The sequence below is a fragment of the Microcaecilia unicolor genome, chromosome 10, assembly GCF_901765095.1.
Source record: "Microcaecilia unicolor chromosome 10, aMicUni1.1, whole genome shotgun sequence".
Lineage (NCBI taxonomy): Eukaryota > Metazoa > Chordata > Amphibia > Gymnophiona > Siphonopidae > Microcaecilia > Microcaecilia unicolor.
The window spans coordinates 10915958-11060136 of NC_044040.1; the positions used below are offsets into that span (position 1 = coordinate 10915958).

Sequence of the window (144179 nt, forward strand, 5' to 3'; positions counted from 1 at the left end):
ATTTGAAAGGTATTAATCCACAAATGAACCTTTTCTGGAGACGGGAAGGCGGTAGAACTAGAGGACACGAATTGAGGTTGAAGGGGGCAGACTCAGGAGGTATTTTTTCATGGAAAAGGGTGGTGGATACATGGAATGCCCTCCCGCGGGAGGTGGTAGAGATTAAAACGGTAACAGAATTCAAAAATGTGTGGGATAAACACAAAGGAATCCTGTTGAGAAGGAATGGATCCGCAGAAGCTTAGCGGAGATTGGGTGGCAACACCAGTAATTGGGAAGCAAAGTTAGTGCTGGGCAGACTTCTACGGTCTGTGCCCTGAAAATGGCAAGGACAAATCAAGGTCAGGTGTACCTATAAAGTAGCTCATACAGTGAGTTTATCTTGTTGGGCAGACTGGACGGACCGTACAGGTCTTTATCTGCCATCATCTATTATTTTACTACCGTGTTTCCCCGAAAATAAGACACTGTCTTATATTAATTTTTGCCCCCCAAAATGCGCTAGGTCTTATTTTCAGGGGCTGTCTTATTTTTCGGGGAAACATCGGGGTTGGATCGGGGGTTGGCCCGCCCGCCCTCCGTCGCTCCCGGAACTAACCTTAAACGCCTCCTTTCACCTTCGCAGCAAGCAGCAGCAGGGCAGACCTCTCCTTCCTTCCATGTCCCGCCCTTGCCTGACGTAACGTCCGCGAGGGCAGGGCACGGAAGGAAGGAGAGATCTGCACTGCTGCTGCTTGCTGCGAAGGTGAAAGGAGGCGTTTAAGGTTAGTTCCGGGAGCGACGGAGGGTGGGTGGAGGGGGGGCCCGGCGACCGCGGGTGGGGGGGTGGGGGCGGCCTTGTCCGGCTCTCGGCGGCCCTGCTTTCAAACAAAAATTTGCTAGGTCTTACTTTCGGGGGAGGCCTTATATCTACCAATTCAGGAAAACCTCTACTAGGTCTTACTTTCGGAGAAACAGGGTATGTTACTGTGGCACTGTAGGGTCTGGATTTTCTAGGATTCCTGCAGTCACTGCAGATGAGACGGACTTCTCGGCTGGGTTTAAAAGCCAAGAAAGCTGTGATGGCAGCTGTAGATCTTGTTCCTGCTGCTGTGTCATCCTTGAAAACAACGGGAGGCTTCCTGGCATATCTGTGAAACATAACCATGTACAAGCTGGGTTATAAGTGAGTCATTAGCTCAGATGAGCCTTTCACAGTCAGATGATGGGCTTCTACCGTTTTTTCCCCAACATTACAAAGAGAGTGCTTTTACAGGAAAGCCTCAGGAACCCCCCCCCTCCCCCATTGCTCTCAGCTGCTGAAGTGAGACTCTCAGTTCGGATTACATTGCATGGCATCATTTCCAGACTTCAACCCTGAACAGCTGAATTTTACTCCGCAACCACTGCTTGGCTAGCAAAAGAAACTCAGGTGGTGAGATTTTGCCCGCAGAGGCTGAATCGAGGTCGTGAGAGGAATCCTCTGGAGAAGGGATTATATCAGAGGACCAGTTCAGTTCACAAACAACCTGGAGCAAATCGGTAGAGTTGGTGCTCCACGGCACAAATTTCTCAGCACCGCTCTTTTCCCTAGCGGCTCAGCGACGCAGGGATGGTCACATCCAGTCTGGGCCACAAAGCAAAGCACAATTAATACCGATGACACTTTGCATTAAGAGGCCACTTAGGGCCCTGTTTACTAAGGTGTGCTAGGGTTTTTAGCGCGCCTACCAGTGGCGTAGCTACGTGGGGCCAAGGGGGCCTGGGCCCCGGTAGATTTGGCCCCGGACCCCCCTGCTGATGACCCTCTCGACCCCCCCCCCCCTCCCGCCGCCAACCCGCCATCGCCTGCCTTTGCTGGCGGGGGACCCCAACCCCCGCCTGCCGACGTCCTCTTCTTCTCGCAAACGGCTTCCTTCTGTTTCTGATGTCCTGCACTTAGGGCCCTAGTGTTTTTAGTGCTAGTCTTGTAGATGCCCATAATATTCCTATGGGCGTCTATACGGTTAGCGTGCTAAAAATGCTAGCGTGCCTTTGTAAACAGGGCCCTTAGTGACTGTTTGTTCTCCGGTTATAGTGAAGGCATCTTAGCATATATTGAGTATTCAATCATTGTGCGCATGAGTGTGGGACCCACCAACGCACCCCACCCCGTGATCACTTTCTTACAGTTATGTGCTATGCATCCCGCACACTCACATTCTAGACTACTGTTGAGCGCATAAGCGATAGGTATTCTATAATTTTACTTGCGAATGATCCCTTACATCTAGGCACTAAAGATTACAGAACGAAGGGAACTATGGATATTTATTTATTTGGATTTGCTCACATCTTTTTAGCTCAAGGTGAGTTATGTACATTCAAGCACACTGTTCCTGGAGGGCTCAGAACCTACTTTTGTACCTGAGGCAATGGAGGATTAAGTGACTTGCTTAAGATCCCGGGGAACAGTGGTGGGATTTGAACTGGCCATGTCTGGATGTCAGGACTGGTGCTCTAACCACTAGGCTACTCCTCCCTCTGTAGGCTAGGCCTACTGAATAGCAGCAGTGCTGGTCCGTGGCCAATATGTTTATTCAGTGCCATGCCATGAAATATTAATGAGATGCTAATGCATACAAAGCAGTCCTTAGTATGCAAAATGCATGCACTGAACCTCCAAAGCATCAAAAAAGCAACCCTGCACTTGAAATTGATTTCAATCACACTTATAAGGAGTGGGAAATTCAAGTCAAAAAGAAGCCTCGACAGCGACTCCTGTGACTTGCCTATATTATCACTGGCTTCTTTATATCATAACTTCAAACTCTTTTAGATAGTGATTCATATAAACTTTAACTTATCTTTGCGTCTTGAAGAGACTGCAGTTGGACCTGCGCCAACATGGGCCATGTTTCGCCATGCTGTGTCAGGGCGATAGGTCCTTCTCTTAAGACGCCCTACGGCTTTGACGTCTCCTCAACTCCTCAGCATCAACTAAACCTCCAAAGCTGCATTATTCATGGACCATTAAGGATACAGTTTCCTGATGATTTCTGGGGGTTAAGGGACCATAACATGGCCACAAGGCTAGTGACACTTCCTAGCTAGATTATTGAAGAGGTCTGCTACTGGCTTTTGTAGTTTACAGAACTAGATCTTCCTGGTAGTCTCTCAGCCCTTTACTAGCCAGGACACTCTTTAGCTAAGGCAGTCCTAGACAGTGGCATAGGAAGGGGGGGGCGGGAGGGGCGGTCCGCCCCGGGTGCACGCGCTCGGGGGGTGCCGGCCCCGCTGGTTCCCTGCTCCCTCTGCCCCGGAACAGGTTACTTCCTGTTCCGGGGCAGAGAGAGCAGGGAACCAGCGGGGCCGACACAGCTCTGAGTGACATGCACTCGGGGCGGATCGGCCCTCCCGCAGGTAAGAATGCGGTCTGGGGGGGTTGCGCTCCGGGGGGGGTCGCACCGTGCTGCACCCGGGGGGGGGGTGCACAGCGGCGACCCGCCCCGGGTGCCATTAGCCCTCGCTACAGCACTGGTCCTAGAACAGTGTGGCAAGGAAGAAGAAATCTTAGTGTTATGAATGCACGGCCATTTTGAGGGGGAGCCCACTGAGATGGCGGTAAGACTCCTGTGCTAGCCCAGCGGTACAAAAATAAATATATTTCTCTAGCACTGAATAAGACGGCACGCTAGGGGTGGGAACTACAGACTGCTGCAGTAGCCCGGCAGTACCTCCTTTTTAGCGAGCGGTAAGCCTGCGTTGGGCTTACCGCCACTTTGTAAAAAGGGGCCCTGAAATCACTGCTTTATATAAAAAAAGCGAGGTAAGTATAAGACAATCAAGCCATGGTGACATCACTGAGGAGGCTGACTCTGGCATTGGTGGAATGAGGCATTATGACATCACAATATCAGCTCTGGTTACCAGAGACTGAGGCAAGTATAGGACAATCAAGCTATTGTGACATCACTGAGGAGGCTGGCTCTTAGGCATTGGTGGAATGAGGCATTATGATGTCATAACGCGCATCGAAGAATATCCTGCTTCTATGTAGCTTGACTACAGAGCTGTTCTGCAGTGCTACATAGAGGAAGGATTTTCTTTGATGAACATTTTGGGTGTAGTTATTTAATCATATCAGATAATGTTTATCTACTCCTGCCCTAGCTGAGATAATATTTAACCTTCTCTCTGACCTCATGTGCAACTTTCTTCAAAGCAGTTGCCTTACTTTTGAACTCTTCCTACTTTCTTACCCATCTATATGTTACAACTTTGCCTTACCCTTCACTACCAATTATAATGTTCAATTAAGTATTGTGTTGGCATTGTAAGTAGTATACCATGCCATACTTCGTATTGTTAGTTGACTATTTTTACTGCTTTAATTGCCTACTGCTCGTGTTTGATCTGTTCTTACTGTACACCGACTTGAGTGAATTCCTTCAAAAAGGCGTTAAATAAATCCAAATAAATAAATAGAATCGCATTACATGCCATTAGACCATTGTGTAATTTTCTGGTATTGACTCCTGAGGCAGGTCTTACAGTCGAAACACAGCTCATGTTGCGTTACTGATACCTATCAATAAATTCTGCACCGCACGCACCATTGTTTTGGGACTTTTTTTTTGTCACCTTTGCTGTCTCTGTCTTTGCTAAACATCCTTTGAGAAGTAAAACAGAAAGCAACCTTGCTTCCATGTGATGTTGATCATATTGTAGCTTAGGAGAGAGAAAGAGGAACTGTTCTGGGTGATTCAGTTTTGACCTTTTGCCACTGGAAGATTCCTGTCAAAACAAAAAATTCTTAAACTCTTAGAACTTTGTCTACAAGCCTTCCTGTTATATTACTGTCAAAGAAATAGTTTCTAGGGCATATCCTCTCCCCGTTTGCTGCATTGGATGAATTCTCTTCCTGAAATGTTTATTTTGGGGTTGTTTTAAATTTTTTAAATTTATATTCCTCACAATCTAAACATTCTAGGTGGATTACAGAGTAAAACATACATAATCACAGTAAGGAATACAATGAGAGGATTAAACCAAGTTCTTTTCCATTTTGTCTTTCTTTAACTCTTGTTTTCTCTTTCCCTCATATCTGCATTATTGGATTCCCTCTTGATGGTTCTTGGTGTGTTTTATCACCTCATTCCTTCCACTGGGGCCTTTCAGCAGTGCTAAAGCAATCTTTGTGCCTCTGTTCCTGGACCTTAGGAATGTCTCTAGAGCACCCTTCTCCACCGCTAACTCCAGACTCCAATCCTTTTATCTTGCTGCACCGCATGCCTGGAATAGACTTCCTGATCCAGTATGTCAAGCTCCATCTCTGGCCATCTTCAAATCTAGGCTAAAGGCCCACCTTTTTGATGCTACTCAAGTCACTTAATCCTCCATTGCCCCATGTAAGCCACATTGAGCCTGCCATGAGTGGGAAAGCGCGGGGTACAAATGTAACAAAAAAAAAAAAAACTTCTAACCCTTACTCATTTGTTCAGTGTATCAGGTCTGTTGTATCATTCCCACCTAAAGTAATTCCCTTATCCTTTATTTGTCCTGTTTGTCTGTCCTAATTAGATTGTAAGCTCTGTCGAGCAGGGATTGTCTCTTACATGTTCAGTGTACAGCGCTGCATACGTCTAGTAGCGCTATAGAAATGATAAGTAGTAGCAGTAGTACTCTTTGGGATTCCGCACGGAATCTTGCTACTCTTTGGGGTTCCAGAATCTTGTTACTTTGGGGTTCGGGAATCTTGCTCCACTTTGGGATTCTGGAATCTTGCTCCTCTTTGGGATTCCAGAATCTTCCTACTCTTTGTCCTTATCCCTTCCCACCTAAAGTAATTCCCTTATCCCTTATTTGTCCTGTTTGTCTGTCCTAATTAGATTGTAAGCTCTTTCGAGCAGGGACTCTCTCTTTATGTCCATTGTGCAGTGCTGCGTACGTCTAGTAGCGCTATAGAAATGATAAGTAGTAGCAGTAGTACTCTTTGGGATTCCGCACGGAATCTTGCTACTCTTTGGGGTTCCAGAATCTTGTTACTTTGGGGTTCGGGAATCTTGCTCCACTTTGGGATTCTGGAATCTTGCTCCTCTTTGGGATTCCAGAATCTTCCTACTCTTTGTCCTTATTCCTTCCCACCTAAAGTAATTCCCTTATCCCTTATTTGTCCTGTTTGTCTGTCCTAATTAGATTGTAAGCTCTTTCGAGCAGGGACTCTCTCTTTATGTCCATTGTCCAGTGCTGCGTACGTCTAGTAGCGCTGTAGAAATGATAAGTAGTAGTAGTACTCTTTGGGGTTCCAGAATCTTGCTACTCTTTGTCCTTACCCCTTATTTGTCCTGTTTGTTTGTGCTAGTTAGATTGTAAGCTCTTTCGAGCAGGGACTGTCTCTTTATGTCCATTGTACAGTGCTGCGTACGTCTAGTAGTGCTATAGAAATGATAAGTAATATTTGTGACCGGGATTGGCAACTGTTGGAAATAGGATACTGGGCTGGATGGACCATTGGTCTGACCCAGTATGGCTCTTCATATGTCTCCGCAAATATGGTAACCCTACTTACAAAGGAAGTGAAACTGAATGCCACATGGGTAGATCATGTCTGTCTGTAACTAAACCAGAGGAGAAATTGTTTATTTGTTTACTGGATTATTACGTTTCTTTTTCCAAAATAACACAATGGTGAACCACAAACCAAACATCATGTTCAAGAATATCCAAAATCATGTAAATACATAATTAAACCAAATTATAACCAAGACAGAATCAAATTCACCATGAAGTAAAACACAGTTGCGACATTCTTTGGACTATGTTAGATCTTGCTCGTCCTAATTTGAACTTCCTCTGTTTTGAAGATGGCTGCAGTGCCCATCATTAACGTGGCAGAACATAATGGCCAACCAGGAAAGAGAGAACAGGTGGTAGCCAAGAAGACAGGCAGTAGCGAAAGAGAGACCTGCTGCTAGAGCAGTGGGTCTCAAGCTAGTCCTTGGGACACACTCAGCCAGTCAGGTTTTTGGGATCTCCTCAATGAATAGGCATGAGGTAGATTTACATACAATGGAGGCAATGCAGCAGATCTATCTCATGCAACGGCGTAGCAAGGGCGGGGCGGTGGGGCCAGTCCGCCCCGGGTGCACACCGCTGGAGGGGTGCAGAGAGCAGCCGCACGCTTGTCGGCTGCGCTGTTTCCCTGCTCTCTCTGCCCTGGAACAGGTTACTTCCTGTTCCGGGGCAGAGGGAGCAGGGAGCCAGCGGAGCCGAGACCCGCGCGGCTGCTCCCAGCAGCCAAGAATGCACCCGGGGGGGGGGGGGGGGTTGATGCGCTGAGGGGGTGTCATTGCACCAGGGGGGAGTGTCATGCTGCACCTGGCAGGGGTGCACATCGGCGATCCGCCCCAGGTGACAGCCGACCTAGGAACGTCACTGGTCTCATGCCTATTCATTGTGAAAGTGCTGAAACTCTGACGGGCTGGGTGTGTTCCCAGGACTGGGTTGAGATCCCCTGCACAGTGCTAGAATGAAGAGATCCTTGTAGTATATACACTTGACTAGTCCAAGCCTGACATAAGTACATAAGCATTGCCAAACTGGGACAGACCGAAGGTCCATCAAGCCCAGCATCCTGTTTCCAACAGTTGCCAATCCAGGTCACAAAATACCTGGCAAGATCCCAAAACAGTACAATACATTTTATGCTGCTTATTCTAGAAATACTGTCAGTATCGAAAGGCAATGGTCTACTACAGCTTCTGAAATATACAATACAAAAGGTAGTAGAGATTATAGCGGGCGTATCCCACGTCTTGTTGATATATATATGATTATAAGGGGAAGTCTCATAAAGTCACTGGGGGCGTGCCCCTGCTTTGTGACAGTTATAATCATCGACTAACCCTCCTCCAACCTCAATTTTTTTGTATCTTTTTGTGTCTTTTTTATCAGTTCTATCTTTTTTAAATCTTTTTTATCACTTTTTCTCTTTTGCAATTACGCAATCAATTAATTGTGGAGGTGTTTGATTCAAGATCTCTGTATGCACGATGTTTGAAAAAAATATAACCAGGCTGTACTTGTTTTGCCAATAGCAAATATAAGGTCATAGCTTAACTTATCTTTCCAGGTGCTAGCGTCGCCCCGACAAGTGCCTGTTTCGCTCACCGTGGCTTTTTCAAGGGATTAGTCGCACACTGGTTAGTATTACAGCCTTCTCTTCCGCTTATACCACAGCAGCCCGGCAGTACTTACCACCCCTAGCATGCCATCATTTCCGGTGCTAAAAACGTTTATTCAGTTTTGTAGCGCCAGGTTAATGCAGCAGCTCTTACCGCCACCTCCATGGTTGGTGGTAAGGGCTGCCCCCCGAAATGGCCGCATGGCAAGTGCTTTACTTTCCACTCGGCCATCTCCTGTAGGAAAGCGAGATTTCCCTTTTACCAGCTGCAGTAAAAGGGGTCCTTGGCGCACATGTAAAAAATGCGTTGATACCAGTGCCGGCCCCCTTTCACTGCAGCTTGGTAAAAGGGCCCCTGAATTCTGCACTCGTCTTTGGGCCTGAGGACTTATACCAGCTGAAACCTGGCATAAATCTTGGCGTGTAAATTGGGCGCAAATCCTCGCTATTCTGTAACACTGTGCACATCTTTTCTGAGCACCCTTGACCCGCCCATGCCCCTCCCATGGCCACACCCCTTTTGAGTTGTGCACGATCCAATTTAGACGCCCATAGTTACAGAATATCACTTAGCCAGATTGGCACCCAGATCATAATTAGCGCTGATTAAATGCTTGTTAGCTCCAATAATTAAATCATTGGAACCCATTAATTAATTATTTTGGATGCCAATCTGGGATCCACGCCCAAATTTGGGTCATTTTTATAGAATTTGGGGATTCATGCCCTTTAGTTAAAAGGCACCAAGTGACTTGCTAAAAATCACAAGGCTTGGCAGTGGAGGAAGTGAGATTTGAATTGTGGCTTCCCTAGGTCCCCGCCTATTGCTCGAATTACTAGGCCACGCTTTTCTGAAGTCCTATGTACCAGAGAAGTAAGGCTACTACTACTACTACTTATCATTTCTATAGCGCTACTAGACGTTCGCAGCGCTAAGCCAGAGATATCTGAGGTCTGTGATATCGTAACAGGAAGTAATTTGGGCAGATTAGATGGGCCACGTTCCTTATCTGTTTTCAGATTCTTTGTCTCTATGTAAGTTTAGTAGATCACAAACCCATTGTTCTGTCCTTTGACAGCCTTGCCTGGTTGGGATAGGTTCCTGAAATGTGTTAATGTTTTACTGTAGGTCACTGTAATGTTAGATAAGCAAGGCATTATGTGAAATGTAGTTCACAGGTAGTGCAGACACATTTGCTTAAAAACTGTTATTATTGGAGGGCTGTTGCCTAGGCCTTTTTTGCTCAGCCTAGCTTGGCTCTGTCTTCTTGGCCTCTTGTTCTTTGGGCTTTAGGGAGCCCCCCGCCCCCCACCTCTCCAGGTTCTCTCTCTGACTGACTTGATAGCTGTCTCCATCTTACTTCTGTCAGCACTTGTCCTCATAGACTCCCTGGAGAGAACCCGATTTTTTACCTCATAAATATCTTGCCAATGAGATATTGCACTTTTAATCTCCCATCTGTGAGCTGCTCTGCCTGTGTAACTGCTTTTCTACCTCAGCAGTAGAACTGCCCTTTTCCTCAGGTCTCTGATTCCATCCATTGAGGCAGCTTTCAGAATACGAAGGCTCTGTGCTAAGAGGCACCTCTTCTGATTTGTGAGTAAACTGTTTGTTATTCAATAAAGGACGTTTCAGAAATATAAAGGGACTTCAGGGTGTATTGATGTGCTGAAGTTATACATCAAGATACTGAGATCTTACAGTAACAGATTTCAGGAGGCTTGAACACCCACATGCAGCAGACACCTCTGGGGTGTGAGAAGCTTTATAACTAGTTTAAGATCCCATTTACTAACTTGGATTAATATCTTAATTAGCGTTAATGTGATTTATGAACCTAGTTAAAAGATAGGTTCCACTAAGAATAATGTGGCTTGCGTTAAACATGTGTGAGATTTTCTCATGAAAGAAATTTGTGAAACAGGCAGAAGCAACTTTTCTTTTATAATTGATAGCATTTCAGCAAAAGCTTAAGTAAAAATGTATTTGCAAGAAAATTAATACATCATAGCAGAATTGTTTTGGTGTCAGTTCCCTTTAATTCCTCAAACACTGACCTATCGAACTTGCATTAGTGTGTATTAACACATGTTAACACAGATCAGTAAGGGGGTTATTTTAGAAGCTCTATTCGCGATGCAGATGTGCATAAATTGGCATTTAGATATGTATATCACATACACATCTAAATCCCAATTTAAGAAAACCAGGATATGCATGTTCATATCAGATATCACAAATATTTATTTATATCATTTATACCCCACAATTTCCCACCATTGGCAGGCTCAATGTGGCTTACAACATTAAGTTAGCAAACAGGAAAGTACAATGAATGGAAAGTGATATGTGCATATTGCAAAGAGCTGTGGTCCGGTCATGTTTAGGGTGGGACCAGGATGGGTCGATAAAATACATGTGCTTCCCCATTTCAGAAGAGAAAGTCTCAAATGTCCAGCAGCCTCAACACTGGAATTTACACCTGCTTCTGAGGACAAATAGCTTATACAAAGATTCTCATTTTGTGCAGTGTTCCACTGGAAGAACAAGGAGTGGGTTGCCCCAAAATTCCCCCCCCCCCTCCCCATACACACACACACTGTTTTTGTCCCCCTTTAAAGCAATAGTGGCAAATGTTATTGAGTTCTGTGATAGCATGAGGAGACATAAGAGCGTAGTTATCAACGTGGGCTACTTTTTTTTTTTTTTTGCTACTTTTAAGACATTTTATTTTACCATTAACAGGTGTTATTTTAGCACAGGTCCCATTTTATGCAATCAGACCTAGTTACAAATAAGTGGGATTAACAGTAAAATAACAAATCTTAATGATAACCCACATTGATAATTTTCCTCCATAATTAAAGAAAAAAATAAATTTCTCTAGAAATTGAAATCACTGCTTTATGTAATAAAAGTGAGGTAAGTACAGGGCAGTCAAGCCATTGTGACATCACTGATGAGGTTGGCTCTTAGATATTGGTGGAATGAGGCATTGTGACATCACAATATCAGAAGTGAGTCAAGTATAGAACAATTAAGCCATTGTGACATCACTGATGAGGTTGGCTCTTAGGCATTGGTGGAATGAGGCATTATGACATCACAATATCATCTCTGGTTACCACTGAAACTCTTCACACTAAGGGGGGAAGTTATCGACGTGGGCTACCGTTAAGGTGGGTTATTTTAGCACAGGTTCCATTTTATACAATTAGACCTAGTTACAAATAACTGGGGTTAACTGTAAATTAACCCATCTTAACAGTGGTCCACATTAATAATTTCCCCCCAAATACATTCATTCCTGAATAGAACAGGCTGTAGGTGGAAACTGGCATGTGCCAACCTGAACACCTCAATTCCAATTTGTACATTCTATGTAAAATGTGCCTTTACATGAGGATGTTATTATATACACATGGGGGGAAGTGATAGGATTATTTGAATTACTTTTATTAGTATTACTATAAGTGTCTTTCTCTCAGCATTTATTCTGTCTTTGGGAAATGGGTTTGTAATGTATCCAGGACCTAATTTCTTAAAGGATTTTGTTCAAACATGGGAGGAGAGAAAACCTTTTGCCCAGCCATCCTCAATCTTTCAGCAGGGTGCTGCCTTTGTCCTGATGTTTCTCTTTATTCATGTAATACACTGCCAGTGCACACCTACTTTGGGTCGGAACAGATTCTTGTGAATTTATAGAAGCCCGGACTGGTCCCAGCACCAGTCAAGGTTTTGCTTAATCAGCTGTGCTTGGTGCATCTTAAACTGAATCCAGTCCTATAAAATATGCAAGCAAGGGTTAACCCTTCAGAGCCCTGCTTCTAACACGACTGGAGCTGCTGGTGCTGTGCTCTGTTCCTTTAAGGGATATAAATTTGGACAGTTGTAACACAGGTCTATTTACAGAAGCAGTAGCTGAAAGCAACCAGAGGGAATGTGACCAGAATCACGTACTGTTTCCCTCACATTTTCTAAGCTTTACTGGAAAATGAAAGTAGTCTGGAAGGAGCTACTGGCATAGACTGAGTAAACCCCTGGTCTCACTGCTCCGTGAAGCCCAGTTTTAAAAAACGAGATGCTGTAAATTCTCTTTTTCTTCCCTTCCCATCACGTTTTCACCCTGCCTATCTAAGCGCTGTTTTAAAAGGGTTCATGCCTTTTATAGAATAGCATTTAGTACAGATCCTGAGCCTAACATTTCAGTGCCAGACTTACACCTGCTAAAACCAGGTGTAAATGCCGGTACCCAGGTTTGCCGCAGTTAAGCAGTATTCTATAATTCCATGTCCAACTTTTCAAAATGCCCCCGACATGCCCGTGGCCATGCCCCCTTTTGAGACACACTCCATCATAGGAGTTAGGTGCTGTGCTTTATAGAATAGCACGCATCCAGATGTGCAGGCAAATTTTAATGAGTGCCAATTAGCATCAATACATAAGTACATAAGCATCGCCATGCTGGGACAGACCAAGGGTCCATCGAGCCCAACACCCTGTCACCGACAGCGGCCAAAAGAACAAGCAATTTGTCGTCCCCCCCCCCCCCCATCCTAGAAATACTGTATTTCCTCGTCCATTCAATAACATTCTATGGCTTTTTCCTCCAGGAAGCCGTCCAACCCTTTGTTGAAGTCCGCTAAGTTAACCGCCTTAACCACCTTTTCCGGCAGCAAATTCCAGAGTTTAACTACGCGTTGAGTGAAGAAAAATTTCATCTGATTCATTTTAAATTTAATTAATTAATTGTTAGCACCCAGTTATTGATGGTTCAGAGCTCATTATCCAATTTATTTCTGTGCACATTCCGGAAGCGCACCTAACTTTGGGTACCGTATATAAAATCTGAGGGGTAGGTGTCAGAGTGATATTTTAGGGGTACTGTTTCTAAGAGAATCTGTGCTGCTGTCTTTCCGAGCCTACCGAGCAAACAGGGTCCACACGCCTTCCATTACAGAAGACAAGGCAGCAAACCACGGGTAAAAGGTGTCCAAAAGCTTTATTTGCCAATGGTAAATCTGACCCAAAGAAAAGACCCGACATGGGCCGTGTTTCGGCTACAGAGCCTTCCTCAGGGGTCAAGTCCTTTCAAATCAGTAAACGTCACAGAAAAGTGTGAAGGTGTAGGACAAACGCGTTTCTGAAGTGACGGCTCGTTACGCCAGCAGAAACGCCCACTTCAAAAGCGATATCATCACTTCAGAAACGTACAGTCCCACTTCCCCCCACTTCCCTGCCTTTCCGAGCCTCGACCATTCTAAAATATATTTCATGTAACTCGTAGAGAAATGTAACAAACTGGCATTCTGTTATTTCAGGGAACATTTGGTGCATTGCTAGGACCAGTTTCAAATGAGTAACAGAATAAAAACTGGTTACACTTATTTTTTTTTTTGTACAGTGATATTAAATTTGTGAGCACACAGCAGAATGTCTGTGGATTTGTTTTTTCATAAAAGGTCAGAGGGATTTTGTGGGGTTTATTCCTAGGATCCAAAGCCTTTTAAAAATTGTGCTAATGATGTAATTCATCTAATATAAAGCAGACAGGCAGAAGTATTCTCCCTTATTCAGCAGGTATAATTAACTTTTAGGAGCTTGTGTGAGAACATAGCTTATTGCTGCAGACAGCCAGAGTGTGGTAAATTCCAAGCAGGGACAATTATTCCAACGTGCAAAAGAGCAAACAGGGAATGGAGACGGATCAGGCAGTCTTGGGATTTCTGCTCCACCCCTGTCTGTCTGCAGAATCATTTCTGTCTGCTTTTGCTGGCATCCAGGTTATAGATAACATGCATCTGGATACTGCATAAGCCTGCTCATAAAATGTATCATAGTAGAATTTAATAATAAGTACTCATCTTTTTAAAATCAGGTATCCCCTCCCCCCCCCCCCCCCCCCCCCAATATTCAGCGCTATTTAACAGGTCAGATCGACTTAACCGGCTATCTGCCGATATTCAGCAGGGGATAGATAGCTGGTTATCCCCCGCTGAATAACCCCGGTTAGTGGATAATAGATAGCCGATTATATCAGCCGATATAACGGCTATCCGCTGATTTCTAAACCGGGTTTTGCAGTCATATTTGGCCACCTGAAAACCTGGTATATCTTTGCCCAGTTTAAAGATAACCGTCGAAAGTCTGAATATTCCACATTATCCAGAGAGTATATATTATTGAGAAATACACCATAGAAATTTAACAGACATTAAGATACATCATTTGAATCACTACAAAAGCCAAGTATGTTTTTTAAATATATTACAGGAAGAGAAGTGAATTATTTAAGTATACTCCATTTCAAGGTGACTTACCTAATAAGGGGGTCCTTTTAAAAAGGCTTGCAGTAGTGTAGGCATGGGTTTTGGGCGCACGCCGATCCATTTTTTAGTGTGTCTATAAAAACAGGCGCTTTTTTTTGCCAAAAATGGACATATGGCAAAATCAAAATTGCCACACGTCCATTTTGGGTCTGACACCTTACCACCAGCCATTGACCTAGCGGTAGAGAATGTGGGTGGTAATGGCCTATGCACGTCAAATGCATATCGGATGCGCATCAAAAATGAAATTACCGCAAGAGCCACATGGTAGTCAGGTGATAACTCTGTTTTGGCGTACATTGGGCGCGCGTAGACACTTATGTGGCTTAGTAAAAGTGCCCCAAACACTATTGAGATTTAACAGAAAATTAATATAAAGCTTGTGACCTGCTGCTGCAGAAGCTAAGTGTGTTTCTATAACATGAAGAAAGATTATGAATTGTTTTTAGGGTAGGGTACTTTTTGTTAGCGGCGTACCAAGGGCAGGGCGGTGGGGGCGGTCCACCCCGGGTGCACGCTGCTGGAGGGGTGCAGAGAGCAGCCAAGTGCCTGTCGGCTGCGCTGGTTCCCCGCTGCCTCTGCCCCAGAACAGGTTACTTCCTGTTCCGGGGCAGAGGGAGCAGGGAGCCAGCGGAGCCGAGAGCTGCACAGCTGCTCCCGGCAGCTAAGAATCCACCTGGGGGGGGGTTGATGCGCCGGGGGGGTGTCATTGCACCAGGTGTCGTGCTGCATCTTGGGGGGGGGGTGCGCATCGGCGATCCGCCCCAGGTGGCAGCCGACCTAGGATCGTCACTGCTTCTTGTAAGTGAAATGATAGAAAAGATATATTAATAACCCTCTTCACCTACCAACACAGCATGACTATGATCGAACAGGACAACACGCAATCTTCATCCATTCTGACCCCAACGACCCCACGTAACCCTCTTCACCTACCAACACAGCATGACTATGATCGAACAGGACAACACGCAATCTTCATCCATTCCAACCCCAATGACCTCACATAACCCTCTTCACCTACCAACACAGCACGACTATGATTGAACAGGACAACACGCAATCTTCATCCATTCCAACCCCAACGACCTCACATAACCCTCTTCACCTACCAACACAGCACGACTATGATTGAACAGGACAACATGCAATCTTCATCCATTCCAACCCCAACGACCTCACATAACCCTCTTCACCTACCAACACAGCATGACTATGATCGAACAGGACAACACGCAATCTTCATCCATTCCAACCCCAACGACCTCACATAACCCTCTTCACCTACCAACACAGCATGACTATAATCGAACAGGACAACACGCAATCTTCATCCATTCTGACCCCAACTGTTGGAATGTAATTGTATTTTACATGCATTGCCTGTCACCTATTATTTCTCTGTGATTACTCTGTGACCTCTGATGTGAATTACTTAGAGAGATCACACAGCTATGCAACTTCCTGTGGGGGTCAGACACAGCAGATGCAGCACATGCAGCACATGGAGCACATGGAGCTCATGATCTCTCCTAACCTGAGAGGATCTATGGTGGTGTGAGCATCCATTACCATCTAAGCACATGGAAGGAGCTGATAATACAAATGTATAGTAATATGTATATATAAGCCTGTCTGATTATAATCTAACTACAAACTGTGAGTAAACAGATGTTTTGTTACTTCAACTTTAAAGTGACTCAGCAGTGAATTATTCAGGGGTGAATGAGAGAGAGATGAAGAAAGAAATTAACATTTCTAAAGCTGAAGCTGTGTGTACTAAAATCTGCTAATTATTTACTACAAATAATCCAACAAAAGGGTTATGGGCCCAGGGTCCAGGAATTGAAAAAGAAGAGAAATATTACCAGGCAGAAAAAAAAAGGCCACATTTTTCTCTTAAGTTTTAAAGGAAAGATTCAGTCTGTCTCTCTCTCCCCCCACACAGCAGACAGAAGGCTAAGAAAATGGCTGAGGGAAGAAATTCACCATTGTTCTATTCTCTCAAGGTGCCTAAATTAACTGAGTTTAATTATCAGCAATGGGAACTAAGATTCATATGTCTCCTTCGAGCAAAAAGATTAAATATATGCTTAGACCAAGACAGAACAGCTGAAAATATGGCTGAATGGGACAATGCAAACTATTATGTGAAGTGCATGCTTTTGGAAGCTCTCTCAGAGAAACAAGCCATATTAGTGGAGGGAAAAGATACACCAAAGGACATTTTATATAAACTGAGAACTATGTATGCAACTACATATGCAAAGCAGCAACCAATTTGGTTGGCAGAGTTGAATGAAACCAAATTAAGGGATAAAAGTAAATGTAATGATCACATTATGCATCTTATGTCTTCATTTCAAAAGTTAGAACTTTCTGGAATTCCCATGTGTGATGCATTGAAAAGAGCATTTCCTTTTACCTCACTATCAAAGAAGTTTGATGTTTTTAGGTCTGTAAATGAGGCCATTGAAGGGCAATCTTTTGAACAGGCAACATCAAAACTAAGGCAGGAATGCATAATAAATGATTCTGAGGAGATGTGTTCTCAAAGCAAGTCAGAGAGAAATGAAACAAATTTCTTGGCAAAGAACAGAGGAAGGCGGAGCTATGGGAAAACTCCACCCAAGGGCAAGCTGATTTGCTACTCATGTGGAAAGGAGGGACATGTATCTAAATGGTGTAAGGAAACACAAAACACTCCCTCTAGCTCACCTAAGCCAATGGAACTAAAGAATTTTCAAACCAGGAAATGTATGAAGGACAAAGATAAACACAAGGGCTTTCTAATGGCAGAAAAATCTTTGACTATGGTAAATAATAATTCAAATGAAAGTACTTGGATTTTGGATTCAGGGAGCACATGCCATTTAACCAATTGTAAGGATTTCTTTCAGGAAATGTGTCCAGAGGAAGGTATCCTTAAAACTGCAAACGCAGGGACTGCTAAGATCCAAGCAAAAGGTATTGGATTCTTAAAATGCAAAGTGTCTAATGAAGTTAAAGAAATTCCTGTAAGTGATGTCTTGTATATTCCCCAAGCAGTTTGCAATATGCTTAGTGTATCTACATTAGATAAGAAGGGATTTGTGATTCATTTTGAAAACAGTAAGTGCACAATCTCTAAAAATGATGAAGTGTATGCTGAAGCTTTTATGCATAATGATGTTTATAAGCTGAACATTTCAGGTGAAGCCTCACATATGGCGCAAGTAAGGAAGAATGATGGTAAATGTAGTCTGGAAATCTGGCACCGCCGCCTGGGACATCGTGATTCTAAGGTGATCCAGGATCTTTACAGTAAGCAACTGGCCACCGGCATTCAGATAAGTGCAAATGCTGGTAAAATGGAGAAATGCATAGACTGTGTTACTCAAAAAGGTGTAAGACCCTCATTTCCTGCATACACAGGAAATAGGAGTAATAAAGTACTGGACTTAATACACAGTGACTTATGTGGACCGTTTAATATCCCATCATTGGGAAATAACAGATTTGTGCTAATATTCTTGGATGATTTCTCTAGATATTGTGTGGCCTATTTGCTGAAAGAGAAAAGTCAAGTCACAGACATGCTGAAGAAATACGTAGCCATGGTGAGCAATAAATTTGAAAGAAAACCAAAGGTTCTTCAGACCGACAATGGTGGTGAGTTCACTTCACAAAGCATGCGCACATTTCTAGAACAAGAAGGCATTCAACATATCACAACAGTAGCTTATACACCAGAGCAAAATTCTGTTGCAGAGAGAAAATTTAGGTCACTTGTGGAAATGACCAGATGTATGCTGTCAGATAGCAATCTCCCTAAAAGACTATGGGGGGAAGCCATTCTCACAGCAGTGTACCTACAAAACAGAATGCCAACTAAAGGCGCTGAGCGCACACCACATGAGACATGGCATGGTAGGAAGCCAAACCTGTCACACATAAGAACATTTGGAAGTACAGCATATGCTCATGTACCAAAGCAAAGAAGGCATAAGCTGGATTCCACAACAGAAAGGGGCATTTTAGTTGGCTATGCTCCAGGACACAAAGGATATAGAATTTTGAATCTGAAAACTGGCATTGTTGGCATAAAACATGTTACATATTTTGATGAAAACAAAAGGGTTGATAAAGGCTGGATTATCCCAGATGAGCCTTATCATCCAGAATATGAAACTAGAACCATAATAGACATGCCAGTGTATATAAATGCCATACCAAGGCAGATGTCTGAAAGCAACTCACCTGTATCTAACGAGGAACAGGCAGAGGAAGCAGACACAGAAAGAATCATTGAAGAAGACAGTACAGTTGGAGAAGGGGAATCAATTGGAGAAGGACTCTCAGATATAGAGGATGCAGAAAGGTCAGACCAACCTGTTGTCAGACGCTCATCCAGGGAAAACAAAGGAATTCCACCCCCAAGACTGTCTTACCTAACAAAGTCAGCAGAAGCTCAAGAGCCCTTAACATGGGATGAGATTGAGAAAATGTCAGCAGAAGAAGCTGCTGAATGGCATAAAGCTGCACAAGAAGAAATTGATGCATTGGATAAAAATAATACTTGGATTCTTACAAAATTACCTCCTGGCAAGAAAGCTATAGGATGCAAATGGGTATTCAAGTTAAAAAGGAATGCACAAGGAAAAGTGGAAAGGTATAAAGCCAGATTAGTCGCAAAGGGATATCTTCAAAATATGGAGAAGATTTTGATGAAGTGTTTGCACCTGTAGTGAAACACACGACAATTAGAACACTTCTGAGCATTGCAGTCTCAAAAGGCATGCAAGTCAACCACATTGATGTGAAAACAGCGTTTCTTCACGGAGATATAACTGAAGACTTGTACATGGAACAACCAACAGGTTTCATAAATACAAAACAAAGACAGCTAGTGTGTAAATTAAACAAAGGTCTTTATGGATTAAAGCAAAGTGCAAAATGTTGGAATGAAAAATTGCATGAAATATTGACAAATTTAGGATTTAAGCAAGGTGAAGCAGATAAATGTTTATACACTAGGTGCAGAAATGGACAATATGCATACATTTTAGCTTTTGTTGATGATCTGCTCATTGCAAGCAAAAGTGAGCAAGAGTACAAGGACATTGTAAAGTGTTTAAACCTCAATGTTGAGATAAAAGAACTTGGTAATGTGTCATACTATCTTGGTATAGAAATTGAGAAACAAAATGATGGTTCTTATCTTCTAAGCCAGAAGCAGAAAATAAATGAGCTTATTGAAAGTTTAGGTATGCAAGATGCCCAAGTTGTAAGCACTCCCATGATCACTGATTTTCTGAAGGATGAAACAGTAAGAGAACCTTTACCAGATAACATCCAATATAGATCAGCCATAGGTAAGCTTTTATATCTAGCTACCACATACAGGGCTGATATAGCAAATGCAGTAGGAATTTTGAGCAGAAGGGTCAGCTCACCTACCAAATCAGATTGGACTGCAGTTAAAAGGATGGTAAGGTATTTAAAGGGTACCATTGATTGTAAATTAAAGATTTCAGCCAATAGTAATCCAAAACTAATATGTTACTGTGATTCAGATTGGGCAGGGGATCATTCTGATTATAAATCCACAAGTGGATATGTGTTTATGTATGGAAATGTACAAATTTCATGGGCCAGTCATAAACAAAGTATTGTGAGTCTGTCTTCTACAGAAGCTGAATATGTGGCTGTATCGGAAGCGTGCAGAGAACTGATGTGGATTGAAAAACTTATGCTGGATTTCGGAATAGCTGAAAAGAGACCAATCCAGATAATGGAAGATAATCAGAGCTGCATCCGACTGTCACAGAATGACAAGGTTCAGTCACGCACCAAGCACATCGCAACGAAATACCACAACGTGCGAGAGTTGGCGAAAGAAGGGGTCATCAGTCTACACTATTGTCACACCAGTGAGATGACAGCTGACATCATGACCAAACCGTTACCCAGAGAACATTTTGTGAATCTGCGTATAAAGCTTGGACTTTGTATGAATAAATAATTGCATGACAGTTATGCATGAGAAGGGGTTTGTTGGAATGTAATTGTATTTTACATGCATTGCCTGTCACCTATTATTTCTCTGTGATTACTCTGTGACCTCTGATGTGAATTACTTAGAGAGGTCACACAGCTATGCAACTTCCTGTGGGGGTCAGACACAGCAGATGCAGCACATGCAGCACATGGAGCACATGGAGCTCATGATCTCTCCTAACCTGAGAGGATCTATGGTGGTGTGAGCATCCATTACCATCTAAGCACATGGAAGGAGCTGATAATACAAATGTATAGTAATATGTATATATAAGCCTGTCTGATTATAATCTAACTACAAACTGTGAGTAAACAGATGTTTTGTTACTTCAACTTTAAAGTGACTCAGCAGTGAATTATTCAGGGGTGAATGAGAGAGAGATGAAGAAAGAAATTAACATTTCTAAAGCTGAAGCTGTGTGTACTAAAATCTGCTAATTATTTACTACAAATAATCCAACACCAACAACCCCACGTAACCCTCTTTACCTACCAACACAGCATGACTATGATCGAACAGGACAACACGCAATCTTCATCCATTCCGACCCCACATAACCCTCTTCACCTACCAACACAGCACGACTATGATTGAACAGGACAACACGCAATCTTCATCCATTCTGACCCCAACGACCCCACGTAACCCTCTTCACCTACCAACACAGCATGACTATGATCGAACAGGACAACACGCAATCTTCATCAATTCCGACCCCACATAACCCTCTTCACCTACCAACACAGCACGACTATGATTGAACAGGACAACACGCAATCTTCATCCATTCTGACCCCAACGACCCCACGTAACCCTCTTCACCTACCAACACAGCATGACTATGATCGAACAGGACAACACGCAATCTTCATCCATTCCGACCCCACATAACCCTCTTCACCTACCAACACAGCACGACTATGATTGAACAGGACAACACGCAATCTTCATCCATTCTGACCCCAACGACCCCACGTAACCCTCTTCACCTACCAACACAGCATGACTATGATCGAACAGGACATCACGCAATCTTCATCCATTCCGACCCTCCACTTATACCTCATACGATCACTATACAACTTTGTATTTGTTATCCACCGACTGGGCAAACGCCTTTGACGGTACTAAGTAAGCCACATTGAGCCTGCAAATAGGTGGGAAAATGTGCGGTACAAATGCAACAAATAAAATAAAATAAATAAATAAATAATGATGGAATTAGGTTTAATTCATACCCCTGATGTCTTAATGTAGAAATCAGCAAGTTAAATGCTATTAGCCATATTTTTGGTTATAACATATATTGTTCCACGACTGCATTCATATTTAACTGTCTATATGCGATTGGAATGATGACAAGCTGTCAACCAGTGTTTAATCATGAATCAGTGTGATCTGCACAGAGCAGACTGAATGGGCCGTGCAGGTCATTATCTGCCATCATTTATTGTGTTACACGTGTCACTGAGCCATGGCACCAGCCTAAACCAGTTATTTCTATTTACAAATTATTACAGAACTATCATGTAACTATCATTGCCCCAGGTACAAATAAGTACCTGTATACAATATGTAAGCCTCATTGAGCCTGCCATGAGTCGGAAAGCGCGGGGTACAAATGTAACAAAAATAAAATAGATACTATTGGAGATTCTACACGGAATGTTGCTATTCCACTAGCAACATTCCATGTAGAAGGCTGCGCAGGCTTCTGTCTCTGTGAGTCTGTGCAGGACGTCAGACTCACAGACTCACAGAAGCAGAAGCCTGCGCGGCCACATTGGTGATCTGCAAGGGCCGACTTCTAGTGGAATAGCAACATTCCATGTAGAATCTCAAATAGTAGGAACAGTGGAGGAGTGGCCTAGTGGTTTGGGTGGTGGACTTTGGTCCTGGGGAACTGAGGAACTGAGTTCGATTCCCACTTCAGGCACAGGCAGCTCCTTGTGACTCTGGGCAAGTCACTTAACCCTCCATTGCCCCATGTAAGCCGCATTGAGCCTGCCATGAGTGGAAAAGTGCAGGGTACAAATGTAACAAAAATAAAATAGATACTATTTGAGATTCTACATGGAATGTTGCTATTCCACTAGCAACATTCCATGTAGAAGGCTGCGCAGGCTTCTGTTTCTGTGAGTCTGACGTCCTGCACATAGAGCAGGACGTCAGACTCACAGAAGCAGAAGCCTGCGCAGCCACATTGGTGATCTGCAAGGGCCGACTTCTAGTGGAATAGCAACATTCCATGTAGAATCTCAAATAGTAGCAACAGTGGAGGAGTGGCCTAGTGGTTAGGGTGGTGGACTTTGGACTGAGGAACTGAGTTTGATTCCCGGCACAGGCAGCTCCTTGTGACTCTGGGCAAGTCACTTAACCCTCCATTGCCCCATGTAAGCTGCATTGAGCCTGCCATGAGTGGGAAAGCACGGGGTACAAATGTAACAAAAAAAAAAATTAGTTTGTCACCCTGCTATCAATCAATCCAATCTCAGCTTCTGGGAAAGCTGTGGTCAACCCAAGACAGCTCAGCTGAAATCACTTCCAACAATAATATCAAACTGCTGTATAGGCTTAGATCTAACCCAAGCCTTGCTAGCTAGATGTAAACCCAAAATGGAAATCCTTCCCCCACCCCCCACCACCACATAATCTGAGCCATTTAGTTTCTTTCCCTGTCTTTCCATCAGTTTACAGAAATATCTGAAAATGTGCTATCCAGCAAACCAGCATTTCCACTCAGCTCAGTTCAACTCAGCTCCAAATTTTCCTGTGTGCATCCACTAGGAAATTAAACAAAGGCGAGCCATGTATTGCCATCATAGCACTGCTGACATGTAGGACAATAACAAGTGTGACAGATGAATGGGTATGCATTTGACATACCCATTATGTAAGAATAAGGCTGGTGATTTATTAGAGGGAGTTGGTGCTTGCTGTACTTTGCTAAGAAGTCACCATTAGAAAGAAACAGCAGAGCTGATTAAACAACACATGATCTGGCTGGTCACCTGGGAAAGGTGTGCTCCATGTTTTAAAAAAGAATCACTTATGAACTGTTCATTAGCCAAGTGCAGTGAACTCTCTGCCAACAGAGGGCAGCAACGCGCAGATTTTGAGGGAGAAATGCATCTCACGGGTTGACGCCTCTTCACATGATTTCTTTGGAAATTGTGTTATCTTTTTTTTTTCTTTTTTAACTATTTAGTAAGAATTTAAGAATCTTGAAATTAGAAACAAGATACTGGCAGAGAAACTACAAGGAACAGGCAACAATTGTCATAGCAGAAAGATGAATGAGTTGGACCATGGAGCCCCCATGACTTGGAAAAATGCAGAAGAAATTTCAGTATTCTCACTGTGAAATCACTGGTACAGTGTCCTGGTTCTGTGAAGTGCTGTCCCAAACCATAAAGCTGTATGTCTCTGTTGATCACCCCACCCCTCACCTATCCACACCCATCCTGTTAGAATATCAATGATATGCTTTGATGTCCCCATGCATACCTCCGACCCACCCCCATCCTCCCACCCTGTCAGACTGTCATAGTAATGCTTGAATGTTTTCACTTATATACACTGTCAGCTAGCACATTTGCTTATTTCCGATCTGAGGAAGAAGGGCAACCTTCGAAAGCTAATCAAGAAATGTATTAAGTTATGTCCAATAAAAAAGGTATCATCTTATTTTCTATTTTGTTTGATTTCTATTGATAACCTTAAGAGTGGACTAACACGGCTACCACACTCCTCTACTTAGGATGAAAACAGAAAGAGAAGCCTGTGAGATCTCAGGAGTTCATATTCTACATCAACTTTCTGTTGCTCCTTTAAGATATGTCGCAATCCACACACTTCATTCCTTACCTGTGATACATCACTACATAATTGTACTGTTTTATGTCCTTAAATTAGTAAAAATAAATGTCACATGCCCTCCCGGTAGAGGATAAACAGGGCCATAACAAGCTTGAATTGATTTTTTGCTAAGTACGTGTCGACCATCATGATGAAAGAACAGGGCCAGGTGGATGCCCAGGTTTATCCTCGGAGCTGTGTCTGCTCTGATTTTCCTTGTAATAAAATGAGTATCAGATAGCTGAGCTAATCTCTCCTTCATGCCTGCTTCTGTGAGACACTTTCATCGACCTTTGGATCTCAGGACATCAGTTAAATGTCTCTGCACTAGCTATATCATCACCTTCCTTACTGAGATGTATGGAGCCATTAAAATAATCAGGTTGCAGTGTTTACTGCTGCCCCTAGGTGGGGATAGAGTTCTAACCCCTTTGTAGCTCTGTCCCTACTGCTAGTCAGAAAACAATCTTTCACTAGTGTCTCTTTAGTAGGGAACAGTGGCCCTAAGGCCTGTGAATCACCAATGCTTTATTTGGTGTACGAGTTTAAACAAGGTCAGAGACAGATGAACAGACGTCACCTGCCCATTCAGTTTTCTCTTTTACTTGGTAATAAAATTTCTTAAAACTTATGTAGAGGAGTGTACCATCCTCCCACCCTGTCAGACTGTCATAGTAATGCTTGAATGGTTTCACTTATATACACTGTCAGCTAGCACATTTGCTTATTTCCGATCTGAGGAAGAAGGGCAACCTTCGAAAGCTAATCAAGAAATGTATTAAGTTATGTCCAATAAAAAAAGGTATCATCTTATTTTCTTTTCCATGTTTTATTTTGTTTGATTTCTATTGATAACCTTAAAACTTATGAAACCCCAGTAGCAGGGCTGTGGAGCCAGAGTCAGAAGCAATTTTGGGTAAATTTATCATTTTATACTTGTGGTTTTTTGCCCTGGATTTAAAGTACTGGTAAATATAAACAGGGCTGGCCCAGGGCAAGATGCCACCGGAGGTGGAGCTAACATGCTGCCCCCCCCCCCTCCCGGGCAGCATTTACCTCATCATGTTCCAAACCCAGAAGTGGCAGCGATTCCCATATGCTGCCCTGCCGTGAGCACCCTCCCCTTTACTACGGCCAGCGGCAGCAGGGCAACATAATGGGAATCGCTGCCAGGTTTGGAACGTCAATGTGAGGTAAAACCCAGCAAAGGGGGAGATGCCACTCCTTTAGAGTGCCGCCTGAGACCCCCGCCTCAGGTGGCCTAATGGTCAGGCCGCCCCTGAATATAAATTATATCCTGAAATTGTTAAGAGATGTTGCCCTGGTAGTTACTGCTTTGCCACTGATCCATGTTAATGTTTAGAGGTTGTTCTCTGCTTTAAGAATAATTAGGTCAGATTTGAGGGCATCCATGCAGGAGGATCTGACTAGGGCAATTCTTTTTCTAAGGAAAAGTTCTTCGAAGATTTATTAAAAATATTAAAAGGGTCCGTCTACTAAGGTGCGCTAACAGATTTAGCGCTCGCTAATGATGAGCAAGTGCTAAATGATAAGACTCCAATAGGAATGTAAAGGGCATCTTATCATTTAGCACACCTTAGTAGATCCCAATGCTTTTTCTCTGTCGCGATGCCCCCCCGATGCAACTTCTTAGCTCCGGCTGGGCACGGGACAGTGAAGGGAAGGGAGGGAGGGAGGGAGACTGTCCGTGGTAGAGAGAAGGGTAAGAGAAGCCCAGACCAGGTGGTAGCAATGGCAGGTGGGGAGATCGGGGACCCCCCCCTCCTTAATTTCTGCCCTGAGCCCCAGCACGTCTAAAACCGGCCCTGAACCCAAGGATGTGTCTTGCCAAGTCCTTGTGACCTGGATTAGCCACTGTTGGAAACAGAATACCGGGCTTAATGGACAGTGGTCTGCCCCAGTGTGGGAATGCTTATGTGAAGCTTAGCCGCGACTGGGTGGCAGAGCCGGTGGTGGGAGGCGGGGCTAGTGCTGGGCAGACTTCTACGGTCTTTGCCCTGAAAATGGCAGATACAAATCAAGGTAAGGTATACACAAAAAGTAACACATGTGAGTTTCTCTTGTTGGGCAGACTGGATGGACCGTGCAGGTCTTTTTCTGCCGTCATCTACTATGTTACTATGTTTCACCATTGCAACAAGAGGAGATGAGTGGAAAACGAGCATTTCTTTTAAGCAACACCCCCAACAGCATGGGCTAAGCTGGACATAATGAAAGGTTGAGATCTCTGTAAGCAACTCCTATGTTTGTCATACAGAAGGGACAAAGCAGCAGAAGAACACAACATCACAAAACATTAAAGAAAACCCAGAAAACCTTGGCATCTCTGTTTCAATGATTTTATTGGTCCAGCAACTGCAAAATATATACAAATCTGTGAAAGGCAAACCCTGTCTAAATCTCAAACTTTTCTTCCAGACAAACACACAATACAGGCAACAACAAGCACAATCAGACAAACGCCTACAAGTTCAGCAGGCTTTTATGAAATAAATAAACACAGTATCTCGGCTACTGAAAAACTTTTTCAAGTACAGCGAACAGACATAACAGTTCCATTAGTGCACCTTACACAATTCCATCTTTCCCACAAAAAAAAACCCCATGCAGACCCCAAATTACAGGGTAACAGAATCGAGACAGGACCAGAGAGCCAAATAAGGGGGAACAGAAAGGTTTTAGCTTTGCCAGTTAGGGATTCACCCCAATTCTAATTAATTGTACTTATATTAACCGATCTGTATTGTTCACACCGGAGTCTGTAACCACCTCTCCGGTACTACGTAAGCCACACTGAGCTTAGAAATAGGTGGGGAAATGTGGGATGCAAATGTAACAAATAAAAAATAATAATAACCAATTCCCTCTCCACTTCACTCCAGGATGTGTCTTAGGATCACAACCAAAATAGAGGGTTCCTGTGTGCATTACTGGAAAAGACTCATCCAGTTTCACAAATACAGCATGAAAGTAACGTGTGTTTTGTTTTTTTAAGTGCTGACTTAGGAAAGAGCAGACATGGCTACAATCCAGCTGGCCCAAATCCTTCTTAACAGATGTGAACACAACACATTTAACACTTAAGCTATGTTGACAACTGAAGAGAGAAAAAAAAACCCTTTAATCTCTGTACACAAAATCCTTGAAAATGTTAAAAACTATACAAAAAACGAATCTCCCCCAAAAAGGGGATTAAATAAGAAATTAACAAAATTTTTCTACTAGGCAGGCTGGGAATTGAAAGAGGAGAGATAAATAACCAGACACGGGGTTCGATGCCACAGTAAGCCCTGTTTGCACTGCGGTGACACTCAGCATCCTCTGGCAAGGTACTGAACCCTGTCCTAACCCCCCACACTCCTGCAAGTGGTCCCCACTACAGGAATTAAATCACCAGACCAATCCCGTCCATCCGGTCCATCTTCAGAAGGACCATTTCAAAGCGGAACGTGTCTCTTTTCCATGTGGAGTGTTCAGAAAACAAGCCTCTGGTGCTCTACCTTGGAGCTGACTTTATCTGGGACGCCATGCAGTCAAAATCAAAGTAGGCAGAGCCTTAAAAAAGGGCAACCACTGGAGCACAAGGGGCAAGAAAAGAGCACCCGCTCTTCCTCTGCAACCCGAGCGGCAACAGAAATGGCTACTTTGGACTTTTAACCTTAAATTCTTTCACACAGAAAAAGTTTAATAAAGATTCCAACCCAGCCACGTCAGCAGACAGTAGCAACAGAACCGTTTAAAGTGCTCAGAGGGCAGCGGGAGAGATGCCAACCCTTCTGGCAAGGGTTTTTCTTTACTCTGGCATCTCTCGGCTGCACAAGGGAGGAGGAGAAACATCTCGAATACAAAAATATGTACAAAAAGAAAGATTGGATGGTAATTGTGCAATAAAAGTTTAGTTCTGGTTTAAGAGCTCAAAGAAAACGGGATTCAGATGAAGGACGTGACAATATGGAATTAGGAGTGTCTCCCCCCACCCCGCTTAATGGGCCTGATCCTATATAATAAAACTCACCCTCAACGTTCCGAGGACACTGACGTCACTGTCAGGTCCTCCGGGCACTTCCTTCCGGTTCGAAGGGTTCGTGGTGGTGAAGCCACCGAAAACACTGCGTCGGGGCCCCGCCCTCGCGTCAAACGTGATGACGTCGAGGGCGGAGCAATGGCGTCAGTGGCTTCACAACCAACGACTCAGCAGATTGAAGGTGGCGTGCCGAGGTCCGCAACAACGGCGGTCACTACCTTCAGAACGCCGAAGGGGTGAGTAGGGAGGGGGGGAGGTTCGGAAGGAAAACCGTGCTAGCGCCCGTTTCATTTGCGCAAGAAAACGGGCATGTTTTACTAGTAAGTATATAAGCAAGTGCTGGGTTTCCCTCTGTCTAAAAATACACACAAGACCTCCTTGCTTTGACTACACATGAATATTTAGCTTCAACAAAGCTCTCTCCTCCCTGCCCCCGAGAATCCACCATCCCTTCAAAAACCACAATCCTCTATAATAATCCCATCACCTATATCTAACGCACAACATTCATTACACCCAGTGCTTTCACTACATAGTACGCTGGAGTCGTGTCGCACACAGACACCTGACCTTATCCAAGGCTTCGCAAAATCGAGGAGGTGGGAGGAAGAAGACACTTTCCATTTTGTATCATTTCAGGGATACCCTGTTTCATCCACTTTCAGTGCCAACAGTATTCTGTACATTCAGGTTTACAGTAATCTTTCATGTCAAAGAGATTTAAATACCTTCTATCAAAAATACACAGAGGACAAAATACTGACCCTGTGCACTACAGTTCAGTTCATTTTCCCTCCCCCATGTTTTCTTCCTTGCAGGCATCTTCATTCAAGATGGCGTCGTTCGATCTGTAATGAACCTACAGCAGAAGCAGCCACCGACTCAACCCCTCAACTTAAAAATTGCTGGAGCAGTTCACAAGCAAAGCTTCAGAGATGAAATGAAATGGTAAGGTGGAGGGTGGTGGGGGGGGAAGAACCCCCCCCAAACAGTTTCTGCTTTAGTTCGTCAATTGGCTGCATGTCCCTGAAGAGTCCGGACCGTTCCTGGAGGCGCTCATGTTCTGAGAGCGGGGAAAGAAAAGAAAAAAAGCAAACAGGATGTTAAGGGTAAGAAACATGGCTTGGTTTGCTACAGTACAAGAGCCCAGAATCAGTAACAAAAGATGGGGGATCAAAGGATTTGAGTAAAGCATGTTTGTGCAAAACAAAAACCTCTAAGCAGTATAGGCTTTAAACCCCCTTTGTTCTGCCCCTTGAAGGTGTCCAAGCACTTTAAAATTTAGGTCTCAAAAGCATGAGGAATCAGAAGGGAAAGTACATATATTCAGGGTTGAATACACCTCGAATGGGATCCAGATTCAAAGTGCAACCAAAAAAAAAAAGAAACCTGATGCATCCCTCCAGTCAGCGTCAAAGACCTGCAGGACAGTCTGACATGCCAAATCGTCTTATCTTTGCTGAAATTTCTCCCAGCATAGGCTGAACAGAGTCAATCAAATTCAGGACACTTGTGACACTGGAGCAGCTGATCCCAGGACCCAGAGGGACCCCTTTCTACTCTTGTTATGTGACAGTACCCCAAGGTTAAAAAGAAGCAGCGCTTTCACAAACTTACCATCTGGCAGGAGACAGTGAGATATAAGGAATGAGGACAGACTGTCTTAAACTCTCCATTACTTAGCCATATACCTCCAGACATTACATGTATACAGAGGTCTAAAGGTCACCCACCCTCTTACTAGAATTGCCACAGGCAGGCAGAGATGGGTCCTGTAATATGGAGGGGGGGGGGGAGGATTTTATGCTAGTATTTCACGTGTGCCCACTAAAAAAAAGTTACTTTATAAAATTGCCAATCTTCATTTACCAGAGCCCATAATAAAAAAAAAACATTACATAAGGTTAACCAGCTTGGAGAAGAGGTGGCTGAGGGGAGACATGATAGAGGTATATAAAATAATGAGTGGAGTGGAACAGGTGAATGTGAAGCGTCTGTTCACGCTTTCAAAAAATACTAGGACTAGGGGGCATGCAATTAAACTACAGTGTAGTAAATTTAAAACAAATAGAAGAAAATCTTTCTTCACCCAACGCGTAATTAAACTCTGGAATTCGTTGCCGGAGAACGTGGTGAAGGCGGTTAGCTTGGCAGAGTTTTAAAAGGGTTTGGACGGTTTCCTAAAGGACAAGTCCATAGACCGCTACTAAATGGACTTGGAAAAATCCACAATTTCGGGAATAACATGTATAGAATGTCTGTATGTTTGGGAAGGTCGCCAGGTGCCCTTGACCTGGATTGGCTGCTGTCAGGGACAGGATGCTGGGCTTGATGGGCCTTTGGTCTTTTCCCAGTATGGCATTACTTATGTACTTATGTAAAAAAAAAAAAAAAAAAAAAAATTCATTGTGATCTTTCAGCTGCTGTGTTGGACAGCTCCTGGGACAGACCTCAAATGTTTGCAACATGTTCTGAAAAACCCTGGTAAAAGAATTTTCCTATTAAATTGAAATGGAAAATCTAATGGCAAAGACAAAATGTTTTTTAACAAGAGCCTTAAGAAAATTTATAAGGGGAGGGTGAAGTTCTAACATGTTCCTGCCACATTATCTGGCAACCTGGAAGGTTTGTGCCGAGATATTTTGGTGGGTTGTCAGAGGCCTCTCGGCATTTGCTGGGGGGGGGGCAGGGGGAGGGGGTTCTCAAGTTTCACACAACTCTGGAGATTTAAACAGTTCTCAGAGGGTTCCAGGTAGCCAAAATTAACCCACTGCTTTCCTTTGAAGCCACAGTAAGGAAAGAAGGTTTGTGTTAAAGTCCACATAGGAATGCTGAACCAGTCCTCACCAGGCAGAAAATGTATCAGAGGGGGGAAGAGGGTACGAGATCAATGGGGAATAAACTGAGGGGTGAATGGTAGAGATGCTGTTTTGCGCCTACTCTTAATTACAAGAGATCTTCAGTCCAGCCTGACAGTTATTTTCTGGAAGATCTGAACCATTACACGGCCCAGTGGAATTGCAACCCTTCTCCTGAGGTGTCAGGTTGTTGATTGCCCTTGAAGGGTCAGCCTGATTTCTTTCCCTGATGCTATAACCAATTAGTCTAATCCAGATGAAGCCAGCAACTTAACCCTCTGTTATCCGTGACTCAAACCACATCCAAATGCCGCTAAACCAAGGGAACGAAGACCATTCAGGCCACCTAAACAGCCTCTCGGCAACAGAACTGTCACAAAACATTGTGCACAAGTGGAAGAAGATTAAAAAGTAAATTGGAGGGTCAGTAACACAAAGCCCTTCTTTACACCTTGTCCTAAGACCACACATTTCACCTGCTCTTTGGGCTTAACCCAGGAAGTGCTCTATGCTGATCCCAGACATTTCATCCCTTTCTTCCCCCGAGAAGCTAATCCATGTATCCATCACTTTTACTGTGATTACTTTTTACAATTATCACAAATGCTATTCCTCAGCCTGCCCCCTCCCCAGCACCTCAAAGAAGTGATTCTCAACCCAGTCCTTAGGACACATCCAGTCAGGTTTTATCTTGAATGAATATGCATGAGACAGATTCGCATACACTGGAGGTATAATGAATGCAAATTTATCTTATGCATATTCATTAAGGATATCCTGAAGACAGGTTGGGTGTCCCCTGAGGATTGGATTTAGAACCCCTCATATAAAAGAATAGTTGTAGCTGCCCTACCTCACCGCCCGGACCACTGCATCTTTAAAGAGGCCATCTTCCAAGAACAAAGGCTAGCCGGATACTATCAGGCTTATTTTCGAAAGTGATCACCGGCGATCTTCCGACATAAAATCGGGAGATGGCCAGCGATCTCTCAAAAGCGGCGAAATCCGTATAATCGAAAGCGGCTTTTTTGACACCAATCACCACACCAGCGAAAGTTCAAGGGGGCGTGTTGACGGCGTAGCAAAGGCGGGACATGGGCGTGGCTACCAGATGGCCGGCTTTCGCGGATAATGGGGAAAAAAAAGTGGCGTTAAGCAGTATTTCGCCGAGTTTACTTGGTCCTTTTATTTTCACGACCAAGCCTCAAAAAGGTGCCCCAGATGACTACCGGAGGGAATGGGGGATGACCTCCCCGTAGTCCCTCAGTGGTCACCAAACCCCTCCCACACTAAAAAAATTAAAATAAAAACCTTTTTTACCAGCCTGTATGCCAGCCTCAAATGTCATACCCAGCTCCCTGTCAGCAGTATGCAAGTCCCTGGAGCAGTTTTTAATGGGTGCAGTGCACTTCAGCAGGCAGACCCAGGTCCACCCCCCCCCCCCCTACCTGTTACACTTGTGGTGCTTGCTAAGTGTTGTGCCCTCCAAACCCCAACAAAACCCACTGTATCCACATGTAGGTGCCCCCCTTCACCCATAAGGGCTATGGTAATGGTGTAGAGTTGTGGGGAGTGGATTTGGGGGGCTCAGCACCCAAGGTAAGGGAGCTATGCAACTGGGAGCTATTTGTGTATTTCTTTAAAACATTTTTAGAAGTGCCCCCTAGGGTGCCCGGTTGGTGTCCTGGCATGTCAGGGGGATCAGTGCACTACAAATGCTGGCTCCTCCAATGACCAAATGCCTTGGATTTCGCCGGGTTTCAGATGGCCGGCATTTTTTTTCCATTATCGCTGAAAAACAAAACCGGCGATCTCAAATCCAGCGAACTCTGGCATTTGGCTGGGCTAAACCGTATTATCGAAAAAAAAGATGGCAGGCCATCTTTTTCGAAAATACGATTCCGGCCAGCTGTTGCGCCGCTGCCAAAATAGATCGCCGGCGATCTATTTCGCCGGCGACGTTCGATTATGCCGTTCTATGTTACCTTGGGATTGTTCTGCTATGTATTTACAGCCTGTCTCACTAACACAGACTGCTCTATGATTACCGTGGATTCTTTTGGATTCATAATAAGTTGGATTCATAATAAGTAAATGAAACCTTTACTAGGGAAGCTACATTCTCCAATTGTTAATATATAATGGATAGCACATATACAATGATTAGCTATATGAAAACAATAGTTACATCACTGATTATTACATCACTGGCCTCTACATCTAAGCAATGCAAAGAGTTCTTAGGCCAGGAAAGAACATACAATCATCACTGATCTCTGTTATCTCTTAGACCAGGAAAAAAAAAAAAATAATATATATATATATATATATATATATATATATATATATACATACAACACTGGTCTCCATCATCCAGGCTCTTAACAACAGCTGGAGGGGGGCGGTTCACACAGTGTGAGAGCTAGGAGCTTTTTGGACCAGGTACAAGTGCCTTCTGAGCGACACGTCTGCCCACAGATGAACCCCCCACTCCACTCTCATAGCCGTCCCTTTTTATTAGCCTGAGCTATGTTCAGAGCTAAGGAAAGTTACAGAATGCTTAGATCTATGGGAACGTGGTCACATGCTTTCCCCAAGTCCAGGTGGCCAAGCTGGGCATGGGAAACCAGTATCATCCTCCCCTTTGCATACCAGATTAGTCAGAGCTGTGTCTTATCTCCTGCATTCCAAGAGAAGTTACTTTCAGTCAAAGACAGAGTTGAAAAGCAATCCTTTAAGATAACGCTTAAACAATGAATGAAACAGAATTACTTCTAAATCGACAATACAGATCCCGAGTGCACTGGTCGGTCCAGACAGGGTTGAAAAACAATCTTTTAAAATTCACTTCCATTACAGGGGTAGACTGGACAATGTTTTTTTTTTTAATGAACCCACTAAAGCAGAGGGGCAGACATGATATAAAAAGTCAAAGCGAAGTTATGAATGAAAACAAAAAAAAAATCACATGCAGGGAGTCCTACAGCCCTCCATATTTTTTTTGTGTGTGTGTTACATTTGTTCCCCGTGCTTTCCCACTCATGGCAGGCTCAATGCGGCTCACATGGGGCAATGGAGGGTTAAGTGACTTGCCCAGAGTCACAAGGAGCTGCCTGTGCCTGAAGTGGGAATCCAACTCAGTTCCTCAGTTCCCCAGGACCAAAGTCCACCACCCTAACCACTAGGCCACTCCTCCCCTGTTGCTACTATTTGAGATTCTACATGGAATGTTGCTATTCCACTAGCAACATTCCATGTAGAAGTCGGCCCTTGCAGATCACCAATGTGGCCGCGCAGGCTTCTGCTTCTGTAAGTCTGACGTCAGACTCACAGAAACAGAAGCCTGCGCAGCCTTCTACATGGAATGTTGCTAGTGGAATAGCAACATTCCATGTAGAATCTCCAATAGTAGCAACATTCCATGTAGAATCTCAAAGAGTAGCAGCATTCCATGTAGAGTCTCCAATAGTATCTATTTTATTTTTGTTACATTTGTACCCTGCGCTTTCCCACTCATGGCAGGCTCAATGCGGCTTACATGGGGCAATGGAGGGTTAAGTGACTTGCCCAGAGTCACAAGGAGCTGCCTGTGCCTGAAGTAGGAATCAAACTCCGTTCCTCAGTTCCCCAGGACCAAAGTCCACCACCCTAACCACTAGGCCACTCCTCCACCTCAGTACCGTGTCCCCTCACTTCTTTCCAAAACTCCTCCTCCTCTCACCCCAACACCCAGCACAAAAAAAAAGCAGTGTGTTAAACTGTCAATGAGCAGAAATAAAGGCACAGTGAAATACTTACAGACAAGCCTTCGCTAGTAAAGGCTGGAAGAAGAGAGAAACAAGAAAGATCAGTCATGAAAGCAAGAGGAATGAGAATTAGTCTAGAAAAGGCACTTTTAAAAAGCAGCAATTTAACCCCCCTCCCCAACTCCAGGAATTCTCTGTATTTATCTTGCATTGCTTGCCTTTCCTAAACCCAAGCTCAACTCAAATAAAATTACAAACCAGTTACAGATGACAGGTCTCTTCCCCATCTGTCTGAGGCAATAAAGCCATAAAAACCATCAGTGGGATTTGAACCCAAACCTCTCTCCTTCATACAGGGATAGCTCAAGTCCAGAGAAGGGAAGGATTTCCTAAACAACTCTACGTTGCCATCAACTGCTTCGTCTCACTAGACAAAGCAAAGCCAGGTGCGAGCTGGTCAGAGTCCAAAGCTCAAACCTTTGAAAGGACTGAGCAAAACCCCCCCATTCTATATGGCCACAGGACAGAGGCAACAGCCTCCAACTTGTATATATGTCAACGCAAAGCGATCTGTACTGGAAGATTTCATACAGTCTCCCACCCCTTGTTCTACACCGATTGGTTTTAAAAACTGGTTCACTACCGTCCTCTGCGTTCCCGATTCATACCACAAGATAAACCCAAGGAAGATTCAGTTTGTAACAGCAGGGGCCATGCAAACAGCCTGGAACCACACACTAGAACTAAGAGCTGGACATTTGTCAGAGGATATGGACTGGTTGGGCAGATAAGTCTAAGATCGGCCAAGAGTTAATATCGACACGCAGCCCAGTGAGATATCTGGGCCCCCCTCCCGACAATTACTAGATAAAAAAAAAAAAAAAAAGGAGACCATCGGCCCCATTAGTGCTGTACTTCGATAGCATCTTCACGCTGCATCGTACATGAATTCAAGAGATTGGGGTGGGAGGGGGCTTTCTCCCTTACATTCAACCTTTTTCATTCTAGCCGAACATGTGGGACAATCTGAAGCCACTCACTAGTGACACAGCCCAACCACGAAGGCTTCAGCGGCAGCAGAGGACCTTCCGTAATCCAAACAGCTGTATATTCAAGCCGTAAGGCCTGGAACTGGTTTCCTCCACTCTGTGAGCCCAGGAGGTGAATCCAAGTATTCTGCCCCTTCATTCACACACTGGGAACCTAACTGTAATGGGCGTCTTCCATAGGAGGGCATTACACCGTCACTTAGGAGTTCATGCAACAGACAGAAGTTAATGTAAATAGAATTCATTAGCAGGTAATTGCAGCAGTAATCAGAACCTGGCACAGGTTGAGACGTGCGTTAACGAAGCCTGAAACCTGCAGCACTGGTCACTTTCCAAGAGGGTCCCAGCAGCTTCCAAAATGCTTCCCTTATGGTTACAGGAGCAGCAGAGGAGAAAAAGCAGAACTAACCTGTGCAGGCCGAGGGGAGGTGACGGGCACCTCTTCGGACAGAAAGCTGGACAGACTTTCAGCGTCGGAAGCCACGTGCTCCTCACAGCTGTTGATTCTGAGCTTTTTGGTAGGTTCTGGACTTGCAAGAGGGGTAATGCTATTCCGCCTCATCAGGGGGTTAGGGCCCTTTTTGGTTTCCTAAACAAGCGATGCAGAATTTAAAAAAACAACAAAAAAAAACACGGGGAGGCTAGAAATTACACATACACACACAAAAAAAAACGAATTCGCAAGTCAACATCAGCCAATAAGCAGACCCCACCTTCCCTTCCCTCACATGTGCTCTATTCCTGCTCCTCTCTGGTTGCTCTAAGCTAGTAAACAGCAGGGGGAAAAAAAAATAAAAGTTCCTTATCTCACTCCTGCCTCCCTTCCAATCACGTTACTAAAACCAGAAGAAATTCACAAGCAAGCCAGGAGACAAGAAAATCAATAAAAACAGTTCCGCAAAAGCACAAACTGGCAACAGCAAGGAGAGGGTTAACTCACTGCCAGCATTCAGCTTGGACCTAGGGAATACTCGGACAATCCCCCCAACTGACCCCCAGAGTGCTCCAAGGAAAAAGGAGGAGGAAAAACGTCCCCAGAAAGGACTGCTCACCTCCGATCGCTCCCGGTGGGTGTTCACAGCTTCCACATTCAGAGAGATGGATTCCACTCTGCAGCCTTGAAAAGAAGCGTAAATTAAGATCAATTTTAGCCAAAAGGAAGCAAACCACAGCTGCCGCTTCTGGGGAGGACATGGTCGGATGCAAGTTTTAGGAGCAGCGCTGGTGGTCACCGCTGTGAGAAAAGCTAGATGGGTTTTGGAGGCAGACAAGCTTTTAAGATTAAGAATTGGACGTACAGTCAGGTGCCTACCGTATGCAACAGGAGTGAGCTTGAGCACGGTGTGAAGGGGGCACTTCAGGTAGGGCATTTCATCTGAAAAAGGAGACCAGCGGAACCTTTTAACTTTTTTTTTTTTTAACTTTTATTTTTGAGACATTTTTTACAACTTTTTCAAGGTTATACACGTGATTCAGAAAGTGTTATTACATTTTAGTATAATACAGGTACTTTATAAAACTCAAGTCCACTACAATATGGATCCAAGATTTCAAAATTCAGGAAAATCAAGAGGGAAAATTTAGAAAGATTATTCAGCACCCAGGTAGGTAGGACAGAAAATATTAAATTTAATTAAACCCCTGCAGTTCTCTTACAAGATATGAAGAACCTTTTTACAAAAATGTGGAGACACAGCAGGATAGAAGACCTGTTTCCTTTTTCCTTCAGACTGAACTAATTTAAAAACACCAGATCTGAAGAGTTACATTTTGGTTCCCAGGTGGAAACTATAAGACACGGACCCTAAATCAGAAGCTCCTCACCCAGTCCCAGCCTAATCCACTCAGGTGCACAAATGCTCCCCATCACAAAACACGCATCAGTGTCACTACATAAAAGCTGCTCAGGTCTCTCACACAGAAGAAAAAAAGTCTACAAGTTACTACACAATGTACAACTTACACAGGTCATTTTAAACACCCTAAGAGAGTTAAGTTAAAACAAAAAAAAATACACCAAACCACATTTAATTTGTTGAAACAGTATGCACACTTCAATTGGAGGAGGGGGAGAAATCTATTCATTTCTCCTATTCCAGGGATTTTACCCTTTTAAAAATGCCTCCACTCTTGTAAAGTCGGTGTAGTGACAGCCCAGAACCTTCCAATCACTGACCCTAAATATCTCCATAATGCAAAAAACCCACCCCCCCCCCCCTTTCCCAGGGGCTCGAGTGCTACCTCTATAGCATTATAAGCACCAGCCAGCAATCAAAACTAAGCCCGTTCTGAAAGCTTTGTGCCTCAGTACAACTAGGCTAATGTACAAAGCAAAAACCACATTGACTTTATACCTCAGTACGCCCACAGTCTCTTTACACGTGACAGGCCTGTCCCCTCACCTGCACTCTTATCCAGGAAGTATGCCAAGAGACAGCGCATGGTGGCCTGGTGAGAAATCACCAAAACGTTCTCCTGTCTCTCCAGCTCCATAATCACCGGCTCTAAACGCTGCACCAGGTCCTGGTAAGACTGAAACAAAAAAACAGAAAAGATTATAAAAGAGACGGACCTGAAGGTGTTGAGGAATGGGGGGTGGGGGGCACACAATGGGTCCAGGGGACTTTTCTAACTGGGAAGGAGAGAAACATCCCCCGAATTTCACAGGGAGAAATGCAGAAAACCTCATTTTCACGTACCAGGCACTTCTAACACTATTCTTTTCTCATCTGAGAGATGGTTGAAGCTTTAAAAGGACACAGACACTTGTTAAAAGTGCTATCACAACAGAAAGGTACTGGGGTTTCTTTTGCTTATCAGAAACCAACGTTTCTTTAGTATTAAACCAGGGCCGTGCCAAGGGTCTGTGGCGCCCCCCTGCAGAAGATCAGTTGGCGCCCCCAGCGCCGCCCCCCCCCCCCCCGCAGACGAACAGTTGGCACGCGGGCGCCCCCTCCCCCCCCCCGTGAAAATGATCGCTGCCCTCCCATCCACGCTCCTCTCTCCCCTGCCCTCCCGCTCAGTGAAGGAGGTGGCGCTCCCGTCTCTACTAGTCTTCCCTTCGCTCAATGTCCCGCCTTCTTCTGACATCATTTCCTTGACGTCAGAAGAAGGCGGAACACTGAGCGAAGGGAAGTCTAGTAGAGACGTCGGGAGCGCCACCTCCTTCATTGACGCTGCGCCTTCGCTACCGGACGGAGGTAAATTTAAAAGGGATCTTGTTGGGGGGGAGAAGAGGGCAGGCAGTTGGTACATGGGAGCGGGAGGGCGAGGTAAGCATGGTGCGGCGGGGCGCCCCCCAGAGGACGGCCCCCTCCTGCCGTGCTTACCGTGTTGGCACGGCCCTGTATTAAAGATAAATCTTATTTTGAAGTGTTTGGAAGCTCCTCTGAAATACGAGTACAGTGCTTCTGGTCTTTAAAGCCTAATACTGAAAAACAAAACAAAACAAAAAAAAAACCAGCAGATGTGGCCTGTAATCAAAAACTGCTCATTTTGTAACAAAAAAAAAAAGAGGAGTAAAAACTGAAATATTAGGGCAATCAAAAGCCAGAAATTAAATCAAAGCTGACAGCGACAGAACCAGACCCCGACTAGCAGCTCTCTGGAAGCAGTCCGGCAACTTCTACATACTGCTTCCATGAGGAGACAGCCCTGGAAGAAACCAGCAAAACTAAACCACTTGAGGGGGGGGGGGGCCTTCTTAGCACATGTCTTACCTCTCCGGAGGGGTAGCGATAATAGTACTTGTCTTGATCGCGTAGTGCGAACTCCTCTGGGTGCGTCTCCTTGATTTCGTCGTAAGTCATTTCCTCGCATATTCCCTGCGACACACAGCATGAGGGAGTGTTACAAGGTGTCTCATGTGATGAGACCCACACGTGGAAAGGACACTACAACAGCAGCAGCTCCGTGAAACCAGTCAGGGGTAGAATAAGCAGCCGGCATCTCCCCCCACCCTCAAAATATGGGGGGAAAAAACAGCCCCATGAAACCAGTCAGAGCTAGAATAAGCAGCCTGCATCTCCCCCCACCCTCAAATATGGGGGGAAAAAAACAGCCCCATGAAACCAGTCAGAGCTAGAATAAGCAGCCTGCATCTCCCCCCACCCTCAAATATGGGGGGAAAAAAACAGCCCCATGAAACCAGTCAGAGCTAGAATAAGCAGCCGGCATCTCCCCCACCCTCAAAATATAGGGAAAACTCACAGACTAAAGTGGTGGTGGGGGCTGCAGACCGACCAGCTTGGAAATGGATATCCCCCTTAAGCAGATGCCAGTACCCGACCTCTAAGCAAATGTGAACCAAGAGAGAACCAAATATAGCCCCTCCCCCCCCTTAGATCTCTTGTACAGCTCTTTATTGGCCGATATCCTACAACACCGCTTCCCAACCCAGTCCTCAGCAGGGGCATAGCCAGACTTCAGCGGGAGGGAGTCCAGAGCCCGAGGTGAGGGGGTACATTTTAGCCCCCCCCCCCAACTTTGACGACCCCTGCCGACGACCCTCTTGACCCCCCCCCCATCGCCGTCATCACCGTGGGCTACCTTTGCTAGCAGGGGACCCCAATCCCTGCCAGCTGAGGTCCTCTTCTTCCCGCGAAGGCTTCGTTCTGTTTCTGACATCAGCAGGGGGGCTCCAGGGCCAAATCTACGGGGGCCCAGGCCCCTGTGGCCCCACGTAGCTACACCACTGGTCCTCAGGGCACACCTAGCCAATCAGATCTTCATGAAAGCAATGAATATGCACAAAAGAGATTTGCATACCATGGCTCTCCAACGTATGCAACCTTTCTCTCGTGAATATTCATTGTGTGTATCCTGAAGATCTTACTGTCTAGGGCTGCCTACAGGAGAGAGTTGAGAAGCCATGCCCCAGAGGAGGCATGTTCAACATTTAGCTAGTCAGATTTGCATCCAGTGGAGGTAGGGCATGCAAATTTCTCTCATGCATATTCATGGTGGATATCACGAAAACCTAATTGGCTAGCCGTGTCCAGGACTGTGTTGAGAAGCACTGCCCTAGAACAAGGCCTGAGTTTTTAAAAATGCTTTACTACTACCGAAAGTGCAGCTACCTCTGAGGTTAAACTAAATTACATAATAAATTAAGCAAAAGGGGACAGACTTAACATGATTCAGTCTATGGCAGATCTCAACCCAGTCCTTGGGGGAACCCCAAACCAGTCTGGTTTTCAACAAATCCAGTTTATGGTAATCTCAACCCAGTCCGGTTTGCAACAAAAATTCACAATGAATATGCTTGAGATATATTTGCATGCACTGCCCCCATTATAATCTCATGCGTATCCTGAAAACCTGACTGGCTTGAAAAAAAACCCTGGTTTATGGATTCACCTGAAGGCGAGTAATGCCAGAAATACGAGCGCTAGTTTGGGCCACTAATCAGATACGGCAGGAAGCTGTGCGTAAGGAGAAGATTAAATGATCCGACACACTCACCGCATCAATCTCATTCAGTGCCTTCCACTGTTCATACGGCAACTTCAGGGCCTCAGCCGTCTGGATGGTTCTCTTCAGCTGGCTCGTCCACACCTTAAGGTCCTTAAGGTTCTGTTCCTCCACAAACTTTTTCAGCGCTACAGCAAACTGAGAACAGAGATGCTAAAATGTCAGTTTACGTCTCATATTCATTTCAAATACAAAGAGCAAGGTCATCTTAAGCTACTGGAAATCCATCTAGCAGAGATGAACCAGCTGAAGTATCACAGGGACTTTTCCTATTTGCTCTTCCTCGTAGGGTGCTGCAAACTTCCTAATTAACAAAAAGTCAGCCCCACCCCCTACCACATAACAAGCCGCACCTACCTTCTTGCCCCGGCTGGAGAGCCCCGAGTCTCCTCCGATCCGACCTGACAAGTTGGACTCGCTCTCGCCGTGACGACACAGGTAGATGGTGCGAGGTTGCACATGGATGTTCATTAGATAGTATACAATCCGGCTTTGGATGTGGTCCTGCACTCGGTTCACCAGAAACCTCCGGCCGACGTCTATCACCTTGATCAAGGACAGGTCCCTAAATATCAGGAGAGGTAAGACCAATGAACCCAAGTCTTCACTTCAGGGGCAGGAGGAAGCCAGACACAATCACTGCTCTCACCTGTCATAATCGTCCGGGTCCAGGGGCTGGTAGCTGGACTTGTAACAGTGGATGCGTTTCATGAAGTCTTCCAGGGCGTCGGTAGCGTTGCAGTCCCTGTAGTCTGGGCTAGAAAGCTTCACCTCCTGCAGACAAGACCAGAGTTCAGGTCTCATTGGCACATTCCCTTCCACTGCAATAACCCAGCTAAGTGAGGGAAGGGTATAAAATAAAAAGGGAAATCCCTGGCTATTGCTTATAAAAAGTTCATAATGCCAGATCCCAGCTCAGTTCCAACAGAGCTAGAGAGAAAAGGAGCGTTGGAGAACTGTGGGGAGGGGGAAAAGGAGAGGAAAAACCCGGCAAGGATAAAGACTGCCACCCTGAAACAGGGCCTGATCCAACCTCACATCAACATCCCAGGACAGCTCAGCTCCACAGCGGGGAAAGGTCTTACCATGACGTTCGTGGCCACTACGTTTGGGTCATCACAAACGGACTCTATGAAGAACACCTGGAAGAGGAATCAGAATTAGGCCTGGAAGGAAACCGGGATGGCAATGGCTCAAGTATTTTCCCAGAGAGCACAGGGAGATCCCTGGCTTACCTCCCACACAAGGCCTACAAATTCTTCCTCTGATCCATACCAAAAGATCTTCCAACATATAATAAAGCTCTACGATCCTTTTTCTGCTAGAGTATGGATCTTTAACATTTTCTGTTCCTCATGTGTTAAAAGCAGCTCTCTGAAACTATACCTTCTATAGAAATGCTCAAGGAAGGCCTTTCCATCAAGCCCCGTGCTTTAGAAAGGGACCGTCTCCACAATTCTAACATAATAACCTTAACAGTTTCATCCCAGAACTCATCTCGAAAGCAAAGAATCAATTCTCTGGGAGCCAAATGCTTCCAGCTTAGCCCTAGAGCCACAAGTGAAGCTAAGGCCCAAATTAGTTTATTACAGCCTCACTTAACCCTCTATAGCACCCCCAGTGGCACAGTTACAGAGAACCATGGGGGGCCCCCCAACCCCCACCAGCTAAGGTGTTTGTCCCGCGCTGGTCTTACATTGCCTGGTGCTCACACATACTCCTTGTGAGTTTTCTGAAAAACTTGACTGGCTAGGTATGTCCTATGGACTGGATTGAGAATCCCTGGTTTAGATAAAAATCTGCCACTCCAACTTTGTCAAAAAAAGTATAGACTCTCCAGTTCTGACCAACACGTCATCTTTCAAGCTTCTCGTACAGACGATCAATGCATCAGCTGCCAATCTCAACGAAGGGAAGCATTTTTTATACGGTAATTGGCGTAGGAGGGATTTTCAGTTTCCTAGAGCTAGCCATGCTTTGAGCAGCCTGTAAATCTAACCCAGCACACACAAGGGGGCATTAAAACAAGGCAGAGCGCATAGTTACCAACCTTGAATCCATTCTCTTTGGCAAAGTTAACGACCATTTCTCTCCTCTCCCTGGTTGTGTTTGTGGCATCGAAGACCTACAGAAACACATCACATGTTGTAAGATTGACCCTGCATGTCCCCACCTGGTTTCTAGAACACTCTGTGGAAGAAAAACACTGCCCAGACAGATTTAAAGTGAAAGAGGCACGTTCTCATCTGCTCGAGCGAGCCCTCACTAACCACGGGATCCCATGAGCAAGATCAGATCCTATCAAATGTGATAATTCACAAAATACAAAAATGCTCATCTTTCAGTGCAAATGCGAAATTGTCTAACCTGGTAGATCAGTTCCTGGCGGGAGATGACTTTACTTAGGGTCTTCCAAAGACATGCTTACCAAGACTACAACCACGAGACTACCGACGGGCTGTACATTTGGTCAACATTGCTGTATACTAGCATTTCATAAAATAAAGTTTCAAGGCATTAACTTGAGTGCAGGACCAGCAATACTTTGAACGCTTCGTATATTCCAGGGGCTTCATTGTATCCTCAAAGTGGGATACATTGCGTGGGTCTGTCTTTGAGGATAAAGTAGTCACATATACTCCTGTGACATCATGCGATCACTAAGGGACTTAATGGCTTTTAGAAGGTTGCAAAAAAAAAAAAAAAAAATTTTTAGTTGCTGCCTTTACAGTTAACTTAGGAGAGGCATCAGGCTCTAAGAGCTGTGTGCTTTCAGGGTAATGATTCTTCTACACATACCATGCCAGGCAGGAGCCTTAACTCCTAAGTCATGGCACTGCTACGAGTTCGGTTTGTTCACATGTTTGCTATATAGCCCTTTGTCCAAAGGCAAACAGAAAGCCAAAAAAAAAGCAGGCTAAAAAAATACAGTTAATGCAAGCATACATAAAAAACAAGGAAATATAAAAAAAGCAAAACAAACAAAAAAAAAAAGAATTAAAAAATTCAATACAAGCAAAAACTGTGGTGTTTTGTAATATGTTTGTACACAGGAGTATTGTTGGTCTGTTATGTTGAATACATTATATTTTAATTTTATCTTCTTGATGTAGAAAAGCTTGGAATGGGTTATAAATAAGCGCTCAATTATAAAGGTGGAAGCTAAGGAGCCAAGTAAACAGACTTGAGACCAGGAAGAAGTTTTTATGTGTTAGAAAATAATGTCATTTTCCCACAACATCTTCTGGGGAGGCTGGATGGGCCCCGTTTTGGACTTATCTGCCATCATGTAGTATTTTAGAATAAAAATCACATCCCAGCTCTTGGAGAATGTCTAGCACGTTCTACTCTTCCCTTTTTTACACAGTCCTTGCGTTTGAGGTACAATTAGAGGAGACTTTGAACTTACTGCAATCTGGCCGCCTTCTTCTGTCAGGTACAACTGAACATCTCTCAGGGCAGCTAAGGCACATTGTCTAGAATGGAGAAAGAAGAGGAGATGTTGAGATCAGCCCACCAGGACCTCCAACCTACATGAGGTGTCGTCAACGTATTAGCATTAGCGGTATGAATGGAATGAAGCAGAGGCCTCTGACTTCAGAGACAAAGAACCAGGACCACGTATATAAGACTGACAAGGCCTGTGGGCAGTGCTTCTCAGTAACATAGTAGATGACGGCAGAAAAGGACCTGCACGGTCCATCCAGTCTGCCCAACAAGATAAACTCATATGTGCTACTTTTTGTGTATACCCTACTTTGATTTGTACCTGTCCTCTTCAGGGCACAGACCATATAAGTCTGCCCAGCACTATCCCCGCCTCCCAACCACCAGCCCCACCTCCCACCACCGGCTCTGGTACAGACCGTATAAGTCTGCCCAGCACTATCCCCGCCTCCCAACCACTAGCCCCGCCTCTCCACCGGTTCTGGCACAGACCGTATAAGTCTGCCCAGCACTATCCCCGCCTCCCAACCACCAGCCCCACCTCCCACCACCGGCTCTGGCACAGACCGTATAAGTCTGCCCAGCACTATCCCCGCCTCCCAACCACCAGCCTCGCCTCCCACCATCGGCTCTGTTTTGTTCTGTTTTTATCTCTGTAGCTAGCGATGGCTTTGGGAGCAGACAAGACAGCAAGAGCACAATGAAAACAGGGGGGGGGGGGGGGGAAGAGACAAAAAAAAACCCCACAACTTACTTTCTTACTTTCATGGCCCCTTGGTTGTCTGGGCGGAAGAAATCATAGGAGCTGTAGTGCTTCACAGCTTCCCGGCGATATTCCCCCACATTGAAAACTGCAACAGAAGAGGGGCAATGAACAGATGTCCCCCAACAACCCTCTCATAGCACAGTCCCAAGCACAGCAGCCCAACTGGAAAGTATCTGTCACTCCAGCAACTTCCACCAACCAGGTAAGTCAAGCACCGTTTAGAGGGACAACCCCAGACCAATGCGTTGACATTACCCCTATCTTTCCAACACTAAAAAGCAGCATTACCAATCAGCTCCAGGAGTGGGGGGGGGGGGGGGGGGGGGGGGAGAGAGAGAGTCATCCAAAGTCACACTGAAAACACGTGGCCCTTTCATTTGGCTAAAACAAGGAGGGCTCAGCTTCCAATTCCACACTCAAGAAAGGGGAAGCGCACCATCTCACCTTTGGTTGGGACACCGACCCAGTTAAGGTAGCGTGTCAATTTCTTGGAGATATAGGTCTTCCCACGCGCAGGCAGACCAACCATAACGATCACAGTGGGAGAATTGGTGAGCTGAGGTCCACAAGCTAAGAGGGGGGGGAAAAAAAAAGGTATTTGTTATATCATTTCAAAAAAAAAAAAAGAAAAAAACACAACACCACAATCCCTCCCAACCAGTACTGGCTCTCACTCACAGTACAAAAGCAGGTCTAGCTGATGCTCTGTATTGACAGTGTCCTTCTGCAGAAATCGATCTAACTACTGGCCTGCTCCCCCCCCCCCCCCCCCCCCCGCCAAGTTCTTCTGTCTACCGCTGTCGCAGAAAAGGCGTAAACGCTCTGTATTGTTTTTTGGCACTCAATGTCTCATTTGTTTATGATCCTCTGAGGAGCAACAGCACCTGACATACTGTGACAAGCCCAAACATGCAATGAAAAAAAAAGATTTACTGCTAAAACTACCAGCTACAAACTGCTTTCCCTGTGCCCGTCTGGCTGAACTAGGAAGGATAAGCTTGTATGAAGTGAAACATCAAGCAGTCATCAGAAGAAAGGAAAGAAAAAAAATCCTTAAACATGTGGAGTTAGGAAGCAAAGAGGTTACCCTACTAGGGCTGGAGAAGGAGTCCAGTCGCATATGGTTCATGAAAGTTTATGCCAAGCCATTCCATAGTCCAAATATCAATGTAGGACTTGCCCTGATCGTGACTGAATGGATATGGAAGGGCTGGAGTGTATATTTTAAGGGGCTTCGACTAACTTCAGAACGTTTAGTTCAAGAACAGTGCTGGGCAGACTTCTACAGTCTGTGCCCTGAGAAAGGCAAGGACAAATCAAACTCAGGTATAAAGTATCACATACCATGTAAAATGAGTTTATCTTGTTGGGCAGACTGGATGGACCGTACAGGTCTTTATCTGCCATCATTTACTATGTTACTCATTGGGGTTCTACATGGAATGTTGCTACTAATTAGTGGAGGAGTGGCCTAGTGATTAGGGTGGTGGACTTTGGTCCTGGGGAACTGAGTTCGATTCCCACTTCAGGCAAAGGCAGACTGGATGGACCGTACAGGTCTTTATCTGCCGTCATTTACTGTTACTATGTTTTACACTCAAACTTTTCTTCTGTTAATATCTGGCTCTATTCAAATGTACTGGAGCCATGTGGGGGGGGGGGGGGGGGGGGCACAGATCAGTCCCTGCCAGGAGCCTGTTATTGAAGGATCTTTTCCTCATATGCATTGTCGTATACCATGGGATGGACCAGGGCCGCCAAGAGACTGGGCTGGGCCTGGGGCAAGGCCGCCTCCCCCCCCCGAAGTTGTCGTCACCGCTCCCCCTCCTTCCCCCCTCCGTCCAGCACCGGGCCTGCTGGTGGACGGAGGGAGGCGGGTGGAGGGGACTGCGGTGCCAGGCCCCTCTTGGAGGCCCGGGGAATTTTGTCCCCCCCCCCTGCCCCCACCTCTAGGCGGCCCTGGGATGGACCATGCAGAGCTACAGAAATAAATTCTATTGCAACTGGATGTATACAGCACTCCACAGATATAAAAGACCATCCCTGCCCCGTGGAGCTTACAGTCTAGTAATAAGACAAACAAGAGGGTTCAAGATTTTTAAAAGCAGCCTAAGAAAAAATGGCCATTAGACTGAATTTTGAACATGACACCAGCTCAGGCTTCTATTCCGGCACAGGAGAAGCGAGGAGTTGAGAATCGGCAGCGGAGGACAACATGGATAAGGCAACTTGCCACATAAAACTAAGACACCAGGAGGGAGAGATATAACAAAGGTGAATAGCGAAGAACACAACTTAAGCGTCACCATCCAGGGACAGACCGAAGGTCAATGCACTTATGGACGAATAGGCAGCCGTGTCAACTGCATGTGTCAGCAAGTAAGAGGGGTTAAAGGACAGATAAACAAAGTGGGAAGTGGACCAATGACTCCAGGAAGATGAGGCTATGATGATGTAGTACAAAAAAAAAAAAACTTTATTATAAACTCGACACAGTACTGTGTTTCGGCCACAGGCCTGCCTCAGGAGTCTTGATTGATGTGAAAAAAAAAAGTATTCAGTGATGGTCGGTCTCATTAAAAACCTTCATGTTTTTCAAACAGTCAAGTGGAGCAAATCTGCTTTCACCTTAGTGAGGGAGAAAAAAAAGTCTCACCTTCCTGGAGTCATTGGTCCACTTTGTTTATCTGTATTTTGACCTCGTGGGATTTTGTGTTCATCCACTCAGGTGGAGAGCCTATCCTAACCAGAGGGGTTAAAGGGCCATGACAACACTGGAGGAATACAAAATCCTAAGGTGACTTTTGAGTAAATCGTAGTAGGGAGAGATTGTTCAGCAGGGAGTCCTGTGAGGAGCAGGTTGCAAGCAAAGGATTTGAATGGCAGAAGAAAAAAAAAAAACACACATTTCAGCAATGTTTTGCATACAAGATCCACTTCAAGCAAGAACAGGGTGTCCCAGGAAAATCCCGCACGAGACTTGGGGGCCGCTGACACAGATCTGCCCATTTCTCCACTCTCCTAAGAAAACACATCTGGTGTCACAGGGTTACAGCAGAGCCCCGACACCACTTGACATAAGTCCCTTGCGTTTGCTGCAGTACATTTCAAGGGACCAGCAAGGCCATGCACTGGAGGGACCAGAGTACCCGAGACATCAAAATCAAGGCAAAAGAGTCACAGGAAAAAAAAATAAAATTGGAGCATTAACACATGCAACCAGAACAGCTCCGCATGCATTAAAAGGTGTCCCTGAAAGGCCCATCTGAAGAAGTAAAACATTTTTTTTTTGTTACATTTGTACCCCGCGCTTTCCCACTCATGGCAGGCTCAATGCAGCTTATATGGGGCAATGGAGGGTTAAGTGACTTGCCCAGAGTCAAAAGGAGCTGCCTGTGCATGAAGTGGGAATCGAACTCAGTTCCCCAGGACCAAAGTCCACCACCCTAACCACTAGGCCACTCCTCCACTGTTGCTACTATTTGAGATTCTACATGGAATGTTGCTATTCCACTAGCAACATTCCATGTAGAAGTCGGCCCTTGCAGACCACCAATGTGGCCGCGCAGGCTTCTGCTTCTGTGAGTCTGACGTCCTGCACGTACCGCAGCCTTGTACATGGAATGTTGCTAGTGGAATAGCAACATTCCATGTAGAATCTCCAATAGTAGTAACATTCCATGTAGAATCTCCAATAGTAGCAACATTCCATGTAGAATCTCCAATAGTATCTATTTTACTTTTGTTACATTTGTACCCCGCGCTTTCCCACTCATGGCAGGCTCAATGCGGCTTACATGGGGCAATGGAGGGTTAAGTGACTTGCCCAGAGTCACAAGGAGCTGCCTGTGCCTGAAGTGAGAATCGAACTCAGTTCCTGAGTGTTGCCTTCTGGTCTGACTCTCAGATGTCACAACTTTGTTTTTGGGGTTTTTAGAATAAAGGTAAACATCTCCTGCCAATTGAAACAACCTACTTTAAAAGTCTCTTTCCTAAATATATTCTTCACCCAGCTCCTGGTATACACAGGTCATACGACATACGAATGTAACTCACCTTGGCTACTACTGAAAAAGGTGCAAGCAAAAAAAATCAAAATAAATAAAAAAATAGATCACAAGAGCATGCCGTACATCTCATAGGGCTATAAGGGGAGGGGGGAGGGTGACTCCAGCTTCAGTACAACACAGATGTGTTAAACAGTGCCAGATTATAAATAGAATCAAATCTCTCCCGATGTCAAAAAAAGGAAAATTCCTACGGAGCTGCCCACAGCTTGATTTCAGTGTTTTCTCTTAATACCGTCACCGCTTTCGCAGGTTGTAAGGATTAGTCATAAGGATCCAATTAAACGCATGTGCTCCTCTTTCAAAAGAAGGGGAAGGGGGCGAGAAGCTGAAACGCACGCACTGACACAAACCTCCCTTAGAAACTGTTCCATTCCACTGTCTGGCTATTAATCCTCTGTTTTGCTGCTAATTTGGGTAGAAAAGTGAAAAACCGTCCATCCATCAAAAGGGAGGATACTGAGAAAAAAAATATCAAGTAAAAAGACTAACACCTCAATAAGAACAGAGGTCACTGCCGGTCTTTATAGCAGGGAAACCACTGAAAGACAGGCTGGGAGCAAAAGCAGACCTTGGAAATCCCAATAAAAAAAATCTTTGAAACTAAAACCTCAGAACTAAACTTTTATTAACAAAAGCAAAATTAGGCGATATAAATGTGATGTTAGTCCCCAAAAAAAGTACCACTGGGTGGTGGAAGGGGAAGGTGGGGGAGGGAGTGGAACCAGCAGCCTCTGTTAATTCGGTTTGGACCAGGCGATGGCAGCAGCTCCTCTCCCCACTTGGCAGGTGCACGCAAGTGAGAGATGTGCAAGGCAGTGGCAGCTTCATGGCCTTGCCGCGAAGGCTAGCATCATCTGACCTTTCACGTGCGAAATGAAAAAAAAAAAATGGTGCAAACGATCGCATTATGGAGTACAGTTAGAGGCATATTTTCAAAGCACTTAGCCTCCCAAAGTTCCATAGAAACCTATGGAACTTAGCCTCCCAAAGTGCTTTGAAAAAATGCCTCTTAATGGGTTAAATTATTCAGATCACAGCACAAGAAAAGGGATGAATAGGAGGAAAATGTCTGATGTAATATTACCAGCTTTTGCCTCAGTCAGAACAGACAAATTTATGCTTTCCAGCCACATCAGGAAAAAAAAAAGTCTTGGATGTCAAAACAAGAATGAATTGGAGACACATTTATAAGAGGAGGAGCTGGGAAGGACAGAGATACCAAATAAGATGAAATATGAAGCAGAACCATTAGTGCAAATACTTCACTTTGACCTGCTGCTTAAACAAAATATTTAACAGGCGACAGCAGCCACTGGCCCAGAGAAAACAGACCCCTGCATGCAAATTTCTCACAGATGCAGAGAGCTACCTCTGGTCTGCACTGATCACTTGGTTGGCCAATGTCCCTTCCCTATTCTTTGGACTTGTGAGGGCCACATCTGGAATACCCCTGCCTCCCCATGGAATAACTCCCTAGAATATAGAGCGCTTTCTGCTAGTAATTCATTGCAAATTAAAACGCCACCGACATAAAACCTTAACTAAATACCGTCTGTATAACCCCCGAGAGAAATCCTGTTCCCACAGATCCTCCGAGGGGAGGGCGTGATGGAGTGGAAGAGGGCACCATTCCTCCAGGCCAATCGCCAGGCGAATAGCTCAGCACCGCCGGCTGCATCCATCTTCCAGCCTCATCATAGGCCAGACGAAGGCACCGATTCCCATCCGTTGCTATGGTGACGGCATTCTCCATGTACCCCAGAACCTTCTTGGTATTCTGCAGTCATGCTGCAACCTCCACCCCTGCCGGGCCTGCCTCACCAATGCTGCCAGAGCCACATACGGTGGAGAACCCAAAGGAGGACAAAATTATATGTCAGCTGTTTTGCAGCAGGAAATCTGGCTTACTGCCAAAAAAAAAAAAAAAAACAGAGATTGCCAACTGTCTCGCTTCTACAAAACATGAAACAGGACATTTTGAACCCATTTTTTTTAAATAAGTAAATGCTAATATCCCAGGCAAAGGCGAGCTGAAAACTGCAGCTCTAATGCATAACTGAAAGAAGGCGCAAGTTATCAACCCCGGGGGGGGGGGGGGGGGGGGTCAGTGCAAGACGAAACAGCCATTGTGGCAAAACTTCCATCTGCACTTTAAGTGCATCTGTCTCATCTCATCCTTTTTTCCTGCTCGTTATGCACAGGACAACAGAATAAGTAGTCTGCAGACACTGGGAGCTCCAGGCAGAAACCCAGAGATTAAAATACACATTTGTGAAGATGCATCTCATGCTTCTGCTATGTTACGGTATGAGTGAAGAAGCGGAAATTCATGAGCCCCGCCCCCCCCCAGGCTGGGACTTGGAGCCCTTTGCATCATCATCGCTCACTAAGCAAACAGAAGCCCAGCAGCAGCCGGGCAGTGACGAGTATAGAGCCCGGAAAGGGAGTGACGTAAGCGCAGCTGAAAAGCACGTGCCAAGTGATCTGCACGCGCGTCGCCAGCAGCAGCTCGTCTACACGCTTACATAAAACTCACTGCACGTTGTTCACATGTACGTATAAAGCCAGTTCAGGCAGCGATTGTGAATTGAAGAACCGGCAGGAGCGATCCTGCCGCTCAAGGCCTCCCTCCCGCCCATCTTTTTCGGAAAAAAGGCACATGGAAAAGGATGAGCAGCAAGGCAGGGGTGGGACCATTTGGCTAGCAACTACCCCTAAAGGAATGACGCCACCTATGGGCGAGATCTGCAGAAATTGGGTGCGATGCACCGGGCGAGGTGCAAAGGGGATCGGTGGGAGGAGGGGGATGCCCGGGCGTAGGTCCTTACTCACAGGTACGGGGCAGCGCGGGGCGATCGTCCCTCGGGAGCCAGATCTTCTGGATACGGTTCTGAGTCAGCTCCATAGGCATGGTTGCGGGAGAGGGGCGGAACAAAACCTCTGGGGAAATAAGAACAGCAACCAGAGATCGCCCTTTTGGGGTCGAGAGTCCGGGGTTCCAGCGGCTCAATAGACGGCTCTGCAGTGCTGCGCTTGCGCTTCCCGCTTCACACTGTGCCGGCTCCGGTCCCCGGCCGGCAAAAAGACAACCTGGCCGCTGTGACGTCAGCCGGGGGCGGGGCCCTGCCAAACGGTCATCCCGCCTGAGTGGGCGGGGCCTGCGGGAAATCCCACTGCCGCCACCAGGTGGAATCATGTGAATGAAAAGCAGTGGAAATTAAGAAACTGCAGCCAGGCACGTGAGAGATTGCATTAATTTTATTTCAAACCACACAGTTTATTTTCACTTTTAATGGAGTTGGAATCACATGAGGCTCATTTCTTAAAGGGCTACTAACCAGGGAAGCCAGGGGTCTGATCTGATCCTGCTTCTGACCTTCCTCGGGTCACTTTTTCTCATGTGCCAATGTAGGCTGTAACCTCTAGGAAAAGGAGTTATATAAACAATTCTAAAAATACTGTAAGCTGCCTCGAGTCTTAATGGGGAAAAGCTAGGCTTAAAATCCGAATTTCCCTTTATCTTCCTCTTGTTGGCAGGGCTAATGCATTTTTTTTTTAAAGAAATAATTCGTATTCTAAACGGGGATCTCCCCTGTCAGACAGCTGATCAGGGCATGGAGGGTTTGACCTAAACAGAGAATTTAGAAGACAACAGACTGTTTGTTATGTGCCTTTAGCTCCCATCCTTAGAATAGTTACTATATTCATTATACACATTTTCTCCTGCTACAGAAATTATCTTTTATCAGAATCAGAACATGAAAAAACAAGGCTATGATTTTTGTTGTTGTTGCACAGTTCAAATATTAGTCATATTTTAAGAACGGCTTAGCTACATCGTGGAGTCCCTAGGTGATGGAAATAAAAAGATCATTTCACTACCTCTGGGAAAACGTCTATCTAAAATAAATGATGGCATTAAAAAAAAACTTGCTTTTAGTATTGAACATTTTTTTAAATAAAAAGCAACATGATCTCAAATCGCAGTCACAAAGCAGGGCTTCACTTATACAGTTAGAGGGTTTCAAACAAAATTCTGTGTCTAATGTGCTGTAACTAACACATCTTTCCATTTATGTGATTTTCCTGCTGTAGCACATGCATCAGTTATTACAATTTTCAGGTCTTAGCAACCCCCTTTTGAAATCTGTGAAGCAAGGTTGGGGGAAAGAGCCAAGGATGGGGGGGGGGGGGGGGGGTACATGAAAAATACAGCTACTGCGGAGGATCGCTTCTTTCACGTCCCTCACGTCCCCCAGGCGAGAGTCTGACCGACCCGCCCACTCCGTGCAAGCCCCGCCCCGCCCAGCACGCGCCTGCCTCCATGCTCCGCAGGCACCCTGCACGCGCTCCCAGCATGTTCAGCCACGGCACCTGGGATCACCCTGCACCAGCCTGGCAGCGTGTCAGCCTGCGATTCGATCGCTCCTAACTTTGTGCCTTTCTGGGCCCTGACGGTATCTGGCTCAGGCCGAATAACCCCTGCCAATGAAACAAAACCATGCAGCCTGTGCATAGGTAGTACAAAACAAAATCAAGACTTGCACGGACAGACCTTTCACATAGATCAGATCAGACACATGCTCGCTGGATAGCTCCTGCCTCCCAGTTGCTAATCGGTACTTAAGCTTCCCCTAAACTGCTGTAAGCGTACATAAGAGGCAAATATTAGTTACTCATTTGAAAAAAAAAAACTACATATTTTTGTGTGTGTATAAAAAAAATCAATTAAAAGACATTCCAGAATTATACAATTTCCTCCATCTGAAATCTGTTCTGGTTTAGAAAGATCAAGTGCCTCCCGCATATTTGTTTTTCAGAGAAAGGGGTGCAGATTGCAGAAACAGTTACAAAATGACTTTCTTTCCCTGCTATAACCCAAGTCTATGTGAACAGCTGTCCTGTCCAGGCCCATTACCTTGTGACACTTGTCATAAATCTCTGCAAACAAGAAGTGACTGTGGAATCTTTACTGTAACTGCTCTTAAAAAAAAAAATTACAGTCTGATGTAATATCTAAGCCGCACTGGACCTGCTGTATGTGGGAAAGAGCGGGGCACAAATGTAATAAATAAATAATTCAGTCTGGTTGTATTTAGCATCTACTTTCTTGGGGCCACACACACATTTATTTTAAATCCCTGGTTTTCACTGTTCCAGCAATCTGCAGCCACAATAATACTACACCGATGTGTATGACTTCCAGCCAGTGGCGTAGCCAGAAGTCAATTTTTGGGTGGGCCAATAGATTGGATGGGTGGGCACTAGACAGTGGTGTGCTGGTAAATGTTTAACAACAGGCTCTCTCCCCGGTTCACCTCTGCGCCCCCCCCCCCCCCCCCCCCCGTCTACCTCTGCACCTCCCCTCAAAATTGCAGAGCTGGCTATAGCCGGGGAGAGAGCCTGGGGGGTGGGGGAGGCAATGCATTACTCTCTCCAGGAAAAAAAAAACATTAAATGATCCCAGGTTCCAATTTAATTCATGTTTAATGTGGGATAAAATGCCATAAATAAGTAAATAAATATAAACTTTTAATGTTGAGCACCTGATTCTCAAAGTGGACATGTTCCAATCATTATAATGAAAATAAAATGATTTTTTTTCTACCTTTGCTGTCTGGTGACTTTGTTTTTCTGATCATACTGGCCCAGTATCTGATTCTGCTGCTATCTGTCCTCTTTACTCTGTTTCCAGAGCTTCCTTTCCATTTATTTCTTTACTTTTCGCCTTTCTTCTTCATTTCTTGCTCTGGGTCCTCCACAGACTAGACTGTCCAGTGGATCCAGCTTCTGCCTATTTTCTTCATCCATATGCAATTTTCTCCTCTCTTCCTTTCCCCTCATCTCATCTCCTTCCTCACTCTTCCCTCCCCTCCATCCATGTCCAGCATTTCTTCTCTCTCCCTTTCCTCTCCACCATCCATATCCAGCAGCCTCCTCTCTCCTGCCCTTCCCTTCATCCATCCATCCATCCATGTCCAGCAACCCTCGTCTGCCCCCTGCCCTCCTCTCCATCCACCCACCCATGTCCAGCAACCTTCCTCTCTCCTCTTCCCTCCCCTCCATCCACCCATGTCCAGCAACTCTCCTATCCCCTCCATCCATCCATCCATCCATCCCCAGCAATTCTGTTCTTGCCCCTGTCCCCTCCATCCATCCATTCCCAGCAATTCTCCTCTCTCCCCTGCCCCCACCTCCATCCATCATCCCCAGCAATTCTCCTCTCCCCCCTGCCCCCCACCTCCATCATCCCCAGCAATTCTCCTCTCTCCCCTGCACCCCACCTCCATCCATCCCCACGATCGCACGATCTACCTCCTCCCTCTGTCTCACTCTCAACAGCAGCGGTAGCGATTCAAACACGCTACCTCCTGCTTCTAACCCGGAAGCGTCTCCTCTGCAGAGGAGATGCTTCCGGGTTAGAAGCAGGAGGCAGCGTGTTTGAATCGTGACGCTACCGCTGCTGTTGAGAGTGAGACAGAGGGAGGAGGTAGATCGTGGCAACAGTAGGCAGCATCTGGGAAGCGCTGCCGTCAGATGCAGGATCAGCGCTGCCTGCTCCCTCCGCTCTGCTGCTGGGTTGGCCTGAACCCAAACTGGGTGGGCCTAGGCCCATCCAGGCCCACCCGTGCACAGAACTGCAAACCTTAGTTCACATCCTTTACCTCTCGCCTTGACTACTGCAACCTACTCCTCACTGGCCTCCCACTTAACCATCTATCCCCCCCTTCAATCCGTTCAGAACTCTGCTGCACGTCTTATCTTCTGCCTAGACCAATATGCTCATATCACCCCTCTCCTCAAATCACCACTGGCTTCCGATCAGGTACCGCATACAGTTCAAGCTTCTCCTACTAACCTACAAATGCACTCAATCTGCAGCCCCTCATCTCTACCCTCATCTCCCCTTACGTTCCTACCCGTAACCTCCGCTCACAGGACAAATCCCTCCTCTCATTACCCTTCTCCACCACCGCCAACTCCAGACTCCGCCCTTTCTGCCTTGCCTTACCCTATGCTTGGAATAAACTCCCTGAGCCCATACGCCAGGCCCCCTCCCTGCCCATCTTCAAATCATTGCTCAAAGCCCACCTCTTCAATGTCGCCTTCGGCACCTAACCACCACACCTCTACTCCAGAAATCTAGACTGCACCAACTTGACATTTCGTCCTTTAGATTGTAAGCTCCTTCGAGCAGGGACTGTCCTTCTTTGTTAAACTGTACAGCGCTGCGTAACCCTAGTAGCGCTCTAGAAACATTAAGTAGTAGTAGTAGTTTCCCCACCTGAGGGCACCTAACCTCTTGCTTATCAAACAAATTTTAAGAGCCCTACATCGCTATGTCGAGGGCTCCTCGATTTAGTGAAAACAAGCTGACAGATAATCTAATTTCTACAGCCAACAAGTGCTACATATTGAATGCCACTTTGACCTTTCTGATTTCAGCTTTATCTTTGCTAACTCAGATTTTTTCTCAGGTGTTGAAAGAGTTGATACGGTAAAAAGCAGTTGTGGAGTCTGTAAAAATAAATACTTCCAGTTGATGTGTGTGACCGCAGTTGCATAACAGCAGAGGGTTGCTGTAATAAATTAATTTCCTGAAAGCCCCTAGTTATCTGTGTGTCATGACTGGATTGTTAACTCCATGGAGCAGGGACTTTTGTACTAGACCTAGGGCTGTAGCAGTTTCCTGCTTTTCCCCAGGAGCCTGCCCTGGATTGCTTGGTTCTTCCACTATCGCCTCCGGCCCCAGCCCTCAGGGGCTCCGCTCCAGCACGGAATACTAGCCTCAGGCTACACTGAGTGTAGGAAGACGGCCCCCTTCATGCTTCTGTACAGGGTGGTGGGGGGGGGTTATGCATATACAGGCTTCAACCCCACACTCAGTGCAATCTCAGGATGGTGGTGGGGGAGTAGCTCTGACAGTGCTTAGGGATAACGTCAGCCAAGTCCATCACATCGAGTGGGGAATTCAGATGCCCAGGTCAAAACGTGGAGAATTCTCACAGAAGTTTAGAAGAGGCTCAGCCAGTAGTGATTTCCAATGCCTACACGTGGGGAAAACCCCCACCCCCTCCCCACCACACAGTCTTATTCTCCCAACCAAATTGCTTGGGATGGGAGGGAAGGAAGTTAAATTACAGAAGAGTTATGACTTAGAACATAGATAAGTCTTTAGGGACTTCTTGAACAGACTGTGGTCGGTAGTCTCCTTTAATGCTGATGGAAGAGCATTCCAGTATCGAGGGCTCACGAAGCAAAAGGAGGAGGTGAAGAGCAATTTGTATCTCAGATTCCTGCAGTTAGGGTAGCGGAGAGTGAGATAGGTACGAGAAGGCTTCTTGGAATTCCTGGGTGAATCTCTTTATAAAGGTGGTTAATAATACCAATAACTAAATAAGTACATAAGTAATGCCACACTGGGAAAAGACCAAGGATCCATCGAGCCCAGCATCCTGTCCACGACAGCGGCCAATCCAGGCCAAGGGCACCTGGCGAGCTTCCCAAACGTACAAACATTCTATACATGGTATTCCTGGAATTGTGGATTTTTCCCAAGTCCATTTAGTAGTGGTTTATGGACTTGTCCTTTAGGAAACCGTCTAACCCCTTTTTAAACTCTGCTAAGCTAACCGCCTTCACCACATTTTCCGGCAATGAATTCCAGAGTTTAATTACACGTTGGGTGAAGAAAAATTTTCTCCGATTTGTTTTAAATTTACTACACTGTAGTTTCATCGCATGCCCCCTAGTCCTAATATTTTTGGAAAGTGTGAACAGACGCTTCACATCCACCTGTTCCACTCCACTCATTATTTTATATACCTCTATCATGTCTCCCCTCAGCCGTCTCTTCTCCAAGCTGAAAAGCTCTAGCCTCCTTAGTCTTTCTTCATAGGGAAGTCGTCCCATCCCCGCTATCATTTTAGTCGCCCTTCGCTGCACCTTTTCCAATTCTACTATATCTTTCTTGAGATGCACGAATGGACAGAAGTGACGGTTGAAGACTTGATGGTTGGGCCACTGCTTGCAAATGTCAGCCTTTTGCTAAGTTAGCTCTTTGTGCATACATTTGTGGAAATAGATTAAATAAAACCAGACTCTTCCCCCGACTCTCTAATCAGGTTTCAATTGAAGGTACATCCACAACACTCTCCCACAATGCTCTGTATTGTCTCTGCTCCAGTGAGGTGGAAAACCGAAGGGTTAGTGGATTGGGGGGGGGGGGGGGGTGAGGGGAAGGGAAGGGGATTTATTTTTTTTGCTTCAAAAAAAAGGGGAAAATCGAGTCATGGGAGGCAGGCATTATATGTTGTAAAACTTTTCAGAGTTGCGTCAGGCTTATACAGATATTAGTGAATGCCTGACATTGTTGGTTACCATGTGTTGCTGTTTGCATTCATGACTTAATAAAGATATTTAAAAAAAAAAAAAACAGACTCTAATAGAAATTCTGAGAACTTAAGTGTTCTCCCAGGTGGGTCTTGTGGTGCCTACAGAGGGTCCAAAAGAATTTCCTACATTACCACAGTGCTTCTCAGCCCTCTCCTGGAGGCACACCTAGCCAGTCGGGATTTCATAATGACTAGCATGAGACAAATTGACTGTATTTTTGCGTATATAACCCGCACCCACGTATATCCCGCGGAAAAGAAGGAACAAAGTAAAAAAAAAAAAAAAGGTTGTGTATAGCTCACACCTCTGTATTCCCCGCACACGCTCAGTTCTTTATGCCAATATGGCCATGTGCAGGACTGTGGGACTGGGTGGCTGACGCGTGCCAGAAATGCTGAACTGGAGGAAATGCAAGGCCAGCTGACATGACAGAAAGGTTTACCGTAAATTTACCAGTTGCCCATTTACAATACCAAAAAGAAAGTCATATATCTGACTTCAAATTATCAGCAGTCTAATACATAGTAACTTAGTAACATAGTAGAATACGTGAAAGAACATGGAAATCATGAAGCTAGGCGCATGTTTTCCGTTGATGAGGTCTATCGTGTGCCTCAGCTGAGGCATCGCAAGGCTTCTGCACAATTTGCACTGATCTTCAGCGTACATGTTAGCACGCCTGCTGGAGCTTTTTGTGATGGGAAGGCGGTAGAACTAGAGGACATGAAATGAGACTGAAGGGGGGCAGACTCAAGAAAAATGTCAGGAAGTATTTTTTTCACGGAGAGAGTGGTGGATGCTTGGAATACCCTCCCGCGGGAGGTGGTGGAGATGAAAACGGTAACGGAATTCAAACATGCGTGGGATAAACATGAAGGAATCCTATTCAGAAGGAATGGATCCTCAGAAGCTTAGCCAAGACTGGGTGGAAGACGGTGGTGGTGCTGGGCAGACTTCTACGGTCTATGCCCTGAAAATGGCAGATACAAATCAAAGTAAGGTATACACAAAAAGTAGCACACGTGAAATTATCTTGTTGGGCAGACTGGATGCACTGTGCAGGTCTTTTTCTGCCGTCATCTACTATGTTACTAGCCAGCTTATTTTCAAAAGAGATCGACGGCCATCTTCCGACACAAATCGGGAGATGGCCGGCCATCTCCTGAACCCAGCCAAATCGGTATAATCGAAAGCCAATTTTGGCCAGCCTCAACTGCATTCCGTCGCTGAGCCGGCCAAACTTCAAGGGGGCATTTCGGCAGGGTAGCGAAGGCAGGACGGGGGCGGGATGAGGTGTGGTTATGAGATGGCCGGCTTCACCTGATAATGGAAAAAAGATGGCCGGCTCTGACGAGCATTTCGCTGGCTTCACTTGGTCCATTTATTTACAGGACCGTTTCAAAAAAGGGCCCAAACTGACCAGATGACCACCGGAGGGAATCGGGAATCCCCTTACTCCCCCAGTGGTCACCAACCCCCTCCCACCCAAAAAAAAAAAAAAAAAAAAAACTTTTGCCAGCCTCTATGCCAGCCTCAAATGTCATACCCAGCTCCATCACAGCAGTATGCAGGTCCCTGGAGCAGTTTTTAGTGGGTGCAGTGCACTTCAGGCAGGTGGACCCAGGCCCACCCCCCCTACCTGTTACACTTGTGGTGGTAAATGGAAGCCCTCCAACCCCCCCCCTCAAAACCCACTGTACCCACATCTAGGTGCCCCCATTCACCCATAAGGGCTATGGTAATGGTGTAGAGTTGTGGGGAGTGGGTTTTGGGGGGCTCAGCACCCAAGGTAAGGGAGCTATGCACCTGGGAGCTATTTTAAATTTTTTTTTTTTTAATTTTTAGAAGTGCCCCCTAGGGTGCCCGGTTGGTGTCCTGGCATGTGAGGGGGACCAGTGCACTACAAATGCTGGCTCCTCCCACGACCAAATGGCTTGGATATGGCCGGGTTTGAGATGGCCGGCACTAGTTTCCATTAGTGGGCGAAAACCGATGCCGGCCATCTCAAACCCGGCCATCTTTGACATTTGGCCGGCCCCAACCGTATTATCGAAACGAAAGATGGCTGGCCATGTTTTTCGATAATATGGTTTGGGACTGCCCTTTGCGGCACTGGCCATATAGATGACCAGCGCCCTTTGATTATGCCCCTCCATGTTACATTAATATGTGCACAGTTCTGGTGCTAATTGCTCCTAGCACCGGTGGTAGGTTTGTGCTCAGTTTCATTAGAACGAGCGTGTACGTGACGTGAGGGGAACAGCAGGGCAGGGCAATGCAGCGGAGACCAGCTTGGACAAATGGGGACCCCTGCCAACCAAGGTATGTGAGATGGCAGTGGAGGGGGAGCCAAAATGTCTCCCCATACACACACTTTGGGCTCTAGACCCCCCAACGTCGAGGTCTGGCTACACCACTGCTTGACACATGGATGCAATGCAAAGCAAAGGCAACTGCCCAACCCAAACACTTGAAAAATGTGTTTCCAAATGAAGAAAACAACCAAGGCAGGTTGTTTTTTCTGTTCTTCACATTCCAGAGAATGTCTACTGGAAGGAACCCATGTGCATCAGCTCCACATAGCACCCACCTGCCATGTCCTGTTCACGTGTGCACACAGGCAGCAGTAGTGTGTTAGCCGAGGTGTCCTGTTTCACACACACCCTGTAATTCCCACAAGGAAAAGCGATATGGACCCCCCCCCCCCTCCCACTCTATGCAAAGCTGATAAACCAGCTCTCGAAATACCTACAAAGCCGTTGCCCTGCAGAGGAGGAAGGAGCTGACACGAGCATTTCAATGGCCAGTAACAGTGCATGAGGGAGCCCTGAAGCCCGCACAGGGCAGCACCAGAGCTGCCAAGAGGGAGATTTCAGGCAACCCTATCCTACTGTATTATGGGGCCTGCAGCACCGATTTCAATGGGGAGAAAGAATCAGGGACTACAAATCACACACTGCATTTGTGATTTAAGTTGTGAGGTGTGGTAGCCGTGTTAGAAATAAATCATGGAAAAGAAAATAAGATGATACCTTTTTTTTACTGGACATAAGTTAATACATTTCTTGATCAGCTTTAAGTTGAAAACCAGGATTGGCCACAAAGTCTGCTTCCCTGAACTAGGTCACTTGGCAGCTCAGTAAAACCAGTATCTACCCAGCAGCAGTCCGTAGCCCCTGTGAGTGAGGCCATCTCCTGTCACTGTGATGTAATACCAGAAGGCCACAAATTTGCAAGAGGTCGTGCATGGGTTCACCCCACGTTGGTGATGAGAGATAGGGACACTTTGCACCGAGACTGGGCCATAACTCCCTACGAACTGTAAAGGGCTAAAATATAAATCCACATACGCGACCAGCTTCTCATACATCTGCACGCAGCTATGGAACGCACTACCGAAGGCCATAAAAACAACAAAAGATCTAACCATCTTCCGAAGGCTACTGAAAACAGATCTTTTTCAAGAAGGCATACAATAAACACCATCTTAAATACTAAATAATAACACTAAACACGATCTATACAAAACCGAACTCTTATCACATGACTGATTAACCTCTTTGCTATTAATGATCAAGCACTACCACTTTAAACCTTATATCGAATAGGATTTCTCTATAGTCGATGACCTAATGTATGCTACAATCCAATATATATATATACCATGATTTGTTCCATATATGTTATGTTCCATGTACGTTACCACGTATATATGCACCTTATCGCAATACCATTTGTAATTCTGTTACCTGGAAATGGCAACCGCCATTATGGCAAATGTTGTTGGAATGTAATTGTATTTTACATGCATTGCCTGTCACCTATTATTTCTCTGTGATTACTCTGTGACCTCTGATGTGAATTACTTAGAGAGGTCACACAGCTATGCAACTTCCTGTGGGGGTCAGACACAGCACATGCAGCACATGGAGCACATGGAGCTCATGATCTCTCCTAACCTGAGAGGATCTATGGTGGTGTGAGCATCCATTACCATCTAAGCACATGGAAGGAGCTGATAATACAAATGTATAGTAATATGTATATATAAGCCTGTCTGATTATAATCTAACTACAAACTGTGAGTAAACAGATGTTTTGTTACTTCAACTTTAAAGTGACTCAGCAGTGAATTATTCAGGGGTGAATGAGAGAGAGATGAAGAAAGAAATTAACATTTCTAAAGCTGAAGCTGTGTGTACTAAAATCTGCTAATTATTTACTACAAATAATCCAACAAAAGGGTTATGGGCCCAGGGCCAGGAATTGAAAAAGAAGAGAAATATTACCAGGCAGAAAAAAGGGCCACATTTTTCTCTTAAGTTTTAAAGGAAAGATTCAGTCTGTCTCTCTCTCCCCCCACACAGCAGACAGAAGGCTAAGAAAATGGCTGAGGGAAGAAATTCACCATTGTTCTATTCTCTAAAGGTGCCTAAATTAACTGAGTTTAATTATCGGCAGTGGGAACTAAGATTCATATGTCTCCTTCGAGCAAAAAGATTAAATATATGCTTAGACCAAGACAGAACAGATGAAAATATGGCTGAATGGGACAATGCAAACTATTATGTGAAGTGCATGCTTTTGGAAGCTCTCTCAGAGAAACAAGCCATATTAGTGGAGGGAAAAGATACACCAAAGGACATTTTATATAAACTGAGAACTATGTATGCAACTACATATGCAAAGCAGCAACCAATTTGGTTAGCAGAGTTGAATGAAACCAAATTAAGGGATAAAAGTAAATGTAATGATCACATTATGTATCTTATGTCTTCATTTCAAAAGCTAGAACTTTCTGGAATTCCCATGTGTGATGCATTGAAAAGAGCATTTCTTTTTACCTCACTATCAAAGAAGTTTGATGTTTTTAGGTCTGTAAATGAGGCCATTGAAGGGCAATCTTTTGAACAGGCAACATCAAAACTAAGGCAGGAATGCATAATAAATGATTCTGAGGAGATGTGTTCTCAAAGCAAGTCAGAGAGAAATGAAACAAATTTCTTGGCAAAGAACAGAGGAAGGCGGAGCTATGGGAAAACTCCACCCAAGGGCAAGCTGATTTGCTACTCATGTGGAAAGGAGGGACATGTATCTAAATGGTGTAAGGAAACACAAAACACTCCCTCTAGCTCACCTAAGCCAATGGAACTAAAGAATTTTCAAACCAGGAAATGTATGAAGGACAAAGATAAACACAAGGGCTTTCTAATGGCAGAAAAATCTTTGACTATGGTAAATAATAATTCAAATGAAAGTACTTGGATTTTGGATTCGGGGAGCACATGCCATTTAACCAATTGTAAGGATTTCTTTCAGGAAATGTGTCCAGAGGAAGGTATTCTTAAAACTGCAAACGCAGGGACTGCTAAGATCCAAGCAAAAGGTATTGGATTCTTAAAATGCAAAGTGTCTAATGAAGTTACAGAAATTCCTGTAAGTGATGTCTTGTATATTCCCCAAGCAGTTTGCAATATGCTTAGTGTATCTACATTAGATAAGAAGGGATTTGCGATTCATTTTGAAAACAGTAAGTGCACAATCTCTAAAAATGATGAAGTGTATGCTGAAGCTTTTATGCATAATGATGTTTATAAACTGAGCATTTCAGGTGAAGCCTCACATATGGCGCAAGTAAGGAAGAATGATGGTAAATGTAGTCTGGAAATCTGGCACCGCCGCCTGGGACATCGTGATTCTAAGGTGATCCAGGATCTTTACAGTAAGCAACTGGCCACCGGAATTCAGATAAGTGCAGATGCTGGTAAAATTGAGAAATGCATAGACTGTGTTACTCAAAAAGGTGTGAGACCCTCATTTCCTGCATACACAGGAAATAGGAGTAATAAAGTACTGGACTTAATACACAGTGACTTATGTGGACCGTTTAATATCCCATCATTGGGAAATAACAGATTTGTGCTAATATTCTTGGATGATTTCTCTAGATATTGTGTGGCCTATTTGCTGAAAGAGAAAAGTCAAGTCACAGACATGCTGAAGAAATACGTAGCCATGGTGAGCAATAAATTTGAAAGAAAACCAAAGGTTCTTCAGACCGACAATGGTGGTGAGTTCACTTCACAAAGCATGTGCACATTTCTAGAACAAGAAGGCATTCAGCATATCACAACAGTAGCTTATACACCAGAGCAAAATTCTGTTGCAGAGAGAAAATTTAGGTCACTTGTGGAAATGACCAGATGTATGCTGTCAGATAGCAATCTCCCTAAAAGACTATGGGGGGAAGCCATTCTCACAGCAGTGTACCTACAAAACAGAATGCCAACTAAAGGCGCTGAGCGCACACCACATGAGACATGGCATGGTAGGAAGCCAAACCTGTCACACATAAGAACATTTGGAAGTACAGCATATGCTCATGTACCAAAGCAAAGAAGGCATAAGCTGGATTCCACAACAGAAAGGGGCATTTTAGTTGGCTATGCTCCAGGACACAAAGGATATAGAATTTTGAATCTGAAAACTGGCATTGTTGGCATAAGACATGTTACATATTTTGATGAAAACAAAAGGGTTGATAAAGGCTGGATTATCCCAGATGAGCCTTATCATCCAGAATATGAAAATAGAACCATAATAGACATGCCAGTGTATATAAATGCCATACCAAGGCAGATGTCTGAAAGCAACTCATCTGTATCTAACGAGGAACAGGCAGAGGAAGCAGACACAGAAAGGATCATTGAAGAAGACAGTACAGTTGGAGAAGGGGAATCAATTGGAGAAGGACTCTCAGATTTAGAGGATGCGGAAAGGTCAGACCAACCTGTTGTCAGACGCTCATCCAGGGAAAACAAAGGTGTTCCACCCCCAAGACTGTCTTACCTAACAAAGTCAGCAGAAGCTCAAGAGCCCTTAACATGGGATGAGATTGAGAAAATGCCAGCAGAAGAAGCTGCTGAATGGCGTAAAGCTGCACAAGAAGAAATTGATGCATTGGATAAAAATAATACTTGGATTCTTACAAAATTACCTCCTGGCAAGAAAGCTATAGGATGCAAATGGGTATTCAAGTTAAAAAGGAATGCACAAGGAAAAGTGGAAAGGTATAAAGCCAGATTAGTGGCAAAGGGATATCTTCAAAAATATGGAGAAGATTTTGATGAAGTGTTTGCACCTGTAGTGAAACACACGACAATTAGAACACTTCTGAGCATTGCAGTCTCAAAAGGCATGCAAGTCAACCACATTGATGTGAAAACAGCGTTTCTTCACGGAGATATAACTGAAGACTTGTACATGGAACAGCCAACAGGTTTCATAAATACAAAACAAAGACAGCTAGTGTGTAAATTAAACAAAGGTCTTTATGGATTAAAGCAAAGTGCAAAATGTTGGAATGAAAAATTGCATGAAATATTGACAAATTTAGGATTTAAGCAAGGTGAAGCAGATAAATGCTTGTACACTAGGTGCAGAAATGGACAATATGCATACATTTTAGCTTTTGTTGATGATCTGCTCATTGCAAGCAAAAGTGAGCAAGAGTACAAGGACATTGTAAAATATTTAAACCTCAATGTTGAGATAAAAGAACTTGGTAATGTGTCATACTATCTTGGTATAGAAATTGAGAAACAAAATGATGGTTCTTATCTTCTAAGCCAGAAGCAGAAAATAAATGAGCTTATTGAAAGTTTAGGTATGCAAGATGCCCAAGTTGTAAGCACTCCCATGATCACTGATTTTCTGAAGGATGAAACAGTAAGAGAACCTTTACCAGATAACATCCAATATAGATCAGCCATAGGTAAGCTTTTATATCTAGCTACCACATACAGGGCTGATATAGCAAATGCAGTAGGAATTTTGAGCAGAAGGGTCAGCTCACCTACCAAATCAGTTTGGACTGCAGTTAAAAGGATGGTAAGGTATTTAAAGGGTACCATTGATTGTAAATTAAAGATTTCAGCCAATAGTAATCCAAAACTAATATGTTACTGTGATTCAGATTGGGCAGGGGATCATTCTGATTATAAATCCACAAGTGGATATGTGTTTATGTATGGAAATGTACAAATTTCATGGGCCAGTCATAAACAAAGTATTGTGAGTTTGTCTTCTACAGAAGCTGAATATGTGGCCGTATCGGAAGCGTGCAGAGAACTGATGTGGATTGAAAAACTTTTGCTGGATTTTGGAATAGCTGAACAGAGACCAATCCAGATAATGGAAGATAATCAGAGCTGCATCCGACTGTCACAGAATGACAAGGTTCAGTCACGCACCAAGCACATCGCAACGAAATACCACAACGTGCGAGAGTTGGCGAAAGAAGGGGTCATCAGTCTACACTATTGTCACACCAGTGAGATGACAGCTGACATCATGACCAAACCATTACCCAGAGAACATTTTGAGGATCTGCGTATAAAGCTTGGACTTTGTATGAATAAATAATTGCATGACAGTTATGCATGAGAAGGGGTTTGTTGGAATGTAATTGTATTTTACATGCATTGCCTGTCACCTATTATTTCTCTGTGATTACTCTGTGACCTCTGATGTGAATTACTTAGAGAGGTCACACAGCTATGCAACTTCCTGTGGGGGTCAGACACAGCACATGCAGCACATGGAGCACATGGAGCTCATGATCTCTCCTAACCTGAGAGGATCTATGGTGGTGTGAGCATCCATTACCATCTAAGCACATGGAAGGAGCTGATAATACAAATGTATAGTAATATGTATATATAAGCCTGTCTGATTATAATCTAACTACAAACTGTGAGTAAACAGATGTTTTGTTACTTCAACTTTAAAGTGACTCAGCAGTGAATTATTCAGGGGTGAATGAGAGAGAGATGAAGAAAGAAATTAACATTTCTAAAGCTGAAGCTGTGTGTACTAAAATCTGCTAATTATTTACTACAAATAATCCAACAAATGTAAGCCACATTGAGCCTGCAAATAGGTGGGAAAATGTGGGATACAAATGCTACAAATAAATAACTAACTACTTTCTCTTTCCATTCCTTCTCACCCAGCCCAGTTATCCCAGTAGTGATGCTGGGCCACTAGAGGCTCCTCGTAGAACCCTTGCCATCTTGGATCTAGGCAGGAGGAAAACAGTGTTTGCTGGGACATATTCCTTCCTCCCCCCCCCCCCCCACCCCCCAATTTAAATGGACTTCTTCTTGGCAGAGCCAGTTCAAGGGTGCTAAATGCCCTTGGTCAATGCTTCTCAATCCAGACATTGAGGCACACCCAGCCAGTCAGGTGCCCTGGATTCCATTATAGAATACCAGCATACACAACATTTACAGGCCCACACTTACACCAGGCATAGTCCTGTAAGTGATGTATGTCAGTGGGAGCCCCGCCCAAGCGCCACCCATGTGCCCACCCCCTGTATTTACATACCATTCCACTTGTGACCTAAACGGGAGTCCTGCCCATGCTCCACCCATGTGCACACACCCTGTATTTACATACCATTCCACTAACTTGTGACCTAAGCGGGAGCCCCGCCCATGCTCCACCTTAGTGCACACCCCCTGCATTTACATACCATTCTACTAACTTGTGACCTAAGCAGAAGCCCCGACCATGCTCCACCCATGTGCACACCCCCTGCATTTACATACCACTCCACTAACTTGTGACCTAAGCAGGAGCCCCACCTATGCTCCGCCCATGCTCCACCCATGTGCACACCCCTGCATTTACATACCATTCCACTAACTTGTGACCTAAGCGGGAGCCCCACCCATGCTCCACCCAAGTGCACACCCCCTGTATTTACATACCATTCCACTAACTTGTGACCTAAGCGGAAGCCCCGCCCATGCTCCACCCAAGTGCACACCCCCTGTATTTACATACCATTCCACTAACTTGTGATCTAAGCAGGAGCCCCGCCCATGCTCCACCTTAGTGCACACCTCCTGTATTTGCATACCATTCCACTAACTTGTGACCTAAGTGGGAGCCCCGCCCATGCTCCACCCATGTGCACACCCCCTGCATTTACATACCATTCTACTAACTTTTGACCTAAGCGGGAGCCCTGCCCATGCTCCACCCATGTGCACATGCCCTTGTATTTACATACCATGCCACTTACTTGGGCCCATTCTCAACCCATGTGTACACCCCCCTGCATTTACATACCGTGGCAGTTATGTTCACCTTTGCAGATCAGTGCTTCTATATCCCGCTAACACTTACGTGTGTTAGTAGTAGCCAGAACTTGATTTCTGGAGAAGCAAGCATTTCCTCTCCCCCCCCCCCCCCCCACAAGCTGCCACTGCCACCCCCCCCCCCCCTCCCAATCCTACCTTTGCTGGCAGGGATACTCAAGTCTTGCCAGCCAAAGACGTTCTCTGCTGGAGCCCAAGGCTGTATTGCCTGAGAAGCAAGGAAGAAAGGTGACTGGTCCAGCCACTGATGCCGGCTCTTCCGCGCACGCTTCTTTCAATTGTGCATGAACTCTGGCTGCACGGAAGTGCCGGCATCAGGGCTGAGTTCCTGCTCCTCAGACAGCATGGGCAGGGGCTCTTTGGCTGGTGGGGCTTGAGCAACCCTGCCAGTCACGCATTTTGTGCCACAATTTTGGAGGGGACCTGAGCCCAAAGTGGGGAGGGGGGTAGGCCCCCATGTGGCTACGCCACTACTTCACCACAAAAGCGCTGGCATTCTGTAATTTTACGGGGGTAAATGTAGGTGCCCAGTTATAGAATTGCCTCTTTTGTTTATTAGATTGGGCCATAAGGGTTTCCTGAAACAGTCCTGGGAACCCCCCCCACCCCCTTATGGGATTTACATATACTGGTCTTTTGCATATGTAAATATATCTCATGTATATTTCCTGCAGCAAATCTGAAAACTCGACTGACTGTAGGGTCCATAGGGAACATTTTGGAAAGCCTTGGACTATGGCGTTATTCCTACTGCACAGAAAGCACCCAACTTCACTTCGGCTGATTGAGTTCTGGACAATCATATTTTTAATTGCTGACTAGCTTTAGAAATGAATCTGTAAAAGGAAGTGCCCTCAAGCTGTAGGTATTACGAAGTGGCCCTTCCAGGGGTGTGTTCTGCCATACAGACCATTCCTGGTTTGTCAATTCTTCAACTTCCCAGACTGGCTGAACTGGGGAATCTCTGGAAGCAGCATTCACAGCCATTCGGGTGATGGGGGAGTATGTGGAGGGTGTGTGTGTGTGTGGGGGGGGGGGGGGGGGGGGTAAATCACTACTACTACTTAACATTTCTAAAGCGCTACTAGGGTTACGCAGCACTGTACAATTTAACATAGAGGGACGGTCCCTGCTCAAGGAGCTTACAATCTAAGACACAAGTGAACGGACAGTCCGATAGGGGCGGTCAAATTGGGGCAGTCTGGATTTAGTGAATGGTAAGAGTTAGGTGCCGAATGCAGCATTGAAGAGGTGGGTTTTAAGCAAAGACTTGAAGATGGGCAAGGAGGGGGCTTGGCGTAAGGGCTCAGGAAGTTGATTCCAAGCATAGGGTGAGGCGAGGCAGAATGAGCGGAGCCTGGAGTTGGCGGTGGTGGAGAAGGGTACAGAGAGGAGGGATTTGTCCTGTGAACGGAGGTTACGGGCGGGAACATAGGGGGAGATGAGGGAGGAGAGGTAGTGAGGGGCAGCAGACTGAATGCATTTGTAGGTAAGAAGGAGAAGCTTGAATTGAATGCGGAATCAGTAATTGAAAACAGCACCACCTAGTGGTTAGATTTAAAGCCCCTGATTACAGTGTTCCTTCCAGAGGAAAAGGGAAATGGGACTTGATATACCGCCTTTCTGAGGTTTTTGCAACTACATTCAAAGCGGTTTACATATATTCAGCCATTCTAAGACACTTTCACATGCAGACTAATACATAGCAGTGATTTAAAAGCCTGGTTAATTTGAATATACTGATTGGCTTGAATGCTAGCCCTTGAGCAATGTATATCATCATGCTACGTTCTACACAGTGTGACACAGCGGCAAGGAAACCCTCCAGCAAAACCCTAAACTGAACTGCTGCCTTCAAACTGGAGACTAAACCGCAGATGCAGTCTACAGGGACTCCTTAAAACTGACACTAGGGACTCTTTAAATCTGAGACTAACCTGCAGCTGCACTCTACAGGGACTCCTTAAATCTGAGACTAACCTGCAGCTGCACTCTACAGGACTCCTTAAAGAGGAAACTAACTTGCAGCTACACTCTACAGGGACTCCTTAAAACTAAGACTAACCTGCAGCTGCACTCTACAGGGACTCCTTAAAACTGAGACTAACCTGCAGCTGCACTCTACCGGGACTCCTTAAAGAAGTGGCTAACTTGCAGCTGCTCTCTACAGGGACTCAAAACTGAGATTAACCTGCAGCTGCATTCTACAGGGACTCCTTAAATCTGAGACTAACCTGCAGCTGCACTCTACCGGGACTCCTTAAAGAAGTGGTTAACTTGCAGCTGCTCTCTACAGGGACTCAAAACTGAGACTAACCTGCAGCTGCACTCTACAGGGACTCCTTAAAACTGAGACTAACCTGCAGCTGCACGCTACCGGGACTCCTTAAAACTGAGACTAACCTGCAGCTGCACACTACCGGGACTCCTTAAAGAAGTGGCTAACTTGCAGCTGCTCTCTACAGGGACTCCTTAAAACTGAGACTAACCTGCAGCTGCACGCTGCCGGGACTCCTTAAAGAAGTGGCTAACTTGCAGCTGCTCTCTACAGGGACTCAAAACTGAGATTAACCTGCAGCTGCATTCTACAGGGACTCCTTAAATCTGAGACTAACCTGCAGCTGCACTCTACAGGGACTCCTTAAAACTGAGACTAACCTGCAGCTGCACGCTACCGGGACTCCTTAAAGAAGTGGCTAACTTGCAGCTGCTCTCTACAGGGACTCAAAACTGAGATTAACCTGCAGCTGCATTCTACAGGGACTCCTTAAATCTGAGACTAACCTGCAGCTGCACTCTACCGGGACTCCTTAAAGAAGTGGTTAACTTGCAGCTGCTCTCTACAGGGACTCAAAACTGAGACTAACCTGTAGCTGCACTCTACAGGGACTCCTTAAAACTGAGACTAACCTGCAGCTGCACTCTACAGGGACTCCTTAAAACTGAGACTAACCTGCAGCTGCACGCTACCGGGACTCCTTAAAGAAGTGGCTAACTTGCAGCTGCTCTCTACAGGGACTCAAAACTGAGATTAACCTGCAGCTGCATTCTACAGGGACTCCTTAAATCTGAGACTAACCTGCAGCTGCACTCTACAGGGACTCCTTAAAACTGAGACTAACCTGCAGCTGCACGCTACCGGGACTCCTTAAAGAAGTGGCTAACTTGCAGCTGCTCTCTACAGGGACTCAAAACTGAGATTAACCTGCAGCTGCATTCTACAGGGACTCCTTAAATCTGAGACTAACCTGCAGCTGCACGCTACCGGGACTCCTTAAAGAAGTGGCTAACTTGCAGCTGCTCTCTACAGGGACTCAAAACTGAGATTAACCTGCAGCTGCATTCTACAGGGACTCCTTAAATCTGAGACTAACCTGCAGCTGCACTCTACAGGGACTCCTTAAAACTGAGACTAACCTGCAGCTGCACACTACCGGGACTCCTTAAAGAAGTGGCTAACTTGCAGCTGCTCTCTACAGGGACTCAAAACTGAGATTAACCTGCAGCTGCATTCTACAGGGACTCCTTAAATCTGAGACTAACCTGCAGCTGCACTCTACCGGGACTCCTTAAAGAAGTGGTTAACTTGCAGCTGCTCTCTACAGGGACTCAAAACTGAGACTAACCTGTAGCTGCACTCTACAGAGATCCTTAAAACTGAGACTAACCTGCAGCTGCACTCTACAGAGATCCTTAAAACTGAGACTAACCTGCAGCTGCACTCTACCGGGACTCCTTAAAGAAGTGGTTAATTTGCAGCTGCTCTCTACAGGGACTAAAAACTGAGATTAACCTGCAGCTGCATTCTACAGGGATTCCTTAAAACTGAGATTAACCTGCAGCTGCATTCTACAGGGATTCCTTAAAACTGAGATTAACCTGCAGCTGCACTCTACAGGGACTCCTTAAAACTAAGACTAACCTCCAGCTGCACTCTACAGGGACTCCTTAAAACTAAGACTAACCTCCAGCTGCACTCTACAGGGACTCCTTAAAACTAAGACTAACCTCCAGCTGCACTCTACAGGGACTCCTTAAAACTGAGCCTAACCTGCAGCTACACTCTACAGGGACTAAAAACTGAGATTAACCTGCAGCTGCACTCTACAGGGACTCCTTAAAACTAAGACTAACCTCCAGCTGCACTCTACAGGGACTCCTTAAAACTAAGACTAACCTCCAGCTGCACTCTACAGGGACTCCTTAAAACTGAGCCTAACCTGCAGCTGCATTCTACAGGGATTCCTTAAAACTGAGACTAACCTGCAGCTGCATTCACCAGGGATTCCTTAAAACTGAGATTAACCTGCAGCTGCATTCTACAGAGGTCTCCTCCAGTGTTACCTAACAAGCTCTCTTTTGTCAGATGTTTCACTGGCGCTATGAGTGAAGGCTTGTTTACTTTGGACCCGAATGCTATTTTTGTTTAGTAGAATGTATGAAAAGGCCACCATCAGCTCAGGGGACACAGTAATCCTGCAGCCCTCACTCGCAGGCAGATCCCATATCATGTCACTGGCCAAGCAGTGACTATGGAATGTGCAGAGCACAGGGCTTCCCATGTAGCTACCAGTATCTGCAATGGGAAAAACAGAGCAGCAGAGAATAATCTGATTTTCTAACCAAATAGGGTGGGGCTAGATGGCTCCAGGTCATTTGTGTAGGCTGAGCCACTCCTGATTTTAGCACCTGGCATCTGCGGGCTTCTGGTTTCCATTTCTCTAAGAAGCAGTCTGTACTGGGACCAGTGTTTTTAATATATTTATTAACAATCTGGAAAGGGGAACAAAAAGTGACATATTTTTCAGAAGTAGCAGAAGCAGAACTGAACATGTGTACATAAATACTGAGAAAGATAACCCTGTACATCCTGTTCATGAAGCTGTGTTACTGTGTTGATGCACAGATCCTGCTAGTTCTAGAGAGGCTTAAATTACACATCTTCTGTGTTAATGTGAACCAGGGGCATATCTGCGTGGGGCCACGGGGGCCTGGACTCCCCTCCCGCCGCCAACCCTCCCCCGCCACTGCCGTCAGCCAAACAAATCCTGTTCTCCGGCGTGGATCTGCAACGTGCAGGACGTCAGACTCACAGAAACAGAAGCCCGCCCTTGCAGATCAGCAACGCGACCGCGCGCTTCTGTTTCTGTGACGACGTGACGTCCACACAGTCCTTCCCGCCGAAGTCTAGCCTGATCTGGTCCGGTCCAGGTCAGCGGCCGTCCGACTCCACAATTCTTCCCGCTGCTGCCCTGTTGCTCACCGCCTCGTCGTGCCTCACTGCCGCCCTGGCTGGCTGCTCACCGTGACCCGCCTCGTGCCTCACAACTTCGGGTTCACGAACTTCGCGCCAACCAGTTACCACTCACCAGAGGAGGAGGACAGGAACACTGACGAGCCCACCACCGACTAGAGCCACCATCCGCTGCCTAGCCTGCCTATCACTGCAGCAGCAGCACCAGTGGACCTCCAGGCTCCACACTGCCCTGCCTGCTGTCCACTCCAGAGTCCAGACTGAGAATCCGGACTCCCAAGGTAAAAAAAAAAACAAAAAAAACTTTGGGGGCACTGGTCAAGTGATGCTGGATTGGGCTGGTGTTGTGTGGGTTGTGGAACTGTGGGAACTGCAGAGTTAACTCGATGCTGGGTGATGTGGGGTTAGTGCCCCCCCCCCAATTTTAACTCTGGCCCCCTCAAAATGTCAGGTCTAGATACGCCCCTGATGTGAGCAGGAAAGTGTTAAGTACACAATGCTGGAAGTCACCACTCAGGAAAAGTCTCTTGGGGTCGTACATAAGTATTGCCATACTGGGAAAGACCAAAGGTCCATCAAGCCCAGCCCAGCATCCTGTTTCCAACAGTGGCCAATCCAGGTCACAAATACCTGGCAGAAACCCAAACAATAGCAATATTCCATGTAGAACCCCAAAGAGTAGCAAGATTCTAGAATTCTAAAGAATAACAAGATTCCATGCATAATTTCAAAGTGTATAGCAACATTCCATTTAGAACCCTAAAGAGCAGCAAGATTCCATTTAGAATCCCAAGTACATAAGTAATGCCATACTGGGACAGACCGAAGGTCCATCAAGCCCAGCCCAGCATCCTGTTTCCAACAGTGGCCAATCCAGGTCACAAATACCTGGCAGAAACCCAGAAGAGCAAAGCAGCATTTCGAGAACTGGCTTCCTGCCCTGTCTTGGTGACTCCACAGCCAATCAAGTTTTCAAGATATCCACAATTATATGCACAAGAAAGATCCACATAGGTTGAAGATGGCGAGAGCCTTACTGAAAATAAATTTGCTGACAGTTTCTTTTGAAATCCATGACAGCAGATCACTAAAAGCCCTGAAGACATCCTTTCCTGTCCCCTCTTCACATCACTTTCAAAATGTCACACAGCCAGCCTGTAAATGCTCCAAGGCAGGGACTTTATAACCACAGGAACTGTCTTGTCCAGTGGTGGATACACGAATGTTATACAAAATGATATTGTATGTTTCTTCTTTTATAATTCACGTCAGCCACATTGAGCCTGCATTTGTGGGAAAATGTGGGCCAGAAACGAACCATAAATAAATAAATAAATAAATATTATTCAATTCAAATAGAATCTGAATCACCCCAGTGCAGCCGACACAGTAACCTCGCGAAAGAGCTCTGCGGTAAAGCTCGATGCACAGTTCCCCAGCTCAAGGATAACCCCAAATTTTGATTTTAAAACATGCTGACTTTAGTAAAACGTGGGAGTACCTGAAGAGCGAGCTGATGGAATGGGAGGACATCCGATAAGTGGAAAGACAGTGGTCCAGGCTGAAAGGAGCTAAAAATATAACTAGTGACCTTTGCGTGAGGAGAGTAAATAAATGCAAGAGAAAAGGAAACCGATATGGTGCTCCGGGCAAGTGGCTGAGAAAATAAAGGCAAAAGAGTTGGTATTCATGAAATACCGAATCTCCGAAGAAAGCTAGAATGCCATTGTAGAGTCAGCACAAGCCGATGCGGAAATACAACAGAGACAGACCCCAAAAGCTACCCTGCCCTGAAACAGCTCACCAGAAACTTCACAGAGCAGACAGCGGGGCCGCCGAGAGAAGGGGGGAAGGGGGGGGGACAAAATTCCCTGGGCCCGAGCCTCCAAGTGGGGCCGGCACAGGGTCTCTCTCTCTCCCGCTCCCGACGGTACCCAAGTGATCGCGTCCCGACAGGAGCACGAAAGAGAAAGCACTGGCGCCGGGACCCCCTTGGAGGCTGGGGAGGACCTGGAGCTTCCTCCAGCACTGCTCTTCTGTCCATTGCTGAGCAGCTGCTTTTCCTCTCAGACAACCATGATTAGTTTTGAAACCAAGCATGCCCTGAGAGGAAAAGCAGGAGCAGGCAGGCAGCGCTGGAGGACGACGTCAGCTGCTGGCTGGGCCTTGGGATCCCCGCCAGCCAAGATATTTCAATCTTGTTGCAGCAGCGATAGTGATCGGAGGGTGGGGGGTGGCAGTAGCCTGGGTCAGGCGGCAGCGACCCTGCCTCGGGCCCGGTTCAGTCTCTTGGCGACCCTGGCAGCCAGAGGGGAAGACCAGGGGAACCAGCACCTTACCACAAGATGAAAAAGCAGGCTGGTGTTCCTGCATCAGTATGGCACTAAGGGCCTTTAGCGCTCATATTTGCTTCCAATCATCGCAGTGGCGTAGCCACAGGTGGGCCTGGGTGGGCCGGGCCCACCCAACAGTAGCACACGTTTAGCAGTAGCTGCCAAGCTCGGCCAGCTGAAGACTTCCCCCTGATGGTAATGAAAACGCTACTCTCGTTGATACTGGCACCTGCGCATGCTCAGTCTTCAGCGCATGCCTGCTGCAGACTGCCAAGGTGGAAAGAAGCATTTTCCCGCCAGCTGAGATATTTTTTTTTTTGTGGTGGTGCGGAGAACACTTGGTGCCCTAGGCCCACCCAAAATCTGTTGTCTGGCTACGCCCCTGGATCATCGGCCCATGAATCCTCACTAAAGCCACTGCAGAAGAGTCAACTAACCTTCCACATCTCCTCACACCTTGCGTTCACTGTATCTATGTTGAATAGCTAATATCTATGTCTACCCGAGGAACAGATCACAAACATAAGGGCCCCCCTCCCGGCTGCAACTGAAAAGAAAATATTTTGCTTGGTCAAGTTACTGTTACAGGGTATTGACACGAGCATTAATATAAGGTGAACGTCAGGGTTTCAGCAGAGTTTATAAACAGAGTCATCACATATCTGAAAAACACAACCACTAGACTGTACAGGTAGGCTGCTACTCAAAGCCTGCCTTGATAATGAGAAGGGCCCCCAGGCCTGGGCCCAGTAGGTTCATGTGGGGATCTGCCCTGGCTTTAGCTCCTGCACAAAATTTATTTCTGCAAAGGACACACCAGGGGTGGACTGACAGTGATCTGGGCCCCCGGGCAGAAGAAGTAATTACTTTCCTCCCCCCCCCCCCCCCCACACCTTTGTTTAAAGCAGCCCCCCCTGCACACTACAACTCCCTGGGCCTACCTTGAAGAGCCCTGGTGGTCTAGATGCTTCTTTTGGGGGTCAGGAAAGAACCCCACTCTTTCCCGCCCACCACCACGGCTCTACCCGGTGCCTCCATTTCTTCTTAATGGCTGCTGAGACTTCCTGCAGCAGTTTCGCGGGTCTCACGAGACTGCTGCAGGACATCTCGGCAGTCATTCTGAAGATGCGGAGGTGCTGAACAGACCACCAGGGCCCTTCACAGTAGGTCCAGGGAGGGACCATTGAGACTCAGGGGGCTGTAGTGTGGGGGGGAGGCACTGCCCGGTTGCCCATATTTATTTATTTGGTCCACTTGTATCCCACATTTTCCCAGCTTATGCGGGCTCAATGTGGCTAACAAAGTTACAAGAAAATTACATAATACAACAGGAGAAAATTGTTCCAGTAATGGGATACAAAGAAGTACAGAGGAACTACAATAAGAGAATACGGGTGGGAAAACGGGAGCAACCGAGGAGAAGCTGACAGATGGTAAAGAGCAGGTAAACTACCAAAACGGGGAGGGGGAGGGGAGGAGGTTAAACAACATTGCTGACTTCAGGGTAGGCTTTAGTAAACAAACAAGTTTTTAATAGTTTGTTTGTTTTTTTAAGTTATGGTTATTCCACCCCTGGAGAGCACACAAAATTTGTGGACCAGCCAAGCTAGCTTGTGTGCAAAGCCTCCACATTTTACTGCATCCATCGGCCTCAGAGAGTTTAAAGAAAACAACACAACCAGCTTCCTGGAATATGGGCAGGACAATTTCCAAGTCTCTTTTTTTCCTCCAGCACACAGGATGTAAATCTTATTTTGACATGTTTACATGCTACAACACTTACTGTACTTCAAAGTCCTCTCATAATTTGGCTAACGCTCATAACCTCTGTTGACATCCCAACTCCTTTCTAACCACTCTGCTCCTGTTTCTTTTCCGTTCACCCCTGCTCACCTCTCTCCTCCCTTCACCACCCTGGGTTTACCATTCGCCAAGTGCCTCCTTCCTCTGTCCAGGCAGTAAACAGAATTCTTCCATGCGTTATTACTAGCTGAATATTATACATTCTTGGTACATGCTATCAACTCTCAACATGAGCACACATCAGCTCCCTGCAAAAACATGTTTACAGACTAGGGCTTGCTTATTCGTGGCCCTACACTTGGGAAAAACATATTGGGAGACAAATAAACCTTCCCAGCAGCTACATGCAAAACACATTAGCAGTACAGAGTTGCAAAACAAGACAGAATGAGCGCTCAGAAAAACACGATGTTGGCCAGTTTACCAAACAGTACCAAATGTGCCCAAGTTCTTCATGTGTTATAGGAATACTGCAGCTAGGCCAGCTAGATCCTCTGAATGAACATTACATAAGTATTGCCGTACTGGGAAAGACCAAAGGTCCATCAAGCCCAGCATCCTGTTTCCAACAGTGGCCAATCCAGGTCACAAGTACCCGGCAAGATCCCCAAAATGTACAAAACATTTTATACTCCTTATCCCAGAAATAGTGGATTTTCCCCAAGTCTATTTAATAACGGTCTATGGACTTTTCCTTTAGGAAGCCGTCCAAACCTTTTTAAAACTCCGCTAAACTAACCGCCTTTACCACGTTCAACAGATATAGTTGCATAGATAGATATAGCATAAGGTCAAAGGCAATTTACACGTTACCCTAAAAAACAGACCTCTTGAGGATCAGATCTGCAAACTTGAGAATGACATGGGGGACAAACTTTGTACTCATCCCCGCCCTGTCCCCGTGGGTTGTCTCCATCACCCCCCCCCCCCCCCCCCATCCCTGCAGGTTCTGTCTCCATCCCCACCTCGTCCCCATGGGCTCTGTCATCATCTGCAGAAGCCTCAAACAATTATGATTTTATATTTAAATCTTTTTATTAAATATAAAAAGGAACAATATACTGTGCAACTATTGTGTATAAATTACAAATAGAAAACAATAAAAACAATGAGCAGCTATAATAACCCTCCTCACCACCTCCTTCTACCCTTCCAACCCCAACAATAGCTGACTTCTACTACCCCAAGGAATCCTAATCCACCCTGTCAACATGTCTGCGGGTACCAGTGCCGTAGCGAGGGCGGCTGACACCCGGGACGGGTCACCGCTGCGCACCCCCCCCCCCCCCCCGGGTGCAGCACAGCATCCCCCCTCAGCGAGCACCCCCCCCCCCCCCGGAGCGCATTCATACTTGCATAGAGAAGCGGCGAGGGGCGATCCGCCCCGAGTGCACGTCGCTGGGAGTTGCGTCTGCTCCGCTGGTTCCCTGCTCTGTCTGCCCCGGAACAGGAAGTAAACCTGTTCCGGGGCAGAGGGAGCAGGGAACCAGCGAAGCCGACACCCCCCCCCAGTGGCGTGCACCCGGGGTGGATCGCCCCCCCTTCCTACGCCACTGGCGGGTACAAAATACAACCCGTTCTGTACGCCCTGGAGGGGAAATATATGCCCTATGAAGCACTGTTATGATTTTTTAATCTGTGGATGAATAAGTCATCAACCATCTCAGGATTCAGTCTAGCTCTCCTGTCTTCCACAGTCCTTCCTGCAATAGAATATGCCTTCTTAGACTATGTGCTGGTAGCTGGATGTGCAGGATCCCCCATGCAAATTTTGCTAGGCGTGGTCAACATGTTTGCTTGTTTTTCCAATCAAAATATGTGATTTGCATCAAACATAAATAACAGTCCAGTTCATTAACAGGCTTCGAAGTATCTGTCCCTGCCCCGTCCCCATCCCCACAGTCACTGCAGGACTCCGTCCCCATGTCATTCTCTACTACAAACCTTTGATCTAGGGTGAGCAGAAGTCCTGGTTTTACCTCCCACCCCTACTCTCACAGACAAGAACTTGCAGGTCTAATTTCCTTAATAACAGGGCTGTATCGCCATGCCTACAATTAAGTAAAATCGTAACTGAATAAGTCTGTACTGAAAAACGGAGCCAGTTGATGATCTGTCTTCCTCGACAACTGGAAACTGGGCCCAGGATGCATCCCCTCTCCACTGGTCTCCAAGCCATACCCCTGTAGACCTCCAGGAGAAGCCCCCAGCTTGGAATTTAACAAGTTAGCAAGACACTGTAGATGAGAGTTGACAGAATGCTCTCTAGCCCATCCGGTTAGCCCCAATCTCTTTTCCACACTGGCACTTCCAGCAAGATCACCCCCTACGCAGGAGCGTCATCCTTGTCGCAAGCCGAAGAGCATGCAAGACCAGGGGCGTAGCTATGTGGGGCCACAGGGGCATGGGCCCCCATAGATTTGACCCTGACCCCCCTGCAGCCAACCCCTTTGACCCCCCCCTCCTACCGCCAACCCTCCCCCATCCCCAACCCCCGCCAGCCGAAGTCCTCTTCTCTGGCGCGGCCGCGTTGCTGATCTGCAAGGGCAGGCTTCTGTTTCTGTGAGTCTGACGTCCGATAATGGAAACCAAGGACGCCCATTTCAGAAACGACCAAATGCAAGCCCTTTGGTCATGGGAGGAGCCAGCATTCGTAGTGCACTGGTCCCCCCTGACATGCCAAGACACCAACCGGCCACCCAAGGGGGCACTGCAGTGGACTTCACAAATTGCTCCCAGGTACATATAGCTCCCTTACCTTGTGTGCTGAGCCCCCAAAAACCCACTACCCACAACTTTACACCACTACCATAGCCCTTAGGGGTGAAGGGGGACACCTAGATGTGAGTACAGTGGGTTTGTGGTGGGTTTGTGGTGGAGGGCTCACATTTACCACCACAAGTGTAACAGGTAGGGGGGGGGGATGGGCCTGGGCCCGCCTGCCTGAAGTGCACTGCACCCACTAAAACTGCTCAAGGGACCTGCATACTGCCGTGATGGGCCCAAGTATGACATTTGAGGCTGGCATAGAGGCTGGCACAAAATATTTTTAAAGATGTTTTTTGAGGGTGGGAGGGGGTTTGTGACCACTGGGGGTGTAAGAGGAGGTGATCCCCAATTCTCACCGGTGTTCATCTGGTCAGTTCGGGCACCTTTTTGTGCCTTGGTTGTAAGAAAAACAGGACCAGGTAAAGTCGTCCAAGTGTTCGTCAGGGACGCTCTTTTTTTTCCATTATGGGTCAAGGACACCCATGTGTTAGGCACGCCCAAGTCCCGCCTTCGCTACACCTCCGACACGCCCCCGTGAACTTTGGTAGTCCCCACGACGGAAAGCAGTTGGGGACGCCCAAAATCGGCTTTCGATTATACCGATTTGGGCGACCCTGTGAGAAGGATGCCCATCTCCCGATTTGTGTCAAAAGATGGGCGTCCTTCTCTTTCGAAAATGAGCCTGAATGTAAGTTTAAATTTATTTGGATTTGCTCACACCTTTTTCAGTAGTAGCTCAAGGTGAGCTAGGTTCAGGTACGCTGGGTACTTCCCTGTCCCTGGAGGGCTCACAATCTAAGTTTGTACCTGAGGCAATGGAGGGTTAAGTGACTTGCCCAAGATCACAAGGAGCAGCAGTGGGATTTGAACCGGCCACCTCTGGATTGCAAGACCGGTGCTCTAACCATTAGACCACTCCTCCACTCTTATTCTTTGGGGTTCTACATGGAATGTTGCTACTCTGAGATTCTGCATGGAATCTTGTTACTCTTTAGGATTCCAGAATCTTGATCTTCTTTGGGGTTCTACATGGAATGTTGCTACTCTTTGAGGTTCTGAATGGAATCTTTATTTATTTAGATTTTGCTCACACCTTTTTTCGGTAGTAGCTCAAGGTGAGTTACATTCAGGTACTCTGGATATTTTTCTGTCCCAGAAGGGCTCACGATCTAAGATTGTACCTGAGGCAATGGAGGATTAAGTGACTTGCCCAAGATCACAAGGAGCAGCAGTGGGATTTGAACCGGCCACCTCTGGATTGCAAGACCGGTGCTCTAACCACTAGACCACTCCTCCACTCTTATTCTTTGGGGTTCTACATGGAATGTTGCTACTCTGAGATTCTGCATGGAATCTTGTTACTCTTTAGGATTCCAGAATCTTGATCTTCTTTGGGGTTCTACATAGAATGTTGCTACTCTGAGATTCTGCATGGAATCTTGTCACTCTTTAGAATTCCAGAATCTTGCTATTCTTTGGGGTTCTACATGGAATATTTATTTATTTATTTAGATTTTGCTCACACCTTCAGTAGTAGCTCAAGGTGAGTTACATTCAGATACTCTGGATATTTCTCTGTCCCAGGAGGGCTCACAATCTAAGTTTGTACCTGAGGCAATGGAGGGTTAAGTGACTTGCCCAAGATCACAAGGAGCAGTGGTGGGATTTGAACCAGCCACCTCTGGATATCAAGACTGGTGCTCTAACCATTAGGCTACTCTTTACTAAACAGACTAAATAAAATTCAAAACATATTAAAAGGAAAGGCTGCTCCATCCCACTGTGCATAGCTGTAAAAGGGACTTCCACCATATACTGAGTCAAAGGGTGTGAAGATTTATGCAACCAAGATTTCTTAATTTTCTGAATTACTTTTTGCCTGTTTCTATAATTATTCTTTCATGTTGAAAGTGTAGCATATGTTGTGGAGATCAGTGAAACAAAATGCTGACTTTAATGCATTCTGAACTGTATTTTTAGACAGCAGAACTTGAAAAATATTTACTACTACTACTACAAATCATTTCTATAGCGCTACCAGTCGTATGCGGCGCTTTACAATTGAACATGAAGAAAGACAGTCCCTGCTCAAAAGAGCTTACAATCTAAATCAGGACAGACAGACAGGACCAATAAGGATAAGGGTAGAAGGACACATAGGAATGATTCTAAATGGAATGTTGCTACTATTGGAGATTCTAGATGGAACGTTAATGTTGCTATTCCGCTACCAGCATTCCATGTAGAAGCCTGCCCTTGCAGATCAGCAACACGGCCGCGCAGGCTTCTGTTTCTGTGAGTCTGACGTCCTGCACGTACGTGCAGGACGTCAGACTCACAGAAACAGAAGCCTGCGCGGCCGTGTTGCTGATCTGCAAGGGCAGGCTTCTACTACTACTATAAATCACTTCTATAGCGCTACCAGTCGTACGCAGCGCTTTACAATTGAGCATGAAGACAGACAGTCCCTGCTCAAAAGAGCTTACAATCTAAATCAGGACAGACAGACAGGACCAATAAGGATAAGGGTAAGACAGACAGACGGACACAAGGATAAGATAAAAGTGACAAGTCAGGAGTCGAAAGCAGCATCAAAAATATGTAAGGCTGTGAAGTCTTATGCATGGCTCTGGCAATGGAAGGTGGATATCCTGATGCTGAATTCATGTGCAGAGTTCTGCGCACACCTGACTCTCATAAAATGAATCAGGAAGAGCTTCTGAACAGGAACAGAGCTCCAGTGGCGTTCTGAGGGGCGCCGACACCCGGGGCGGATCGCAGATGCGCCCCACCCCCGGGTGCAGTGCCCCCCCATGCAGTGTGACCCCCCCCCCCCCCCCCGGCAAAGGGACCCCCCCCCACCCCGGCAAAAGAACCCCCCCCTGGGTGCACGCCGCTGGGGGGGGGGGTGCCGCGCGCCGGTCAGCATTGTTCATTTCCATGCTCCCTCTGCCCCGGAACAGGTTACTTCCTGTTCCGGGGCAGAGGGAGCATGGAAACGAACGACGCTGACCGGCGTGCACCCTGGGCGGACCGCCCCCACCGCCCCCCCCCCCTTGGTAAGCCACTGCAGAGCTCATTCACTTGTAAATCCTGCTACAAAACATTCCTTTTTATTAATTTCAAGAACTTTGCCAAAGAATGTTCTTTGGTTCCTGGGGAGGCAGTGCAGCGACATAAATCTACGCCTCTGCTATCTGAGATGTCATTCTGTCTGAACACCCTATTCCTACAAGTAAAACATAGTCATTAATTACCAACTGTGAAGCTGTTAGGGCCTCTGGTCCTGGATCAATCTGATAAATACCTTCCCTGCACCCCTGAGTTTATACTCTGGCTCCTGGCCCTCATCTAGTCAATCAGTTTGTAAATTTTTCTTACCATGGTTGCAAATCACTCATGGCCTAAACCTATCACATTATCCTGGGAGATTTCTCTGTTACCCGAGCCTTTTACCTGCAAATTGATGGTAAGAAACCAGATCATTTACAAACTCAGGGTGCAATGAATCATCATTAGAAGTTATAACTCAAAGAACTACATTGCTAGTAACCTTTGCATTGGAAATGGACAGAGACGCACTGCTTAAACTTTCCTCGAGACATTTAGATTCTATATTTATGGGTTCAAAAATAAGAGTTTTTTCCGGATTTATCCAGGGAAACACAAAAGAGACGTAAAGTATTCCTGTCGTTGTGACCTAGGGTGGTTGCAATTGGGGCTGATCTCCTTTTGAAATTTCCATGTATCTGTAGAGTAATATTCCAGTCTAAGCAATATCAGTTTTTTGACCCAAATCAACTGGAAGATTTCCTAATAGGTAGAGAGGAGGTTAATGTACGAGTTTAGTCACATATGTAACACTGTTAGGCAGACTAGAGTGAACCGCTCGGGAATGACGCTATTCTTGATTGAATAATCCTATATAATAAAACCCACCCTCAACGTTCTGAAGACACTGACGTCACTTCCTTCAAGACGGGTTCAAAGGGTTCGTAGTGGTGAAGCCACCGAAATCGCCAAGTCTCGGGGCCCCACCCTCGCATCAAACGTGATGACGTTGAGAGCGGAGCAATGGCGTCACACACCGAGGGTGGAGCAATGGTGTACGGTGCGTTCAGGAGGTGCAGAGCAATGGCGTCAGAACGACGAAGGGGTCGGCAGGTAGGTAGGTAGGGAGGGAGGGAGAAGGGGGGTGTTGGGGAGGAAAACCTTGCTAGCGCCCGTTTCATTTGCTCCAGAAACGGGCCTCTTTTACTAGTTATGTATAAATGCATAATGATTAAGGCAATTTCTTTTTCTTGGATCAATTACCTAAAATTTGTGGACGTTGGTAGAGACTTGGTCTAATGTCTATCTTTCTACCCTCATCTCCCCTTACGTTCCCGCCCGTAACCTCCGTTCACAGGATAAATCCCTCCTCTCAGTACCCTTCTCCACCACCGCCAACTCCAGGCTCCGCTCATTCTGCCTCGCCTCACCCTATGCTTGGAACAACCTTCCTGAACCCTTACGCCAAGTCCCCTCCCTGCCCGTCTTCAAGTCTTTGCTTAAAGCCCACCTCTTCAATGCTGCGTTCGGCACCTAACCCTTACCGTTCAGTGAATCCAGACTGCCCCAATTTGACTACCCCTATCGGACCAACCGTTCACTTGTCTATTAGATTGAAAGCTCTTTGAGCAGGGACTGTCTCTCTTTGTTAAATTGTACAGCGCTGCGTAACCCTAGTAGCGCTCTAGAAATGTTAAGTAGTAGTAGTAGTAGTAAGTAGTAATGTATTTTTTTTCCTTTTAAACTTTTGCATGATTTGTATATCATTCATAAATTAATATTATGTTTGTTAAAAATTAAGTAATAAAAAAAAAAGAGATTTCTCTGTTCAGTCTCCTCAACACATCAGGACCTTGTGGTCTAGGTGTTATTTTAATAGAACACCATTTTTTAAAGGCTTCCCATCTTACTGTGTCAGGGGTCAGAGTAACTGGAACCAAAATATAATCCAAATCTCGGCAAATAGCATGAAGTTTACTTCTTTAGTCATAATGAAAAAATAAAAAACGATACCCCCGAAACACAGCCCATGTTGGGTCTCCAAAAATTATTTGCTTCCTTCACCCCTTCTTGAGACCAACTTCACTTTCTGGCTGTCACGAGTTATTCACAACATGAATCCCATTTTATTTTGTAGCCCTCAATCATATCCCCCCTCCCTCAGCCATCTCTTTTCTAGCTGAAGAGCCTTAACCCCTTTATCCTTTCCTCATGCGAGAGGAGTTCCATCCCCTTTAACATTTTGGTCGCTCTTCTTTTAACCTTTTCTAATCTACTTCCATGGCATAGCTTCCCACTATTCCAGAACCTATGGGATGTTCAATCCCTAGAGTGGGTGGGATCCTGACACCGCCGATCTGAGGACCGAAGCCCCAAAACTGGCTTCTGAGCACATCACAACATCCACCCCCTAGTACTATGCAAAGGTATACAACATCGACCATGTCGCTGCCTTGCAGATATTCACCAGAGAAAGTAGTCTGTACCCAGGATGTCACTATACGCCTTGCAGTATGAGCCCGCAAGACCTGAGGAGCCTGCTTCCCCGGAACCAAATAAGCTGATGCGATAATCTCCTTCAGCCATCTAGCAATTGTGGGCTTGGAAGCCTTGAGGCCAAGTCTCTCCTTACCAAAAAGTACAAACAGTCTGGACAAATTTGTGACACTCATTTGTGACCTCCTACTCACATCGAGAAGCTTCAAGGAATACTACAGACTCTTTGTCCTGTCTGCGAAAGGATGGAAGCTCCATAGTTTGGTTGAGATGAAATGCTGATACCACTTTCAGAAAACGAACAGTGCACAGGGAGACCCCTGCCTCTGAAAAGCAGTGAGAGAGCGGGATCCCGATAAGAGAGAGCCTAAAGCTACAAAACCCTATGTGCCGATGCCAACAGCCACCAAGAACGCTGTCTTTAGCGTTCCATCTGCTACATTATGGGAAGGTGAAATAGGATAGGAAGGGGAGAGAAAGCAATGCTGGAGAACAGACAAGAGTTACAAATTTTGATCGTGATTAAAAAAAAATAGTAGTTTAAAACAGGGGCGTATCTGGACTCTGGCAGTAGGGGGGGGCCAGGGCCAGAGGGAGGGGGCACATTTAGCCCCCCCCCCGGCACCACCGACCCCCCCCCCCCGCCATTGCCAGAGCCCCCCCTGCCACCAACGACTCTCTCCACCTCCTCTCCCGCCGCCAACCCTCCCCCGCTGACGTTGTTACCTTTGCTGGCGGGGACCCCAACCCCCGCCAGCCGAGGTCCGCTTCCGCCTGCTTTTAAAATAATTCTTCAGCTGGCGGGGGACCCCAACCCCCGCCAGCCGCCGAGGTCTTCAAAGTTCTTTTTCGTCATCCTCCTCCGTGGCCATGCTGTACGCTGCTGATTCGGACGTCTGTCTGACGTCGCACCACGTTGTACGCACGTACAACGTGGTGCGACGTCAGACAGACTCCGAATCAACAGGGTACAGAATGGCCACGGAGGACGACGAACAAGAACTTTGAAGACCTCGGCGGCTGGCGGGGGTTGGGGTCCCCCGCCAGCAAAGGTAAACAACATTAGTGGGGGAGGGTTGGCAGCGGGAGGGGGGCCAGGGCGAAATCTGCGGGGGCCCAGGCCCCTATGGCCCCACACAGATACGCCTCTGGTTTAAAATGTTTAAAAATTAATTGCATTAATACTGCACTAAATGCCCACCCCTACTTGCAGGACGCTCCTGCACATACAAAGTGCTGTGACGTCAGACTCCGAACTGGATTCAACAGCTTTCAACAGCAGTACGGCCACGGAGGACGAAGAAGAACTTTAAAGACCTCGGGTCGGCTGGCGGGGGTTGGGGTCCCCCGCCAGCCGAAGAAATATTTTTAAAGGCAGCAGCAGGTGGAAGCAGACCTCGGCTGGCGGGGGTTGGGGTCCCCCGTCAGCAAAGGTAAGCAACGGCAGTGGGGAAGGTTGGCGGTGGGAGGGGGGGTGGAGAGTCGTTGGTGGCGTGGGGGGTCTGGCAATGGCGGGGGGCTAAAATGTGCCCCTTCCCCCTCCCTCTGGCTCTGGTCCCCCCTACTGCCGGAGTCCAAGATACGCCCCTGCTCAGGAGTAATGTCAGGAAGTATTTTTTCACAGAGAGGGTGGTGGATATGTGGAATGCCCTCCTGCGGGAGGTGGTAGAGATGAAAACGGTAATGGAATTCAAATGTGCGTGGGATAAACACAAAGGAATCCTGTTTAGAAGGAATGGATCCACTGAATCTTAGCGGAGATTGGGTTGTAACGCCTGTAATTGGGAAGCAAAATCGGTGCTGGACAGACTTCTACGGTCTACGCCCTGATTGTGACTGAATAGATATGGATGGGCTGGAGTTTAAATTTGAAGGGGCTTCGACATTAGCTTCAGAACGTTTAGTACAAGAAGAGTGCTGGGCAGACTTCTACGGTCTGTGCCCTGAGAATGGCAAGGACGAATCAAACTCAGGTATAAAGTATCACATACCATGTAAAATGAGTTTATGTTGTTGGGCAGACTGGCTGGACTGTTCAGGTCTTTATCTGCCATCATTTACTATGTTACTCTTCGGGGTTCTACATGGAATGTTGCTACTAATTGGGATTCCGGAATCTTGTAACTTTTTAGGATTCCAGAATCTTCAGAACTTTTAGTACAAGAACAGTGCTGGGCAGACTTCTACGGTCTGTGCCCTGAGAATGGCAAGGACAAATCAAACTCGGGTATAAAGTATCACATACCATGTAAAATTAGCTTATCTTGTTGGGCAGACTGAATGGACCCTTCAGGTCTTTATCTGCCATCATTTACTATGTTACTCTTTGGGGTTCTGCATGGAATGTTGCTACTAATTGGGATTCCGGAATCTTGTAACTCTTAGGATTCCAGAATCTTCACAATCTTTAGTACAGGAACAGTGCTGGACAGACTTCTACAGTCTGTGCCCTGAGAAAGACAAGGACAAATCAAACTCGGGTATAAAGTATCACATACCATGTAAAATGAGTTTATCTTGTTGGGCAGACTGGATGGACCCTTCAGGTCTTTATCTGCCGTCATTTACTATGTTACTATCCCCATTTCTTCATCTCCTAATCCTTTCCATCCTTTATCAGTGTGCCCTTTGTCCCCCAGCTTCCATCCCTTCTGCTTCCCATCTCTACCCTTGCCTCATGCCCTCATTTCTCAGTTAGTTCAAATTCCAAGCTCCTTCACTATACTGTAGTTTATTTTCCGGTCACTTCCTATTTAAGACTACTTGGACTAATCCCGGTGTGGGATTATTTAGATTAGAATCTGCAGTTTGGCCTCTTTTTACTCCTTTGTTTTGTACCAGGAAAACCATACGACTTTCAGTTTTCATTTCCATTTCCCTGCTATTTTCATGTTCTGTACACCGGTGCTGTGAAGGGTCAGGTATCTCTCCCTTGTGACACACTCAGAGCAGAGGAGTTATGTAATCATTGAGGAAGTCTCTTCCTAGATTACCTCTCTCAGGGTTACTTTGAAAGAGGAGAAGTATGCAAGGAAAGTATTAACTGGCAGTGGCAAGGCAGCTTTTGAAGCATCCGCCTCTGAAAGGTTGACTTCTCAGGCCACCTAATCTTTGTCACCCTGCCCTAGACTGAGTTTTTTTAACATGGCCCTGGGCAAGGAACCTGCCCTCTGGTCTCCAATCAACAGCTGTGCCCAAGTCGCCCCTTGGGCTTAATTAGGAGGAGTGGCCTAGTGGTTTGAGCCAGGGTCTTGCAATCCAGAGGTGGCCAGTTCAAATCCCACTGCTGCTCCTTGTGATCTTGGGCAAGTCACTTAACCCTCCATTGCCTCAGGTACAAACTTAGATTGTGAGCCCTCCTCGGACAGAGAAATATCCAGAGTACCTGAATGTAACTCACTCACCTTGAGCTACTACTGAAAAAGGTGTGAGCAAAATCCAAATAAATTATTTGAGATTCTGTTGCTACTATTTGAGATTCTATGCTATTCCACTAGCAACATTCCATGTAGAATCCTGCCCTTGCAGATCAGCAACGTAGCTGTGCAGGCTTCTGTTTCTGTGAGTCTGGACGTCAGACTCACAGAAACAGAAGCCTGCACGGCCGCATTGCTGATCTGCAAGGGCAGGATTCTACATGGAATGTTGCTAGTGGAGGGGTGGCCTAGTGGTTAGAGCACTGGTCTTGCAATCCAGAGGTGGCCAAATCCCACTGCTGCTCCTTGTGATCTTGGGCAAGTCACTTAACCCTCCATTGCCTCAGGTACAAACTTAGATTGTGAGCCCTCCTGGGACAGAGAAATATCCAGAGTATCTGAATGTAACTCACCTTGAAGGTGTGAGCAAAATCTAACTAAATAAAGATTCTAGAATTCTAAAGAATAACAAGATTCCATGCAGAATTTCAAAGTGTAGCAACATTCCATGTAGAACCCCAAAGAGTAACAAGATTCTTTGGGGTGGAGGAGTGGCCTAGTGGTTAAAGCACCAGTCTTGCAATCCAGAGGTGGCCAGTTGAAATCCCACGGCTTCCCCTTGTGATCTTGGAGAAGTCACTTAACCCTCCATTGCCTCAGGTACATACTTTGATTGTGAGCCCTCCTGGGACAGAGAAGTATCCAGAGTGTAATTCACATTGAGCTACTACTGAAAAAGGTGTGAGCAAAATCTAATTAAATATTTACATAAGAATTGTGTACTGGGACAGACCAAAGGTCCATCAGGCCCAGTATTTTGTTTCCAAAGGTGGCCAGTTAGGACAGAAGTACATGCAAGAGAAATGTCCACCTCTAAACATTCAACTTTGCAACCAGCTTCGTAGGAAATTATTTCAATTCCCTGTTGCTCTGAGCAGCTGAGCACATTGAACAGGCTGCAAAGCCCAGACGAGGCCACCCCCCGGATCCACAGATAACCTTCAGGCCCATCGCAAAGCCCTAGAATGAGAAGAGCTGGGAAAAGACTGCCCAGCCCTCCTCCAAGGGGGTTTTAATTCCCCAGCGGTGGGTGGGTGGGGGCTGCTTACCTCTCCGGAAAGCCATCAGGGAAGATCAGCTGCAGCCCCGGAAGATGGCAGGGAAGGAAAAGGAAAGTGACTTTATTTGGTCCTTTCTTCCAACTCTTTACGTCACTTCAAGGAAGGAGAAAGTGAGCAACAAGGAAGTTCAGGCTTCCCGTGCAAATCAAGCATCTGGAGAGTCAATGTTAGCAATAAAATAGCAGCGGAAAAAGGAGAACTTGCTTCCTATCACATGGCTTCCGCTTTTAAGATTTTTAAAAGTAGGGGTGGGGCTGAGAGATCCAACTTCAGGGGGTTAGTACTGAACTGACAGCTTCCAAGCAAATTCTCTAGTGGAACTAATCTTTGCCAGGTACTTTGTTGTAATGAAACTAATACAATCGACAAATATGGAATATTGCAAGATCAAATCACGCTTTATTACAAGACCGTGGGACTTAACCATCACATTCTGACTAGCCTAGAAATAAAACGCAGATCAGATCATAAATAGGATTGATTATCCATCATTTAAACTATAGGCGTCTATTAGATTGTAAGCTCTTTGAGCAGGGACTGTCTTTCTTCTATGTTTGTGCAGCGCTGCGTTTGCCTTGTAGCGCTATAGAAATGCTAAATAGTAGTAGTAGTAGTAGTAGTAGTCTCTTGTAATCAGAGGTGATATTGTGATGTCATAATGCCTCAGGCCACCAATAAGAGCCAACCTCATCAGTGATGTCATAATGGCTTGATTGTCCTATACTTGGCTTACTTTTATTACATAGCTCTTTGAGCAGGGACTGTCTTTCTTCTATGTTTGTGCAGCGCTGCGTACGCCTTGTAGCGCTATAGAAATGCTAAATAGTAGTAGTAGTAGTAGTAGTCTCTTGTAACCAGAGCTAATATTGTGATGTCATAATGCCTCAGGCCACCAATAAGAGCCAACCTCATCAGTGATGTCACAATGGCTTGATTGTCCTATACTTGGCTCACTTTTATTACATAGCTCTTTGAGCAGGGACTGTCTTTCTTCTATGTTTGTGCAGCGCTGCGTATGCCTTGTAGCGCTATAGAAATGCTAAATAGTAGTAGTAGTAGTCTCTTGTAATCAGAGGTGATATTGTGATGTCATAATGCCTCAGGCCACCAATAAGAGCCAACCTCATCAGTGATGTCATAATGGCTTGATTGTCCTATACTTGGCTTACTTTTATTACATAGCTCTTTGAGCAGGGACTGTCTTTCTTCTATGTTTGTGCAGCGCTGCGTACGCCTTGTAGCGCTATAGAAATGCTAAATAGTAGTAGTAGTAGTAGTCTCTTGTAACCAGAGCTAATATTGTGATGTCATAATGCCTCAGGCCACCAATAAGAGCCAACCTCATCAGTGATGTCACAATGGCTTGATTGTCCTATACTTGGCTCACTTTTATTACATAGCTCTTTGAGCAGGGACTGTCTTTCTTCTATGTTTGTGCAGTGCTGCGTATGCCTTGTAGCGCTATAGAAATGCTAAATAGTAGTAGTAGTAGTCTCTTGTAATCAGAGGTGATATTGTGATGTCATAATGCCTCAGGCCACCAATAAGAGCCAACCTCATCAGTGATGTCATAATGGCTTGATTGTCCTAGGCTTACTTTTATTACATAGCTCTTTGAGCAGGGACTTTCTTCTATGTTTGTGCAGCGCTGCGTACGCCTTGTAGCGCTATAGAAATGCTAAATAGTAGTAGTAGTAGTAGTAGTCTCTTGTAACCAGAGCTAATATTGTGATGTCATAATGCCTCAGGCCACCAATAAGAGCCAACCTCATCAGTGATGTCACAATGGCTTGATTGTCCTATACTTGGCTCACTTTTATTACATAGCTCTTTGAGCAGGGACTGTCTTTCTTCTATGTTTGTGCAGCGCTGCGTATGCCTTGTAGCGCTATAGAAATGCTAAATAGTAGTAGTAGTAGTAGTCTCTTGTAATCAGAGGTGATATTGTGATGTCATAATGCCTCAGGCCACCAATAAGAGCCAACCTCATCAGTGATGTCACAATGGCTTGATTGTCCTATACTTGGCTCACTTTTATTACATAGCTCTTTGAGCAGGGACTGTCTTTCTTCTATGTTTGTGCAGCGCTGCGTATGCCTTGTAGCGCTATAGAAATGCTAAATAGTAGTAGTAGTAGTCTCTTGTAATCAGAGGTGATATTGTGATGTCATAATGCCTCAGGCCACCAATAAGAGCCAACCTCATCAGTGATGTCATAATGGCTTGATTGTCCTAGGCTTACTTTTATTACATAGCTCTTTGAGCAGGGACTGTCTTTCTTCTATGTTTGTGCAGCGCTGCGTACGCCTTGTAGCGCTATAGAAATGCTAAATAGTAGTAGTAGTAGTAGTAGTCTCTTGTAACCAGAGCTAATATTGTGATGTCATAATGCCTCAGGCCACCAATAAGAGCCAACCTCATCAGTGATGTCACAATGGCTTGATTGTCCTATACTTGGCTCACTTTTATTACATAGCTCTTTGAGCAGGGACTGTCTTTCTTCTATGTTTGTGCAGCGCTGCGTACGCCTTGTAGCGCTATAGAAATGCTAAATAGTAGTAGTAGTAGTAGTAGTCTCTTGTAACCAGAGCTAATATTGTGATGTCATAATGCCTCAGGCCACCAATAAGAGCCAACCTCATCAGTGATGTCACAATGGCTTGATTGTCCTATACTTGGCTCACTTTTATTACATAGCTCTTTGAGCAGGGACTGTCTTTCTTCTATGTTTGTGCAGCGCTGCGTATGCCTTGTAGCGCTATAGAAATGCTAAATAGTAGTAGTAGTAGTCTCTTGTAATCAGAGGTGATATTGTGATGTCATAATGCCTCAGGCCACCAATAAGAGCCAACCTCATCAGTGATGTCATAATGGCTTGATTGTCCTATACTTGGCTTACTTTTATTACATAGCTCTTTGAGCAGGGACTGTCTTTCTTCTATGTTTGTGCAGCGCTGCGTACGCCTTGTAGCGCTATAGAAATGCTAAATAGTAGTAGTAGTAGTAGTCTCTTGTAACCAGAGCTAATATTGTGATGTCATAATGCCTCAGGCCACCAATAAGAGCCAACCTCATCAGTGATGTCACAATGGCTTGATTGTCCTATACTTGGCTCACTTTTATTACATAGCTCTTTGAGCAGGGACTGTCTTTCTTCTATGTTTGTGCAGTGCTGCGTATGCCTTGTAGCGCTATAGAAATGCTAAATAGTAGTAGTAGTAGTCTCTTGTAATCAGAGGTGATATTGTGATGTCATAATGCCTCAGGCCACCAATAAGAGCCAACCTCATCAGTGATGTCATAATGGCTTGATTGTCCTAGGCTTACTTTATTACATAGCTCTTTGAGCAGGGACTGTCTTTCTTCTATGTTTGTGCAGCGCTGCGTACGCCTTGTAGCGCTATAGAAATGCTAAATAGTAGTAGTAGTAGTAGTAGTCTCTTGTAACCAGAGCTAATATTGTGATGTCATAATGCCTCAGGCCACCAATAAGAGCCAACCTCATCAGTGATGTCACAATGGCTTGATTGTCCTATACTTGGCTCACTTTTATTACATAGCTCTTTGAGCAGGGACTGTCTTTCTTCTATGTTTGTGCAGCGCTGCGTATGCCTTGTAGCGCTATAGAAATGCTAAATAGTAGTAGTAGTAGTAGTCTCTTGTAATCAGAGGTGATATTGTGATGTCATAATGCCTCAGGCCACCAATAAGAGCCAACCTCATCAGTGATGTCACAATGGCTTGATTGTCCTATACTTGGCTCACTTTTATTACATAGCTCTTTGAGCAGGGACTGTCTTTCTTCTATGTTTGTGCAGCGCTGCGTATGCCTTGTAGCGCTATAGAAATGCTAAATAGTAGTAGTAGTAGTCTCTTGTAATCAGAGGTGATATTGTGATGTCATAATGCCTCAGGCCACCAATAAGAGCCAACCTCATCAGTGATGTCATAATGGCTTGATTGTCCTAGGCTTACTTTTATTACATAGCTCTTTGAGCAGGGACTGTCTTTCTTCTATGTTTGTGCAGCGCTGCGTACGCCTTGTAGCGCTATAGAAATGCTAAATAGTAGTAGTAGTAGTAGTAGTCTCTTGTAACCAGAGCTAATATTGTGATGTCATAATGCCTCAGGCCACCAATAAGAGCCAACCTCATCAGTGATGTCACAATGGCTTGATTGTCCTATACTTGGCTCACTTTTATTACATAGCTCTTTGAGCAGGGACTGTCTTTCTTCTATGTTTGTGCAGCGCTGCGTACGCCTTGTAGCGCTATAGAAATGCTAAATAGTAGTAGTATGATACCAAAAGCTTGCATATTCTGTGATTCTGCAAAAAAGGTCCTTCCGAACAAATATTTTAAATCCCCAAAATGGATGGAGGACGCTGGTTTCCAGCTAGATTCACTTGCCACCCTATCAACTGGCATCATTCAATCTAGGTAGCTTAACTAGCAAATTAACTGCTATTTAATAAGTGTAATACAGACTGAAAAAACAAATCCGAAAGTTTAATATTATTGTGCCTTTAGTTTTCTCAACTGCTAAATGTTTCTGCCAAGCAAGACTAATATCCTGACCTCAAGCGGATGGTGTAAGGGCGCCAGGTAGAGAAAACACATTAAAAAAATCTATAGAGCACACAGATAAAAAGCAGTTCTCTGCTAATTACACCTTAAAGGCCATCATACGTCTATTTACAAGACGAGCTGACCCTTAATGCTCTGATGAAGTTAAAATGGAAAAGGTTAACACTGAATATGAACCATCACCACTGACTGTCTTTCCAGAAGCCTGATCTAGCTAAAAGCCTAAAACGTAATCACAGAGGCTGTAAATCCAGCATTATTGAGAAAAGACGGATGTTAGGCCAAAGGCAGGAGCAGGTCTTTGACAGGATAATCCCTGGCCTTTGCCTATGGTTTCTTGCTGCAGATTCTGTAACACTCAGTGTTGCACATTTTCACAAATGTGTATAAAAACTTACATACGCAAATTGTTTTTTAATTTTACACTAGTGTTTCTCATTGAAATGAAATGGTCGCTAGCAAGGTAATCATCTTCTGCCGTTAATGTTTTTAAAGGAAGTTCCAGTGTCCCGCCCCCTTCTTCCCAGTTCCAGGGTCGTCATCCCTCCCTCCCTTCCAGTTCCAGGCCCCCCTCCCTCCAAATTTTAAAAGTCATCCTGACTTACCTCGTCGAGGTTACAGCAGCGGTAAAAAGCGTGCAGGCTCAGCACTTCAGTTTTCTCTTCTCTGCCTCTCAGCTCTGGTCCCACCAGTGACGTAGCCACAGGTGGGCCGGGGCCCACCCACTTAGGGCTCGGGCCCACCCAACAGTAGCACATGTTTAGTGGTAGCTGGTGGGGATCCCAAACTCCACCTGCTGAAGACTTCCCCCTGATGGTAACAAAAACGCTACTCTCCATGATACTGGCACCTGCACATTCTCAGTTTTTTAGCGCATGCTTGCTATGGACTGCCAAAGTGGAAAGAAGTGTTATCCCACCAGCTGAGATATTTTTTTTGGTGGTGGGGGGAGAACACTTGGTGCCCACCCACCCAAAATCTGTTGTCTGGCTACGCCCCTGGGTCACGCCCTCATTTCCTGTTTCCACAAGGGTGGGACCAGAGCTGAGAGACAGAGAAGGGAAAACTGAAGTAAGTGCTGAGCCTGCTCGCTTTTTACCGTGTGAGGTAAGTCAGGATGACTTTTAAAATTCGGAGGGAGGGACGACGACCCTGGAACTGGAAGGGAGGGAGGGACGATGACCCTGGAACTGGGAGGGAGGGAACGAACGTCCGGTGGGTGAACATCATATGCATCCTTCCCTTCCCTCCGAGGGCGGGGCACTGAGAGCAAGTGTGAGGCCTGTGGTTGGTCCCTTCTCCTTCTGACGTTGCGTTTCTTTCCCTGGCAATTATGCAGAGTTCCCTTGAGGGTGAGGCGATTAAGAACCCTACGAACACTACATGGCTTCACTGCCACGGAGTCAGCTTCAGAACGTTGGAGGTGCAAATTATTATATTAGATTATTAAAATAACCTCATTTTTGGCACTACTTGTGGGCTTAGTATTTGGGCATTCTTTTTCCAGGGGAAAAGGATTATAGTAATCTTTGAGCAGGGACTGTCTTTTCATGTATGGTGTACAGCGCTGCGTATGCCTTGTAGCGCTGTAGAAGTGATAAGTAGTAGTAGTAATGTAGAAGCCTGCCCTTGCAGATCAGCAACGCGGCCACGCAGGCTTCTGTTTCTGCGAGTCTGATGTCCTGCACGGCTGTGTTGCTGATCTGCAAGGGCAGGCTTCTAGATGGAATGTTGCTAGTGGAGGAGTAGCCTAGTGGTTAGTGGGAACGTGGGATGTTGTTACTATTTGAGATTCTGGAATGTTGCTATTACTTGAGATTCTACATGGAATGTTGCTACTATTGGAGATTCTGTTGCTACTATTTGAGATTCTACATGGAATGTTGCTATTCCACTAGCAACATTCCATTTTTAGATTGTGAGCTCTTTGAGCAGGGACTGTCTTTCCATGTATGGTGTACACCAAATATGCCTTGTAGCGCTATAGAAGTGATAAGTAGTAGTACTTGCAGGACATTGGTTGCCAACACAGTACCTGGGGAGAATACAAAAGAAGGCTGTGAGCTAGAAGACAAAGGGGAGAGTGCAGAAAATACATTGTGTGAGCGACCTATTATATTTTTGATGTGGCATCAAGGGCTTCTGCCTGCCCGTAGGCTTGCCAGCTTAGTGCATCTGCTTTTGCCCATGAGTCTGTTGTAGCGCAGATCCTTGCCATAAAGTTGTATATTCGAGTAGGCTGACAAGGCCATGACCCTGTTGAAGTTGTGGCCTTTTGAAGCAGCAAACTGTTTAAACAATTATATGGAACTCTAGTTGAAATATATTGGTCATAAGAGTATTGGAAATAACAAAGTGGGCACAGGTTTGCAGTCTCATAGGGAAGTGCAAAGGTTGCAGCTCCAGCGAAATTGACTTACCTGTCCTTGGAGGGGTCCCTCTGGGGCAAGGCTGCAGTGCTGCTGCCTTTGAATAAAGGGTTTTAGTTTTAGTCATCTTTGATTCCTCTCTCCCCTTCTCTGCACATATGCATCAGATCGCCAAAACCTGTCGTTTCTTTATCTACAATATTAGCAAAATTCACCCCTTCCTTTCTGAATACGCTGCCAGAACCCTTATCCACACCCTTGTCACCTCTCGCTTGGACTATTGCAATTTACTTCTCACTAGTCTTCCGCTCAACCATCTCTCTCCTCTCCAAAATTCTGCGGCACGACTTATTTTCCGCCAGAATCGTTATACCCACACTAGCCCACTCCTCAAGTCACTTCACTGGCTCCCTGACCGCTTCCGCATTCAATTTAAACTTCTCGTACTGACCTTTAAATGCATCCACTCTGCAGCCCCCTCTCCGCTCTCATCTCTCCCTACATTCCTCCCCGTGAATTCCGCTCACTGGACAAGTCTCTCTTGTCGTCCTCCTTCTCCTCCACTGCTAACTCCAGGCTTCATTCCTTTTCTCTCGCGGCACCTTATGCCTGGAATAGACTTCCTGGACCTATACGTCTAGCTCCATCTCTACATGTTGTCAAATCTATGCTGAAAACCCACATTTTCACTGCAGCTTTTTAGCTCCCATTACTTCCCTCACCCGTAACTGTCTTGTCTGTCTGTATTATTTAGATTGTAAGCTCTTTTGAGCAGGGACTGTCTCTTTGTATCAGGTGGTCAGCGCTGCGTGCGTCTGGTAGCGCTTTGCTAATGCTAATAATAATATTGGAAATAATAAAATGAGCACAGGTTTGCAGTCTCATAGGGAAGTGCAAAGGTTGCGGCTCCAGCGAAATTGACTTACCTGTCCTTGGAGGGGTCCCTCTGGGGCAAGGCTGCAGTGCTGCTGCCTCTGAATAAAGGGTTTTAGTCATCTTTGATTCCTCTCTCCCCTTCTCTGCACATATGCATCAGATCGCCAAAACCTGTCGTTTCTTTATCTACAATATTAGCAAAATTCGCCCCTTCCTTTCTGAATACGCTGCCAGAACCCTTATCCACACCCTTGTCACCTCTCGCTTGGACTATTGCAATTTACTTCTCACTAGTCTTCCGCTCAACCATCTCTCTCCTCTCCAAAATTCTGTGGCACGACTTATTTTCCGCCAGAATCGTTATACCCACACTAGCCCACTCCTCAAGTCACTTCACTGGCTCCCTGACCGCTTCCGCATTCAATTTAAACTTCTCGTACTGACCTTTAAATGCATCCACTCTGCAGCCCCCTCTCCGCTCTCATCTCTCCCTACATTCCTCCCCGTGAATTCCGCTCACTGGACAAGTCTCTCTTGTCGTCCTCCTTCTCCTCCACTGCTAACTCCAGGCTTCATTCCTTTTCTCTCGCGGCACCTTATGCCTGGAATAGACTTCCTGGACCTATACGTCTAGCTCCATCTCTACATGTTGTCAAATCTATGCTGAAAACCCACATTTTCACTGCAGCTTTTTAGCTCCCATTACTTCCCTCACCCGTAACTGTCTTGTCTGTCTGTATTATTTAGATTGTAAGCTCTTTTGAGCAGGGACTGTCTCTTTGTATCAGGTGGTCAGCGCTGCGTGCGTCTGGTAGCGCTTTGCTAATGCTAATAATAATATTGGAAATAATAAAATGAGCACAGGTTTGCAGTCTCATAGGGAAGTGCAAAGGTTGCGGCTCCAGCGAAATTGACTTACCTGTCCTTGGAGGGGTCCCTCTGGGGCAAGGCTGCAGTGCTGCTGCCTCTGAATAAAGGGTTTTAGTCATCTTTGATTCCTCTCTCCCCTTCTCTGCACATATGCATCAGATCGCCAAAACCTGTCGTTTCTTTATCTACAATATTAGCAAAATTCGCCCCTTCCTTTCTGAATACGCTGCCAGAACCCTTATCCACACCCTTGTCACCTCTCGCTTGGACTATTGCAATTTACTTCTCACTAGTCTTCCGCTCAACCATCTCTCTCCTCTCCAAAATTCTGTGGCACGACTTATTTTCCGCCAGAATCGTTATACCCACACTAGCCCACTCCTCAAGTCACTTCACTGGCTCCCTGACCGCTTCCGCATTCAATTTAAACTTCTCGTACTGACCTTTAAATGCATCCACTCTGCAGCCCACTCTCCGCTCTCATCTCTCCCTACATTCCTCCCCGTGAATTCCGCTCACTGGACAAGTCTCTCTTGTCGTCCTCCTTCTCCTCCACTGCAATCTCCAGGCTTCACTCCTTTTCTCTCGCGGCACCTTATGCCTGGAATAGACTTCCTGGACCTATACGTCTAGCTCCATCTCTACATGTTGTCAAATCTATGCTGAAAACCCACATTTTCACTGCAGCTTTTTAGCTCCCATTACTTCCCTCACCCGTAACTGTCTTGTCTGTCTGTATTATTTAGATTGTAAGCTCTTTTGAGCAGGGACTGTCTCTTTGTATCAGGTGGTCAGCGCTGCGTGCGTCTGGTAGCGCTTTGCTAATGCTAATAATAATATTGGAAATAATAAAATGAGCACAGGTTTGCAGTCTCATAGGGAAGTGCAAAGGTTGCGGCTCCAGCGAAATTGACTTACCTGTCCTTGGAGGGGTCCCTCTGGGGCAAGGCTGCAGTGCTGCTGCCTTTGAATAAAGGGTTTTAGTTTTAGTCATCTTTGATTCCTCTCTCCCCTTCTCTGCACATATTCAACAGATCGCCAAAACCTGTCGTTTCTTTATCTACAGTATTAGCAAAATTCGCCCCTTCCTTTCTGAATACGCTGCCAGAACCCTTATCCACACCCTTGTCACCTCTCGCTTGGACTATTGCAATTTACTTCTCACTAGTCTTCCGCTCAACCATCTCTCTCCTCTCCAAAATTCTGTGGCACGACTTATTTTCCGCCAGAATCGTTATACCCACACTAGCCCACTCCTCAAGTCACTTCACTGGCTCCCTGACCGCTTCCGCATTCAATTTAAACTTCTCGTACTGACCTTTAAATGCATCCACTCTGCAGCCCCCTCTCCGCTCTCATCTCTCCCTACATTCCTCCCCGTGAATTCCGCTCACTGGACAAGTCTCTCTTGTCGTCCTCCTTCTCCTCCACTGCTAACTCCAGGCTTCTCTCCTTTTCTCTCGCGGCACCTTATGCCTGGAATAGACTTCCTGGACCCATACGTCTAGCTCCATCTCTACCTGTTTTCAAATCTATGCTGAAAACCCACCTTTTCACTGCTGCTTTTTAGCTCCCATTACTTCCCTCACCCGTAACTGTCTTGTCTGTCTGTATTATTTAGATTGTAAGCTCTTTTGAGCAGGGACTGTCTCTTTGTATCAGGTGGTCAGTGCTGCATGCGTCTGGTAGCGCTTTGCTAATGCTAATAATAATATTGGAAATAATAAAATGAGCACAGGTTTGCAGTCTCATAGGGAAGTGCAAAGGTTGCGGCTCCAGCGAAATTGACTTACCTGTCCTTGGAGGGGTCCATCTGGGGCAAGGCTGCAGTGCTGCTGCCTTTGAATAAAGGGTTTTAGTTTCTGATCTCTGTGACTTCTATAATTGTTTAAGTAAAAAAAAAAGATAAAAAATTCTGAAGTGTAACCTATGACCTTCTTAAGATGTACTCCTGAGGGAGGGACCATGGCAAGCCCCCCCCCCCTGCTTTGCTGGTACTTTTCCCAGAAAGCATGGTGGGTGCATAAAACTGCCACCCAGTATTGAGCTAGCGAGGGCAAAAACAACACTGGATTTCAAAAGAGGAATGCTTAGTAGTGAAAAGGAAGCAAGAGGAACAGTTAACATGGGATGTGCGTGTTCATAGCCAGTTCCCCTACCTTAATGTGGGAGGGAGTTATGGGCTGGTCACGGAATGGGAACGATGCCTAGAAGGACCATGATTGTAACATTCTGAAGGGAGTTGGAAGGTATGGCCCTCACCCAACTGAGCATGTTTGAGAAGGAGGTGGAAAATATAACGGCGGTTAGCTTAGCAGAGTTTAAAAAGGGGTTGGACGGTTTCCTAAAGGACAAGTCCATAAACCGCTACTAAACGGACTTGGAAAAATCCAAAATCCCAGGAATAACATGTATAGAATGTTTGTACGTTTGGGAAGCTTGCCAGGTGCCCTTGGCCTGGATTGGCCACTGTCGTAGACAAGATGCTGGGCTCGATGGACCCTTGGTCTTTTCCCAGCATGGCATTACTTATGTACTTATAAAAAATTATTAGGTTGATTAGATTTTTGGCATACCACCAACCAAAATGATTTACATATTACATATTCAAGATATCTAGACTGCCCCAACTTGACATTTCGTCCTTTAGATTGTAAGCTCCTTTCAGCAGGGACTGTCCTTATTGTTAAACTGTACAGCGCTGCGTAACCCTAGTAGCGCTCTAGAAATGTTAAGTAGTAGTAGTATTGCTCTAAGCGCACAACTATGGAACGCACTGCCAAAAATAGTAAAAACGTACGACCACCTACATTTCCAGAAAGAACTAAAAACAAACCTGTTCAGAAAGGCATATCCCACCGACCCAACATAAAAGCCTGAGCACCCGCAACACAACAAAACCAAAAATCGTAATGGACACATCCCAACTTCCCTCTTCCTTCCTAAGTTTCCTAATATACCTACCTTACAGGAACCTATTCAACTACTACAACACCTGTATTTGTTCATTCCGGAACTGGTGAACGCCACCACGGTACTATGTAAGCCACACTGAGCCTGCAAATAGGTGGGAAAATGTGGGATACAAATGTAACAAATAAATACATTTTTAAAAAATCTAGGGGTTCACAGTCTGAGCTTTGTACCTGGGGCAATGGAGGGTGAGATAATTTGCCCATGGTCACAGGGAGCTGCAGTGGGAAAGGGACCTAGTCATTCCCCCCCCCCCCTCCTCGAGTCAGCCCACTGTGCTAACCCAAAAGGAGAGAGACGCGAAGGAAGAATGGGCGAAGACAGAGGCGTCAGCTGATCTTCTTGCCCGTGCAGCGCCTTCACATAGAGGTGAGAGGCGCTGCACGGGCCCGGTAAGAGGGAGGGGGGCCCGATGGAGGGGGGGAATGGCGGCGACGACCCGCGGAGGAGGCGGGGCACAGGGCGGAGGGTGTCAGGAGGCGGAGCTGTGGGGTTGACAGAAGAGTAGAGAGGAATGGAGGGGGGCCGGCCGGGGCTTCTAAAGTAAGGATTTCTTCGTTTTGCTTTTTAAATTTATAATGCAGGGGGAAGCGGGGAGCAGTGGTGACCTCGGGCGGGGCAGGGGGGGCAAGGCCGTCCATACAGGACGCTCTTGAGGAGAGCCTTTGCCCCCTCCCGATCCTTTTTTGACTTTTGTTTTTATTTTGGGAGCCACGTGTTTGTTTGTTTTTGTTTTGACAGTGGCATGCGCAGAGCAGCCAGCATAACGCTTGGCTGCTCTGCGCATGCTTTAGGGGCCTTTTTATTTTGGGAGCCACGTGTTTGTTTGTTTTTGTTTTGACAGTGGCATGCGCAGAGCAGCCAGCATAACGCTTGGCTGCTCTGCGCATGCTTTAGGGGCCTTTTACCGATGGGGATTACGGACGTATGATACCTTGTATTTTTCAATACCGCACCGAACATTTCTGAGCTGTTTTTTTACTGCATTCTTCGTTTTTAAAAATTCGCTAAGTACTTTTACGATTTTGATTTTTTTACGTTTGGTTGATGCATCTGGGCCTAAGGGAAAATAACTCCAGCTAGCTGAATGAAGTTTTATGATACTATGTCCCAGCCTGGATACAATGGTAAAAGGTAAAGGTAGTCACCTGTATGGACAAGTTGTGAACGACTTGCAAAACGGTTTCTCAACAGACTATTAGTGGGGTGTTGTGTCACTGCCTTCCATAGTCATCTTTACCCCCAGGTAACCTCAAAATAAATAAACTGTGAGAGGGCAAAAAGTGCATTGGATGAGAAGGAAGCTCCCGTTATCTGTCATCAGGTTCTATGCAACGCTCTATTATCTCCCACCTTCCTCCTTCCACATTACCTATCTTTACCTACTTATCTCTTTTATTACTGTTATATTTGTTATATTGTTTTTCCCATTACTATGTAAACCGCATTGACCCTGCTTTGAGTGGGAAAGGGCGGGATACAAATGTAATAAATAAATAAATAGAGGTCATTTCAGAAGCATCTAGATGTGTAAACAGTGGCATTCAACATGACTAGATTGTATAGTTGCGGGGGCAAGAGTGATGCCTCGTCACTCCTGCATGGTTGGTCACACAGAATCAAAATGGTGCTTCTGACCCCCTAGCTGTCATCTTCTGGTATTACCATCAGGGGGTCAAGGTGCCAAATAAGGAGTAGTGTTCAAGAGATCAAGATTGTAGAGTGTAATTAGTAAAAACTGGAGGGAGAGGGGTCTGAAAGTCATTTGAAGGATGCAAGGCTGAAGGTTCACCAAGGGGGTGAAGCACTTAAGCACATGAAAGAAAAGTGGGACCAGGGGCTGATGTCTGATGATCTTAAGGTGGCCAAATAGGTAGAAAAGATTACAGTAATAGCCAGTGACCAGCAGGGCAAAAGGTGATAGTGTCTCTGTATGTCTCTTCAAAAGGATAAAAACAGGGTGAAGTTAGGCTCTTGTGGTATATGCGGTAATATTTCTCTGTTTCTCCCACACACCTGATCCTTCCCCTCCACTCCCTGATCCTGTCTATCCTTCCCCTCTTGCTTGCAATCTCTTTGTCGTATGTCACCTGCGAGATCTTCTCTCCCCCTGAAATTCCTTATTTCCTACACCCTTTTCCGTCCCCTGACTGCTTGGGCTTCTCCTCCATCTCTAATTTAAACAGAATGGATTGCAAAATCTCCCTTACAAAATCATTGAACAAGAGCTCCTCTTATGAGGTAGGGAGACATGGGGACCCCTCTTGAGAAGACCTCTGGCTCTTCTTAAAACTCAGAGTGCTCTGAATCAGACTCATAAAAATACTCCAGAGATGTTAGAGTCCTCTGGCTGTCTCACACTACTAACCATGGGGCCATGGGCAGCAAGGATTTATGAAGTGTCAGCAAAGCTTCCTCCGCTGATGCACTGAAAATTAACATCAGTGCAGAGGTGTCTCCTGATGGCAACTCATGGGTCTCAAAGATTTGCTGACCACATCTGGTCTCATCTTCAATGGTATTAAGCAATGGCATCATTTCAAGTGAAAAAGCACTCCTTCCTCACCTTGAGCTCCATGATCTGCTTCTCAAAGGCTGCCATCAACAAAGGTTTAGGTATTACAGTAGGAATGGCCACATCCTCAGTCACTTGGGGTATACTAGAACCAGAGTCTTGGGTCAATAGAGGTTGTTGCACCATCTCCAATGCCATGGAGGATGAGTGGTCTTCATGTCAAGGGAACATGTAGGACACTGGTGGCCTCAGGGACATGCCTCAATGAGGGATGATACTGAGGCAGCTCAGGCTCTGCTCAACTTGCATTGATCTCCTTCAGCACCTATGAAGTTGATGATAAATCCTTCATTGGGTAGGAATCAGACCTCTCCCAATGGCCTCCGTCAACACTCAATCAAGGGTGATCAAGACACTCTTGATTCCAATGCTGACCAGTTTTATGTGCACCACAAAGCTTCTCAGGTTGATTTTCTGTACCAGAAATCTCACCCCACCCCTGCACCCCTTGATATTAAGGAATATAGAAGACAATGTGAAGGTTCATGGTCTGGTCCCAGGCACCATCTATGGGCATCTGCAATGGATATTGTCCTACTGCACCGGGAACACTTTTGAAGCCATTGAGTTTCTCCTTTTCAGACACATCATCTGGAAAAATAGGTGCAGCAAAATCAAATGCAGATGTTAAAAACGCCTGGAATGGTGCTCAAACCCTAACGAAACCTACACCATGCTGATGAAGAAAAATAAAGGAAACTTAAAATCAACCACAAAACCTAACTAGAGAAGCTACTGGGAAGAGAACCTCAAAACAGTGACAGGGCCTTACTTTAAACAAAACAAAACAAAAATAACACTGAAGTGACCTTGACAAAAATAGGTTTATTTTAAAAATTTGATCTACCGCTCACCATTTACCAGATATGTCAGAGTGGCTCTGCATAAAGGGGGCTGACTTGGTCATACGTGACAGTGGCAAGCAGAAAGAAGCACACATGTTCAGTTGAGCAATCTCAAAGCTCTGACTTTGGCGGCTCTATCGGACTTCACCCACATGTGAGGATTTCAACATCCTGCTTGTCCTTGAAAAATTAATTACTCCACAACATAAAAAGCAGAAGAGTGTTTGGCTGAAGGACTGGCCGTACTAGATTAAGCTAAAAAAGATTGTAGATATGGTGAGTGGTTGTTCCTGTAGTTCACTTTCCTTTATATGATGGAGCTCCTTTCGTTAATTTGTGTTATTTAGTCTGGATACCACTTAGACCTGTCTGCCAGTAATATGAGGTATAGAAAGATTAAAAAAAAAAAAAAAAGGAAACTATGATTTAAAAGGATATAAGCATCACTTTAAATACAGATGCTGACTTATCCTGGACTTTTTAATTAAATCAGATCTCTTGACCTCTTGAGTTTTTTTAATGTATGCAACACCCCACCAGAAGCCAAACTGTAGACCTAGCACCCAGTAATGACTAGGTTGCATCTGCAGGGCAAATAGTTCTAGGGCTTTTATTACTGAACCATAACCAGATTGTTTCTAGATTGATTTTTTTTTTTTTTTTGGGGGGGGGGGGGGGGGGCAATATGTCTTTTCCAGGTGTTGAAGATTCTGTCATGCACCCGGGACTACCTTGTGAAGTCTTCAGCACCCTGGAAAGGCACAGTGATCCAGTACCATATATTCAAAGCCTAAAGTGTGTTACTGCAGTTATAAAATGCTCTGAGGCTTGACACAAGAAACACACAGTCTGTGGTTTTAAATTTTTTTTTTAAACTACAAGTTCACTATTTCATATGAGCAGAAAGACCTGTCAACAGTTTGTAGCACAGGCTGCCTGTACTGGCCAGCACATTCCCACACAACCTGTACATCAGACAACAGTCAATGCAGTGCTATAATGTAAAATTGTTGTGAGCAAAATGCCTTCCAGGCACATAACACATGGCTTTCAGCCTCCAGCACCCAGGAAGAATGCCAGAATCACGAAGCTGCAATGTAGTAAATTTTTCTTAAATCAACATGTAATTAAACTCTGGAATTCGTTGCCAGTGAATGTGGTAAAAGTGGTTAGCTTAGCGGAGTTTAAAAAAGGTTTGGACGGCTTCCTAAAGGAAAAGTCCATAGACCATAGAGCCAGTGGTTGGGAGGCGGGGATAGTGCTGAGCAGATTTATACAGTCTGTGCCAGAGCAGGTGGTGGGAGGCGGGGCTGGTGGTTGGGAGGCAGGGATAGTGCTGGGCAGACTTATATGGTCTGTGCCAGAGCCGGTGGTGGGAGGTGGGGCTGGTGGTTGGGAAGCAGGGATAGTGCTGGGCAGACTTGTACGGTCTGTGCCAGAGCCGGTGGTGGGAGGCGGGGGGATAGTGCTCAGCAGACTTATACGGTCTGTGCCCTGAAGAGGACAGGTACAAATCAAGGTAGGGTATACACAAAAAGTAGCACATATAAGTTTATCTTGTTGGGCAGACTAGATGGACCGTGCAGGTCTTTTTCTGCCATCATCTACTATGTTACTATGTAAATGGACTTGGGGAAAATCCACTATTTCTGGGATAAGCAGTATAAAATGTTTTGTACATTTCTGGGATCTTGCCAGGTATTTGTGACCTAGATTGGCCACTGTTGGAAACATCGATGGACCTTTGGTCTTTCCCAGTATGGCAATACTTATGGGTATCTAAGTGCAGTTTCATAATATCCCAAAAGCATGCAATTATTCTCTGAAAGGAGAGAAACAAACAAACAAAAAAAAAAACAAGACAGCAAAGTGTTGAGGCCTGCAAAGCACTTAAAACTATTTTTGAATTATTGCAGCCTAGCAAGCGGCGAGTGCACAGAAGTCTGTTTACATTCAGAAACACCAAGTGCTTCTGTAGCCAATTTGGATAGAAATGAACTGCGACAATGCAAAGCAACTCTATGCCTGAAAAGACTGCTTTCTTTCAAGAGGAACATGTGAAAATGAGCATGTGTGGCAAGAACATGCACCCTGTGATTTCACGTTGTGAATACAGTAAGTAACCCGAATGCTGGGTTAAGCAATGGAAGAAATACGATGGTGGCAGGGAATGTGCACAAAGAGCTGCGCCAAGGGACAGACTGCAGAGAACGTTCGACTGGGAATCTGGAAACAGAATCAGCCGGCCCAGAGGGATGGGCAGGTTAAGGGTTAATTTAACTCCACGGTAGCTAAAGAACAAATTACTGCTTTACTACTACTTAGCATTTCTATAGCGCTGCCAGGGTTACGCAGCGCTGTACATGTTTAAACATGGGGAAGGACAGTCCCTGCTCAAGAGAGCTTACAATCTAAAGGTAACAAACTATGTAGTCAGTCTAGGTATCATGACTGGGGAAGGTGGTTAGGCGCCAAAAGCAAGGGAGAAGAGATGGGCTTTGAGTAAGGACTTGAAGATGGGCAGGGAGGGCGCATGACGTATGGGCTCGGGAAGTCTGTTCCAGGCATAAGGTGATGCGAGGCAGAATGGGCGGAGTATGGAGTTAGCGGTGGTGGAGAAAGGTACAGATAGGAGTGATTTGTCCTGAGAGCGGAGGTTATGGGTGGGAACATACGGGGAGAGGAGGGTAGAGAGGTAATGGGGGGCTGCAGATTGAGTGCACTTGAAGGTCAATAGGAGAAGCTTGAACTGTCTATGGTAGCGGATCGGGAGCCAGTGAAGCGACTTTTCACTTTGTTTCACTTCTCAATTCTAATGAATTTGTATCAAAAGCCTTCTGCTCAGCTGTTGCCTGTGAGGTTTTCTCACTGGTTGTGCCCAGTATCTGAACAATTTGCCTCCAGAGGGTTAGGTCCTGGTGTGTTTCGATACAAACTTGACATGGCTGCTGTGTCTTTCAAGGGCTTTTGTTTGCTTGTTTTTTTAAGAGTACTGATCTGTTGAATTTTAATTTGCTTTGGAATCAGTTTTGGTCCCATCAGCTCATACCGATAATGTATTTATAGTTACTAGATGCCTTCGAAAGCCACATTTAAAGAAGGTGGTATATAAATTTATAAAAGGGCACTCTACATTTTATTGAGGAAAATGCTCTTCCATCACAAGCACAAAGAAAGCAAGTAATGGTTGCAGTTAAATAGAGCAAGCGCAGTCATATCCTAAACAGCGCTGGGTCATTTTCAGACAGTGAAACTGGGCACACAGTTCTATTCTCATCATATGGAGGCTTACTATTTTAGTTAATAAAAGGTACAGTCCACCCAGCAAAGAGTGATCAAGGTGTACTCTAACCAAATGTTCAAAAAAATAACATTACAGCGTAGACAAAATAACAGAACACCCCCCTCCCCCCCATTTGGATTTAGAGAGGCCATAAAGCCCTTTCTGTAGCCGAGATGACTCTGTAAACCACATTTACAAATATGGCTGTGAAAAAAATTCAGAACAAAGCAGCACATCGAAATTCTGACTAAAGTTAAAACCCTCCTCATAAAAAAAAATCAAAATCTTCCAAACGGGAAGCAGTGTTAAGGCCTACAACACTGCACCAGCTCCCATCCAAGCATGACAGGCACATAAAACGTTCATATGTTGTAAATAGATAATTGTAATGATGCTCACTGCCCTGTAAAACACGTAAGAGTGACAGCCCTTGATATGTAATGTTTAACATGGAAGGTGGTGTCCACTGGGCTCAACCAGCAGACCCTATGGAAACCATCAGCAAGGTACAGCCTTGGAATCACGTCAGAAGCCAAAGGCATAGCTACATCGCCTTTCACAGACAAGACAGGGAACTGCTCCTATGGCCGTTATTCACCATATCTCGAATTCTGCATGTGCAGCTATCTCGGAGGGTGGGGTGATTATTTTCCCCACTGATATTTACAGGCAGGGCTACAGACCCAGGAACTTAGAAGCAAGGCTCGCTCTCGCTGCATTCTGATATAATGGAGATGTTTCCCCTGGTACAAGTTAGGTTATTTTGCTTTCACATCCATCTACGTACAATACCCAAAGAGCATTTTTATTGCTCTGCTGATGTGAACACACTGAGGATTGCAATGTACAAAAAAAAAAACAAAAACAAAAACAGACCGCTTCTGCAACTTGATATTCCAGCAGATATTAACATTCTTTTCAGGAAAAGATTCCTATGGAATGTCCCTTTCCAAGCTTACTGCATAACGGAAGAGTTCACATTCTGGAGAAGAGATTTTGGTCAGGAAGAACAGAAAAATACTGAGATTTCTCATCACAGGGATGTACAAATGCATGAAATTAAAATAAAAGGTTGTTTCCATTTACCATAAAAACGTAAAAAGAAAAGGCTCAAAGACTGACCACTTAGAAAGTTTCTTTATACTACAAAAAAAATAAAATAAAAACAGAGCCATGGTAATGAAGGTCACAGATCTCCTCCAGGAGATAATGTGTTCAGTATTCCAAAGGAGGAGTCTCCTCTGTGCTCACAGTCTGCAGCTGAAAGACAGGACGATTGATCCTAGGCATTTCTCAATACAACTCTGTAAGGTCCAGGATGCGAAATTTATCCAAGTTGTAGAAACAAGCTTTCACCACCCGGCCACCAAAATACCTTCCGTTCAGATCGACAACAGCTGAAATGGGGGGAAAAAAAAAACCCGATTAGAAAAATGTAAGGCAACAGCCTGGTAAAACATATCATTTATGAACTACTAGCCGTATTGGGGTTTTCGAAGGTCGACGCTGCCCCCCCCCCCCCACGTGGTCGCCACCGCTCCCCCCCCCGCGAGGTCACCGCTACCGTTCCCCCCACCCACCCCCGGGGTCGCCGCCGCCAGCCCTCCACCCAGCCCCTCTCTCCGCTACTGAACTTACATCCATTCGCCGGAACTCAGCAGGGCAGATCAGCTGAGCTGCCATCCGCCTTCCTTCTCTGCCTGTGTCCCGCCCTCGTGTGACGTAATGTCAGCGAGGGCGGGGCACAGGCAGGGAAGGAAGGCGGATGGCAGCTCAGCTGATGTGTGTGCTGCGTTCCAGCGAATGGATGTAAGTTCAGTAGCGGAGAGAGGGCCTGGGCCGGGTGGAGGGCTGGCGGCGGCGACACCGGGTGGGGGGAGCGGTAGCGACCTCGGTGGCTTTGCGCAGTTTCCCTCTCTGTCCCGCCCCCGTCATCACATGTTGACGCGTGGGCGGGACAGAGAGGGAAGTCTCTACTGCGCATTTGCGAGTGAGTCGGTCACTCGCCATTTTTTGCGAGTGAGTCGGTCACTCGCCGTTTATATGTTTGATATAACTGAGAGGGCAATGCAGAAAGTAGAAATGGGCAGTTACCGCAAGGTGTACAACAGGGGCGTAGCCAGACCTCGCCGGGAGGGGGGGGGCCAGAGCCCGAGGTGGGGGGGGACTGTTTAGCCGCCCCCCCCCCACCACCACACTGGACCCCCCTGCCGGCCTGCCGACGATCCCCTTGAACCCCCCTCCCACCACCAACTCTCCCCCGCCGTCGCCGCCCACCCCCACATCAGATACTTTTTTTGCTGGCGGGGTCCCCGAACCCCGCCAGCCGAAGAGAGTCTTCTTCAGCGCCGGAGTAGCGCCTTCATTCAACAAAGTCCCTGGTGCGATCATCTGTTTCTGACGCCTTACGTCCTGCACCGTGCATGTAGCCCCGTGCAGGATGTAAGGCGCCAGAAACAGATGATCACACCACGAAGGCGCCGGAGTCGACCGGCGCTGAAGGAGACTCTTCGGCTGGTGGGGATTGGGGACCCCCGCCAGTAAACAAGGTACCAGATGCGGTGGCGGGTTTGCGGTTCAAAGTGGCGGGGGGAGGGGGAGGCGGTGGGGGGAGGCGGCTAAACAGTGCCCCCCCCCCCACCTCGGGCTCTGGCCCCCCCTCCCGCCGAGGTCTGGCTATGCCCCTGCTTCGAGCAATCACATCTGCCAATATTCATTGGCGCATGAACCACAATGTTCTCCTGCACATACAGTGGTGGAAATAAGTATTTGATCCCTTGCTGATTTTGTAAGTTTGCCCACTGACAAAGACATGAGCAGCCCATAATTGAAGGGTAGGTTATTGGTAACAGTGAGAGATAGCACATCACAAATTAAATCCGGAAAATCACATTGTGGAAAGTATATCAATTTATTTGCATTCTGCAGAGGGAAATAAGTATTTGATCCCCCACCAACCAGTAAGAGATCTGGCCCCTACAGACCAGGTAGATGCTCCAAATCAACTCGTTACCTGCATGACAGACAGCTGTCGGCAATGGTCACCTGTATGAAAGACACCTGTCCACAGACTCAGTGAATCAGTCAGACTCTAACCTCTACAAAATGGCCAAGAGCAAGGAGCTGTCTAAGGATGTCAGGGACAAGATCATACACCTGCACAAGGCTGGAATGGGCTACAAAACCATCAGTAAGACGCTGGGCGAGAAGGAGACAACTGTTGGTGCCATAGTAAGAAAATGGAAGAAGTACAAAATGACTGTCAATCGACAAAGATCTGGGGCTCCACGCAAAATCTCACCTCGTGGGGTATCCTTGATCATGAGGAAGGTTAGAAATCAGCCTACAACTACAAGGGGGGAACTTGTCAATGATCTCAAGGCAGCTGGGACCACTGTCACCACGAAAACCATTGGTAACACATTATGACATAACGGATTGCAATCCTGCAGTGCACGCAAGGTCCCCCTGCTCCGGAAGGCACATGTGACGGCCCCTGAAGTTTGCCAGTGAACACCTGGATGATGCCGAGAGTGATTGGGAGAAGGTGCTGTGGTCAGATGAGACAAAAATTGAGCTCTTTGGCATGAACTCAACTCGCCGTGTTTGGAGGAAGAGAAATGCTGCCTATGACCCAAAGAACACCGTCCCCACTGTCAAGCATGGAGGTGGAAATGTTATGTTTTGGGGGTGTTTCTCTGCTAAGGGCACAGGACTACTTCACCGCATCAATGGGAGAATGGATGGGGCCATGTACCGTACAATTCTGAGTGACAACCTCCTTCCCTCCGCCAGGGCCTTAAAAATGGGTCGTGGCTGGGTCTTCCAGCACGACAATGACCCAAAACATACAGCCAAGGCAACAAAGGAGTGGCTCAGGAAGAAGCACATTAGGGTCATGGAGTGGCCTAGCCAGTCACCAGACCTTAATCCCATTGAAAACTTATGGAGGGAGCTGAAGCTGCGAGTTGCCAAGCGACAGCCCAGAACTCTTAATGATTTAGAGATGATCTGCAAAGAGGAGTGGACCAAAATTCCTCCTGACATGTGTGCAAACCTCATCATCAACTACAGAAGACGTCTGACCGCTGTGCTTGCCAACAAGGGTTTTGCCACCAAGTATTAGGTCTTGTTTGCCAGAGGGATTAAATACTTATTTCCCTCTGCAGAATGCAAATAAATTCATATACTTTCCACAATGTGATTTTCTGGATTTAATTTGTGATGTGCTATCTCTCACTGTTACCAATAACCTACCCTTCAATTATGGGCTGCTCATGTCTTTGTCAGTGGGCAAACTTACAAAATCAGCAAGGGATCAAATACTTATTTCCACCACTGTAAATATCAGCACTGTAAAAATTGTATATGCAAGAAATTTTTGGCACTTTTGTTTTCTTCGGAGATGCGCACAATTAATGCAGAACCTTCCTGCGCATATAACCAGCAGGCTTTTCCTATACACTTTAAATTTACATCTCGTTTGTTTACTGCATCACCGTCAAATACTTTCTCATTAATTTCACGGTAGAAGCCATGCACTCAGCCATCAGTGCGCGGCTCTACCACGCGGCTTTCTGCATCGCCTGTCTCCTTTCTTCTCAGCCTACATACTGGTATGACACAGGAAGGATCAAGAGAGGGGTATGATAGAATCCACCTGACTCTGACAAAGAGATGTGACCTTATTTCCTCACTGTTATGCTATGTGCAATCCAGCAGGTAACGGCCACCAGGAAAATGCCCGTTTCTTTCTAAAGTGCTGCTGAAACAGGTCAGAGGTGCTAAATGATGTAAGCAGAGTGAACTGATTTAATTCAATCAGAAAGCCTTGACATATTTATTTGCACGTTAGAATTCAAAAAAAGGATGCATGCTTTTCGGGACCCCTAGTTGCATTTAAGCTTTTTCAGTGCCCTTTTTAGTGGGCAGAGGTTGCCATTTTTACAACCTCTGCCCACTAAAAAGGGCACAGAAAATCAATTTGCTGCATTTTTTTCACCCAAGCTTAAATGCAACTAGGGGTCCCGAAAAGGGTCAGGTCAGTGTTGCAAAATGCACGATACTATCCAAAAACCACCCTTTTTTCACCAGGAGGAGCAGAAGAAAACCACATCTTTATGTTAAGGTAATTCAGAGGGCAAAAAGGAATTTGTTGAGGAGCCATAAAGATAATTAAAGCAGCACTGGAAACGCTGATAGCCTCACACGATTTTACAAGGCAGCCGAGTATGAAATCACAGCTGATTCTAAGGGCAGCTGAAGGAGGCTGGACCGTCAGAAAAAGACCAGCAGCCCATCCAGAAGTGGCAGCTTATGTTCCATGAAAGCTGGGAGGTTTTAGGAAAGCCAAGGGCAATTCCGTTTCCGAGAGGCTGGGAACAGTCCAAAGGTTAAGAACATAAGAATAGTCATATTGGGTCAGACCAATGGTCCAGGGGCGTAGCCAGACAGCCAATTTTGGGTGGGCCTGAGTCCAAGGTGGGTGGGCACAGAATTCATGCCCCCTGTCCCTAGGCCCCCTCTGCTCTGCTCCGCTGTCTTCTCTTCATCCCTCCCTCCACCTGCAAGCCCACAATATTAAATACCTGAGCAGGAGGGGATCTACAAACCCCGCCAGCTGAAGATTTCCTCCTGCTCTTCAAAACAAGCCGGCAGCACTTTCCTCGCGCTGATGCCATGGCCAGCAGGCTCTGCATGCATGAAAACAAACTAAGCATGTGCAGAGGGGCTGGTGCTAGAGTCAGCTCGAGGCCGTTTGAAAGAGCACCAGCTGCCTGAGGTGGAAATCTTCAGCTGGTGGGGTTTGAGGATCTCTATCAGCCATAGCAAGAGTGCCACAATTTTGGATGGGCCTGAGTCCAAATAGGGTGGGCCCTGGCCCACCCATGGCTACGCCACTGCAATGGTCCATCGAGCCCAGTATCCTGCTTCCAGCATTGGCCAATCCAGGTCACAAGTACCTGACAGAAAACCAATTAGTGGATTCCCGTTGCTCCCGATTGTTTCTTACGAATTACATCTTATCCAAAACTTCACTGCTGGGTTTATGATAAATGCTGGTATTTCTTCAAACCCCTTACTGATTGGCAAATATGCTTTAAATGTGGTTGCACTCGTTTTTAGGGTGAGTGAGAGGAGCAGTGTATCTGAGAGACTGTTTGCGGCTTTTAATTCTAGAAACTTGCATTTCTCTAACGCCAGTGTCCTCTCTTTTACCAGAGTCCATGCCTGTTTCACTGCTAGATCCAGACTGTGGAATTCACTTCCAGCTTATTATCTTGTCCTTTTGCCCACAGATAACAGCACTCCTCAGGGTCATCCCTTAAGATTATTTGTGTTTATGGTTCATTGTCTGTCTTGCTATTAGCAAAGCTAATTATGTAATCTGCTCCAAGTGCTGGGAGAATTTAATACTTGGAAATAAACTCAAAGGAAATATGCACACTTTCCAAAACAGAGAGGTGGGGGGAAGGGCTCCCTCAAAGGATGAGTTTAAAAAACGTTTACATAATCCTGGGAAGATAAACAGGCTAGAGCAGGGCTGGCTCAGTTAGCAAAGGGGACAGACTCAGGAGTAATGTAAGGAAAGGGTGGTGAATTCGTGGAATGGCTACCCAAGGAAGTTAGTACTACTACTACTATTACTATTTAGCATTTCTATAGCGCTACAAGGCATACGCTCAAAGAGCTTACAATCTAATAGACAAAAAATAAAGTAAGCAAATCAAATCAATTAATGTGAACGGGAAGGAAGAGAGGAGGGTAGGTGGAGGCGAGTGGTTACAAGTGCTTACGAGTCAAAAGCAATGTTAAAGAGGTGGGCTTTCAGTCTAGATTTAAAGGTGGCCAAGGATGGGGCAAGACGAAAGACAGTCCCTGCTCAAAGAGCTTACAATCTAATAGACAAAAAATAAAGTAAGCAAATCAATGAATGTTCAGAGGAAGGAGGAGAGGAGGGTAGGTGGAGGCGAGTGGTTACAAGTGGTTACCAGTCAAAAGCAATGTTAAAGAGGTGGGCTTTCAGTCTAGTAGTAGTAGTAGGTGGCCAAGGATGGGGCAAGACGAAAGACAGTCCCTGCTCAAAGAGCTTACAATCTAATAGACAAAAAATAAATAAAGTAAGCAAATCAAATCAATTAATGTGTACGGGAAGGAAGAGAGGAGGGTAGGTGGAGGCGAGTGGTTACAAGTGGTTAGGAGTCAAAAGCAATGTTAAAGAGGTGGACTTTCAGTCTAGATTTAAAGGTGGCCAAGGATGGGGCAAGACGTAGGGGCTCAACAGCCTTCAGTAAGGCAGCTCATTGCATAATGAACAGCATGGCAAAAATCCATCTACACAAAAAGACCTTACAGAGACCTTGTGAATCTTTGGAGATGAAGTGCCTGGACTAAACATGCAGGCTGTAGAAAGCTGTTGGGGAGAAGAACTGTGCAGGAAATACAAGCATAACAATATTAATGGAGTACAATATTAATATTAGTAGAGATGAAAATGGCTTCTCGATTCAAGAAAGCATGAGAAAAAGCACAGAGGCTTTAGGTGAGGAAGAGACTACAGAGCTGAGCAAGTGGTGCAGATGAGCAGCCTGGAGAGGCCATTGAGTCTTTTGGTTGGCAGTTTCTTGATGCTAAACATAGAACTAGAAATTTCTACACTTCCTTAAGCATATAAAATAATTAAATCATGGGCAACACTGTTTCCTCTAATCAAAAGGGTTTCTCCTTACTTTGCACAAGCAGAATTGCTATTAATTCACTTCCCAGCGTTCAAATTGGTCCATAATCAATACCTGGCTCCAGCTTAATTACCCAGGGGGCATTTTTCTAAGGCTGCTCTAGGTCACTCTCGAGTGGCTTTCAGCAAGTTAAAGCACATCGTGTGTCACTATTCACCATCACCTGATCCTACAAAAAGCGCTATGAGTCCCTTTAATGCGAAAAGAGTGGAAGAGAATGAACTAATTCCACCCTTGACCTATCTGAGCAAAGGCTCGAGCTGTATCAAATCAATTAATGTGAACGGGAAGGAAGAGAGGAGGGTAGGTGGAGGCGAGTGGTTACAAGTGGTTACGAGTCAAAAGCAATGTTAAATCTAGACTGAAAGCCCACCTCTTTAACATTGCTTTTGACTCGTAACCACTTGTAACCACTCGCCTCCACCTACCCTCCTTTCTTCCTTCCCTTACACATTAATTGATTTGATTTGCTTACTTTATTTATTTTTTGTCTATTAGATTGTAAGCTCTTTGAGCAGGGACTGTCTTTCGTCTTGCCCCATCCTTGGCCACCTTTAAATCTAGACTGAAAGCCCACCTCTTTAACATTGCTTTTGACTCATAACCACTCGCCTCCACCTACCCTCCTCTCTTCCTTCCCGTACACATTAATTGATTTGATTTGCTTACTTTATTTATTTTTTGTCTATTAGATTGTAAGCTCTTTGAGCAGGGACTGTCTTTCGTCTTGCCCCATCCTTGACCACCTACTACTACTACTAGACTGAAAGCCCACCTCTTTAACATTGTTTTTGACTCGTAACCACTCGCCTCCACCTACCCTCCTCTCTTCCTTCCCGTACACATTAATTGATTTGATTTGCTTACTTTATTTATTTTTTGTCTATTAGATTGTAAGCTCTTTGAGCAGGGACTGTCTTTCGTCTTGCCCCATCCTTGACCACCTACTACTACTACTAGACTGAAAGCCCACCTCTTTAACATTGTTTTTGACTCGTAACCACTCGCCTCCACCTACCCTCCTCTCTTCCTTCCCGTACACATTAATTGATTTGATTTGCTTACTTTATTTATTTTTTGTCTATTAGATTGTAAGCTCTTTGAGCAGGGACTGTCTTTCGTCTTGCCCCATCCTTGGCCACCTTTAAATCTAGACTGAAAGCCCACCTCTTTAACATTGCTTTTGACTCGTAACCACTTGTAACCACTCGCCTCCACCTACCCTCCTTTCTTCCTTCCCTTACACATTAATTGATTTGATTTGCTTACTTTATTTATTTTTTGTCTATTAGATTGTAAGCTCTTTGAGCAGGACTGTCTTTCGTCTTGCCCCATCCTTGGCCACCTTTAAATCTAGACTGAAAGCCCACCTCTTTAACATTGCTTTTGACTCATAACCACTCGCCTCCACCTACCCTCCTCTCTTCCTTCCCGTACACATTAATTGATTTGATTTGCTTACTTTATTTATTTTTTGTCTATTAGATTGTAAGCTCTTTGAGCAGGGACTGTCTTTCGTCTTGCCCCATCCTTGACCACCTACTACTACTACTAGACTGAAAGCCCACCTCTTTAACATTGTTTTTGACTCGTAACCACTCGCCTCCACCTACCCTCCTCTCTTCCTTCCCGTACACATTAATTGATTTGATTTGCTTACTTTATTTATTTTTTGTCTATTAGATTGTAAGCTCTTTGAGCAGGGACTGTCTTTCGTCTTGCCCCATCCTTGGCCACCTTTAAATCTAGACTGAAAGCCCACCTCTTTAACATTGCTTTTGACTCGTAACCACTTGTAACCACTCGCCTCCACCTACCGTCCTCTCCTCCTTCCTCTGCACATTCATTGATTTGTTTACTTTATTTTTTGTCTATTAGATTGTAAGCTCTTTGAGCAGGGACTGTCTTTCGTCTTGCCCCATCCTTGGCCACCTTTAAATCTAGACTGAAAGCCCACCTCTTTAACATTGCTTTTGACTCGTAACCACTTGTAACCACTCGCCTCCACCTACCGTCCTCTCCTCCTTCCTCTGCACATTCATTGATTGGTTTGCTTTATTTTTTGTCTATTAGATTGTAAGCTCTTTGAGCAGGGACTGTCTTTCGTCTTGCCCCATCCTTGGCCACTTTTAAATCTAGACTGAAAGCCCACCTCTTTAACATTGCTTTTGACTCGTAACCACTTGTAACCACTCGCCTCCACCTACTCTCCTCTCCTCCTTCCTGTACACATTAATTGATTTGATTACTTTATTTTTTGTCTATTAGATTGTAAGCTCTTTGAGCAGGGACTGTCTTTCTTCTATGTTTGTGCAGCGCTGCGTATGCCTTGTAGCGCTATAGAAATGCTAAATAGTAGTAGCAGTAAGCTGTACAAAACAGCCTGGTAAAACTCACACTTCAACCAGCCAAGCCAGACAGCATGCGATCCATTAAACAAAACCCGCATGGCTTTACTTATTACAATTTGTGTTATCATCTGTACATTATTATGTTTTATTCACTTTAGTGTTTGTTTGTAAGACACATTAAACTTGAGTCTATTTCGGGCTAATGTGGGGTATAAATGTCATAAATAAATAAATAAATACTTTGGGTTAGATTAGAAACCTAAACACTGAAACTGGCTTTCATTTTGAAGCGGAAGAACTTTACCTTTGATTGCAGATTCCACCCTTTCAAATTCCAAGAATATTCTTACGGCTTCATCATCGGGGGCGCCAGGAATCTGAAAGGGTTTAAGACATTGAGAGAGGCAGTTTGCAAAGTAAAATCAGTGCAGTTTTCAAGTCTGTCTCTGAACAGTGCCTACATATTGTTATAGACATAACGTCAACTGCAATCGCTAACTGAATTAGAGAAAAAAAAAACAAAATAGCCCCAGGACCTGAAGGCCTCCAGCAACCTGCTCCCTGCAGCCCGACATGCTCTCACTGTGAGATACCGCCAGTCTCTGTAGGCATGCATGTTTTCATTTTACACGACCTTGTGCCATGCTCACTGGCGCTCGGCACTTGAGAACCCAGGCCATCGCTATAAAAGCTTCTCAATACGAGAGAAACCGAACCGAAGATGAAAATGGATTCCTACCTCAAAAATGACACACTTGGCCACTTTGCCATACTTTTCACACTCTTCTTTAGTTTCGGCTTCGAGGTCTTCGTCGACTTCCCCAGCACCTACCATATTCTGGGAACAAACCATGGACAAATGATACAGTTTGTAACTTCACTGGGCACGGACCGTATGCTTGTGTCAACCTCAAGGAAACGTAGCTGGCATTTAAGGATTTTAAAACAATCACACACACACCCTTTTTATTCAATACATTCTCCCAGAATCCCACCATTTTGCATCTCTCTCAGCCAGGGGTGTAGCTAGGCGAGGCCAAGGGGGCATGGGCCCCCACAGATTTAGTCCTGGCCCCCCAACCCCCGCCAGCCTTAGTCTTCTTCAGCGCCGGAGACCGGCGCTGAAGAAGACTAAGGCTGGTGGGGGTTGGAGACCCCCGCCAGCAAAGCGGCGGCGGCGGGGGGAGACAGGCTAAAATGTGCCCCCCTACCACCTTGGGCTCTGGACCCCACTCCCGCCGAGGTCTGGCTATGCCCCTGCTCTGAGCTTTGGGAGTTTAACAAATGGATCTTAAGGATTGCTACGGAGGTAACTGCACACATAAATCAATGGAGAAGTTTTGCTACTCCGACTTTCAAACCAGGTCTAGGAGTGTGGGAGAAGCCAGTGAGGGGCAAAAGGTTTGAGGCATTCTACAAACAAGTATACAGTCACACAGCTTGTCGGCCGTCTGAAGGCCAATTTAAAACGACTCCGGTATAACATCTCTCCGTTCTCACCCTTAGTAAAACCACTTTTGTAGGGCACTTCAGGATCTCAGTTAGCGGATTGGAGTCCGATTTCTTCAACAAGTCAACTGAAGGACAAAAAGAGCATGAGCTGTCATTCTTTAGGTCTTAGAACCATCCATATAAGCAAGCAGACTCTTGAGTAAAGGAAGCAGGAAGAAACAAAGCCTCTATTTTCACGACCCCGAGTTACTGCTTTTCCAAAGCAATAAAAAAGACATTACAAGAACCACATGCAGCACACTGCTCACTACTACTGTAATCTTCTACTAAGGGCGTATTGCAGGCTGAGCCACAGTGGGATAAAATCAACACTAATGCAAGATCGTAAAAGAATCAACACTAATGCAAGATCGTAAAAGCCTCAGCTGATCTCACACCGCTGACAGGAAGAGAGACAGAAAACAAAGCTGCTTCTGACACACACATAAGGTCAATGTAGAGAATTCAGCTGAACGTGGCCTGGGTTACCCTTTGGTACCTGCTCCGAAGTGTCCCGCTGCTGCAAGACACGTTTCCCTCTTTCCCCACAGCCTGTAAAGTAAAAGGAGCTCGGGAACAGCCTGGACGCCAATTCTGGGGGTTGCACAGTCAGGCCCCATGGCACCACGGGGTCTGATCTTTCCCACAAAAAAAAGGGGGAAGGTCCCCCATTTACAGCAGCAGGACACCTCAGGGCAATACTAGTTTTGAAGATGGAACAGCGCAGGTAAATTAAAAAGATGCCCACCCTTTGCGTTTTTATTCTTTTGGTAAGGAAAAAAACTATAGCAAACGCAAAAAGAGAACCAGGAATAAGACCAAAAGAGGGTGGGCATACACCGACTGCTGTTTGGCTAAGCTCTCTCTACACAGCACTCATGAAAAAGCGAAAGGGTAGAAATGTGGCCCTACCTGGGAAGCCCGCAGCTGCATCCTCTGTTGGCAAGTTTCCTGGTTTTCCTTTCTTTTCTGTTCAAAACACTTGTAGTCTTTACTCTTTGTGCAACAGGTAACATGCATTGTGTACATCAGTCACACACCTTTCACAGAGCACCTGTATCAACAGGGCATCTTTCCGGGCATCAGACACACACACAGTCTGTCCCATCCCTCCAACCCCATATTCAATCGACATTAAGAGCTTTGCAGACTGCAAAACAACATAGTTTCAGCTAACAACATCACTAAACCCCCAGACTCTATACATGACGCCTAAATTTAAACACCGAACCAAGATGTGTGTGCATCAGCCATCAATAACTGGGGGCTAAAAATTAATTACTAACATTAACTGGCACGCACATCTGCTTCCGTGCTAGTCTGTAACACTGGGTACTTAAATACCAAAGTCCACAACCCAAAAGGGGGCACTGGCTGGATCAGGACATTCCAAAAATATAGGAGCAGTGTTACAGAATAACGATTTATGCCAGGTTTCAACAGGCGCAAGTCTGGCGCTAAGCTGTTTCTAGAGTTACCCCCTTTCTGCCTCTAACCCCAGACAGAATGCAAAATTTTTTTTATTTTTATTTTTTTGGGGGGGGGGGGGGGGGGGGGGATGATCTTTCCTGCAGAAAATTCAAAACCACCCAGATCTTCACATCAAATTAAAATGTCATAGGGGCTTTATAATAACACACTCTCTACCAGGTATGTCTTGATGAACGAGACGCTACAGCGCCTTTCAGTTTCAGGGTAGCATTTATTTATTGGGACTTATTAACCGCCTTTATGAAAGATTCACCCATTTACTAAAACAGCACAGTGGGATTTACTTAGCTGCAGTACCTGAGTACTGCAGATTATTACATCCCTGTAGGAATTTCCTGGCTGCAAAAACACAGGATGGTGCATTCTCCATCCCGGGCCCATCTAGCGTCCTGCACTGTAGAATAAAGGAAAAGCCAGCTCCTCTGGGGCTTAGTTTTCCAGTCCACCCCACCTCTGGTGGTCATAGATGTGAAGAGGGTTCCCCCCCCTAAGTTGCCAACTTGCAAAAACCCCATGTCCCTCCGTGCAATCTCCTCTCCGAAATCCCAACCCATCCCAAGATTGTAAAATAGCACTGCAAGGGTGGGAATAGACAAAGATCAACACCAGGGATATTCATTTAAGTCTTGGGAGGGGTCAGGAGCCACCAGGGGACATTGTGGGTTTTTGCAAAAGGAACTTGGAAAACTAAGCGCTGGTGGAGGGTGGGGGAGGGGGGCACAATGGGTCCTTCATTTTGTGAACAATGCTAGCTCCTTTAACATACGCCCTGGAATAATTCAATCGCTTTAAAAATGAGCTGTTCAATTTTAGCATGAGTTGCGCCAGATTTTATCTTGTATTAAAGCTGTGTTAAAGCATAACATGCATTACAGCCAATTAACTCACATTAATTGGCCAACAATGCAATTTAGTAGACAGGAGAGCAACATATTGTCAGAAGGAGAATTGGTTTGTGGAGAAATGCAACACAGCTTTACACATGTGCAAAATTCTAAGGGAATGGCCGAGTAAGAAATGTTGCCTAAATAAATAAATAACCCTTTCAAAGACTTTTTATTCTGAGAATTAACACACACATGGTCTAAAAAAAGGGACTTTCAGAATGTCCAACTGCTTTGTGTTTTTATATTTCTTCTGTCTGCAGGTTTAAAACAAATATTTTGGGATGTACTTCAGCTCCGACCCAAATGCTCAATAACCTCAAGTCCACGGTTTCCTGGGACATGCGAGGTGATCTCCAAATTAAAGGCAACCTGCAGCTTGAGGATGTGAAACCACCTTGCAAGTGGCAGGATGCCAAGGTCAGTTCAGAGCAAACCAAAGCCCAGCCTCCCCCCCACATGGCAGAATAGGACAAAAGTTCAATGTGTTCTTTGTGTAAATATTTCCTGAATTCCAAACTGCAGCCCAATTTTACTTTTGAAATCGAATACCTTTGGTATGTGTCTAGCTTTTAAATACCCCAATCAAGCACTAGCTAAGAGCATTCTGAATTCTTTACCCTGCCACCCAGCACCAAAGTCTAATAGACTGAAGTACCTTTATCTGCAAGATCTCCAATAATAATCTTTCCTCCTCTCTTGCTGGTTTTCTCCACCGACAGTGCTGTGCTCAGTCCTTGCTCATGTTTGCCCAGCCCCTGTCCTTCTCGGAAGCCATATTTCTGCATAATTTTATGGGCTACAGTACCCCTGTTGCAGCAAAAAGAAAGACATTTTTAGCCATTTTTGATGCCTGACAGTAGTACCTTTTGACTTCTGGCTCAAACGGATCCTGTCCTTGGAAGGGCTCCGGTGCCATGAGCTTGGACTCGGAGCCATCCATGACCTTCCGTTTCTCCTTCATCCAGGATAGAACGAATTCTACTTCTCAGAAACCAAGGCTATGGTTTTTGACAGAACTTGGTAAAAGTGTGACCGTGAGCTAGACGATGCTCCTGCGCAATGGCTGAGGCTCCCAGAGGATTCTGTGAACACACTGCTCCAAGGAGCAGAAGCCAGGAATCGCACTAGGTCACCCGCATGGCAGCTGGCTCATTTAGCAGATTTCTCTAAAGCTGACAGGACAGGCACAGCTAGCAATGAAGAAAACGAGACAGCCAACTAAAGCCGAGTATTCATTTCCTAGTGGAGTGGAGGAGTGGCCTAGTGGTTAGGGTGGCGGACTTTGGTCCTGGGGAACTGAGTTCGATTCCCACTTCAGACACAGGCAGCTCCTTGTGACTCTGGGCAAGTCACTTAACCCTCCATTGCCCCATGTAAGCCGCATTGAGCCTGCCATGAGTGGGAAAGCGCAGGGTACAAATGTAACGAAAATAAAATAGATACTATTGGAGATTCTACATGGAATGTTGCTATTCCACTAGCAACATTCCATGTAGAAGGCTGCGCAGGCTTCTGTTTCTGTGAGTCTGAGAAGCAGAAGCCTGCGCGGCCACATTGGTGATCTGCAAGGGCCGACTTCTACATGGAATGTTGCTAGTGGAATAGCAACATTCCATGTAGAACCTCAAGTGGAGGAGTGGCCTAGTGGTTAGGGTGGTGGACTTTGGTCCTGGGGAACTGAGGAAATGAGTTCGATTCCCAGCACAGGCAGCTCCTTGTGACTCTGGGCAAGTCACTTAACCCTCCATTGCCCCATGTAAGCCGCATTGAGCCTGCCATGAGTGGGAAAGCGCAGGGTACAAATGTAACAAAAAATAAGAAATATGAACACATAAGAGGCTGATGCTTACCCCATATTAGCAAGGAAGGAATTACTAGGGCCTGTGGGAGATCGCGGTCTGTCCGAGTCATCGTATATTGGGGGTGGGATAGCAGCTTTAGAGCTTGAACCTCGGGACCTCTGCTCTTCTTCATAAGGAGCAGCTGAGAGAAGACAGAACACGTTGCAAACGTTAAAATGTTAGCTTTCTGCAAATCATGTGTCTTTAAACTTAGGTTTCCCTCAAAAGAGCTACTACAGGTATACAATATATTCACTAGGTTCATTTTCACCGTCACTAGAGTTACACTGTTCTCTATGCATTACATAGTGTGACCACTTGAGAAAATAGAATACTCGCATAGTAAGTGCATAGATTTTGTTACGCACTTTGTAATCTTCATTTGCATTCCTGGCCTAATGGTTGGTGCAGCACGTTGTGGAGCTGGGGAACCAGGTTCAATTCCCTCTGCAGCTCCATGTGACCCTGGGCAAGTCACTTAGCCCTCCCATTGCCCCAGGTACAATATACTTAAGACTGTGAGCCCAACAGGACAAGCTGCCTCGGTTTGTGATTCAAAAGAGGCGGTATGTCAAAAATTGAGAAAAACTTAAACATACCATTTTCATCTGACCCTTCCCACACCAAATATCATCTAATTTACAGGATCAAAAAGTGAATATTTTGCACATAATCTGGCCTGTATGATATACACAGCAAGGGTCTTTTTGTCCCTTTTAAAGGGCTTTTTCCCTCCTATGTAAGACCGGGTGCTATTCACAACAGCATACATACATAACACTAGTGAAGGGGGTACAGATCAAACAATCTAGCATTCAAATAAAGTTATTGAAAGTGCTCATCTAAAGACCAGGTTTCATCTTAAAAGGAGTACTTTTTTTTTTGTTCAAAAAGCATTATCATGAAAAGGCTGATTATATTGCTCTGATTTCCCTCTATTTTGCTTTATTTCTAATTTCAGCTTTTAGATACAGTTTAAAAGCTCATTTCTAACTGTAGTATTTTGTACCATTTAGATGCGACTTTTTTGGAAGTCATAAAAGACTTGCAAAGTTGCCAACAAGAAGGGTAATCAGTAGTTAATTTTTTTATATCTACAGAATTAGTTACACAGTGTTTGAGTTGAACCCATTTGTAGTATTGAGAACTTTTAAGACCATATTTTATACTTATTTGGGCAAAAGGTAGCCAAGAATTATCTTTTATAACATCACTGAGAGTCCATATACCAGCTTTTTTCCAAGTATTCCAATTTATGCAACAATTGTTAATTTTGAATTGTTCCAAATTGGGATGTACATAGTATGTACCTACTAATACCTTGCAATCATGGGAATGCGATCTAAATGCCCAACTAGATGAAAAAACTTGGGAAAAATTTTGGTTTAAAATTACTCATACCACCAAATCAGCGTCCATTTCACAATCTATGTTCTACTTAGCACACAGAGCCCTATGGACTCCTGCTAAACTCGCCAAATTGAACACAATAAAACCAAAAAAACAGTGCAAATAAATGCTGGACCTGTGAAAAAGATGTTGGAAATCTTAAACATATCATCTATTCTTGCCCATATATTCAAGAATATTGGAATTCTGTATGGGACACAATATCTTCCACCTTGAATATTCAAGATGTTTTATCAAATAATATAGTTATATGTGGATCACTAATGTTACAATCATCAATAGACAAATATCAAGCACAATTACTGGATTTAATGTTACATCAAGCCCTTAGAACACTTTTCTTTTGTTGGAAAGATCTTGACAAAGTAACTTATTTATCATGGTGGAATTCTGTGTGTATTTTAGCTAAATATGAATATGCTGCGGCTGAAAAACATAACTCACTTGTTAAGCACAACAAAATATGGTCTCCTTTACTAAACTCACTACATAATAACCTTTGTCAGAATTGAAATTATGTATTACTCCTGTGACTTATGATTTTGATCTGTTATCGAAATAATCCCGGACTTGCCCTAACTTGAACATGTATGCTGATGCTTGTTACTGTTAACTTGTTAAGCTGGCTAATTGCTTTATTTTAGCCATTTGTTATCATTTATAAAACACAATAAAAATATTGGAACTAAAAAAAAAAAAAAAAAAAAAAAGCTCATTTTACAGGATTCCTACGACAAAAAATATCATGACGCAGCAGCCCATCTTAAGACCATGCAAAGTCAAAATCTGCCACCTACTGGAAGAAGGCATCTATTACAATCTCATCCTACTTAATCATCTCCAGGAAGACTAATATAAAGAAAGGGAACGGGACTTATATACCGTCTTTCTGTGGTTTTTTTCCAACTACATTCAAAGCGGTTTACATATTATATACAGGTACTTATTTGTACCTGGGACAATGGAGGGTTAAGTCACTTGCCCAGAGTCATAAGAAGCAGCAGTGGGAATCGAACCCAGTTCCCCAGGATCAGAGTCCGCTGCACTAACCAGTAGGCTACTCCTCCACTAAACTAGAGACGTACCCTTCATAGTGACATAATCCAGAACTGGCTAAACTAAAATATTCATAGAAGACCTAATCTAATGTGGACATTTATATTCCGCTTTGCCTATAAAGGTTCAAGGTGGATCCATTAAATATTAGTTAAACAAAAAAGTTTTTATCGTCTTTCTAAAGCTATGATAACAAGTGATCTCTCTGATCTCCTTGGATAACTTTTTCCAAAGTTCAGGGCCCCAGCCAGTTATAGATTTCTAGCAGTCGTCCTGCGACACTTCATCAGAGAATGCATTACTCCTGAAAAAGCTACAAAGATTCCCGTCAACACTGGCCTTCTGACAACCACCTGGTCTAAAGCAAAAATTAGTAAAAAATCAAGTTTAACAAGAAGAAAACAATGTTTATGTCCCTGAAATATACCACATTGCAAATGACGCCAGCACTATCACAAGACCCCATGAGAAAAGCATGCAATAAAACATGATCCCGCTTCTGCTCCTTCCAAAATAGGGAGCCAATGAAGTTTAAAGCGGAGAGGTGTTGCACTATCAAACCGTGATTTACCAAAAATAAGCCTGGCTGCTGTGTTTTGGGCAGTTTGGAGTTTTTTCAGGACTTGGGCCTTGCATCCAATAAAAATACTATTACAGTACTCAACGTGGGTAAGAGTACTGTGTACAGTTCTGGAAACAGTACCTTCAAAAAGATATAAATAGAATGTGTTGTTCCAGACGGCAGCTACTAAAATGGTCAGTTGTCTTCATCATAAAGTGTATATGGAAGAAAGGCAGAAAAAGGTAGGTATGATAACAGATATTTAAATATCTGAAAGGAATGAAGGGCATAGGATGAACAGGAATAATCCTAGAAAATACTTCTTTACAGAAAGGGTGGTGGAGGCATGGAACGGCCTCTCAGTGGATGTGGTGAAGGCAAGACTATCTGAATTCAGGGAAGCATGGGACAAGCACACAAGATCTCTAAGGGAGAGGAAGGGATAGTAGATATTATGGACAGGCCATATAGTCTTTACCTACCATCATTTTGTATGTGTCTGTTTCAGACTATTTCATAATGATTAGGATATTCAAAGGTAACTAACACAGGGGTCCGTTTACTAAGATGCGCTGAAAAATGGCCTGCACTGGTATAGATGCACGTATTGGACGCGCGCACATCCATTTTTCAGCGCACCTGCAAGAAAGGCCTTTTTTTTTTTTTTTGGCCGAAGATGGACGTGCAGCAAAATAAAAATTGGCGATCATCCACTCTGGGTCTGAGACCTTACCGTCAGTCATTGACAGCGGTAAGGTCTCTCGCGTTAACCGTGCAGTAATCGCCTACGTGCATCAAGTTGAAGTTACCGCCCGATTTTCGCTGCACGCCATAAAATATATTTTCTGGTGCATGTAGCGGATGCTCGTCAAAAATGGGGCAGGGCAGTAACTCCAAACTGACCCGCGTTGGGTGTGCGTAGGCCCTTACGTGGCTTAGTAAAAGGGCCCCACAATCAGGAAAATAAAAATTTTCATTTATTAAATTGCTCTACAATACTATGATCTGAATAGTAAATGAAGTAATATTAAAATATTATTGTAAAAACAAAACCATCAAATAAAACAGGATCATAAAAAAATGTAGCAAACACAAACAAAAAAAAAAAAACCCTAATCAAAACAAAATAAAGCAGACCAGGGCTACATATTGTAATTGATAAATAACCAGGTTGGCGATTGCCTTTTCGGTTTAATGTGAGCCACATTTAGCCTGCAAACATGTGGGAAAATGTGGGGTATAAATGTGACAAAATAAATAATAAATATAAAATTCTACTGCCTGTCACTTTCTGCTTACCAATGAACCTTATGATTTCCCTTTCAGACTACTGATGGAATGCTCTGTACGATTTTTTCTTGTAATGTCAAATTGTGCTCATTCTGTTCTGACCCGAGGAAGGAGTGTTAGCTCCCAAAAAGCTAGTCAACAAATGTATTAAATTAGTCCAATGGCAACATATCACCTTAAAATCAAATAATTAGTGGTACTCACACTCTTTATCCTTCTCCACCAGAGAAGAAGGTGGTGCGATGGCAGCGCCTCCCATACCTGAGAAAGAAAAGAGAACAGTCAGAGGAGAAAGGAGCGGAGCAGCACGATTCAGGAGCTGTTCTACAAGACTAAAAACGTTCTTTCAGCTCTAGGCTTTTCCTGCTTCTAGAAAAGCTTGTTGTGGGTCCCCAGATACAGGAGCTCATTGACTGAGCAAAGAAAATCACGCCCCATCTTATTAAATGGGGGTTTTGTGCTTTACTGTTACGGGAACAAAACTGATCCACAAAAAATGGCAACGTGGGCCCTAATGTAAGGACTTGAAATTGTTCCAAAAAAAATTCAGACCGCAACACCGGCCGATGTCTGTAGGTTTATATTCAGGCAACATTTTTAACCTAAACTAGATTCTAACCTGTTTTATGAGTCAGGTTAAAAGACTCAAATTATTGGGCTCTCTAATGTAGGCTGTATTTCTGAAATGTGGGATAAGAGGTCAGTAAAGGAAGGAGTATGTAGTCAGCAGAGCTCTTCCATAAAGAAACCAGCAGGACGAGGAATACGATGGATAAAATCTTTATTCTTCAGGACCCGACACAGCACTGTGTTTCAGAAGGGGTCTATAAATAACACACATACATTGAGAAACTACAAATATATATATATTATTATTATGAATATAATAAATACAAAAAGGCGATTAAATAATATCTAAGCATACATTAAAAAAACAAAAACGTTTTGAAAATAGGGGGGGTGGGATATAACATACAAGGTAAAAACATGAGATAAAAACAGACAAATGCAAATTATTATAAAAAGGGATAAGGGATGGCTGAGATGAACAGCATCATTCTTTTCACAAAAATGTGACTCAGTAAAGTCTGTGCCTGCAATGTGAAATGCCCAAGGTGCGGCAGCCTCAGAAGAGATCTGAACTGGTGTAGCTTTCATGTTAGGATGCTCTAAGAAATGAGTTTACAATGGATATGCATGAAGTTCTACATATTTAAGGCATCAATCCATTTCACAGCTCCTCTCGGGGAGTGGAGGAGTAGCCTAATGGTTAGTGCAGTGGTTTGAGAACCTGGGGAACTGGGTTCGACTCCCACAGCAGCTCCTTGTGACTTTGGACAAGTCACTTAACCCTCCATTGCCCCAGGTACAAAATAAGTACCTGTATATACTGTGTAAACCGCTTTGAATGTAGTTGCAAAAACCACAGGAAGGCGGTATATCAGGTCTCATTTCCCTATTTGAGATTCTAAATGGAATGTCGCTAGTGGAGGAGTAGCCTAGTGGTTAGTGCACTAGACTTTGATCCTGGGGAACTGGGTTCGATTCCCACTGCAGCTCCTTGTGACTCTGGACAAGTCACTTAACCCTCCATTGCCCCAGGTACAAAATAAGTATCTGTATATACATAAGTACATAAGTATTGCCACACTGGGACAGACCAAAAGTCCAACAAGCCCAGCATCCTGTTTCCAACAGTGGCCAATCCAGGTCACAAATACCTGGCAAGATCCCGAAAAAGTTCAATACATTTTATGCTGCTTATCCTAGAAATAAGCAGTGGATTTTCCCCAAGTCAATTTAATAATGGTCTATGGTAACCACAAAAAGGTGGCATATAAAAATCCCATCCCCTTTCTTTACTAGGCTGGTCCATGCAACTCTTAATCAGCTGCTCTCCCAAAGGACGCTCAAAATGTTTCACATAGCAAAACACCTGAAATAAGCCACTTCGCCTCTAATCTGCATATGACAGCAGCTAATCATATCAGAGCAGGTGGTCATGAGATCGGGCAAAGCAATCACAAAGACTCAGAAATGAATGAAGTGATAATCCCACCGTTTTAAAGATGAAACACAAATCCCTGCCGACCAAATTACTGGATAATGTGTTTCTCCCAAACTGGGGGTGAGGGCAAAGAGCAGCACTTGCAGCTGAATTTCCAAGTCAATAGTCTGCTAGTCACAATGCTGCTTGCTGCTACGTTTTATTTTTAAAAAATGGGAAGTGGCAGTCTGAAAATCTGAAGAGCTGTAGCTTTACAAAGACAACTATTAAACGCTGGTATGAGAACCTGGTCTGATCTCACTTGGATGAAGAATGTATTAAACAGAGCTCCTTTATTATTTTGCATTTGAGCAGATATCCAGCAGAACACTGCAATTTTGGCTCAGTGTGTTTTATTTTGCGGCTGTGCTTAACTGAGGTTATGGCAACAGATTTACTATATTATCTGTGTCCTGTGTCCAGAAGGTCCTCTAAGCTTAAGGCCAAAGTAAGAATGCAGGGGCCTTGGAAATGCTATTTAATTACAAGGAGCAATTTCCTATACACCCTGGCTGCAGTACCCCACCACTACCACCAGGAGGGCTGTTTCTAAAGTATGGAACAACTCATGTCACCATTCCATTTTCCCACACCTAGAATTGGGCTTAGATCCCAAGTAACGAGTTCCATTCACTGTCTACAGATCTGCCCAGTACACACAGTCAGTGCTCCAAACTAAGGATCATTATAATATGTATTATTGAAAATGGATTCTGTTGCAGACAATGAGCCCTGTGGTAACACTCATTATACTTCGTGTTGGCATCTTCTAATATGCCTAGCCCTAAATCTTTTCCAGATCATTCCATCTAATTTTTTTATTTTTATAGGTCTGTTTATTAGAAGCTCAAGTCAACGTTACAAAGAAAAGGCAATATACATCGAACGTAAGAAGCAAAATTTACACTATGTAAAACAAATTGCTTCTCAAACATACAGGTCCAAACAGGAACCTCAAATGTTTATATATCTATGAAATAAACCCCACCCTCCTTCAGCAGACTATGCAATGAGTAAGAAAGGGTTCCCATTTGCGCTCCCATTTAGGCAGGGTCTTATTAGGCTGTGCCAAGATCTTTTCCATATCAGCTATAAACCAAAGTTTTGCGATCCATTTATAGTCAAGGTGGAAGAGTCTCCGAATTCCAGGCAGTAGCCACAGTGAGTCAGGCTGTATTAAGAAAATATAGGACAAGACATTGCTGTCTCAAGTGTACTCCCGGAACCAATCTATTAAGCAAGCAGATCCCCGGGTCACATGGTATCTCAAGACCCAGAACTAATACTACAGCTTATATTGCACCATCTTTCAATAAGCACCAGTGGCGTGGCCACAGGTGGGCTTCAGTGGGCCAGGGCCCACCCATTTATGGCTCAGGCCCACCCAACAGTAGCACGTTTAGTGGTAACTGGTGGTGTAATGGTATCAGTTTATTATATTTTGCTGGATTATATATACACCAATATATTTGTGCAGCTTTTAAATATATATATTTGACACTGCAGCAGAGAGAATAGTTTCATTTCAAGCCCCTCTCTCCCCATCCCTTTTTCCGGGAACTTCTGATAGCAGGGATAGTTAATTACAAACACTTAACAAAGACAAAAGAGAGATATATAAATCTCTCTGCCCTCCCACCTAAAAAGACTGAACAAAAGGTGGGTACCTGGACGCTCATCAGGACATCTCTGAAAACCAAAGACCCAAGAGACCGAAAGTCTGGAGAGCCCATTGAAGACAAAGACTTCAGAGGGGAAACCATAAACAGGACATTTGCTTGTCAAAGGTATACCTGCCCCTCCCATCAGCTTTCAGACATGTGCAGAAAGGAAGGACTTATAATGTGGTCATGTGAACAGACTACATTAACCATAATGCCTTGCAAAATATCCAGGACATGCACACACCATGCTTCTCTGCTAACATTATAAAAGGCCTGGAAACAGCCCAGCTCGCTTTCTTGGAACCTGCCTCCTCTTGGAACCTGCCTCCTCTTGGGACCTGCTGCTCTCTTTGGGGTCCACTGATGCCTTGCTCCTGAAACATGTGCTCATCAATCAGCTGGACCACAGCATGCTTGTAACAAGGACTTGTAAGTAACATAACTTTTGATCTAGACCTGCTACTTTGCCTTACTTAAGCACAGATTATCTGTAAAGATCTCTTAAAACCTACCTCTCGTGTGCAATTGTATATTAAATCAACCTTTTTGAAGCTAAAAATACGGTCTCTTTGTGTTCTGAGTATATGGTATCTTTTATATATACTTAATCTATCTAATTTATTGCAATTATCACCTTTGGTGATTGGTGGAGAAATTAATATCCTAAAACTTATAAATACAGCATCTGCTCTTAAATTATAAACAGTAGCGAGTGCTCTCGAGCTATTTTCCCCAAAATAAATAATTTCTTGTAACACTGGGAATCCCAGGCTCCGTCAGCTGAAGATTTCCCCTTGATGGTAACAAAAACGCTACTCTCCAGAACACCGGCACCTGCGCATGCTCAGTTATCAGTGCATGCCTGCTGCCAAGGTGGAAAGAAGCGTTTTCCCAGCAGCTGAGATCATTTTTTGGGGGGGAGGAGGGGGGGGGAACACTTGGTGCCCACCTAATTCTTGCCTAGGCCCACCCAAAATCTGTTGTCTGGCTACGCCCCCTGAGCACGCACCTTGAGATAGGTCCAACAGTGTCCCATAGTTCCTCTCTCACCACATTTTCTCCAACAAAGTGTCGGAACAGCAGAAAAATGTGATGGAGTCCGGCGGGAGTAAGAAACCAACGATACATAACTTGAAAGTTAACAGCTCTAGCAGGCTTTCCCTAAGATAACGATACAGCACTGAAATTAATTTACGTGTATTACGAAAATCTTTACATAAATCTTCCAGGAAAGTGTTTTCCCAATGTGACAAAAGGCTTAATAGATTTCGAAGTTAAGAAACGAGTGAGCTGCAAATAAGCAAAACGATCACTTGGCGGCAATCGAGAAGTCATGAGGCAGCTCTTCAAAAGGTATTAGATCAGCAGTAACTAACTGCATCAGATGCCCACTGCCTCAAAAGACCCCAATGCTTTGACCAGGTGGGAAAAAAGGGTAGGAGAAAACTTTGATAACAAAGTCTCGATCTCTAAGAGTGGAGTGGAGGAGTGGCCTAGTGGTTAGGGTGGGTGGTGGACTTTGGTCCTGGGGAACTGAGGAACTGAGTTTGATTCCCACTTCAGGCAAAGGCAGCTCCTTGTGACTCTGGGCAAGTCACTTAACCCTCCATTGCCCCATGTAAGCCGCATTGAGCCTGCCATGAGTGGGAAAGCGCAGGGTACAAATGTAACAAAAATAAAAAAAAATAAGAGTGTAACGAGCAGTGGGGCAAGCTATTCCATATCATTTTTTTTTGTGCATTTCCGCACAATTAAAATAACAAAATATAGTTATACACTTGGAAAATGAGGAGTTTTTTACAGCAATGATATAAAGAATTCTCCCTGTGTAGAAAGGATTTCCTGTAAACCCCTTTCTCTGCAGCCTCACGGTTTTGGCCCTTCCAGCTCTCCTGACATGAGCACAGCCCAATTTCCAAATATATCCTAGCCTCTCTATCCATGACGTTACCACTGTAGCAAAGATTTTTGTATTTGCTGATTTTTGTTCACTTCGATGTTCTCTTCGGATGAGGGAATGCCATGTCCTCAGTGACCTCTACCTCCACACCACCATCTGCAGCTAACGAAGCAATAAAGGGAGCTGGTGCCGGATTTAGTACGAAGACAATTTCAAACTGATAGCAAATCTAAAGAACAGGCTGGATCTGGTGGCTAGTTTTTTGGCGCATTATCTTGGCGTCTTGCTCCGACCTTTCATTGTGATGAGCTACTATATTACATAAGTAACATAAGTATTGCCACACTGGGACAGACCAAAAGTCCATCAAACCCAACATCCTGTTTCCAGTAGCAAATCCAGGTCATAAGTACCCAGCAAGATCCCGAAAAAGTTCAATACATTTTATGCTGCTTATCCCAGAAATAAGCAGTGGATTTTCCCCCCAAGTCAATTTAATAATGGTCTATGGACTTTTCCTTTAGGAAGCCGTCCGGACCTTTTTTAAACCCCGCTAAGCTAACCGCCTGAAACGCATTGTCTGGCAACGAATTCCAAAGTTTAATTACACTTTGAGTGAAGAAAAATTTTCTCCGAGTTGTATTAAATTTACTACTTTGTGAGCAACAACTCAAGTATTTAGTGTTGCTTGGTTGAACTGACCTCTGAGGAAGGCATTACTTTACGCTGAAACATGGCCCGTGTCGGGTCATTAACAAAGTGTACTTGCTCCAACTCTTGAGAGCCCTTCGTGCTTCTTTCTGGACTGCTTGTGCTGTGTACTTTGACCCGCTCCACTGCAAACAGAGATTCTCCAAACCCATTCACTTTCATATATAGAAGGGAAAAGGTAAAATTATGTATAATCATACCTGATAATTTTCTTTCCATTAATCATAGCTGATCAATCCATAGACTGGTGGGTTGTGTCCATCTACCAGCAGGTGGAGATAGAGAGCAAACTTTTGCCTCCCTATATGTGGTCATGTGCTGCCGGAAACTCCTCAGTATGTCGATATCAAAGCTCCATCCGCAGGACTCAGCACATAAGAGAATTACACCCACGAAGGGACACTCTGCCCAGCTCACCACCGCCAAAACGGGGGAGGGGAATTAACCCAGCTCATCCCCACACAAGTGGGGGAGGGGAATCCGTCCAGCTCATCCCCGCGGAGCGGGGGAGGGACACCACACCCGCCAATGCGGGGGGATCTGGCTTATCCTGCAACCGCAACCGCGGGAGGAGCTGACTGACCCTAACACCGCCGAAGCGGGAGGGGTACAAAGCTGCCCTACAGCCGCACGAAGCGGGAGGGAGTGCCGGCAGAATTTATGTCTCAATCCAGCCCCGTAAAACGGAGGGGAGAGGAATGCAGCAGCTCACTGTAACACAACTCGTCTCAACTCTTGAAGAATCCAAGTGAAAGAAGAACTTGAACACGAAGTCCTCCTGAAGTAACTGAAGGCTAAACTTGAACCTAAAATTCAACCAGAATATAAACAGTACAGATATCTGGGAGGGGCTATGGATTGATCAGCTATGATTAATGGAAAGAAAATTATCAGGTATGATTATACATAATTTTACCTTCCATATCATCAAGCTGATCAATCCATAGACTGGTGGGATGTACCGAAGCAGTACTCACCCAGGGCGGGACATTGAAATCCCTGACCTCAACACTGAAGCTCCAAACCGGGCCTCCGCCCGTGCAGCCACCGTCAAACGGTAATGCTTGGAGAATGTATGAGCCGAAGCCCAAGTTGCCGCCTGCATATCTCTTCCAAGGAGACGGATCCGGCCTCTGCCATCGAGGCCGCCTGAGCTCTTGTGGAGTGAGCCTTCAGCTGGATAGGCGGCACCTTCCCCGCGGCCACATAAGCCGCTGCCATGGCTTCCTTGACCCATCTTGCCACTGTAGGCTTAGCAGCCTGCAGACCCTTACGAGGACCTGCAAACAGGACAAACAGATGATCCGATTTCCGGAAATCATTGGTCACTTCCAAGTATCTGATGATGACTCGTCTCACATCCAGATATTTAAGAGCAGAGTACTCCTCTGGGTAGTCCTCCCTATGAAAGGAAGGGAGACAGAGCTGCTGATTCACATGGAAGCGAGAAACAATCTTGGGCAGGAAGGAAGGCACTGTGCGAATAGTCACTCCTGCCTCAGTGAACTGCAGAAAAGGCTCTCGACAAGAGAGCGCCTGGAGCTCGGAAACTCTTCTGGCTGAAGTGATAGCCACCAAAAAGACTGCTTTCAATGTCAGGTCTTTCAGAGATGCCCTTGCCAAGGGTTCAAAAGGCGGCTTCTGCAATGCTCTTAGCACCAGGTTGAGAATCCACGCAGGCACCACTGAGTGCGGAGGAGGGCGCAGGTGAGTAACTCCCTTGCGAAAGCGCACCACATCTGGCTGCGAAGCCAGGGAAGCACCCTTCAGGCGGCCCCTGAAGCAAGCCAGAGCCGCTATCTGGACTTAAAGGGAACTGAGCGACAGGCCTTTCTCCAGACCTTCTTGCAGGAACGCCAACACTGAAGAATTGGAGCAGTGAAGGGAGAAAGTGAGCCTGCTTCACACCATGCTGCAAAGACACGCCAAACCCTGGCGTAAGCAGTAGAAGTAGAGCGCTTCCTCGCTCTCAGCATAGTGGCGATGACCTTGTCTGAGAAGCCCTTCTTCCTCAGACGCTGCCGCTCAATAGGCAGGCCGTAAGACCAAAGGTGGAGGGATCCTCCATCACCACGGGACCCTGATGTAACAGGCCCTGCTCCACTGGCAGCCGCAGAGGATCGCCGACTGAGAGCCTGATCAAGTCCGCATACCAGGGACATCTGGTCCAATCCGGACCACCAGGATTACCCTGCCGGGATGCTTTGCCACCCGGACTAGCACCCTGCCCAACATGGGCCAGGGCGGGAACACATAGAGAAACTCTTGTGTCGGCCACTGTTGGAGAAGAGCATCTACTCCCAGGGATCGAGGGTCCCGTCCTCTGCTGAACAAGCGCGGCACTTGGCAATTGGCCGATGACGCCATCAGATATAGGCTCGGCTGGCCCCAGCGCTTCGTGATGTCCAAGAACGCCTGAGCAGATAGCTGCCGCTCTCCGGGCTCCTGCTCCAGGTTCGCTTCCGCCCACTGGCATAGATTCATAGCCTCCTTGGCTAGAGGGGCGCTCTTGGTACCTCCCTGGCGGTTGATATAGGCCACAGCCGTGGCATTGTCCGACAGGACCCGTACAGGCTTCAACACCAGTACCGGGATGAACTCCAATAACACCAACCGAATGGCTCTGAGTTCCAGGAGGTTGATAGACCACTTGCCTCTGCAGGAGACCAGAGCCCCTGCACTGTCCTTCCCAAGCATTGGGCTCCCCAGCCCATCAAAGAGGCGTCTGTCGTGACGACAATCCACTCCGGGGTCACCAGAGGCATTGCTGCAGACAACTTGTCTGTCTGCGTCCACCAGCTCAGCGCCTTGCGCACTGCTGGGTCCAAGGGAAGGCGCACAGCAGAATCCTCCGACATCGGAGTCCAGCGCAGCAGCAGAGATAGCTGTAGTGGTCTCATATGAGCCCTGGCCCAGGGCACTACTTCCATCGTGGCCGTCATAGAGCCCAACAGCTGCACGTAGTCCGAAGCCCGAATAGGAGAGGCTACTAGGAACTAGTCCACCTGAGCCTGAAGCTTGACAATCCGATTGTCTGGCAGGAACACTCTGCCCACTTGGGTGTCGAATCGAACTCCCAGATACTCCAGGGACTGAGTCGGGTGCAGCTGGCTCTTCTTCCAGTTGATGATCCATCCCAGGGAGCTCAAAAGAGCAACTACCCGGTCCATAGCTTTGCCGCACCCTGCATAAGAGGGGGCTCGGATCAACCAGTCGTCCAGATAAGGATGGACTTGTACTCCTTCCTTTAGCAGGAAGGCCGCTATGACCCCCATTACTTTGGAAAAGGTCCGCGGAGCAGTAGCCAACCAGAAAGGGAGGGCTCTGAACTGGAAGTGTCGTCTCAGGACTGTAAAACGCAGAAAGCGTTGGAGAGGAGGCCAGATGGGAATATGCAGGTACGCTTCCTTGATGTCCAAGGAAGCCCAGAACTCTCCTGCCTTCACTGCCGCTATAACAGAGCGGAGAGTCTCCATGCGAAAGTGCCTCACTTTCAAGGCCCGATTGACCCCTTTGAGGTCGAGGATAGGCCGGACAGAACCTCCTTTCTTTGGTACCACAAAGTAAATGGAGTAACGTCCCTTGCCAATCTGATTTTTTGGCACCGGAACGACCGCACCCAGGCGGATCAGGTTGTCCAAGGTCTGCTGCACTGCCACAGCTTTGACCGGAGACTTGCAGGGAGAGAGTACAAACCCGTCTCTTAAGGGTCGGCAGAACTCTAGCTTGTAGCCGTCTCTGATGCCTTCCAGCACCCAAGCGTGTGAAGTTACTGTGGTCCGCTCACCCAGAAACGAGGACAGCCGTCCTCCAATCTGCACTGGGGCGTGGACCAAGGCCCCGTCACTGGGCGCGAGACCCTGGGGGAGGACCGGAGGGAGCACCTCCGGGACGGCGGTCTCTGCGAAAGGAATGCTGCTTGGGGGAGAAATTCCTCTTGAAGGAAGAGGGGGCAGAGGAGCCCGACCTGCCCGGGCAGTACCGACGGGCTTCCTGAAACCGTCCTCTGGAGGTACCGGGATGAGTACTAGCCCGAGCCCTGACCTCTGGTAACTTCTTGCCCTTTGACGTGCCGAGATCGGTCACGATTTTGTCCAGCTCGACCCCAAAGAGCAGCTTGCCTTTAAAAGGCAATCTAGCCAGGCGGGATTTAGAGGCGTGGTCAGCAGACCAATGTTTGAGCCAAAGCCACCGCCGTGCAGAGACTGTCTGAGCCATGCCTTTAGCTGAGGCTCTCAAGACATCATACAGCAAGTCTGCCAAATAGGCTAGGCCCGATTCCAGGGCCGGCCAATCAGCCCTCAAGGAATGATCCGAGGGGGAAGCCCGCTGCACCATAGTCAGGCACGCCCTGGCCACATAGGAACCGCAAACCAAGGCCTGCAAACTTAAAGCAGTTGCCTCAAAGGACGACCTTAAGGCCGCCTCCAATCTTCTGTCTTGGGCATCCATTAGGGCCGTGCCACCTTCCACCGGCAAAGCCGTTTTCTTAGTCACCGCAGTGATTAAAGAATCCACAGTAGGCCACAGATAGGCCTCACGTTCACTTTCAGGTAAAGGATAGAGGTGGGACATAGCCCTAGCCACTTTGAGGCTCGCTTCCGGGACATCCCATTGAGCCGAAATTAAGGTGTGCATGGCATCATGCACGTGGAAGGTTCTAGGCGGGCGCTTCGTCCCCAGCATAATGGCAGAGCCAACAGGGGCTGAGGGAGAGACGTCCTCCGGAGAGGAAATCATCAAAATGCCCATGGCCTGCACTAACAGGTTGGGCAAATCCTCTGGGCTAAAAAGCCGCGCTGCAGAGGGGTCATCCGCTCCATCCGAGCGGGGATCCGTCTCCTCCAAGGAATCCGCAAAGGACCGTTGGGAGACCTCAGACACGCTGCCCTCATCTACATCGGAGGAGACAAAGTCCTCCAAGGCCTGGAAATCAACCCGAGGGCGTTTACCTCTGGGAACCTCAACCTCTTTATCAGAAGAGGGAGCAGGGGCAGCGTTTTGCATGAGGAAAGCCTGATGCAGCAGCAAAACAAACTCGGGGGAGAAACCCCCCAGACTGTGCACTTCCGCAGCCTGGGCAACAGCCCTAGACGCACCCTCAACCGGCGCTCGCAAGAGCGGGGGAGAGGCCTGCTGCGCATCCAAAATGGCGTCCGGCGCGACACTCCGCGAAGGAGCCGCGCGGGAAGAACGGCACTTAACTGTAGCCGCTTTTGTGCCGTCGCCCAAATTAAGGGCGTTCATGGCATTAATGTCTCCAACCTCAAGGGCGGCCCACGAAGAAGCCGTCCGAGCCGCGTGGCCGGCCAAGATGGCGGAGGCGAGGAGCGGGGGATGGGCGTTTATGGCGGGAAAAACCGCCACGCCGGAGGAAGGACCGGGACATTCATCGGTCACGAAACTGTCACCCAACAAGGGCGAATCAGGCTGTAAGACCCCCGCATCCCCTCTAGAAGCGCTCAAGCGATCCGGGGAGCGACCCTTTGCGCCCTCGCCCTCCGACGCCATATGCCACGAGGAGAAGAATCGGGGAACCCCCTGCCCGCTATAAAAAGGTAAAATTACCTGCTTGCCGCTCCGAGCTGTAACGAACTGGTGTCCCAGTGAGTAGCTGCAATGAACGTTTAAATAAACGTCGAAATAAACGCCTTTAAGGATGTTTAACATTTTTTTTTTTTTTTTTTTTTAACGGAGCCAGCGGGAGGGGGGAGAAAAGGAGGGACCTGGCACCACCAGGTTTGCACTTGCTCAAAAGAGCCCTCAACCCCAGGCCTCAACAAAACCTAAGGATTAGGCTTGGAGGCCTAGCCAGAGCTGCTGCTGTGTGTGACCACCACCTGCTGAGATAGAGAACATACTGAGGAGTTTCCGGCAGCACATGACCACATATAGGGAGGCAAAAGTTTGCTCTCTATCTCCACCTGCTGGTAGATGGACACAACCCACCAGTCTATGGATTGATCAGCTTGATGATATGGAAGCTGTTCTGGTGCCTCCCATTGGTGTTACCTCACGGTCAGTCACATTCAAGTGGATACACTTGCTATGCTCTGCTGCAGTACTACATATGAGGCTTAAGTAACCAGCTCACTAAAGGCTTTGCTATTCCTGCTGCAAGTAAGAATGTGACAAACACTGTTACATATCGTCGTCATCAGATACGTCCGTGCTGAAATGTTTTATCCTGCATCTCACCACCCACAGCAGCAGGTACTCGTAGAACTCGCAGGGAACCATTCATTTCTAGAGCCCACAGTCTGGAAAGCTGCTCTCCTCATACAAACCTGGTTATCTGGCACCAGGGACCAGGTGAACAATAGGAACGAGTGAAAGCAATCTGAATTGCACTGCAGATGCTTAATCACGTGAATCCAGTTTCTGCACTCACACATGGTAACAATCTACTAGCATCACAGACACCTTGAAAACCAAACTGGACCCGGGTGGGAAGATCTAAGTCACATGAGAGCTCTTACTTCGTTTCCTCTTTTCCCTCTCGTAATCTTCCTCCTCGTCGGACTCTGTGTCTGGGCGCCTGGAAAAGCCACTGGCTTCGTGCCTGTCCTTCCGCCTCCTAATAAAACAAATCAAGGACAGCCACAGTGAGAATCCCGAGCATCATTTGTATAGAAACATGCTGTATATTAACTAGGTTAAAGGAGATATCAGTATATAATGATAGATTGGATAAATACTATTGATGTGAACATTGGATATTAAAGCGATAAGAGAGGATAGGGAATGGAATTAGAATAATTAGGAATAGCATTAAAACATGAGACATTAATAGATGATCTCACTTTATTACACAATCCTTTAATTCATGATCAACAACTTAAACATCAGCAATGCTAAATCCCAAAGAGGGGGATGGGGGGAGGAATATGTAAAATGATGTTGACAGAAGTTGATGTTATACTTGGTTGACAGAGATGTATAGGTACCAAGTTATGATGTAAAGTATAATGACATTGCAAATATTCTAATAAAAATGTTGAAACATAGAGGTTAAAGGAAAAGTCTTTTTTTCATGGAAAAATATACATCACCATAAACAGAAATGCATTATCAGGACACAGTGATTTTGTGCTAATCAATGTCTTGAACCCAAACAAGAGACACACTGTTGAATATCATTTTTTACAATCAGATTTATATTTTTGGAAAAAGTACTAAGCTCTTGCAAATCAGTTTAAACACTGCACCTTTTGGCCAATGATTCTAAGTGCCTCAAGTTTGGAAGAGGAGAAAAAAAAACCCACAGCAAAAATGATGCACAGAATAATATATAAATCTGTGCAATTTAAAAAAAAACACATTCCACAGTGCTTTTTTGTACAATTTTTATGCTTGAACAATTTCTCTGTGGAAAATTGCAATAAAAAGATGAAACAAACAGGTTACAGGTGAGACCATTTTTACTGTGATTTGCTCTTCGTCAGCCCGACAGCGCAGAATGAACTAGGGACAGTCTTCCCCAATAATACAAGCAAATTACAGACTGCATTACAATGGTGGTGATTTGTTTTCAGAGCTGAGAGAGTTGGGAAGTAAAAGGATGGCAGCAGAGAAGCTGAACCTAGGAGTTTCTTGCAGTCTTCACTCTGGTAATGAGTCAGGGAGCCCAGTGTCTCTTAAGTCCCTCTGTGCATCTTTTAAAAAAAGTGTTTGATCAGTAGATATCACAGGACCTTACGGTAAACCACAAGAGGCAGAAACACAGAATC

At 45.6% G+C, this 144179-nt stretch overlaps 2 protein-coding genes across 6 annotated transcripts in view; both read right to left on the reverse strand.

The window, feature by feature from the left end:
* Window positions 1-28666: 28666 nt before the first annotated feature.
* On the reverse strand, window positions 28667-91777 carry PFKFB3 (6-phosphofructo-2-kinase/fructose-2,6-biphosphatase 3). 3 transcript variants are annotated; one of them, XM_030216079.1, is made up of 16 exons: window positions 52657-52830; window positions 46199-46324; window positions 45743-45839; window positions 44951-45017; window positions 43592-43666; window positions 42627-42683; window positions 42191-42315; window positions 41899-42106; window positions 41533-41679; window positions 39789-39893; window positions 38472-38601; window positions 37382-37444; window positions 37122-37186; window positions 36479-36658; window positions 35073-35095; window positions 28667-29479 (listed from the first exon to the last, which is right to left on the reverse strand). In XM_030216079.1, the coding sequence occupies exons 1-16, from the start codon at window positions 52733-52735 to the stop codon at window positions 29473-29475; spliced, it is 1554 nt and encodes a 517-aa protein (XP_030071939.1). In that variant the 5' UTR covers window positions 52736-52830; the 3' UTR covers window positions 28667-29472. The 3 variants fall into 3 exon arrangements, with proteins under 3 accessions (XP_030071939.1, XP_030071940.1, XP_030071941.1); XM_030216080.1 differs by lacking the exons at window positions 35073-35095; window positions 52657-52830 and adding an exon at window positions 91621-91777; XM_030216081.1 differs by lacking the exon at window positions 35073-35095 and having other exon boundaries at window positions 52657-52864.
* Window positions 91778-110797: 19020 nt separating this feature from the next.
* The window catches only part of RBM17 (RNA binding motif protein 17), a 241413-nt gene continuing 208031 nt past the window's right edge, over window positions 110798-144179 (reverse strand). For 2 of the 3 annotated variants that reach the window (XM_030217191.1, XM_030217190.1), the window contains exons 5-13: window positions 142929-143026; window positions 130332-130388; window positions 125819-125951; window positions 124624-124775; window positions 122503-122559; window positions 121600-121676; window positions 120839-120937; window positions 120404-120476; window positions 110798-111406 (exon numbers count right to left, since the gene is read on the reverse strand). In XM_030217191.1, coding sequence (XP_030073051.1) covers window positions 111303-111406; window positions 120404-120476; window positions 120839-120937; window positions 121600-121676; window positions 122503-122559; window positions 124624-124775; window positions 125819-125951; window positions 130332-130388; window positions 142929-143026 — 850 coding nt within the window. In that variant the 3' untranslated portion in view covers window positions 110798-111302. The remainder of the gene's footprint in view (window positions 111407-120403; window positions 120477-120838; window positions 120938-121599; window positions 121677-122502; window positions 122560-124623; window positions 124776-125818; window positions 125952-130331; window positions 130389-142928; window positions 143027-144179) is intronic. The other variant, XM_030217192.1, reaches the window with a different exon arrangement.

Bases quoted from the DNA above. Each gene is read 5' to 3' on its own strand.
- PFKFB3 (XM_030216081.1), bottom strand. From the start codon at position 52,735: ATGCCTATGGAGCTGACTCAGAACCGTATCCAGAAGATCTGGCTCCCG. The intron at 43,667-44,950 runs GTAAGTTCAAAG...GTGTTTCTGTAG, and splicing joins AAGAAGGCGGCCAGATTGCA to GTCTTCGATGCCACAAACAC. The intron at 38,602-39,788 runs GTAAGACATGTG...TTTTTGTTTCAG, and splicing joins ATCGCTACCCCTCCGGAGAG to TCTTACCAGGACCTGGTGCA.